Source organism: Falco rusticolus, chromosome 4 (genome assembly GCF_015220075.1).
Source record: "Falco rusticolus isolate bFalRus1 chromosome 4, bFalRus1.pri, whole genome shotgun sequence".
Classification (NCBI taxonomy): Eukaryota; Metazoa; Chordata; class Aves; order Falconiformes; family Falconidae; genus Falco; species Falco rusticolus.
Window position 1 is genome coordinate 109,814,958 of NC_051190.1, and position 144,179 is coordinate 109,959,136.

General features: G+C 41.1%; 1 protein-coding gene and 2 long non-coding RNA genes across 4 annotated transcripts in view; all 3 read left to right on the forward strand.

Annotated features, from left to right (window-relative positions):
• The window catches only part of SKAP2 (src kinase associated phosphoprotein 2), a 119,034-nt gene extending 71,177 nt beyond the window's left edge, over positions 1-47,857 (forward strand). The window contains exons 7-13 of the mRNA XM_037383131.1: positions 8,432-8,556; positions 9,463-9,526; positions 9,891-9,995; positions 28,773-28,841; positions 35,269-35,381; positions 44,858-44,959; positions 45,367-47,857. Of these exons, the coding sequence (XP_037239028.1) occupies positions 8,432-8,556; positions 9,463-9,526; positions 9,891-9,995; positions 28,773-28,841; positions 35,269-35,381; positions 44,858-44,950 (569 nt within the window). The 3' untranslated portion in view covers positions 44,951-44,959; positions 45,367-47,857. The remainder of the gene's footprint in view (positions 1-8,431; positions 8,557-9,462; positions 9,527-9,890; positions 9,996-28,772; positions 28,842-35,268; positions 35,382-44,857; positions 44,960-45,366) is intronic.
• A 3,363-nt stretch (positions 47,858-51,220) lies between these two features.
• LOC119146058 lies at positions 51,221-88,122 on the forward strand. The gene is made up of 5 exons (XR_005103619.1): positions 51,221-51,284; positions 63,125-63,262; positions 74,075-74,232; positions 80,537-80,688; positions 87,979-88,122. It is a non-coding gene; the product is annotated as an uncharacterized LOC119146058 (long non-coding RNA).
• Positions 88,123-103,199: 15,077 nt separating this feature from the next.
• Positions 103,200-117,707, forward strand: LOC119147659. Of its 2 annotated transcripts, none has more exons than XR_005104104.1 (2): positions 103,200-103,311; positions 110,678-117,707. It is a non-coding gene; the product is annotated as an uncharacterized LOC119147659 (long non-coding RNA). The 2 variants fall into 2 exon arrangements; XR_005104103.1 differs by lacking the exon at positions 103,200-103,311 and adding an exon at positions 110,058-110,389.
• The last annotated feature ends 26,472 nt before the right edge of the window (positions 117,708-144,179 follow it).

Consider the following 144,179-nt stretch of genomic DNA (forward strand, 5'->3'; position numbering starts at 1 on the left):
CGTAATGTATTTAATTAAAAGCTAGTCATGGAGACTGAAACCAGCTTCTGAAGGTGACTTTTAACTTTTAATAGCCAGTTTAAAGAGAAGCTGGCATAAATGTTGGGATATCGCTTTGAATTTTTAAAATTGACAGTCAAATAAAATATCCTTTAAATTGTGTGCCAAGTGTATTTGATGTTTAAGGGTAAAACAAGTGATATAAAGATATGTCTGAGCAACTTTAGAAAGTGTAATTATGTCTCCCCCCACCCCCAAATACTTATTTCTGGGCAGACTTTACATTGAAGGGTTTTTTTCCTTCTGCTTATGTTTGGGTGACTTTACTTGAGGTTAGTGCAGGTGGTTATTTTGTGTTGTTTTATTCAAAGACTAATTTAATTTGATCCAGTTTGTTTCATTCCTCAATTTGCTGACCTATTTAAACTCATTCTTTCTTTAATTCCAAAGAAATAAGGGTCTAATTCTAAGTCCAGTTTTCATCTTGCTACAGTTTCCCATGATAGTTCCTGTTTCCAGACTATTGTTAGCTTATCTGCTAAATGTTCCCTTTTCTTCTTTACTCTTTCTTTGGGATTTATGGATTGATTAAGCTTCAAAAGCGTAAACAATCTTTATTGAAAAATTTTGCGGAGGTGTGACTTAACACTGATTTGTCAGTAATGATTTATTTCTTTATCTGGAAAAGTATCGTGTGCTGTTTGTTTTTATATAGTTATATGTTACCCAGTACTTAAAAAATGGCAAATATTTTAATCAGTTTTGCTAGTTCTTAAAGATTGTTATGAGTTTTTAAATCTTTGTCTTTTCCTCTGCTAGTTTTTGGAGGAAGAAAAGAAAAAGCTTGATAATTTTACTCTTTTTTTTTTCTTTTTTTTTTTTTTCTTTCTCCTTTGTGTCTATGCTAATCATTATTTATGCTTTCTAGCATATGGTTTTTGGATTGAGGCAGGAAATTGCCCACCTGCCCTTTCCCACCCTTTTTTTTTTTTTTTTTTTTTTTCTTTTCTTTCTTTTGTAACAACCTGACTATCAAGGCTGTGTTGTAACTTCTAATACCAGTGCTGAAAGTTGATACATGGAAACTTGTTCCCTAGCACTTGGCAGGTTGGTGTCATGTTAGGAATTGCCTGTGATATACTGTGGGATCTCTTTTCTTTATGGATCTATACACAGATGCTTTGGCTTATATATTTATAGGTTTTGTAGGCTGCAGATTTTTTGGGGGAGATCTTCCTAACTGTAACCTAATGTGGGAGAGGCACACAGTCCACGGGAATTGTGTGGGCTGGACTCCAAACAGTAGCTCGTGGAGGAAGCAAAAAAATCAGATGGACGAATTTCTGCCCTACTTCCATGTGACTGGTGCTGTTAGTGTAGAAAAACTCCTGCAGCATGGTGGAATCGTTTCGTCTTGCAGATCTGAGATGACCAACAGTCATTCCAGAAGCTGCCATTGAAGAAGAAAGCTTTTTTCTAGACTGATTGGAGGTACTTTCTTCAGCCCTCTGATGCCATAATACATAAAGTTGCCTGTTCCAGTGCAGAAGCCAGTTGCCATCGCTGTGTGGAAACTAGATACTGGTGACTGCTGTAGGTCCATGGCAAACTAGTTTGCTGCTGAAACCGGTGGTTGTGAATGTATGTGCTGGTGTTTATCATGCTGTTTAACTGCAGGCTGCATGTCAGCATGGACGACTTGTGCGATGAGACAGTCCTGAGGAGACGTGGCATTTAGTCACTGGAAGAACCTGAAACTGTTTTCACTCCCACTGTTGCAGCCAGCAGTGGTACCTGCTGTAGTATGCTGTTGTGTTGGGGCCCTTCTTCTTTTGCTGTGACCCTTGATGCTGATAACTTGGACCACATGGAAAATCAGTATGTGTTCTTCCAGCCTGCAGGACGGTGGTGAAGTGTGCATTTGCGTGGCTTTGTGCAAATTGCTGCCAACTCCTGAACTGTGGGGATGGCATCTGTCTAAATGATGCCGGTCTGCCCTGGCCTGTGCAGTGTCTGCAGATGTTTTGTATCAGCTGGGCCCTGGGTTCTAACAGGTTCCAGGGCTGATTCACACAACAGGAAAATTCCCCCTCGTTGACGTGAGCCTGGTTTGAAGAGAGATGAGGATTCAGTATGTGCTCAGTCCTGCTGCCCACGTCACTTTTAACGGGTAATGTAGTGCTCGTGCCTGTGTATTGTGGGATGTAAGGCAGAGAGGCAGCAGGAATTTCTGGGTCCTGCTTGGCTTGTTTTGCATTGCGTATATGTTTAAAACTGGACACCTTGGTGAATAATCTGTGAAGGTTATTTTGTGTCTTGCGCAGTGTCTATTCTGTTGGCCAGGGTTTGATTTTCATGCTTAAGTATCAGTGTAAATGTAACTGAGTGCTAAATGTGAGGCTATAGGATGCCTTTTTATTAGGTTGTGTAGGTTTGTTGTTTCCAAAACACTTTTAATTCTTCTTTCTGCTTTTTACACGGGGAAAGCAAGAAGTGTGGAAGTGTTTAAAGTTCACAAAAACATGTAAGGAAAAGTTTCAGAATCATTTATTAAGACTGAATGATGAAAAATATGAGACCTAATCCAGGAGAATATAGTACAAGCTAAAGCCTGTAAAAATACAGTAAATGACTGTGTGTTTGTGTGTGTGCTCATCTAAGAAACTACAAGCATTCTTTTAACAGTTGTGATGCCTGCAGGCTAATGATTGTCTTGTTTCCTCCTCTATTTTCTCACACATTTGGTGAGCATTGGATAGTGAAACAATGTTATTTATCCCTGCAATATAGACAGGTCTAAGTGAATCACCAACGTTTTTTCTTTCACTGATCGATGATATATGGAGTAGATGGAGGAACAAGGCTTAAAGGTTTGACCTAATTATGTGTCAGAAATAGGTATTGCAGGAAGCACATGTGTATTTGTGCTTGTGCTGCAGTACCTGTTGCCAGCATGTGGCCCACAACATTGCAGAGAAGCATGTTCAAATGTCAGAGCTGGCTTGGATTTCCAGAAGCTTGCCTGGTCGTCCTTTTCAGTCTTTCCTTCCATAAACCTTTTCTAGACCTTCCCTTTTCTTTGCTTCCATGCAATTGCATCCTGACTTGGGCACCCTGTTTGCATATCGTTTTTCTATATGATCTCTGGCAGTTCCTCTACTAAGGCAGCTAGGTGGTACGGCTAACCTTTCAGACCTCAAAGTGCATGTGAAGAAGGAAAGTTAATTTGTTGCTTTATAAATGAATGAATTAGTGGCTTCATTACTTCTTCCTCACTAGGCCACGATGTTATATGCCCTTCTGTCTCAGCAAACTGGAGAGATCAGCTAAATGTTTAGCAAGACAGTAATTGATAACATCATGGTAATTTTCCTCTCTGTTAATGGGCACTAAAAATTTATTTTCATTTTTATAACTTGAAAATGGTATCTGCCTGCCTGCCAGTAATACGATGTTGAAGAGGAGGATAATTCAGAGGCTTTTAGACAACTCTTGAGTGGTTTTTTTCCCAATTATTATTTTTTATTTTTAAAATGGATTTCTCTGAATAGTAAGATAGTGGTGGCCAGGCCAATGGATGGACTACATCTCTTTGTGCAAAAGAGAGGTTTTGTTTTATTTTGTGTCTTGGTTTTTTGAAGAACTTGGTGAGTGAACAATATTAAGGGAGAGGGAAACCTAATTAGAGCTGTATTTGAAAATCTGTCCTAGTGACTTTACCTACCAGGCTACTGGAATTTCTGCCACATGCTAAGGTTGCAAATTTCTCCTTCTAGGAGTGACGAAAGATATACAAACCCAATGGAAAGCTGTTGGAAGTATCTTTTTGCTTTTAGCTACAGACCTCCTTCTCGTAGTCTTCCTTCTCTGAACAACCACATAGGAAAGGCAAAAATCCTGGTTTAGTTCAGACTTCACTTTTGACAGAGTCCATAATTGAAATCTGCAGGAATTGTGAATGTTCAGCAGGACTTTGTTGTAGCAGGGTGATGGCAATCAAAGGCATCTATCTAATGAGTACTGAATCTTCTGCTATGAGAACGTTAAATTCAGACTTCGAGAGGCACACTTGCCATTAATAGTACGTTATTTAGAAAATAATGATTGAGCATAAGCAAACTGAATATAAACAACTGGTGCTCTAAATAAGGTGTTTCAATCATTGCTTCTATTCCTTCATTTTTTTAAATTTAGATTTCTCAGAGGACTAGATTAAAGGAAAGGGAAAAACAAAATCAGTTGTATTTCAGATCTGCTGTCTGAAAGGGAAGAACTCCTATTGACGTGTTTGGAAAGGACTGTTCCAAAAGCTGGAAAAAGAATTACCATTTTGGAGATACTGGCACTTACTATTTTTAGAAAGCTGACATCCTGCGTATGGAAAAGTATGTGAAACTACGTTTTAGCATGAAGGCTTGTAAACCATAAGATCTTACAGGCTCTTAATTTCAAGATGGAGAGAGTTAAATTATAGATTAGAATAGTATCTATGAATGCTTTATCGCTCTCTGAAATTTTTCTGTTTGCCTTTGTTCCTTTTGCCTTTCTCTGTAACTTCTTTCCTCTCTACTATCGAAGTCCTTTCTGTTCTTCAGAAAAAAATATGCACTAATTCTTTTTACATGTGCTAATAATATGGGCACATTGCCTTAGGCCTCAAATTTACAACCCAGTCATTTCAAGACCCCATTGAAGGTTTACCCTTCTTTGTTTTAAAAGTTCCCATGGACTCAGTTACGCAAGGTTACTCAAAACCCTTTTTCTCTGCTTCCCTTGAGACTCTTTTTTTCCCCCAATATAATATTGGCCCTGTTTCCGTTGTTAACAACATTTCACTATTTTTAGGATGAGTGACCTTTATATGTAAGAAAAATGTTTGAAGTAGCTCTCAAATTTCATTCAGATCTGTTTTCTCTATTTTAAATATAGCCCCTCATATTTATTTCTCTCAAATATCTATGTACTAGTTTTGACTTCTTTTTTTGTTTAATACTTAGTGCCTGACTCCCCACTCTGTTATACTACCTTTTTACAATTCTGCATTTTTGATGCAAAATGATCTACACAGACCCAGATAGATTTTTCTGTTGTGTGTCTGATAGGAGAAGGGAACAGAAGGATGAGGAGATGAGAGCAAAGAAAAGAACAGTTTATTCTGAAACGAGGTTGGACTTAATTGTAGAACAACTTAAGCTCGATGATGATCATGATTTTTTTTGTTTGTTTTGTTTTTACAAGGCTGATAGCATTATACTTTTTACAATTCTATGTTGTTCTGGGACAACTTAAGGGTTTCCCATTGTTGAATTGCAAAGCCCTATCTTCAGAAAATAAGAGGCAGCAAGAATGTTAATTGTTCTTCAGAGAAGTATGTTCCATCCACATGTCTCTCCCTAGTTCCTCCTAAATATGCTGTTGTATTCCTGGCTAGGCAAAACTCAGGTTCTGGTTTGAGGGTTCAAAATGAAAGTGAAATCTCTGTAATGTAGATGTGCTTCCTGAAGCTACTTCTAAGGCACCCACCATAAAAACCAACTACATCTAATTTTAAGTATCCATTTAAAATACTTGTCTTTGAAATTTTTAAAACATCAAAAACTGTTTAACTCTCCCTAAAGCCCAGTCTCCAGAAAATAGTTCTGATATAAACAACATGACTCTGATTGTGGAACTTCACCGAAATCACTGAGGCATTAACTTCACTGGGCAGCTTTAAATTGAAAGCCAGGTCTGTCTGCACGCCTATGCAGCTGCATGCCTTTGCTGATAAATGAAGGTGAGATGATCATCAGGTCTGATTGATTACAAGATGGCCCTGTCTTCAAGCCTGCACCTGACTACTGTGCCTGGCCAAACAGCTACCATGGGTTGTGGTTTGCTCCACGGTGATCAAGTGGTGGACTTGGTCTCCAGTCCTACTTGGAAAGGTGTATTCTTCAAGAGCAACTGGGATTTGTAGACCTCCAGTGCTTGTCACCATCAGAGCATGCAGCTGAGCTATAGCTGACCTGTGTCCTGCCATTCTGGATTTGTGGAGCTGTTTCTCAGGTCATACCAGGTCCTATCTCTGGCTTGCTGCCCCAGAGAGTGTGAATGCATATGGAGAGTCTTTCTATCTACTTCAGTGGGCTCTGGGTCAGGGCTGTGAAGTATCTCACGGTCTTAAAATTTCCTCATGGTCAACATTTTAAGCATGTGCGTAATGCTGCACTGGACTTAGAGGTCCTTCACTGCACGGAGAGTTAGAAGCAAAAGTAGCAATCCTATGACTAGTCTGTTGCTGTAAAGGTCAGTGAAAGGATTTAATACCAAAGGATATATGTATTTTTTGGTGGTGCATACAGGTGATTTTCATTAGCACTGGAATAGCATGTTCAGAGAGGTAAGACAAAGACAATGTAAACAATGAAGCCATCAAATGCAATATGGATATTATGCACCGCATTCCCCTTCCAATGCAAAGTACAGCACCCTTGTGTTTTCAATGTAATGCTCTTTGAAAGAATGAGTTCAGAGGTCATCTGACATTAGCTCTGACGAACTGTATTGCCATAAAAGGGATCATCCACGTCACAGAGAAGCAGGCTCAGAAAGAATCCAAGAGACTAAATTTGAATGCTTGCCTGATTTTTATCCTGACAAAATGTTTTTACCTTTTGGACATGGTGTTTGTTTATTCTGTCTGGTGTGCTCCTATATTCTTGGGTTTTGATAAACCTCCAGCATGGGATAGTGAGAATTTAATGTTTCACTTCTTTTCCCTGAGGTCACAAGTGAGGGAGCAATAACATTTCTAGGCAGAAATGAATTTCTTTAAAAGGGGACCTAGTTAACCTATTGCAAATTATTATTTCTAATAGCTGCCTTGGTGCAATTCCATGAGTTTTGCATCTGTGTGCTGTTTGATATAGGAGTGGAGGATTGAGCAAATATAAAATATTAGCACTGCATCATTAGTACTTAAGGCAAAATAAAACTTACTGTGGGGGAAGGGACTAGAAGAGAAAATAGGGCAGTGTGCTGGATTTTCTCATGTAATTGTGCTATTTGGTATTTACTTGCCCTGGGTGAGAGTTCATAAAAAAAGTGAAAGGGACAAAGAATTTGTGTCTTTATGCATGTAAGATTACTAGCAAGGGTATTTGTATGGTGACTGCCCTTACATCCATTGATGTTCATGTTGCTGTCTTAGCCAATTTTCACCCTCTCAAAAGTGGAAAAAGGTTTCCTTTCCTATTAAATTTGCAGAAAGATGACAAAATTATGTCGAGATTTGTAGTTTTTTCTGTTTTGTCTACTGTAAAAGTTTTCTCCTTTGTTGACAAACATAAGCAATAGATGCTGTATTTGCACCTAAGTTCTGTTCAGCAATACTTAAAGTAGTTTTGCTGCTGTGCTTGATGCTTATTGTTAATTGATTATTTTCTGTACTGTGGAGAAAAACTACACTTATGGCATTTTCCTTCATTTGCAACTGCACTTTTTTTCTTTGCCTGAGAAAATGTGACTGATGATGCCTATCTTTGCTTGAATGCTGCACTGTGATCTACAGAGATTGCAAAACTGAATTACTTTTACCAATTTGATTTGTTTTTCAAGTTTTTAATATTCACCAAAACATGCCAGAGCACATAAAATTGGATGTAGGGTTTGGTCTGAAGAGCTCAGAAGGAGCACACAGGTGCTGCTTGCCCAGTGTGCAGCATATTTAAACTCAGGCCTGTTCTAAGTGATACTTCTATAAACCAGACCTTTTGAAAAGTAGAATTGTCTTTAAAACAACCACATGGCTCTACATAATAAACTGTGGTAGGGTTCAGTACTTTTATTAGCTAACTAAATGTTTGCTGTGTTGAGGAAATACTTTTGGAACACACACCTGAGTTTATAACAAAATTCATTCTGTATTTCTGCCATGTGAAAAGGAGGCACAGCTTGGGGGTGGGTAGCAGAATGTGAAAGGAACCTTTTCCAGTTGCTTGAAAAGGAGTTTGAAGTTTATTTTTTGAGTGAAGTGGTTAGTTGAGGAGGGAGCTTTGCAAGTTCTGAGCTAGACAGGTTTTCCTATTGGTTTACTGAACCTGAAAGAGACACTGATTTATAGGAAACGTGTCTTGCAAGTTCCAGTTCTTGGCTTTCACTAGATACAAATGTCATAACATGCACTTCTTACTAAATAAGACCACCATCTGCAAGCATACCCCTGTGGAATTCCTTAGGCATCCTACAGAAAAATGTACTTTTGTGTACATCTTCCTTTAAAAGAAAGCTTTATCTCCAGAAGCATCACTTAATCATTTTGCTAAAAACCTCCCTGTTCTTTGTAAAATTCATGAAATAGAAAACAAAATCTGAATAAACGATAACCTGCTGAGCCCCTGACGTTCACTGTTGTAAATGAAGCTCTAACTTTGTTTTTTATCTCCAACAGACAAACAACAGAAAGGTGAATTTGCCTTAGAGGGCTACACCATCAGAATGAATAATAGCCTTCGAAAGGATGCAAAGAAAGATTGCTGTTTTGAAATCTTTGCTCCTGATAAGCGCATTTATCAGGTTGGACTCTTTTTATGTTGACTTGAAATTAAATTGATAAAGCCGTTACAATTCCAGTTACTGAATTAACATTTCAGTAAAACAACTTTCACTGACATCTTAATGAAAAAAGGAAACACTTGCTTGCTTATATCATATATTCATATATTAGGGAAAAAAATCTGATTTGAAATATGTATGTATGTCCTCAAATATTATCTTGTTGGACAAGAGCAAGGAAATCTATCATCTTTATCTACTGGTCATTTCAATGTTAGCATTTTAATAGCTATTGTATAGTATGTCTGTGATTTCTTGGATGAATTAAATAATACAAAAAAAAGTTGAAATTTATACCGGTGTTGAATACATATTGTATTGGTCATGGCTTTGGAAGGAAAATCTACGTAAAGGCACATATCAGCTTTGCAATTCAGAGATCTATCAGCTAGACATCAATATGGAATGTAAGTTTAATAAGTTTTAAATATCTGAGATTGCAGTTGAAAGCCAGTTAATTAAGCTGTCAGGTAGTGTGTTGGAGTCTGACAAGAACATTTTTAAGAAAACTGTACCCAGCAGTCTAAAGAAATTCATGGGTGTCTTCTAATTGTCAAGGGCAAATTTTGTTCGTCAGTTCTGGCTTTGACATTGATGAAGAGAAGCAGCTTTTTTCTGCACAGCTGCCAGCTGCTGATCAGAGTTTCAAATCCATCATCCTCTCCTTCAATTACGTAAATTTGTCAAAATTAGCTGTACATTATAAGAAGCATCCTTGCAAGAAAAGTACCATAAGACATGAAAAGAATTACTAATGTTTTTTTGAGGAAGTGATGAGAATGCTACAGTCCCTTTTTTTTATTGCTAATGAAATTGTAGTTGTGTTTTTGTCATTACTGCTAGTAGTTATTAATAAACATTTAACAGTTTACAGCTGCCACTCCCAAAGAAGCAGAGGAATGGGTACAGCAAGTCAAATTTGTGATTCAAGGTAAGTCGGCCCGTAAAGCTGTAGCCTTTATTGCCAATACTGCTTAGTGATGGTGATTCGGTCCATTAATGTATCTGTCACGTTTGTATATGTAATATTCTTACTTGTCCATGTTTTGAATAGCGAGTCCTGGTTTTCAGTCACGTTGTAGCTTTTATATGACCTTTCTCCTTTTGTAAGATTTCTGTTTTTCTCCAACAATAGTATTTAGCTTGAAAGTTTTCTCATATGAACATTGTAAGAAAATTAGCAGAGTATACTGTAAGCACCAGCTTATAAAAGAATTGTGTTTTCATTTTGCATGAATTTCTGCTTAGGCATTCTTTTCTTGTAAATGTTAACTTTTTAAACTGCTGTTATGTAGATATGGAATCTAATACTATTCCTGAGGAGGAGGAGGAGGAATATGATGATGTTGGACAAGTGAACAGTGAACCAATAGATGATAGCATTTATGAAGAAGTTAAAGGTATTTTTGAAATTTTTTACTTCGTGACTTGTGATGGTTTTATCTTCTCTATTTCTAGTTAACTCTGAGTGGCTGAAAGTAAGTGTGTAAAGTAACCCGATGAATAAGATACTTCCACATTTCCAGTTCTGCTATGACATTGAAAAAAAAAAAAAGTCTTCAACCAGGTCCAAGTGAGAACAATACAGTTTTCTTTAGCAGGGGTATCAAAATATTGCAGAATGTGTAAAAGCGGTCTCAGGGGACTTTGAGTTCGTTAACATTCTCTGGTATGCAATTTTTTTAAATTAAAAAATTGGCTTGCCTTACAGCCTTTTCCACCAACTTGCCCACCATTTTTTTCTTTATTCATTTTGTCATTTGTATTAAGCAGAAGTTCACTATCACTCCATATGTTATCAGCTGCTGCCTAATACATGGTACTAATAATCCTGCAAGAAAGCAATGGTTTGGTTTGAAGGGGCTCTGGAGATGCATTGTGAATAAAGCAACAGGAGTATTGACGTTCTTTTGTTTCATATCTTCCAGCATGATGTTGATTATACAGAAACCTTTACTTTCTGATGTGGTCAAATGATTATGCCTGTAGATGTCCAAGACTATCTATCCGGTGGCAAAACGAAGTAAAAAGAGCTTGGCAAAAGCTCTTAGAGTTGATCATAGACATTCAAGTTTTAGGTGAAGGGTGGTCGGTTTTGGTTATATTTTAAGAAGCTACGAAAAAAATCAGAATTCAGTTGCCATTAGCTAAGAAACGGTGTTTTGAAGTGGTATGACAATTGATAATCACTTTGTACGTTCTGCACGTCTTGCTGTTTGGAGCAGTGCAATTGTCAGCAATATCTTGAGAGGAAATAGTCATGTCATGTGATGCTGACTAACTTTCTGTATCTTTTATTAAAATTTCATTATAAATTAGAATTATTTTATGAATATTCTGACCATTGGAGAAAAGAACATTTTCTAGTGTGTCTTGGTTTTCATTTTAAGGTCATTTCCGTGAACCAAGGGAGCAGAGGGCATGAGTGGCTGGTGAAACTGATTATTGTAGAATTGTAGCTGCGCTCAATTCTTTAAGCACCTTTTTTTCTTTTTTTTTCCATTGCTTTGAATTGTGCTTAGACTATATCAGCACAGAATACATGTTCTGCTGAAATGGGGTGTTGTGTGTCATGCATGCTCAAAAACTCTTCTGCAGTGAATATAAAAGCTCCATTACAGGGCTTAATCTTACAGCTAGAGGATACAGCCAAACCTTGTTCCAGTGCTTGTTGGATGCTGAGGCTCTTATAGGTGGTGATCTTGGATGCTTGCTTATGCTTTTGTTAAAGAAGCTCTAGCTGTATCCTGGGGTAAATTACTCTTTCCTGAACTTATCTTACCTGTTCATTTGAATCTCAAACAATAAGTAGATCTGGAGCAATAACACGTACAATGTTGGTAGAGGGACAGTACTTAGTATATGCTTTGAGTTCTTTGCTTCGAGCTCTGTCTTCAGAGAATTGCTGCCTTGGTATGATTCTGCACGAATTTAGAGTATTTTCACTTAGATCCCATTTTTATGTCTTTTTTAGGAACTGTTGTCTCCTAATGTAGCTAATAAATCTGAAATGTAACAGAACAGCTGTTACAAAGAAAGGATAGTTCTTCTGTTATTCAAGAAATATAGTTTCAATTTTTAGTTAAATGAATTTCTTTCACCATGATCTTGGAATGGTGCTTCATTTTCATGTTACCAAGTAGGGATTATCTTTATCTCATGCTTTCTCCATCTTGTCTGTTACTGTCTGTTGTAAACTTTTCAGAAAGGACCATCTTACCTTGTGCAGTGGAGCTCTTAATTTTGTCTGTGATGTGTTGGCATAATTAAGCAAAAATAAAGCATAAATTTGCGATACATTTTAGGTGATTAAAGTGTCTGTTTCTCTTCCATAAGTGTGCTTTAATAGTAATTTGCTTAAATGGAATTAGAAACTTATGGCTTTGATGCCTTAGAGCAGTCCTCCTTTCTTAATACGTAGCATATTGGAGTGTTAGGTGAAATGCTAGTTGACAAACCTTGCAGGAGCAGGCCTAATTTGGTTCTTGTATAGCTGTTCATCTAAACTGGATGGTAAAAGGGCATACTCCAGTTTGGTCTCATCTGCCTTAATTAGGCCCGATTGGTTGCATTTAATTCCAGTTGGCTGTCCTTTCTATTTTCCCAGGTAAGTGAATTACTCTTTCTTCCTTTCATGATCAAAGGGTGGAGCATCATTATCCTTGCTGTTATCTGACTTAATAATATAGAACAAATAAGGAATTCTGAATGCCAGTTAAGAGAACAGAAAAAGAGTTACTTGTACAGCCACAAAGCTATGTTAAACTCTGGAATGCAGAAAGCAAATATATTTAGATCACTGTGAAGAGGGAGAAGAAATTAATTCTAACTTTGTTTTTATTCTCAAAGCATCTTCATGTTAGAGGCTTCTGATCCTCTGTTTCTGCAGATGCACTAGCTTTATACATATTGAATTTCAGGTGCACAGCTCATTGTATCTTGTTATTATTTATTTGGCTATAATTTTCAATTTCTTAAGTAAGTAAAATTTTGCATTTCTGTGGTTCTGTGGTGTTTTTTATATCAACGTTTCAGTAACAAATGAAACCAGTTCATGATGCAGTCCATTTGGTAATATTTGGTTTGGTATTTGAATAAAGAGTGTTTGAAAGAAAAAAAAGGATATGGAAATCTTTGGACACTTTTGAAAACTGGGATTTTTTGAGAACTGTTGCAGTAATCAGGACTGACTGATGCTGTATTCTCCAGCTATCTCATTGCTTAGCTATTTTTTTTTCCACCAACTTGTGGCAGGAGACAGTGTAGATGAATTTTCCAGGCAGGAATTGGATAGCTTCAAACCAGTATTCAGAACGGTCACAGTCTATTAGCCTATTAAAAGCACAGATTTCAGTGGCATTCAATTTGTCTGCTGGCAGGAGGAGTGCGTTGATAGTTGGAGGGGGTACAAAGAGAGGTGGGAAAACTAATCTTTTGATCTGTTAAGTCACTTTCTTCTTTAATAGCATGTACAAATTCCTATTTACCATAGAAGCATCATTTTCCTGGTTTTCAGTATTAGTCAGTGTTTTACTGTGGTTATTCAAGTAGAGTAAAAAATGCCAGAACTGCCAAAGATTTCCCAACTTGTAAAACCTTCCTTGCAAGATTGTTCAGGAAGAGAAACCTTTATACTGTCTTCAACAAACAAAGCTTTTGTCTTTTTGTTTTTTAATAAAAGCACGGAGGAAAACTTTGTTAAGCAAAATGAAAAATATTGTAAAGGCAGGCCCCTTTTTGCTTAATCAGATATTTATTTTCTGCCTTGGTACACATTATATAATTTGCAGTCCGCAGCTGGATATTTTAAGGTGTGACATAAAATAACTCGTAAAACTGTAGTATTAAATAACTGTGTATGTAGAACTACCTAGATGCATAGTGTTTCTAGCTTAGTGGTGTTTTAAGCAGAAGACTTGTCCTTGTCACAAGAGTGAACACTTGTGGCTTTAAAGATGATGCCATCTGTTACAGCCCTTGACTGATTGTTTTTTTTTTTCCTTCTTCTTTTATTAAGTCAGGGTTTGAGACATAATTTTTAAGGGCCTTCAGTATGATCTTCTGCGGTTTCACATCTGTATGGAGCACATACCCAAAACTGCAATGCTAACTACTGCCTGTCACCTTGATCCTTTCTACAACCTCAACAGTTTGTGTACTGTCTACAACACTCCCGTACAACAGGAGGAAGGAGATGTTAATCCGAGCTAACATACTTATCTTAATTTTCACTCTTGTGTTATCTTTTTTTCTTCTGTTCTCTTTCTGCTCACAAACTTGCATTCTAGCAGTAGTGTCCATGGTGTACAGTATAGTTGCCATGAAAATGCTTCCAAAGGTAAGGTCTGATTCTTACTTTGGTGGTGCTTTTTTGGTGCATGGAGATGATAAAATGCCCTTAAAGAATGGGTAAGGTTGGATCTCTTCTCAGCCTGTCCATAACACAGAGAACTTCTGAGTGAGCAGGAGGGAAGGATGGCGGAATTCAGTGTTGTGGTGATCTCTGGTCAGGGGAACTGGTGTGGAGAATTGACCTAGCCAAGAACTCACTCGAATCAGTTCTTAGTTTACTAAGTAGATTAAACCTGAGGGTTGATTCAATCTCAGGTTGGGACATGGGTCATGGGAAGCCTGCTTTTGTTTTGATTCCTGCTTTCAGTCCTCTACCAAACAGTTTGGTCAAGCCCAGGTATCTGGCCGATTAATTCTGTTTTGCAGTGTACTGGAAGCAGAGCTAGGGAAACTGTAACTGAAACAAAGCTCAGGAAAAGGTAAATGGCTTATTTTATGCGGTAGCAAGCGTGCTATGCAAAGAAATGCTTTTTAATTTGTTTACTCAGTTTAAACAAAGTCTTTTAAATAGTTTTACAATTATATTGATATTTCAGAGCTTATTTCTGACATTGAGTGTTGAGGTGGGAAATGATCATCCTGTCTATCTGATGGTTGTCTCTTTAAGCAGCTTTGTCGCTTTCATTTTTTTGAACAGTTAATCTCTGCAGTTAAGCAGCATAACTTAATATCCTCCTCATCTCCTCTTGCTACTGGATTGCTTGAGCTCTGAAGAAGCAAACTTGTTTTTTGATGATGTACTCTTTTCATGAGCATGGAGGGAGGAAAAAAAGAATGTGACCTCATTTACCTGTTCTTGGGAAGGAGGAAGTTATGATTATGTAGTAGAGCTTGAGTGTAAGTTTGATCTGTCATTCACAAACACCACAGCAAATATTTGTGTTCTTAAAATGTGTCAGATGTATTGACTTCTTGGCACTAGAAGTGAAGATTTCACAGCACTGTGTTAATGAAAATGCCTTTTCAGGACACCTTTGCTTATTTTAGAGTTTTCAATATGTCACAGTCAGGGTCTGTGGGCACAACAAACATTTGGTGTCAAGCAGTCCCAGTTGTGAATTACAGCTGTATCATCAAGTTTCTAAAACCAGTAAGCTAAAATGAAGAAACTGTTAATTGGTTGTTGTAAACCTGAGCAGTAGGTTTAAGTCAGCAGAGACAGGGGTGGTTATGGAATCTGAGACGTTACCTATGATCATTGCTGTTAAGTCAGTATATCATGTATCCTGGTATATTGTCCAAATTCCTCCCAGCATCTGTTGTTTGCTTCAAGTAGTTATGGAATTCTTTACTTCTGGTGCACAGAAGTTCTATATAATGCTGGTGTGCCATCAGCTTTTTTTTTTGTGGGGTTTTTTTTCCACAGAAAGAATTCTAAATGCTTTTAATTTGTAAATGCAGTGATTTCAAAATATAAAGTGTAAGCAGGGAAGTAGGGTCTAGAGTATTTGAAGCTGAAAAGACTGGATGTAACATAAACATTTTTGAGGGCAGTACTAAAGATGAGTTTCCAAAATAATTGCTGAAAGTGTTTCAAATAATTTCAATTAAAACATCTTTAAGATTCAAGAACACAGCAAGGGATTTTTTTTCCTTTTAAAGCATTGAACATTCTTCAAAACCATTTTTTCAAAGATTGGATCTCAGTGTTGTTAAGAAATTAATATTTTTCACTTGTTTAGCCATTGTGTTATTTTGGAATATGGAGTATTTTTGGTCATATCTTGCTCATAGGTAGAGTACCAGAATAAGGAGAAGGGGGTGCTATGGGACTTACTCAGTTTGCTTTAAATAAAAAATAATTCAAACAATACAAGAGCAGTGAAAAGCAAATGTAAGCTACATTTTGGTGTCAGGGAATAGTAAAGATTTTTTTTGCTGTCCAAGATGTGTGATTTTTGTTTTCTTGATCACTGGGATTTGGGGTCTGCTAAGTGTCTTTGACTACAGGCCAGACATGGAAATAATTGAAAAACAATCTCTTTCAACTGTATATTGCTACATCCCAACTGCTATGATGAAATGGAGCTGTGTCTGAATTCTCTGTTACTCTGCGTTTTGAGGCAGTATGCTTATGGGATTTATATATACTTTGGAGCATCCTTCAGCTAGTACTAAATGCTCTCGAGACGTGAGTTATGAATTCAGACAATTTTTTGTATTTAAAGGCATTGCATCCAGAAGGTGGTTAGGAACTTGATACTTGGACCTCAGCTTTTGTTTGCCACAAGGGCTTGGGCTTTAATTTCAATTAATGCAATCCTACAGCTAAAGAGGGAACCTTTTCTTTCTGTTGATGTTAGGTATCAGTGATGGAAGAGGAGGTAAGTTTCTGGTGTAGCTGGAAAGAATGAGAAGTCCATTGAGTGGGAAGTGGTAAATCTTCAGGAGGAAAAATTAGGTTCATAGGCTCTTCAGTGTTTCTTGTGAAGTTAATACGAAGTGGTGGCCTGTGAACATCAGGTGGCCCATAGCTGTCAGGAAGCCTACTGTCTATGATGCAGTTCAACCCCTGCTCCCCAATCACACACTCATTCAAAAATGTGCAAGCAAGGAGGACAATAAAAATTAATAATAACTAAGTATTCATATTTAGTCTGATTTGCGTGACTATATTCGCTGATTGGACTTGGAGTGGGATTGTCTGCTGAGAAATAGTCGTAGAAGAGTATTCTTTAGTAATGCACTTCTGCCGCAGCAAATTTGGTCATCCGTGAGATTCAAAGCAGTTAATTACAATATTTACAGTAAATGGAAAATGTGTGCTATTAAGTTTAGGTATTTATTCTCCTCTCTTTGAACTGCTTGCAAGACTTCATCGTTTTCAGATGTTTTGAATGTCATAGTTTTCATAGAGTTTACAAGTGGAGAAAATAGGAGTGGCCTTCCCGAATTCCTGGTCAAGTGTTACAACAAACTGAAAGAGTTCATGTTGGAAAGGCTGTGTTTATCAAAGTTTTGGATTTGCAAAGGCTGAATTTTGTTTCTGTATTTCAGAGAGCAAAAAATAACAAAAGTACCCTAAAGCCCAGTCAGACAAAAAAGCCCCAAGAAACCAAACAAACCCCCCAATAAAGAAGGAATAGATTTTTAAGTCTGCATAGTCCATTGGCATTTTGAAGCTTACTTGCTTAAAATTAGAAGACATAATTTAATAGCTAAACAGGAAGCATTTTTAAATAATGCATTTTTATGTTTAAAGAACTCTTTCAAAAACTAATTAGCACTCAACTCATTGAAAGAGAATTTACTTATTGAAATAAGAAATATCTTACTGCAAGTACTGATCAGTCATTTTTGTACTATTTTCTGTGCCACCAGCACTAAACAACGTTTGACACTATTGATTTGTAAAACCAGTCTGATGTGAACAGTATGTGACAGAAGTTGTTTGTTATTAAGAGATAGAATCCTGTCTCAGAAAGGCTTGTCATCCTGGTGAGACAAAATCGCACAAAGTAATTTTACTTGTATCATAGTTTTTTCAGTGTTGACTCTGTTGCTGACAGCTGGCTTCATGTTAAATGTGAACAAAGCTCTGTTTATGCATGCATGTCTTCAATGGGTTATGGACCCAAAGTTCATTCTCTTGAAAGCAAAGTAGTTTTCTTTGGTAGCACTGTTTTTATCTAATTAAGAAGCAGTGCAATAATTCTAATGCAAAACATTCAGAAGAAATGTCTTGGTATGTGAGATAGTTTATTAACCATAAATGTGAGGAATTGCTGTGGTTTAGCAAGTTCAAAGCAAAATGTCAATTGTATTATGTATATTTATGAAAACAGAAATGTTGGGCTTGCTCTACTGCTTGGCTATAACAGTGATGAATACTATATAGATAGATCAAGGAACCTTTACTTTTTGAATTTGTGACAAATGACTGCATATCAGGCTATTAAAACCGTTAGGTAGAGGTTTTTTAAGAAACAAGAGCAACCAGAGGTTACATGGTGCCTCAGGCTATCGCTTCTCAACTTTTCTGGTTTCCACAAGGTACCTATTAAAGAACCATATTTTATACAACTCGATTCTCAAATAAGACCCAACAAGGTGGGCTTTAAAGGCCGAATTAATCACTCTGTTACTGTGGATACAAATTCCTTATTTGAATTTTTCAGCCTTTAGAAACACATCAGTGTAAATCCTTCTGTATATGTCTTTTCCTCTCAGTGTACTTTTTATCAGCTACTCAGTTTCCTACCCACTGTCATCAAAAATGGAGAAATTAGCCAAGCAAAACACCTGGCTTCATGAATTTTGCTGGCCGTATGCATGTGTACCTGATTTGCTTGCGTGTTAGTGTACTGTGTTTGCGATTGATGTTATGTTTAGATTACACACATACAAGGAAGGCAACACAGGAGAAGATGCCTCTTTCCTTGTCTTTACTGCTGCTCCCTGGACTGGCTTAGGGGTCTTTGAAAGAAGCAGGTTATTTGCTTCTAAGAAAAGAAAACGGTCAGCAGGGTACAGCTCCCGGACCCCACAGTGGACCAGGCAGGGAGGGCAAGATGCAGCAGTCTGCTGTGCCCTAGAGCAGAGAGAGGGATGCTCCAGGGAACTGCAGGGTGCACGTACACAGCTCAGCTTCAGCAGTGAACGGAGGAGCGTTTTCTTAAGAAGCCAGAAGAGACCGAGCAAAGTGTTGTGTTGTGTTTTGTTTTGGCAAGCCAGTGAGACATGGATTAGACAGCAAGGTGGGAGGAAAATTTTCTCATCCAGATAGGGGATGGTTGGCGCAAGAGCTGTTTAGTTTCAGTAATTTTTTTGAAGTCTACTTTTTCCTAGCAGATCTTGATTTTTCTCTACCTAAAAACTCTTGAGTTTGTGTTCTAATGGAAAATAGCTTAAGATCTTGGGAACGTTCAATATCCTTAAGGAAGAGGTTCCAGTACTTCCATCTTTGGTTTGTGGAAGGGTTTTGTTTTAGCAGGCTGTAACAATTATTCTGTCCTTGGATCTTGAAGACAACTGCGAGTAAAACTGGGAATTAAAGGAAGGAATTGCATTTTCATAACAAAGCACTGTCTACAGGAAAACCCGTGGATCCTAGCATGAGGGTCATCCTTCCATTGTTCCAAAAGAAATTAACTGAAGTTATACTTGCCTCCATGCCCGTTTCAAATTTATTTCCTTAAGAAGTAAGGCATCTCCATTACTAAATGTTGAACAGTGGTTTCAGATAATTCAGTAAACAAAAGTTCAAGATGGGTATGATTTTGTCATAATCTCCATATGGGTCATAAGACCCAATTGCTGGTTAAAGCGCCTAGCTCAGGCCTCCAAATGGTGGCCCTTACAGCCTAACTGGGACTGTGTTGTGTCTCTGGCCTGAGAGCTGGGTAATCCAAAGTATCAGCTGTGAGAGAATTCAAGTAATCTGGGACTCTGGGGCCCCTGGGTTTTTCTGGGATCCAGCTGCATGCCAATCCCACAGTAACATGGTGAGCTGCCTGGGGTGCAGTTGTCATCTCCTGCTTATGAACTACTTCCAGATCCCTGCTGCCCTACCTCGTCTGCCTGGGGTGCATCGTGGTACGTGGCATATAGGGCTAGTAAGGTCTGACATCCAGAGCTGCTGGTCCCATTCTGGACCTAATAAGGTATGAGAATGGGGGAATGGGGCAGCGTTTGTAGAAATCAATGTGGGAACATTACCCAAAATGTGGTACGTGGAAAGAGTTTGTATTGGAGCTATAATTTTCTGCTTATTTCTGATTTAACATGATTTTTGTTTACTAGTGAATTGTTACAAGAATATTTTTACAATTTATTTCACCCTTTAAGCTGGAGAAAAGATTGCGCATAGTTGACATAATTCGATTTGATGCATGGGCCATAAACAGTGAAAAGAGGCAGTGGGGTGGGTATGTTACTTTTCATGAAAATACCCAAAGGGTGAAAACTGCTGAATTTTTTTTTGTCAATGTGCAGTTAATGATCAACGCAGAGAATGCAAAAATGTCTTGGTAGAACATTTGTAAAGGAGTTAAGAGAAGCATCTGGGAGCCAGACTTTTCTTGTGGAAACATGCCAACGACTGTATTGTGTTTCCTTTTACTGAAGTGAGCTATGCTGAAATGCCTTGTCTTCTGTCCCTTTTTTGAGTAAGTTAATTTCTAGAATCAGACTATAAATTTGAATACTTTAGCCCTGCGGATTATTAAAGGATATTATGTGGTTTAAATAAGATGCTTTCTTTATGAATTCTATTTATGTAAATATTATGTCAAGTCACATTTGTCACAATTAGGGATATGTAGTTTTCAGAAATGGCTTTTAAATTTAAATCTTGCTGCTGATCAACGAGTATGAGAAACTTTACTTGACACTTTTTCTAGCTATCATATAAATTTAAGCTTGAGAAATATAACCCCTGTACATAGTTGTCAAATAACACTGTAGTACAGAGTTATACAGTGTAGATCAGTTAATTGAATATTTGATTGCTAGATGTATGTACATAGAGAACTATTTATATTTTCTGTGTAGATTTTAATAGCCACCACATTTATTAAAATGTTTTGCTAAAATAATAAGGTTTATAAAATGTCATGTTGAACACTTAAACTATTTACATAACTAAGAGCTGTTACGGGTTGAGAGAACAAACAAATTTATTTTAGTTACAGTGAGTTCACATAAATCTTTATTATGTTTATATATAAAGAATGCACTTCTGTGCATGCCACACGTATTTAGGCAAGCAGTCTGTAGCACAAATTCCTGTGAACCTACAATAAAACCATGGAATCAGCTTTAAAATTGTTTGGTTTGTCTGTTAGAACTACTAATTTGCATTCTGTCCACAAATTGCAACTACTTTTTTGGGAGGGTGAGGGGAGACAGAGGAGGGAGCATTTTTCATTAAGCAGCTAAATAATTAGATGAGCATGTAGAAACATTAAACCCCAGAAGCTTTCCTTTACATTGTTGAGGCCTGTTAAGAGGAATATTTAAAAATATTTTATTCTTTCTTTAAGTGTTTGAATATGGTTGTAGGTAAGATGCCTGTTGCCTCCATTTTGTATGCCAAATTTGAAGATTTAGGAACATTTTTAGAAGTGGAGCCAAAATTATGCTTTTGTTGGAAGCTAACGTGAAACTTTACCTTCAGAGATGCTTCTGTTCAGGTGTGGAAGTTGTTATCTAATCTCTTGATCAAAAAGTATAGGTAACATTTAAATAAGTGCCAATCAAACTTAAGGAATTTGTAAAGAGCTGGATTCTGAAGTCACTTACAAGATTTTCACCTTGTTTGATGGCTCATCAAAGAATTTTTTGTTTTCTGAGTTTAATATATTCTGACTCGTTTATTTAGCATATAGGATTAGACAATTCTGAGAGACCTGATTTCTGAAAACAAATCTCTGAAACAGTGATATTAATTGTAAATACAAAATGTCTGTGAATATAAATATGGGAAAAGAATGAATGAGTTTCTGGAAGTGAATCTCCCTGTGATTTCTTTTAATTCTTCATTATAATTATTGTGTGCATATCCATGATTGAACTTGTTTGTGATGACCTTTATCTTTTCTCTTGAGAAGAATTACTATTACCACGTCTGTCTTCATGAGAAAATAAAAAGGTCAGTGCAAACCTCATCTCTTATTTCTATGCAGTGCATATTGCACTTGGGCATATTTGTATTGAATTTTATTAATAATACTTAGATCCAAAGCATTATTTCCAAATAAATTTTAGTATTCCAAAATAAAAATTCTAAATGGTCTTTCCCAGTATGTACTTACGCTTTTCCTGCCTTTTTTTACCTCCTCTCCTCCCAGGCTTGCTATTGGTGTGACCAAGATTTTACATACTTCTATTTTTTCTAATCCTGTCAGACTAGCTAATTGTTTTCCTCCTTTAATGTTAAATTGATAACCTGTTAATTCTTTTGCATCTGTGTTTGTCTAAGAAGAAAAAGAGAATGTAGAGAATGTAAAGTTGTTGCTTTTTTTTTAATTGGAGGTTTTAAATTATTTGTCGTTTGGAAGACTAGTGCTAGGAACTGCACAACTACGTTGATGCAGCTGTCACTCAGAACATGACTGAGGATTGCTTCTTTGCAAGGAGAGCTTCTTAGCAAGGAGTGCTCTAAATCTGAATATATTCATAACTAAAACCAGGAATTGCCTTGTACCCCCGTGGATTGTTCAGTTGTCCTAATGAAAATGTTCTGTTCTGTCATTCAGGTGACTGAGCATGGTTTTCCTCCCATTGTGATACTTTGCTCTTAAAGCCAGAAGGGCCTTGTGAAGGCCTGGAAGCAGCACCTTTGACACTAGCAACGTCTGTGTTTGGTAAATGAACAAAATTAATCTTTGTATGAGTTGGCTGTGACTACAGAATGGAGCAAGGGCAGGAAAGCAAGATTACTGGGACACTTGGTTCTGGGGAAAGGAAAGAAAAAGAGGAAAGGTGCTAACAGATATTTGGGTCTTAAGAAGTAGGAAAGGCAAATATGAAAAGCATGCTCCTACATTTCCTGAAAACTTGGTGAAATTATGCCCGGTAGAGTGAGAAGATCCACTTTGGGAAAACTGTGGACAACCTTGCCAGCAATGCTCGATTCTCTGTCTTGTGTGAGGGTAACTGTTTTTCCTCCAAGGACAGAGCTGTGTTCTTTGATCACTTAGTCTTCATACTTCCTGCCCTAAAACATTATAAAAAATACTTTCTGCTAGAAAAATATTTTAGTGCTTGTTTTTTCCAGTAAACTTGTGAGAAGTCACATAGTATCTTCCTGCTTTTAAAAACAGGGATTTTTCATCCATTGCCCAGGTATGGTTCATGTGGATGCACAATAATATAGGAGAAATGCAGTGTCTTCTTCACAGATGTATTTAGAAAGAAATTTTTTTCTCAAACAGTTCTCCAGACTTGCTCATTTCTCTCTGCTACTTCACTTGGTTATTACTCTTCATAGCAATAGTTATACGATCCAAACAACATTCTTCTGCACAAGACTAGAAAATTGCAGCCTTGAAGTGTGTTTTGTATTTGTTCCTAGTGAGACTGGGATGTTTTTGGTTTACTTTACTCTTTAGTTTAGCAAATGCTGTAACTCCAAAATAGGAAGGGAATGTTATATCTGGTTTTTGGTTTTGATTAAGCCAAACCATAACATATGCTTAGATTCACTGGGTGGTGTCACAGGAAGGTTGCTTTAAGAGAGAATTTTTATTCTGCAGAAAACAGCTAAGTGACTTTCCAGGACTCCAATATCACTTCCTCTCCTTCTCACCTCCTTTTCCTACAGCATTGATCCTGAGTTAATTTATGACAATATCTTCTAATCTCTTCTGTGAGGATGAGGTGGTAACTTTTACAAGGTCTTCTCAATAGGAGACAGTGCTTCACTTTTAGCTGAGATGGCTGGTTTGATTATTCAGATTGTGTACACAATTGGGAGTATCGGTGGTGCACAGTAGCGCCTTTTCAAGATACAAGGAGTGCGACTGAGGAAAAAAAAAAGTGCAGGATTTCTCAAGGAATCCAGGAAACCTCACATCTGGAGACTTGGCAATATGTGGACAAAACTGAGTCATTTGAGCTAATCCTGTTCTGTAAAGTCATTAGCTTCAGCTGTCTCATACGTGAACTGTTAAAATGCACAGACCCTTATAAACTGCTGCTGAATAGCTTAGCATGGAGTACCAAAAGAAGCCAAATGCTGTTTCCTAGAAACTTGATCTAACTTTCAGAGTTAGAGCAGGGTGCTGGACTAAGCAATTTCCACTGGTCCCTTCTATCTTAAAGTATTTCATGATTCTAGCTTTTCCACTTTCTACAGCCAGTCCTATTTATCTGAGGCCATTGGGAGGTCAGTACAGTCAGAGTGGTGCGTATACTCAACTTCATTTACGCTAGAATTTAAATAATGTTTGTTTTCAAAAGCTCCTTAGAACTTGTGCAAAAAGTGTTAGTTGAAGGTCCCATCCAGTTTAGCTGGTAGCATATTTGAATGAAACCTTTTACCTCTGTCTTGGAATCAGACTTGGATCATGTGTGTTGAAAGGAGTTGGGGCTAGGAGTTGACATGGGCTGTTCTCAACTGAAATTAAAGTGTTAATATTGTTCATTAAAATGTATCTTTATACATTCATAGCCTGCATATCTCTTTCTGTGTTCTGTTGGAATACAATTCTGTATTACTTGTTTCCCATCGTATTTCTGAGGACAGTGGTGACTGTTTATTCAGATGCAGCTGCTGCTTCTGCTCATATTTTGATGTCATCTCATCTGTAATACCAGGTTTAGCTTGTCTGGATGACATGTTTCTGTCTCTGTCTCTTCTGCTTGTTGTGGAAATTGTTTTTTTCACTCAAGCTTGTCATGCAGGAATAAGACTTTTCTGTTTGAGATGTTGGGTGGGAGCTAGCTTGACCCGTGGAAGCAGGAATGAAATAAGAATTGTCATATGCCTATGTGGGATTAGGTCAATTCATAAAATTATAAATCTGGGAGAGAAAAGGTCTTGACTCTTTCCACAGCAAGCATTTATTCACACTTAAAAGTTCTTGTTTACATTTGAACAGAGTCATTCTTTGGTAGCAAAAAAACCAGTGTGGAGGAGTGAAGCTTTTGTATCTTTTACTTTTTCTTGCGCAAAACAGTATAGACCCATGATGTTAAGTGTCAGTAGAGGAGTTCTTGTACACACCTTTTTGTCTGCATGCGTCTGTCATCTCTGCTGAGTACAAAGTAAAGATGCTGTGATATATTTTTAAATTGACTGTTTAATAATACAAGTATTTTTGTGGGGGTCTGTCTTACAAGACTTGTTTGTATGCTTATAACCTTCTGACACCACAGTGAAATTTCAAATGAAAATATATTGATGTGCATTACAAGTGTGTGATTGCTTGTATCATTATGCACTGCAGTATTTTTTATCTAAACTGATCAAAACATCTTCCAATGATTTTTCTAACAATATGTGATTGGAATAACAACTTCACATGTTGTAGAGTTCCATGCTGCAGCCGAAAGGCATATAAATACAAGCTGCTTATTTGCAAGAAGCTTCCAGATTTGCAATATGATTGCTATGGAAACCACACAATGAAAACCTTATAACCATCTGTGTTGTTTGGTAGATTTTGCTGCATAGCTGAGCTGTTTTTGTTTACTGTTATTCAAGTGTTGAATAGAATATGTTAACCCACAACCTGGGATTATCTAAGAATAAACTAGTATTGTGCAGTGACACTGTGTCAGAGACTAGAAGACAGTAGAATATCAATTAATATTGGCATTAAGTTAGAGTCTAATGTAAAAAGATGGTTAAATAGTGTATTAGTAGAGGAAACTGCTAAGTTTATTCATATTTATCATGGAGATGCTACATTCCATTGAAGGAATGCACTGTTCAAGCCAAAGGCTTATCTGTTTTATACTCAAGTAGTCTGATTCCCCAACCCCTCCTCCCCACCTCCCTTTAAGAAAAAGAAATTGAAAGGAAAAAAAAAATCAATGAATTAACGTAAAAAAACTCAGCTAGTGTAGAATTCATTGTTCGCTTCTTATACTGTATGGATGGTAGAATCATGTATGATGAGGTGATTTTTTTGTTGTTTTTTCTTCAGACTGCAAATTAAATAAATTATTTTCAACAGCTTTCATGAACTAACTGAAAAAACCCGTAACAAATATAGCTAGTTCCTCGGTGCATTGTCACCACAAGAATTCTGTAAGGTTGGGTTTTTTTGCCATTAGAGTCTCTGAGTACCAGCTGAGTATGGAACATAACCTGTATCTCAAGGGTTCTTTGGATTTACAGCTCTAGAAGTGTTCACTGGTTTGATTAGTGATGATTAGTCTCATTTTGACAGTGAGAAGGTGGAAAAGAGTATTTTCTCGCTGCAGTAGTAGTGATGGTGTGAAGAAGAGATAGAGACGAAACATTGTACTAGATTATTTAGAAGGTCCGTGTGATTCCTCTTACACATTGTCTTAATAATATGGAAGGACTTCTGTATTTTTTTAATCTTAATTTTTCATCTTTTGACTGTATTCCATGTTGCAAGACAAATTTTAGTATGTTGCATCTGACTACGGCCATAATTCCTGGGGTAACTGAGGTTGCTGTGTTTAAAGAACATCTCCTGCACATAGTTGTTGCTTCATGACATAATACCAGAAAACACTGGTAAGAATCATAGGTTCTTTTTTACCACCCTAAGCCAAGCCTGTTACATCTGCTCCACTGTGAGCATGATTGCATTAGCAAGTACATCTGCTCCACTGTGAGCATGATTGCATTAGCAAATAGTGTGGACCATTTAGAACAGATTCATAAGGCACAAGTTTGTGCCGAGGACCTGATGTTCGTGCTGTGCATGTTTCAGAAGAGGTTTCCTATGGAGTCACTTTAGTCTGGTTCCACGGACTGAATCCCCGTTAGCAGCTGGACCGTGTTCAGTGTGCTTTGGGAGTGAGTATTCCAGTCTAATTGCACCTGAAAGTTTGTCCTCTCTGTGACAACTCTGTAGTATAAAGCAAAATGGGGTAAGTGGGGATGGTTGGGATCCAAACCAGTATGCTAATATGGGCAGCCTTTGTTCGAATCTGGGACCTTTTCAGTATTCAAGGAGCCTTGGTTCAGTCATCTTCTCATCATCAGGTATGGATCTGGTGAACTCTTGTTTCTAGGAAGTAAGTTTTTCAGGAAAGGCAATGCAGATGTCTAAATTTTTCCATGAAACCACAATACAATCTACATGTATTCAACTGTACCTTATGAAAAAAATCTCTTCAGTCCTCCTCTGCTGTTTTACTTCAGTTGAAATCTCCTCTACTCAAGTCATTCCTCAGTTTAAGCTATTTTGATGACCATGATAGTTGATACAGTTAAAATCCACCGTACATTTCACACACCAACTGATGTAAGTCCAAACATTCAGTAATGTGAAATATCAACATTTAATATATATATAAATTTTATTTCATATATATAAAATGTTATTTTATATAATAAACATGTAAATAAATAATAATATATCATGCTATGTGTGTTGGATGAAACTGGGTTGTTCTGTGAAAAAAGGACAATTCTAGAAAATGTGACTGTGAGTGGTCTCATAGTGGTAGGGAAGCCACAGAATGACAGTGCCTCCTAGTGCTCCTCACGGCACATGGGGACAATATTTTTGCCATTTATGCTCCAGTTGTGAGTGCTCAAAATAAACAAATGAGTGTACTTGGAAACACGCGACGAGAGTTATGCCAAGTGGGGGAAAACACATAACTGCATCTGAATGCAGTAAATAGTGTTTTGTGTTGTATTGCAGCTTCAGATTTTCCCTGTTCTATTGTTTTGGGGTTTTTTTCCCTCTCTGTCCCCCCCCGCCCCATCCCCCCCCAGGCTTAAATAATAGTTTACATTCACCTCGACCGCATTTTTAGCTAGTCAAGAGTCAGAGAGCAAAAACTCCTGCTGGCTTAGTAGGGCAGCATTTCAAAGCTCTTTGTAAAGTGAATCTCATGATATAATGGTAATATTTGTAGGACTGCGTATATAGGTTAGCAGCACTTATACATACTCATTTCAACAGGTCTACTCTTGTGCTTTAAACATCTGCTTTAATGTTTGCAGGAACAGTCTTGTGGATACATTAAATTTTTACAAGGCTAAAAAACCTTTGAACTGTTGATATAAAATTCATTCTTTGACAAAGTAGATAGGCAATTACATATAAGTTGTACAATAAGGAACATTTTAAAAGCTGTGAGTTCTGTATCTGTTGTCTGTCATTAATAAAATATCAAAATTAATTGCTGAAATGTGTGCCTTAAAAATAAGCATGAATGTCTGGATATGTGATGAGTAGCAAAGCCAAATAATTTATATGTATTGAAAGTCCAGTTGTTGTTTAAGAAGTGAGTTTATCGATGTACTGTTTCCTCCTTCAGTACAGCAGCTTTGTCAGTTTTCATATACTATAAAGACCAAGATAAATCCGTTTCTACTTCCTTATGAACCTAAAGAAAGAACAGAGCTAAAAAACCTCAGAGTTTGTTCCCTTTTTTTGCCTCATCAACCGAATTGTTGACTGAGGTGTGAGGAGCAGATCCTATGTCCCTGTACTGAGTGGAGTGTGGATTTACTTCAGTGAGGGTGGGGCGAGAGGGGGTCCCCTGTCTGTGCTGGACAAGGACTATGGAGCACATCTTTCAAAACTGCCTGTGGGGATTTTGGAGTGTTCCAAGCCTGCTAGCCAGAAAACATGCAGCAGAGCTGATCGCTGCCAGGTTTTTTTCTTTTCTTGTCTCCTAAACTTGCACTAAGTTATTTGATAGAGTCTGGCTTGTTTAAAACCGTGGCTAGGAGCACTGACCGCATGGCAGCTGTAGTGGCCGTGTTCCCATCGTGCAGGTGTCCAGTTAGGGTCTCTGTATAACAGTGCTGACGGTAAGATGTCCTCTGCCTTCTCTGCATACCTCTCTTAAGAACGTCAGAATTCTAGCATGGGCTGGGGGTACTTTTTCAATCCTCAGTTTCCTTTATCCTGGCAAGAAATGTATGGAGCAGAATAGGACCCAGCAGAACTGCAGCTCTGTGTTACCGCATTCAGAGCAGATTGAAAAGGGAAACAGATGTTCACAATTGAGATTTTGAAAGAAAGCTCTTGGAGCATTTGGATGGGTGGGGGAAACAGCAGAAATAACAATGTTCCAACTTCTGTACAAATGCAAAATAGTAAACAGGGCATACAATTCTGGAAATGTAGAGCGTGGCTTTCAGACTAATGTGGGCTGTAATTCCTGTCAGCTGAGGTGTCCCTTCAGAGTTTCATTTGCAGTTATGTGTTTTGCAGAAGAACGTGTTCCCTCAAAGGCTGAAGTGCCAAGAAGACTGAGCCAGGAGAAAGTTACCACTGTTTCAGGTAATTAAAATCTTTCCTTTTTATTTTCTGTATGCGCTATTTTTACCTTTATTTTCTTGTCTCTTCCCTTTGCTGTTTTAAAATAATGTTTTTATAGCTCGGCAAAGCTGTCTTTTTCACCTGGGTATTTGATGGCAGCAGAACTGCTTAGCGCCACTTAGGATGCATGAAAACCACTTGAGAAGGATTTATAAAGTAAGCCAATTTATACAAGGTATTCCTTCCTGAATTACTTTGTAATGACTCAATTAGCTTTCATTTCTGCACAAAGGAGATTTAGTTGCATAAATTAGCTTATCATCATTGAGGAAGTGTCACTGCTAAAGGACAGTTTATAGATACAACATGCAGTTGCTGTCAAACCTATAAGAATGTAATATAGACATCTGTGTATACTTTGTGCTTGAGCAGAACAGACTTCTGCCATTCAGAGACTAACAGGGGACAACAAGTTGCCCAAGGGACCGACAATGTAGACGTCTCTGAAAAGGTCAACTTGACACAGGCTCTGACAATCGACCCAAAGCTCTGTCTTCTTTGATAAAAATCAGATAAACTTAAGACCACTAATTGATCTGCAGCCTGTTTAAATGTTGGCCATGCATATCTTCATTGCATATGATTACCACAGAAAGCAAATGAATTGGGTAAGAAATGCCAGAGTCCGGTGACAGCAGCATAAAAATTGGAAAAGGACACAAATACCCAGAAAGGCAGTGAAGGATATTCTCTCAGCTTTAGCTTGGCAAACTGCCCTCGTGCTAATTATTTCTGGGACTGGAAATATAACTGCATATACCATGTAAAGTCACATGGCCAGACAACTTTTCTTGACAGAAGGGTATTTCCAGTTATGGTTAAAAACAAGATATATTTGTGCTTCAAGGGCACAGACCTTTAGATAAACTATGGGTGATTTGACACGGCAAGCAGAGAAGACTTGCTTCTTATCAGACCTTACACCTTTCTGAGATCTGCTGCATTGTAACTGTGACCTGCACTGACATGCAATCTGCCTCTCCTTCCACCACCGTACGTAATACACATAATTCTTTCAGAGCTGTCAAGGAAAGGGTGGGCAAGAAGAGTTCCTTTAGGAAGTAGCTCTGCAGTGCTCTTCCTGTTGCAACATGTGGGGAGGAAACAGAGGCCTGATTTCCTGACCCATACAGGAAAGCAGGAACAGGTTGCTGTGAGGAGTTTTGGGTTGCTTTTCTTGGAAAGGAAACAAGAGCCAAGTCATTCAACGCTGTTAATATTGTGCTCTGCTAAAAACATGTGTAAAACAACATGACTCATTACAGCCTTAATATTTAGTACTCATTTAGACATTACTGTAATTATGAGTGTGTTGTCGTAATGGAGCGTGGGGTCAATCCAATTATAAAGTTGCCAACAGCTTATTTTTTTTTCAGTAATGTATCTTCTTGAAGATCTAAATAGTCATACTTTTGAAAACTCAAAGCCTTAGCACCTTCATTTCTGAAAAGTTTTGACTGCTATGAGAGCAGCCTTATCAGTCTTACTAGTATTTGTGTAATGTCCTTGAAAGTACCATAACAGTTCTCCCCAGATATCAGATTAATTTCAAGCAATAATTTTCTGATCTGATCTTATTGTGTTAACTCTTCAACACTGAATTAACGCTCTTTGACTTTTGGGGCTGAATTGACATGGGTATTTGTAATAATTGCATCATAAATACCTAACCTGACTCAAGAATATTTTGTGATTTTCCACACGAACAGTGCATACATTCTTAAATTTAATATATTGCCTAGCTTTACTAAACCTGAATTTCACAGAAAGTATTCTGGAAGTTGTCTGTAAGCTCAGCCTGATAAGTGCAAAAAACCTTTCTTTTTTCCTACTCTTTTCTTGCCTTAACTTAGCTCTACTCCAGTTAATGTGCAGACTTGAGTTCTTTTTATTCCTTCAGTCTTGATGCTGACTGTAGCTGCTGGATAGCTTTAGATTATATGTTAGTGACCTAACTATTTAAAAACACCAAAACATTGAAGAGTTTCATTTATATAATATAACTTGCTGGGTCTTTTTTGCTACCACTATCTGCCTATTATCATTTCCACAATCATTGTTTCAGCAAGTGTCATGTTCTGTGCTGTCTCAGTGTAAATTCCTTGATTTTAGAATAAGTAAGGAACAGCAGGAGAAGACAAGTGAGAAAGATTATACTGGACAGATTGGGCTAGATTAGATGTTGAGTCCAAATAAATACACTGCAGTTATTTTGCCCTTATTTCATAATTTTTATGGCGTGTGGGACAAAGGGCAAGTAAGTAAGTAACAGGCATTCTCTGCAGTTTAAGACATCACCAGAACAAACAAATAACTGTTCTTCAACAGGTTATATCTCATCTGGGCATGGAGACCCAACACTGGAGGTCGAAATCACTTGTGTAAGACAGAATCATTCCAATAGCTTTAATATTGAACTTCATCTGTCTCCATCTTTAAGCCTTCAGTATGGTAAATACTGAGCACATAATCACCGAAAGGGGACACAGTTCACCTCTTTCAAGTATTTTTAAGTAGTCCAGACTAGTAGTCTTCAAATCTGACACTATCAACTTTTATGGAATCTGATTAAGAGTCAAGGAATATAAATCAGAATGGCAAGCTGTTTAATATACTGGGCAGTGGATCACAGTGGTGAAAGGAAAACATACACACACGTTCCTTCATTCCACAAGCAATGCATGAACAGATAATATTAACTATGAGTTCTAAGTCACTGTCATAGTAGAGTTTGTTAACTTAGATGCCATCAGTGTTAAAGTGGAAGATCAGTGGAGATCAGGCACAGTCACATTTATTCTAATTTTTTTAGTAGTACATTTCCATACTTGGGCTGTAATTCCGATGTTTGTTTTGGTCAATTCTTTCAGGATTGTGCTCAGAAATGGCAAGCGCCAAAATTGTGACAAGGTAGGGGGCAGGAATGGAACAGCCTGCAGTTAGATTGGCTTAGGCTGCAATTGGACAACACACTTAAATCCCTCTGAAATACGTACTCGTAATCTGTTTTGGCAGGTTTTGTTTTTTTTCTGTCTATTGAGGCTGTTACAATATTCTTATAATTTTTTCCCATGAGTAATCCACGGGCATTGATAAGTTTTAAACAATCTACAATATTTGAAGTGCATGCTTGAGTGATATACTTGTCAGATTTTTAAATTTTATTTTATTTTTTTTTTTACTTGAACTGTTCACCTTCCTTTCTTCAAGCATGTATTGTCAGGTGTGGGTATTTTTCAGTGAAAATACACAGTCTAAGCCTACCATCAGGAAGGCTGGCAGCTGTTGCTGTTTGATCTGTCAGCCTCAGAAGTGTTTTTATCAGTATATTGGACAAAAATACCTGTTGTTCCTATTACTGTTACTGGAAAAAGAGAGATGGCAGAAGAAAACCATGAGGAATTCTTTATGGAAGAATTTTGGAAACTGTTGAACAGTTGTTCATCCAGATAGCTGTCCTGGAATGAAAGAAGTATTTCCTGGGGAAACAATCTACCCAAAATCCTGCTCAGCCATTTCTTGTGATTGGTAATATTAAAAGTAGTGGGTAGGTAAAAACAAACTGTTTTCTACCCTGTGCTACACATCTAAATTTTTTTTTACTGTGCCTCATTCACATGGCCGAAGTGACCATGCCTTCAAAATACAACAGACTTAAGTTTAGCAATTATGTCATCATAGTATTTTTATGGCCCACAACATTTCACAGTGTGTAAGAATAGAGTGTAATTGTGGCAGAGTAATGCCAGCAAATCAGTACCTTTTGAATTTGAACTCTAATGGACATACAAGTTCTTGATACTAAATCTACCAGCTGTTTTCAGGTAAAGAAAGAGAAGCTGAAATAAGAAAGAACAGGCTTGTGTTTTGCAGAGGTTTTTGCAGCTTTTTTTTTTGTTGTTCTACCTCTGTGTTTGTGAAGCACCGTGAATCAGTTTAATGAAGAATTTTGACCTTTAGATGTATAGGTTCTGATTGGCTTTTATGTAAGTGTAGTTGCACTTAAAGAATTCGGAGAAACTTGTGCTGGTGGGTATGAGCGGGTATTTCAAAACTGAAATTAACACTTGTTGGAAGACCAGCATAGTTGTTCACAAATTAAACTGACATTTTCTCTGCCTATTTTTAATTTCTGTGCTCCTGGTGTACTGGTATATGCTTCTCCGAGAAATGGGGCTTTCTGATTTCCACAACTCTGTCTTATGTTGAATTTACAAATGAGGGGCACAGAGCCACGGTTAGTCTTTGGGCAACATCTTCACTGTTGCAATAAACTTACTTTAAAATTAATCTTTTTTAGTGTTGCTGTGTTATTAGTTGAATTGCTTTCCCACTTCAAGACTTAATTAAATGCTTATGATGAACATCTAGGGAGAGATGTGTCTCACCTGCTGTGGGATCTCTCCTGTTGCTGATGTTCCCCATGTAACTCCCATTAGTGTTAACAGAAGTTACTTCAGGCACATAAAGGTAAGAACAGACCTCAAAATGATAAAAAACGGTGTGAAAAGTCATGATTCATTTCAGGGCAAATCTGAAGAAGTAACAGGTCTGATTAATGTATTTTAAACCAAATCAGTAAGACAACTGCTGAAAGATTGAAAGGTGGGATACAATATCGACATAACTTTTAGGTTTTTTTCACATGAGCTTACATTACTTTTTATGAGATGGGACAGGGAACTGTGATCAATGCAGTATCAAAAGACTGAAAAGAGATTCTGATTTAATATTTATCACAAATTAATTTGGTGCTAATCTGTGTTACTGTTTATAACTGTCCAACGCTAAATTGGTGAATACTGAGCTGACAAACAGGAAGGGCCAAAATCTGGAGATGCAACATTTCAAACGGATTCTACTTTCCTCTTGAAATTATTCTATCTATGCATTTTACGGTAATCAAATCTCTTATTTATGAATGGTTTTGGTGTGAGGACAGAAAAAAAAATCTGTGCACTGGTAGTCAGAATGCCCCCTAGTGCTATATACCAAGTGGTAGCTACTAATCAGCAGTTTATGGAAAATTAAATGGCAGCTTTAAAATCAAGGTTGTGAATAGTTAGCCTTATGATGGTATTGCCATCAAGACACTACAGAACACAGGTTGGAATGGATAAATAGAAAACAAGCTCTTCTTGCTCATGCAGAGGGTATTAAAATGAAAATCTCAGTATTTTTCAAAATAGGGAAAACCACAAGTTGAATACTGCTATATTTTTTTATAACGTGATGCTTTCTATCACTTGATACTTGATATAAGTGAACCAATCATGATTAAATTGTAAACTATAAATAATAGTGTAGAGTACTAATGACATGCAAATGTAACTGGTATATGTTGGAATAACCAGCAAGCCTGCTGTTCAAGGATCATATAACAAAACTAAGATGACAGCCTTGATCCAGCCAGTTCAGTGATATTTATGTTATCAGAATTAGAAGATAGCTTTCCAGTGATGTAAATTATTAGTACATATACATTCTGTCTGGTTAGTGTATACATAATGTAACTGGTCATCTTACTGGTATTGCTTACATTCTTTTTGCATTAACTCATCACACTCCATTTTCATGGAATTAAAAACAGGAAATAGTTTGCAGTGTAACAGAAGCAGCCAGTGTATTTAACTGTGTGTAAGCGCTGTGTTTCAATAGATGTACTCTGTATTGTAAGTGTATGACAAAGCATTTATTACTGTGTTATTGCCGTATTACAGAGCAAAGAGTGCTAAATAATCAATCAGTTAATGGTCTGTATGGCAGCTTGAACACAGCACATCCATTGTGCTTATGCTGTTAGAAGGATGAGTTTATGACTGCAGTGTAGTTGCATGTTTAGCCAGAGCTTAATGTCCTAAACTGGAGCTGGCACAAATATTTTTAAAATGCAGCTTCAGCAACAGTTTCCAAGTTCTCCAGTATTTCAGAAGGAACAGTCAAGGATTATCTGAAATGTTCTCAGAGAAGTTATTTAGTTTTGTTGGAACAGCGGAGGGGGAGAGGGGGCGATCACAAAATACTTACTTTGGCTTCCTTTCACAGATTATTACTAATTATATTCTAGCAGTTTTATCAGCTTCAAGTTGAGATGCAAATATGGCTTGCTGAAAATATATTAGGAAAAAACGTAGCTGCTTTAAGTTGCAGCTGGAAAATGCTTTGAAAACCTGTAGCTACATGTCTCTTAAGTGATACAACTTGCCAGTGAAGGGCTTTCACATAAAACTTGTTTTCCACTTGCTTTTGTGGTATGAAGGAGCTGTTTCCAAAAAGAGAAGAAAGAAATGTGTGCTAATAAATAACTTCATCCTATCTGGAGATTTAAAGAGTAACTTTAGCCCCTCAATCTTTATCCTTTTGTAATTAGATGCTGTTTTCTTTGCAGATAGCAAAAATACCGATTATGCCAATTTCTATCAAGGTTTGTGGGACTGCACAGGAGATGTACCTGATGAGTTGACATTTAAACGTGGTGATGTTATCTACATTCTCAGCAAGGTATGGGATGCTCCTGGAACTACATAGTTGTAAAGAAAGCCATGGCAGAAGGGCACATTCCCACAGTTCTAGGGGGGGAAATTTGTCACTCCCTTTCAGGTCCTTTGTTTGCAATCAGATATTCACTGCAATTAATTATTTTGTCAAATGAACTATAATCACATTTAAAACATAGCCATGTTAACAGGAATTAACTTAAAAGTGTGTTTATTTACTTGTTCGGTCTTGGCTACCATTTCATAACTGATTTAATGGGAAACAAAGTGCTTTCTGCTTGTAAATGTTAACCTTGTAGATTTTTAAATTATCTTGTATGTTATGTTTTTTGTTTCCTGATTTATATTTGTGACTTTCTGGGCATCTTGCTACAGAAGATGGTTTGTGTTTTTGAACAATACTTTGATATTTGTATATATATTGTCATTGTTCTGACAGCTCAGATTCCAGATTTGTTTGCTCCAACAGATTTGGGCAATTTTTAATTTACTGCTTTCCTGTTTGCAAATCAAATGAGATATGTAATTTCTCTCATCTAAAGGGATGAGAAAGAGTATAAGCGTGAAATTTTATTCTATTTTAATGTTAGTAGTATTCTTATTTTTCCTTAACTCCCTGCATAAAACCAAAACCTCTCCTAAAATGTGTATCTAATGGTCCATTGAAGTCTACTTCTGAACAATTCATCAAAGGAAATTTATCTTTCCCCCATATATTAGAAAAAAGCTGAGCTTTTCAAGTTCTCATTGAAAAAACCCATACCTCTTAACATATATGTGGAACATATATCTCAGATGTAGTTGCCATTCAGTCTAATTAACGCCGAAGATATATACAAGTAGGTGTGTGAAAGCTAGAGGCATCTGTTTGTCTTAGTTTCAAACTCTTCGGTTTTGTCACAATTGCTTTAAATCTTCCATGATACCTTAACTGCAGTGTTTCCGGATAATAAATGTAACAGCTTCTGTTTTAAATAAATTTAAGATTTATGGATAGAAAGATAGTCCTATATAAAAATATAGAAGATATATTACTAATGGTAATGTGCCCATGTATGTCTTTTGAGGTATTTCATTGTCACTTAAACTAATAACTGAATTGCATTACTAAAGGCTGGATAACACTCTTGGATTGGGCAGACTTTCAAGCAGTTACACAGCCCTGAAGAATGGTACTAATTTAAACTAATCATCTCTTCCCCCTCTCCCCCACCCCGAAAAGCCCGTGAACAAACGGATTCCACTGCACAAGTTTAGCCTCTTCATGGGTTGTGCTCTTCTGGTATGGTGTGGAGACTATAAAATCTTAATCTTCAGCTTGTAGGTGAAAAAATTATTTGCTACTCCTTTCCCAGAAGAGTGAGAAATTTAATTTAAAAAAATGGAGCAGAATAGAAAAAACAGTAGCTTAAGCTGTCCTCTGTATATGAACTGTCCTGTGATCATGCTGTGATTAATCCGTAATTGGTCCTTGAAACAGGCTTGCTGCTGCTCCAGATATATAGAACCTCTCTCTTTGGGAATGATTTCTACTCCAAAATACAGCCCAGAAAATTCAGTCCTGTTTCGCTTAAAGATTGTTACAGCTTTTTCAGAAAAATGACTCTCGACCACTACTGTCAGCTCTGAATTTAGGGTCCTTGGAGGGGAAAGTGCCAGAGAATTATCCATCTTAACCCGGCACTTGATGCAGTTTCAAGGTCCATCATTTACAAGCTCTTTGTCTGGTAAATGAAAAATACAACCAAAGGACAAGTGAACCTAACCAACCTGAAGTCGGTCGAGACTTTTCTTCAGAAAATATTTCCTAATCCTATACATTAATACTTGGGTTTTGTGGCGGTCGGCAGGAATCCTTGGCAATTTTTTAATTTTTTCCCACCATCTAGTGGCTGCAGATGAGAGATGCAGGTAGTGACGGGGGGCGATGGCTCTGGATCCAAAATGGTGTCATAAATTCAGCTTCAGCTTGAACCTAGCTATGGCTTTATTGCCTTTCTATCATATGTCAGCCAGCTAGGAACATCACTCTTGAAAATCACATTTTGCTGATAAGAAAGTAAGCATGGGTATAGCAGTATTACAGTAAGAAGGGTGAAACATTAACAAAATATTGAGCGTATTTGTGCAACGTGTAATAGGTCTTTGTTTCACAAGGAAATATAAAGGGTATCGCTTGCTCTGATGAACGTGATAAGACAGATATTTGTCTCTCCAGTAACAGGTATGCCAGCAATATATTTTTACCTTTTTACATACCTTTATGTATCTAAATTAGGGTAACGTGACTATTTTGTTTCCAAGAAATGAGATCATTAGTACCACAGAACTACTTATGAACCAGTTTAGCAAATTTAGGCATTGATATAATTTAAATAAAGCAAGAGGAACAATATGTACATGTAAGTTTCTAGGTGAATGCCTTTGAGAAGAATGAGCAAGGTTTCAGTTTGGCAACATTTACTTTCTAAAATAGCAAAGCATTATGCAAAGACAAATCCCCCATAATTTGCTTTAAACTGAGCATCAAAATTCAGTGTTAGTGCAACAAGCATGATTTTCATGTTTATACTCTGATAATACAAATACCTATGTTTGACTAGTGCAATTACGGTAGAAAAGCATGCTTCCTTGTTTTAAAGGTGCATTCAAAAACTATTTCAGCTGTTATCTAAATATTTGCGTCAGTTGTGGCTTTTGTGTTGCAGCAGTTCTGTGGGCTCTTACAAAAAAATCCAAACCAAACCAAAAGCCACCTCCAAAGCTTTTTTCTAGGTTTTCCTACTTCTCAGACTTTCCCTTAAAGGTTAAGTTTTTAATCTGAGCAGAATCAGCAGAACTGTTGCAATAGAACTTGTTAACTTTTGTTTATTTTAAAATCAGTTAACTTTTCAGACTAATTGATCAATGTATCTGTACAAATAAATCATACTATTATAATTCTACTTTATAATATTCTTGAATATTCAAGCATTTATATCTTACGCTGCAAATCAGGTGAACTTTCAGAAAACTATATACCCCTCTATGCAGTAGAGAAAAATTTATAGCTCTACTGATAGAGGGACTCATCAGTAAGATTTCTTGGTTAATATTGAGCATTAGAAATGCAATACTTGGGCATCCTGTTTTCTAAAAGGATGATTGCTCTTAACTCCTGCTTATTTATGGGTTTGCCTTTGCTTTCAAGCCCATATGATAAATGGGGAAACAAACCTTTGTAACAGTCCTTTTTGAAAGGACTTCTGTAGCTTTACGCAAGAAATCAATTTACAGAAATAAATACAGCTTCAGGTGGAGGTAGCCCTACTTTTTAAAAAGTTTGAATTGCAGAGTTTATGCAAGTGCAGTACTTGCAGTATTGGTTTGCTTGCTTTAGGTGCACGTTTTGTTTTGGGAAAAATGCCATATTTTTATCAGGAAACAGTAATGCAAATTAGATGTTAGCAGGCACCTGCTTAGCAGAATTACTGGTGGTTCTTAACTTCTAAGTTAATTCCCATCTCATATATTTGTTGGTTTAATGCAAATATAAATATAATATTTCAAAATCAGAAATTGTATCTCAAACTGGAATTCACCTTCCCGGTTACTACTTCAGTACCTGCCAATGCTATGTAATGTGGCTGACTCTGGTATTTATGATTGATGGAAATCTCATTTATCGCTTAACCCTTTGCTCTAGAATTTTCCATGAAAGTCAAATGTTAACTTGGTACCTAGATTACACTTTATTCAGTGGTTGTACATTTCTAGTGTGGCAGATTTTTGTTCTTTCGATACAATAAATGTCTGTTAAAGTGCTCACACCTCAACCTGTTTTTTTTTTTTGCTTAGTGAAAAGACAAACAAGGAAATCTCCATAGCTTAGATTAGTGCTTATAAAATAAAATTAACAATGCAGCTGTTTTGTAATCACTGTGAGCATTTTGTACATTAGCTGTATAATCTTCATAAAATATATTTATTCGGTAGTTTTCAAGAAGATCTGAAAGGCATACTAAAATCCTGAGTGGATTTTTTTGTCAGGCTGTTTTCTGACCGATCATACTGAGATCAGTATTTAACAGTAATTTCTCTTTCCATGAGTGTACTGCCCGTGTCTATGTTAGCAAATAGGGCGTAGACTACCAATAGGAGTAGATTTGCAGAGTGAAACACATTTAGTGCTGAGGCTCCAGTGTCCACACAGTGTGTTTTTAAAGGTGTTTGATGTCCAAAGAGGTCTAGCCTGCTTTTGTGGAATGAGAACACATTAGTGGTTGGAGCACACTGAAGTGCATCTTCTGTTTTTATTTCATCTGAAAGAAATGTGGTGTGTGTACTCCGAGACTGACAGCTCTGCAAAGTGAGCCAGAGGAGGGAAAGTGGGAGCACTGGGAGATTCACTTCAGTGGAATGTTTCTGATCAAAAATAAAATGCAGTACTAGGTTGTACATTTTCTTCTTCTGGCTTGTTTACCTTACAGAAAAAAAAAAAAAACCCAAACAAACATGTCCAAACATAAGGTAAGAGCAAAGGCCTTTAAATGGAAGGTTAGTTAAGATAAACTAATGTAAAGTAACTCCAGCTTTGTTGGTTCGCATGTTGATAATATGTAAGCATTTACCTACATGATTAGAAAAAATTTTGTGTGTCATCTAATGGAAAATAAAATGCCCTTCTGTCCTTCCAGGGTTTTTTCAGGGGCCAGTTTTGCTTCGGAATTCAGTCTGCTTACCCTGATTTATACTGGGACTCTTTAGTTGGTGTCTTTTTTGTCTCATGTGATTGCAGGAAATAAAACGTAATAACGCAACTATACAGTAAATCTGAGGGTTATATGCTTAAAGATGACCATTTTATTGCTGTCTTATAACAACTCTACTACCTGTGAAGAGGTCTCATTCAGTTATCTGAAACATTTATCATTTTCCACTTTTTAGAGAAAATGCTGTTCTGTGCCAGAAATGCTCCCTGGTTGATAGTGTATCATTCAGCAATTACACCAAAGGAAGTTCTAAAACTTTTTAGCTAGTCTGAATCTTCTGGATGTTTTAAAGGTGTTTTAAAATATTATCTTGCCAAAATTGCCCCACAGGATATTCTTTTTTTAAAAAAAAAAATTTTCTCCCTGCTTCCCACACATCTTTAGCTTGATAGGAAAGGCTACTTAGTTTAAAGCCAAACAAAGTTATAGATAATGTTTTGCTTTTCAGTTTTAAAGTTTGCAGATATTCAGTCCTTCAGTTAATACTACTTAGAGTGCCACTGGAAGGGGGCAGGAGAATAATCTTTAATTCACACAGTTCAGGGTTTTTTGTTTTAAAAATCACAACCCCATTGTTTTCTTCAAGGCATTGAAAGATAATGATTTTCAGTAAGTCTTTTTTAAAAACAAACAAATAAAAAACCCCGCCCTGCAAACACAAAACCCATACCATATGCATTGAATAATAGGGACTAACTGCGCAAGGACCAGATGCTCTCAACTTTTGCTGAAGTCAGTAGAAGTTAATATGGTGCAAAGCATCTGGAGAGCCTCATTTATGCAGAGGATCTGTTCTAAAGGTAGAAACTGTTTTGGAAAGAGTCTTGAGTATAAAAATTTTCTCTTCTTGCACATCAAAATTCTTTTCTAGATAGTACAAAAATCTTGAATTTACGAGATATCTGTAAAAAGCGGGCAGTGTGTTTTCCCCAAGTGCAAAAACTTTCACGACCAGTGCCTTGTGGAGTCATAGGGACGTACACATTAGTCCGGTAAAACTGGTAGGATGGGGACAAGGAGAAACATCTGCTCACAGTGTGTTCAGTTAGGAGCATTTAAGGAGCCTGTAAACCCTGGTGGGGTTTTCTTTCCCCCGCTATCACAGCACGCTGTAGAGAGTGTTTCAGTGTGTTAAATGTGAAGTCATAACCTGTTCCTTGCTGCCCTGTGAAATCACTTCACTTTGGTTAATAAATTTCTGCCGGGGAAAAAAAAAATCCACTCTCCGGCAGAGGGTGGATGTGTAGAAGTAGCTTAGAAAGCGTTTGGTCATCTGTTAAGGTGGTTGTTTTGCATTATTTGGCATAACATATTCCGCTGCCCTGGTGCTTGTCATCCAGGGGTTGTGGTGCCCTTCCCCCCCCCCAGCTCCTGCCTAATATTGCCTGGTAAGGACGATGTGCTCCCACTCGCACGGCAGAGCTGCGGCCACACACTTGTGCGTTCTCCTCATCGCAGGGCGGCTGGATCTGGCCCTGCCCCCCTCTCCTATCCCTCTGTTTGCCTCGGAGCAATTCATTTTGCAGTTATTGAATTTCTTTGGAGAGTTATTTTCATACAGCGAGCATCACGGCACCTCTGGATCTCGATAGCGTTTCTACATAAGGAGAAAGGAGCTTTGTGTTAGTAATTACCTAACATTGTCAGGAGCTGACTGCAGGCCTCTTTCTAGTGATAACAGAATAACCACATAATGTAGCTTTATAGCACATGATTAATAGAAAATAATTACACATCCTACAAAGGGATGCAATATTTCTTATAAATTGACTACAATGGTTTCCTGTAGATTAAAGGACTCTTCATTATTTTATCAGTCCTTCTGAAGTACAGTCGCTTGCCTGTGTTAGCAGTGATGTTAAGAGCTGAATGGGGTGAGGGATACCAGATGGTAAACCCAGTGGTACCTAAGACCTGAAGCTGATGCTTGCGAAAGCACCGTGCTTCCCAACTCTTAGAAATTCATATAAAACTCCTAACTGTAGTCATATCCTTCTGCATATTAATCATTATTTCCTACAAACGTGAGTTTTAGACTTTTATTCTACACCTCTTAAACAGCAGTAATAGACACGGACCTCATAACAGCAGTGTATTAGTTAAATTATTTTGCTGTGAAGGAGTTTATAATTGATAATGTTGACAGAAACAATACATCAATTTGGATTTTATATGCGAGTTCAAGAAAGGACGGCGGGGGGACTGCTTTATCTGCCCGACTAGTAAGCACTCTTGTGGTACTAAGGACAGAAAGGAGTGGTTAGGAGCTTAAAGAGAAATGTCTTTAACCAGTTTAAAAGGGAGTGTTATCAAATTATTCTAAAACCTGAGATTAAAGTTTTATGTTCTTGGTAGCCAGGTATCTGCGTTATATTTTTGTTCAGACTTCTGTGGACTGCAGATAGTTTAACTGGGATTCATACTGCACTTGAGACCCATGCAAAGAATAATAACTTACGTAAAATAAAATGCAGTATTGTCTGTATGATATAATGGTTGCAGTGAATCCTTAAATTAGTTTACTAGTCTGTTACATCAACATTCATTTCATCTTCTCACTTAGCTTCATGCCAGTGGTGTATTAGTAAGTAGCAAACCCCAGAAAGTTTGTAAACAGCAGCATGCTTTTAATTCTGTTTTGAGGTATCTGAATTGTTTCTTTAAAAACATTTGTTTCTAAGTTCATGTAGTGTTGCCAAGTGGAACATTTTCAATGGATAATGTAGTCCACAGGCTTTTTCTATGCCATTTGTCATATGCAATTTAATGACCGCTTAACTAAGCCACTTCCCTCATTTCATGTATTGTTTGTTTTTTTGGCTGATCTCTAGCAAAACTTGCTTAATCACTCTTGCCAGTCACTTCACAAGTTCCATGTAACAGCTTCAAATCTTCTGTTGCTTTCTCTTGGAGAGATTTATTGCTGAGATTCCAGTAGTATACGTGAGTACTGCCCCTTTCAGCAATTTCCCACTTCAGTCTAGAAATCCAGTTTGTATATTTAACCAGGGTATTGTGTGATAACACATGGATTTTTAAACAGGCTGGTCTGGAACATTATAAACCTCAGTGTCACGGTATTATTTAGCCTTTAAGGGTTTGGGGTGTAACGTGTACCCCCATGGGAAAGGTTATGAGTGGTTCTTAACTTCTGGGGAGAGCAGTTTGCGCTGAAGATCAGGTTCAGATGCCTCTAGACTTTCAGAGCAGAGCCATCTCTGGCAGACTGCTCTGCAGTGGAAGGCGGAAAAAGGTGGAATTATTGTCGCAGCTTTCTTGTGCATGTGTTCACATCGTAAATGAAGGTTTTCCTGCTGCTTTTTATGTGTGTTTTCTTTAAATCACACTTACTGCTGTATTTTATGGATAGTAGGATAGAATCTTTTAAATCACTAATTCACTGTGAGGAGAAGGAGGAATACATTTAAGACTGGTGTTCAGCCTTCCGCAATAAGAAAATGCAAAAGTGTATGTGTGCCTGCATGCACGTGTGTTTTAAAAAAAAAAAAAAAAAAAAAAAAAAGAAGAGAGCTTGGGCCCACATCAAAGCGGGCCATCAGCGGGGCTTGTTGTAGTTAAGCGCAGGGAGGGCTGAGTACCGAAGTACCTCATAGGACCCCAGAGAACTGTTGACCAGGCCAGATATGCCAGTAGCAAATCATTATAGCTCAGGCTCTAATGAAGCTCCATTAACCCTTAAGATCCACCTGACTATTTATAACTGAAAAACTTTATCTACAGTCAAAATAATAGCTTCGTCTCAGTAGGACCATTAATTCAAAATCCTACAGCCTTTTGCTGTTCTCATCAGAAGAGCAGAGTAGCAGGAAGCAGATGTTGCTTATCAGAGATATCTGTGTATTTTGTATTTTCCATGTTTGTTCCAAAGTAATTTCTACCTTACTAATAATTCAATTTTGAACGGGGTCTCTGTTTTAATAATGCTTCATTTGTAACTCTCTCTATGTATGTGTGTGTGCAATTTCAGCTGTTAGAATTTATTGAACTGCTGTTAGGATTGATCTTAAAATATTTATCTCATAGGAAAAAAAATTAAATTTGGATCTCACAGTACTCTTACTTGGTATTGCTTTTGGAAGATATTATTTCTTTAAACTATTATAATCCATTTTGTTTCATATTTATCTCACTAAGCCTAAACAAATTTCAAACAAAAGTACATTAGTCATCTGTCAGACATATGAGATCTGCTGTAGAATTTTCTGCAAGCCTAAAGCAATAGTAGACTTTGTCCGTAGAAAGGCATTATGTATTATATATATGGTGTTCCCTTCACATTTGGGCGAAGTAGTTTTTAAAATAAGTTGATTGTAAGTTTCTTAGAGTTTAGCCTTGTGATACTGAAAGAATCCCAGTTGATTCTTATATGTCAACATTGTGCTATTAGATTTTAGTTACAAAGATAGAAAGTTCTTATATTTGTGATGAATAGAAGGTGGAGAGGTCAGCTGTTTTTAGTGGGTGTTATAGAGAAGTGTGTCTGTAATTAAGAAATTTTCTTGAGTATGCCTGGCCTTTTTAAATTTTAACTTCTGTCTTTGCCTAACTCTGCATGTGAATGCCTCTAACAAACAGATATAATGTTTTAATTTTCAATTGAAATGATTATAACTGTATATAAGAGAAAGCATCCACAAGGAGTTGCATACAAAACTCTGTTGCATTTATATCGGACTAAAGGTTAATATTGCATATTGTTTTCAATTAGGAGTACAATAGATTTGGCTGGTGGGTAGGAGAAATGAAGGGAACCATTGGCTTGGTGCCTAAAGCCTACATAATGGAGATGTATGATATTTGAGAGGCCTGGGTAAGTACATTTTAATCCAATCTTCTGTAATGGCTTATATGTTCCCTTGTTCTGTGTTTCATAAGTATTTCTTTCCTGGAACCTTTGTAGAAGTCCTGTTAACATAAAGATTATGGCAAAATATATTGAAGGTTCAATTAAAGCACTTTTTCTGGGATTCTGTATGAAATATTAAACCACAGTGTACAAAAGATGATGTATTTTATAACTATGTTCCTTGTCCAGATTTTTTTTTTTTTTAAATAAAATTGTTGTGCTTTCTGCTTGGTTTTGTTACTTTAGCAATATGTGTGTATCTGTCTGTGCAGAAAACTGTGGAAGGGGATAGATATTTGGACTGGGTTTGATATGCATGTTTGAGGTTTTTTGGTTAATGATGAACTTTCAACTTCCTTCTCCCTAATCAGGAGAAATCTGCACTGGAAATCAAGAGTGGTGTGCAGCTGCAGTTTACAGACCCAGCCTGTGAAAGAAGATTCTGCCATACACATTTTGTGGTTTCAGTGAATGTAGTCAGATCGTTGCCTTGTGTATATTTAACATTAAAAACTGTAGTTGATCATAATTCTGCGGAAATGTTTTTCTTAGCTACCTTTTGTAGAATTGTAATGCTAGGAAGTGAAATAGATGGTAATTAACATATGGGCCACAAGCAGCCAAATAGTGCCTGTTGCTCTTTTCTTAAGCATATATGGCAGCACGCTGCAGCTATAGGTTTCTGTTCTTTCAGGAAGTTTGGCTATGTTTTCCTGTTCCTCAGACTTAGAAAAATTAAGCTGAACTTTGCAAGTAGAAAACTATTACTCAATTCATGCATGCATTAACCTTTTAATGCTCACTGTACATTTTGTGCAGTTTCCTAGGAAAATCAAGGGAAATTTATGTGTAATATTGCAAGTCTTCAGGGTATTCTGCTTGAAAATGTTTTTGTATTACGTTTTAGCCAATGATTTATTTTTCTCATATGCTTAGTATCGTATTGTTAATATTTTGGTGCCACAAAATGAAGGCTTGGTTCTTTTGCTGATGTAATAAATCAGCCTGTGTGGTAATAGTGCTCTGATACCATTCTGATTTGGAGAGATGAATTCTGTGATGATTTGCAAAAAGATAGTATTTTAAACCCCACAATTTTTGCTAAGTCAACATGAGCTAAATGGCAGGTCCATGGCAGCGTGAAGTATTTTACCTGTACCTCACAGATACTTTCACAGAGTCAAATGTGGATACCTTCTTGAATTGTGGAGTTTCTGATACAAGTTTTGCAACAGACATCTTCAAATCTATGTGGATGTGTAACAGCTCCCCACAGTCTTAGTGCGAAATCCAGAACTTTGTGCCTAAAAGCATCAGTTGAAACATAAAAAAAGTACACTAAAATACAGCCGCTTGTGGACAAGGGGTTGGGCAAGTCAGAGTTAACACTTTAAATACTGTTGTTTTGGAGATGCACTTTTCTGTTAGCATGCAAGATCAACTTTTTTTGTATCCTCCCACACACTTGATTTGTGAGACCCTTAATCTGCCAGCCAGGCAGGTCAGGCCAGTCTGCAAACTGCTGAGCCTGTGCAGGTCCCCTTGTAGCTGCTTGTGCTGTTTATGCTTCAGGCGGGCCCTGGAAACACTGTGGGTTAAAAGGTAACGTTAGCCCGAACTCGGAATTAGATCCTTTCAGTAAACTAAGATGTTGTGCTTTACGTTAGCTGATGTATGGTACTTGATGGTACGCTGGATTCTAAAAGGAGTCGAACAGGGTACAGGGTTTTGTTGTAAATTTTTTTTTAAAAAAAAGAGGTAGTAATTGAAATTGATTCAGTACGTTATCAGCGAAGCATTAAAATGATAGATTGTAGTCTTCAGGTCTTTTACTACTTAAATTTATCAAGTGCACTTGTGGATTGTGTACAGCACGGGGAGCGTTAGCATCACGGCTAGAAAAGCTCCTTCTCTCCTGTGACCATGGCAGCGTAGTACATCTGCCCCACCGAAAGGTCTTTTTATCAATGACTTAATTCCAGATTCCACCACCACCTACTTTTTTGGGGCGTCAATCCAAGCCCCCCTCTCGTTGAGATAAACGCGTGGGGGCAAAACTTGAGCAGGACGGGAGCGGCGCGGGGGCAGCCGGTGCCGCAGGGAGGGAGGGGCGGCGGCTGCGCAGCCCCGCGCAGCCCCGCGCAGCCCCGCGCAGCCCCGCGCAGCCCCGCGCAGCCCCGCGCAGCCCCGCGCAGCCCTGCGCTGCGGTCCCGCGGCGGTAGGTGGCAGCAAATTTTCACATCACGGGCGGAGGCCGGGCCCGTCCCCTTCCCCTTCCCCCTTCCCCTTCCCCTTCCCCGCGCCGCTTCCGCCGCTTTGCCAGGAGAGGGCGCCCTCGCCCCAGCGATGAGCAGCGGGCCAGCCGCGCGCTCTCCGGGGTGGCGGCAGCCAGGGAAGTGGAGCGCCTTTTGTCTGTAGTTCGGCTTTAGGGCATCCCCTCGCCCTCAGTACGTGTTGAGGGGGAGTAAACAAGGTGCCTTAACACTCAAAACCTGCGAGATGTCCTGAAACTCACTTGCAGTGTCTTGGAATAACCCAGCAGTGCACCGCGGATAAACGCTTTACTTTAAATCTGTGCAAATACCATCATCTTTTTTGGATAAGAAAATCTCCATTAATACAGCTTAGAACTCAAAGCTAGAAAATGCTAATGGCTTTATTTTTGTTATTTACTTAGGTTGCACTTTCTGTGAACAGTAAGATAATTTTTTAAAAGGTGATTGTAAGTCATAATTTGTACGGCGTTTTACTCAATTATTTGCTCTGTTCTGGATTTGTACTATACTGCCATTAGATCTTACAATAATGTTCTACTCTGCAAATTTTTAAGGTTCAAATAAAGTTTAATTGTTTGCAAACTGTTATGATGCTAATAATTCAACAGCCTGCTGTGTTACTAATGAAATTACTTTGTTATGATTAATTTGGAAAATAGTGTGTTGATTGTAGTAATTAAGCACAACAAGGTGAAGTAAATGATTCTAATGCCATCTGGCCTCCAGACTGAATGAAGAAATGAAATGGGGCTGTCATTTGAATTTATTCAGAGAAGTAAGGGTAATACAAATGCTTTTTATAGCAGAGGCACCCAGATAAAATCCTGCCACTCCAGTATTTTTTCTATGTACTTCTACATACAGATAACTGGTTCCTATATTTTTCCAGCATCTAGTTAGGACATATATACCTCTTTGTGCATACTGCCACTAATTATATGTACTGATGGTAGCGTATGCACCGGTTCTTCCATCACAGGTCTGTATGGATGGCATTTAGAGAAGTGATATGCATTGGCTTGCCTTTTGCTCCACTATTAATGATGCAAACTTTCTTTGGCTGGAATTAAGCTGAATGTGAATGCTGGTTAAGATCCCATTCTATATTCAAATCCAAATGCATAAACTTTGTTCTTTCTGGTTCTGCAGTCTGAGTATGACATGGCATCAGAGGGACCGTAAAGAATAACCCTTTAGAACCTGATCCCAAGGCTGTTGGAACTGAGAAGCTATTGAATTCACTTGCTTCTGCATCGAGCTCTCAGAACAGTAACTCAAAAACGGGTGGCACAAAGTACCTTTTGCTGAATGCTCTTTGCCCTCTTTCTGAAAGAGATGCAATTATTTCCATAAGCTGAACTGCACCAAAGAAAGGCACTGAGTTCTCTATAGCTAAATGATAGAAATCCATTTTTCTATATCAGGTAAAGCAAAAAGGAGTTGTGGCTGTAGATCCGAGTCCTGGCTCGATCAAGTTCACTGGGATCTGTGGGAAAGCTGTAAAATATTAAAACATGTTATGAAAGTACCAGGTTGATGACAGTGGCATCTTCGGCTGCATGAGCCATTTGATGTTTCTCTCATCTCTCTTCCTCAAGTTGATGAAGACTTCCTTAGTGGGAATAAGCGTACACATGGAAACCTTATAAACAACTTTCCACTTTACATAGCACAATGTACCAATAAAATGTGAGACCTTCACTTAGCAGGGTTTCTCTGAAGCTGGCACTTCTCAGAGAAGTGTCAGCTTAATTCTATCTTTATTTAGAAAAAAATGTCAGTGAAGAGTGCTCTGCCAAATCTGCATCTCTGTTTTAGCATTCGTTTCCTGCCCAGCATCTCGTGTCTTACTGTGAGGAACCTGCACCAACCAACTTCAAACTATGGACTTAAAACTGTGGATTAAAGCTGGGTGTAAGCACAGTATTTCATGATTCTGGGATGAAATTGTGATTTGGCCAGTCTGTCCTTGCTACAGGAAGAAGTAAAGGGAGGCCAAGATGGTGACAAGACGTGCGGGTCAAAGGGATGTTGCTTTTCTTATCCAACTGTGTTATGCCAAAGAATATATGTATATATTTTCCCTTTAAATTCTGAAGTGGATCAGGCAGTGATAAGCCATGAATTGTTCTATCATAGCCTTTTGTGGATTTGTTTAGGAGTGATTTTGTAATGGGATCTAGACAATTCTGTTTCTGCTGCCAGGAATTTTCCTTACTCCAAACTACCACACAGGGAAATTCATAGGGAGCTGAGTTCACAGCAAAGTAGAGGAAAAACCTCTGCACCTCAAGGCTATGCCAACATGAGTCAAATTTAAAACTGGAAATATCAGCTTCTTCCCAGCCTTTTCGGAGGACCAAGTAATTTATTTAACAGGAAAAAGTTAAAAATCCAAGGTGTTGTCTTGTAGCAACGTGTGGGCCAATAAACAGTGCAGGCAGTCTGGGAAGAAGAGCTGCTGGTAGATGAGGGGGCAGATAGTTTCAAATGGCACTAAACCCTGATCTACCTCTTAATTTTCTGCTGTAACAAACTAACGTGTTTGAGCTTTTCTCCTAAAGCAGCTTCAGTGTCTTGCAACCCGTAGCACAAACTTCCTTTCACCCTCTCTTGTAGAGCAAGTGCTACTCCATGAAGATATTTGATAACTAGTGAGCATTTTACAGCAAGACTGTAAAGTTTATGCTGCGAGATGAAAAAAAACATTTCTGTGTTCAGTCACAGTGGGAGGATTTGTGTTGACAGAGTAGAATTACCAGTTTGGCCACTTCCAGTCTGCCATAATTGCTTGCATATTTGTAAATAGTGCCATGGGATTTTTAACGGCCACAGGCAATCAGGGTTTTGGTTTTACACCTCGTGCTACAAGACAGGGTACCATACCACAGAACTGAGCCCCGTGCAGAACTGCCTGGGTTAAAGGAAAAAAGTATTACACAGAATCATTATCAATCTTCCAAATGCCAGCAGTGTGGAAGAGTGCCTTGGCAGTCTCCCACCCAAGAGCTGACGTGGCCCGATGCTGCTTTTTAATAGTCAAATCTAATAGGGTCAGCATGAGACGAGCAGAGCGCAGACAGTCTGACAGGCGTGGGCAACTCAGTTTATTCATTGGCGGTCTTCAGCCTCTGAGACTTATTTCAGGTTGGAAGGGAAAAGATGAAATCTGCAAACGGTCGTGTGGCATGAGGGAAGCAGAGGGACCTTCCTCGTTTTCTGCTGCTCTCATCTGAGAGGACTGCCATTCTTCCCTTATATTTAAATTAAAAGCAGCCAGGCATGAATGCACATGTATGTGTGGGCAGGAGCGGATTTTATTATATGGAGTCACTTACAATCATATTTTGATGCTGGTTTCTCCTTTCTAAAAGGTGCTTATGTCTGCATGCTCATCATAGCTGGGCTACCTTTACTATAAAAAAATGATATTCCTAGCTTTTAAAAAATTCTATTTCCAGTTGCTTAAAGGCTCTATCCTAGTAACTTCTCCCATCCTACACTTCCCACTGGGATAGTACTCTTAGTGCATTATGTCAGGTGCCTCATAAAACTCTGTCTTTTGTGACACTTTTTTTTTGGTCTGTACCAATAAAATACTCCAGTCTCATTTTTTGCAACATCCTTTCCTCCTATTTTCAAGCTAATTTTGGACTTAGTTTTAAGGTATTAGACTGCAATCAAAGGGGGGTGGGGGCAGGTAATTATGCATCTAAGTTTCTATAACTTAACAAAAAAGCAGGCAATCCCCATTACCAACTATGAGAACTGTTTCGGAAGGTCTAGAAACTAACCAGCTTCCTATCCATTCATTCTTTTCTGCTTTTGAGACTGGCACATTATAGATGATGTGGGTACTTAACCACTTCGAGACCGAGGTTATCTGTTCAGCTACTTACTGTCTTCAAGGTCACCTGTAGGTAATTATTGACTTGTGACCAGCATTGCACTACTTTGAAGGCAGCGTCCAGGAAACAAGCGTCTTCTCTCTGGGCTTTGTAAATTTTCAGAAGGTGAGTGAAACTTCAAAATGCAGAGGTGTCATCCAAAATAATCTCTCTCGCTAAGCCATGTTTATGACTTGCACTTCTGTAAGTACGCTGTCTTCACTGTACTGCTGCATCCATTTATTTATACAAAATCGTGAAGATGAGAACATGTATCATGGCATATTTCAGAAACGTCAGATTTTTACAGAACTGGGCCAAATTGATGTTTCAGGTGTATTGTAAGGAAATGCTTGCTTGAGAGTATGAACCTGCATCTGTACTTACGGTGGTCTGTGTCAGATTTAGGCAAGTGGTGGAGATTGGAGACCTGCATGGCTGGCCCTTTGCTGAAAACGGATGCTCACTGATCTATGTTCAATATTATCTTGGGCCCTTCAGCTGCAGCATTGCTACTGAACATCTTAAATAAATTCAGTGAGCTAGCAATTTATGCAGGTGTTTGTCCATCAGATGTGGATCGGGTTTTTGAATTATAGCCTGATCTGACAGCACAGCATATGAAGCTGCGATGTGATACGTTTCTGTTTACATGTCCTCAGACAAGCTGATGATGCCGAGAAGCGTATGTGGACCACAAAGGGATTTCATCATGCTCATTTCATTAAATGGTAAAGATAATGTATTTTAATGTAATTCTTGTTTGCACAGGCTCCTTGATGTTACCCCTGTTATGAAGGCCTTAATACAAAAGGCTTAGATGTCATAACATTTGAAACAGGGGAGTATGTGTTACGGTAATTCAGTCTAAAACTGACCAGAGTGTCTCATAGGGATCGTTGAACAGGGTCCTGGCCAGCTACTGAGAGCATATTTATTTCATTTGGTAAACAGTGTTTGATTATGAATTAATTGTCATAATTCAGGCAATTATTTCAATAATTTTATCTAGTTAAGAGTAACAGTAGACATACTGTTTGCTAAATGTATTAACTGAAATTACAGTAGCTATTCAGACTACATTAATCATAATACTTATTAGAGTCTGCCCTTCCTATGTCTGTGGGCTCTTGGAATGTTCTGCTTCTCCTAAGTATTGTCATTTCTGCTGGTATTACAGAAAAAAACCTGAAATGTGAGCAGTTGTCAATGATACAAACGTCTTTTGTCTTTTCCACTGTCTGCTTCTTGAAAACAGACAGTTCTGCATGTACAGTCTGAAACAAGGGAATTTAGCCATGTGATTCCCCTTTAACCTCAATGAAAGTTATGCAGGTAATTCTTAATTTGAGGGCATAGTATTAACTCCTTATCAACAACAGTAAGCATTCAGTCACATAGTTCCCTTGGCTTCGTTGGAAGTGCTCCAACAACTTCTTTCTTACGTAAAATACAGGATTTAAAATCAAGTTTCTAGCATGCGAAGTTAATTTTCCTGATGTAAGGGATACCTCTAACCATGAGTTAGCCACCTGGATATAGGATGCCAAGTTGTCTATGCAATATTTCTTTATGTTCAAAATTGCTCTGCACCCAGCACTTAACAAATACGGGGAGTGCTGTAAGCACAAAGAGGATGGCTTTGGTGCTTCTGATCCCCAGCTGCCCTAAGAAGATCTCCTTGAGACAGTTCTTGTAACCAGATGGAAGCAGTTTACATGCTACTCGTTTCGAATTCCCGGTTCACACACTGATGGTCTGCAGACTCTGGACTGAGGTCTGATTTATGACGCCGGGATTAATGGGGACTGACTCTTCTGAAAACATGGCAGATAGCCAGCTCTATGCTACTGTAGTGAAAAGTTGTGTTTGACCCCGTCTGCTTCATTGGCCTCTCCCTTTCCCTACCAAATCTAAATTGTGTAGGGGCAGATATTATTACTGCCTTCAGCAGCCTTTGTTATAGACAGCTGTCAATGGCAGGTGAATGCTTTGGCTGTGCCTGTATCCTTCCAGCCAAGAAGTAAGTGTATAATAATGAGGATATATCTCGTTATATGGGTATACTGACACAGAATTATAACGTCTGTATATGGGCCGCTGACAGTCCCCATGTCTCCCGGTATATTCTATTTTCTCTAGGCCAAGTTTATTGCTCTCATAATTGAGTCCAATCCTGAGGTCTTAATGGAGTTGCGCATTCTGAAAGTAGCAGGAAATACAGCTCCTGTGGAGCCAGGAGCCTGCACAGTGTCTGCTCCAATCTGCCCAGGGTGTAATTCCACCCCTTCCCGATGAAGGGTGGGTGACACAGGGCATAGCTTTAGAAGAAACTCTGAATCGGTCATTTTTATCATTTGCTCCATCTCACGTTAGGAATGCTTGAGTGACCTTTTGCTTGCAGTAAAGCTTACACCCCTAGTTTGCTAAATGGGATCATGTTAATCATTGGATGACACCAAGAAATAACAGGCTTACATTGCTCTCAGGTAGAGGCAGGTTGGGCAGAAGGTGAATCTTTCCGGTGGTGGGGGCTTGGTTGCCTGGGGGGCTTCTGCAGTTTCCATTTCTGGAGGATTTGGAGAACCTGCTAGTAGTGACTTACCCATGGTGATCCCTGCCTTGGGGTTGGGACATGTGCTAAATGACCTCCTAAGATCTGTTCCGGGCCAGTTTTCTGCAATTCTGCAAGTCAGCAGTGAGCTGACGCTGTTCTGAAATGGCAGAATAAATACAAGTCCAGTCTTAGTTTTATTTTGCCTGGTATACTAAAAATGCTGCTGCTCTGTGGGTTCATGTGTTCCTTATCCCCTTGCAACTTCACAGGCTCCAAGCAGGAGCAGAGAACACTATTTCCTGCCCAACAAGCGTGTTAGTTCCTTACATCAGTAATTAATCTGGCCCGCAATTAATATATTTAAAAAAAAAAATAAAAGGCTTCTTTCAAGTGTCGTACACCTTGCTTTGCTTTGCCTCCAAGCATGCTTGGCTGTGCCAGATATTAAACCAGTTTTGAGTGTGTGCAACATTATGTTGATTCTAATTGCTGTGGAAAGCATTTCACTCATGCATTTTTAAGCAAAAGAGCTACAACTTCCAGTTGTAGCTATTTATTCACTTCAGGTAGTTAAATTTTAGTTACCACTGCGGTGTCTAAATGTCTTGGGAAATAGAGAAAAATAGTCTTCAGTCTTGTCTGTTGTTTCTTTCCCCTCTTAGAACAGAAAGGGATTTTTCCAGAGTCCGCTCAAGTAAATAGAAATGTTCTCATCCTTATAATAGGCTTTGGATCAGGTCCACCTGTAAAGATAGTCCTCTTCCCCGCTCCCCCCTCCCTTAATTGAATGTATGACATATATTTAATCCTGGCAGTATTCTTTATCTCTGTGAGAAGTCCTTTTAATTCTCTGTGTAAGAAAGTGTTCTGTGATGTGGCTACCTGATTTTATTGAAACTCACATGACAGGAAAAAAAATTATTGCCTTCCCTGTCAAAACTGACAGTAATTACGAGGCCAAATATATAGCTGTGATTGACTTGTAAAACTAAATCTGTAATATTTCAAGTTTGTAAGTTGACTTGTGCAGCTTTCAGGAAATACAGCCCAGTATTTTCTTTGCAAACTGACATCTCTTTAGCCATTTCTTTTATTGTCTTTGCTTTTATTTGTGAGGCCAGGGAGTAGACAGCATGTATATAGAATGTGCTGGATGGCATTTAACAAGTCTGCTTCTGGGGAAAAATAGCTGAACGGCAGCGAAGGGAAAGTCGGGAAGGTTTAAGCACATGGTTCCTTTTATGTGCTCCTCTTTATACATAATCTTTCGGCAATAAATACTGCATATTGATTGCTTAATTGTAATGGAAACATACTTGGACAGGAGCAATGTTATAGCCTATTTACTGCCTTAATTTTTAAAGAGTTTTTAAATTTTAAAATGGATATTGCACTAAATGCAGTGCTGTGCTCTTCTGTGCAGAACTTGGTGTAGAAGGACTTTCTCATCAAGGCTGCATTACTGAGGGCTCTTTCTGCTTCAGCTGCCTTCCTTTCTGTTACCTTTGTAAAACCAGAAAAATCTGTAATTGGTGTTTAGCCTCTCTTAGCATGTGTGAAATTCACTTCAGATCAAACAAATGGCTTTAGATTGATTAGTGAAAAAGCTCCCAAATAGGGTTCTGTAAAGAATTTAGATTTATCCAGACTACACATAAAAGTTTTGCTTGTTTATTTGCCTAAAAAAATGAAACATGTGCAGGAGTTTCCTGTTAATAATGAACATTTCTGAGGACTTGTAGCAAAAAGTGATCCTTCTTTGGCTGAGGGAGAAAAAGGCACCTACACATCAAATAAATGTGTAAACCAAATGCTGGCTTGAAGACTTCCTAAAGGTGAACTAACAGCATTTCCTGAAAAAAGAAGTAAATAGAGGAAGATATATCTTAAATATCACGTAGTCATTTAGCTGGAGTGCAAAAAATAAAGTGTTGAAGCAGTGTATATTCACAGCCACAAAAAAGCACTTGGAAGTGGCATCCACAGTGTTGCATATTGTTTCAAATGTACAACACCAGATTATTTTGGAATGGAAAAGATGAAGTTTCCGTCACAGGAGAAAGTATTCTACGTTTTAATTCATCATTTCTAGGCTGTTGGGTATTTGGACGATATTGCTGTTAGTCTTTAAATATTTTTTTTTCTCTCTTTCTTTCTTTTGTGAAATTTTAAATCCAAACCAGTGAAGCAAAGCCCGGGAAGTAGTAATTTCTTTGAATCTTAATGCAGTCTGTCGTCTTAATGAGCCTACTGCACTGCCCTGAAAACAGCCCTTTACAAATAAACATGCTGGAAGTGATTTAGCAACAATGTCCAGACTGTGTAAACATCTAATTATTACAATAAAATTGTCAATAAATATACATTACTGCTCCCTTTTCAAACGTTAACCAACTTTCTCTTTGCTTGATAAAAAGGTATAAATTGTATTTTTATGTCTCGGTTGGTTTTGTTTTCATTACCCTGCTTGCTGCTCTCCAGACAAAAGAACGCAGCCTAATGTCTGAGTTATCCCTGGATGGTAAAAACTCCTACAGTTGTTTATTAACATAAAGTGCGATGTTTCCTTTCACAGCAAAATGAACTTGGAGCTTTCACAATCTGATGTTAAGTCACGGCATCTTCCCCGTCCTCCCCCCCACCCCCCAGATTTAAAAAAAAAAAATAAAAAATAAAGGTCTATAAACCCCATTACTGCAGTTGCCGTGGCTGTGGGATAGGCACACGATTAAAACCCACTTATTAGAGGGAGGAAAGGACGTAATGCAGGAAAGGACATAATGCTGCATTAGGACTCAGAGAGAAGATAGGAAGCCGAGGTGATTTCCTCAAAAATATGAAGTTGTTCTTCCCGAATTACGGCGTCGTCTTGACCATAAATGTGGCATCAGCTCCCCCCACCTCCCCATACGTAGCCCCTTTTCTCATTTCTTATATAACTGGAACATTAACATTAGAAAAGCAGAGTGATATTGAATCCTAATGAGGTCTGGCCTATATGCTCCGGCAGGAGAAGAATGAGGATAATTCATTTGTATGCTGCGAAGCGTTCACAACTCCATGAGCATCCCCGTGGCTTCGGCTTGTGGTGCTGATCATCTGTTCCTACTTTAGGGGGTTTCATTGCTCCGAGCAGCATCTGAGTTGGGGAAAAAATAGTTAACCACTTTACTGCTAGCTTTTGTTATATAATGACAATTTAATACGGTGGCTATTTTTTTTGTTAACCTGCTTTAAAAAGGTCTTTCAAATGGTTAAATTAATCTTCTGATTAGCTGTGCCTGCCAGGTAAAATATAAGGAGGAAAATGATGTGGAACGCAGCTATGTAAAATGCGTTAGCCAGTCTTGGTAAACATGTCTATTTTAAATAATCAATGTAATGACAGGCAGCCATTTGCTCAGAAAATATTTTTTCAAATACTTTTTATTCTCTTTTACTGCCTTTGTTCACACTGCTTTTTTTATCCCTTTTTTTTTTTTTAAACACTGAAGATACTCAGCAGAGTAACGTTATTTAAAAAATGAAAGCAGAAATGTTTACCAAAATCAAGGTATAAAAGATTCGTGCAAATTGCCATGTAAAATGATCTGCACAAAAAGGCATCGGGGAAGAGAGTGAGGGCTGTGCCAAACAGATGGCACACCCTGCTGTGTTTTTGATTGAAAAAGAAAGGTAACATTTGCAGCCACGTCAAAGAGACAGTGATCAGCTAAACAAATTGGTCTCTGAAGTACACCAGTGCTGGAGCAAACCCTGCTGCAGGGTACAGGCGAGGTTGTATTTCACAATAATGCTGTGTGCGCCGCCGCGGCTTTCCGAAGTGGAGGGAGATGTCCGCCTTTCATCTCTCCACTGCGAGCAAAAGCCTTTGTTGAGTGAGATAGACTGCAATGTACCCTGCAAAAGCGGCAGAGAAACCCACAGACAATAAATGCGGGTTTCCCCCCCTCCCCTCTTTCTTTCTTGGTCATCTCCAAATCGCATTCAGGGACAGCCCAGCAGGTTTTCCATTTGGTGTGTCAGGTGTCCAGGGTTCACAGGGAATAAAATTGCGATGTGGTTTAAAAAAAACGGAAAGGCGATGCCAAATAATCTGCACAAAGGTGCAGTTGGAGGAGGAGGAGGAGGAGGCTGCAGCCGGGGCAGTCCTTGTGCCTGCGTGCTGCCCGCAATACAAACATCAGACGTGGCAGAGGAAGGGTGCGTGGGGGGCTTCCCGCCCCTCTTTTTTTTTTTTTTTGGGCTCATCTCAGCTGGCAGCCTTATTCCGCCTCAGTAAAGACAAGGTACAGAAATGTCCTTTGGGTGACATTCAAAACTTGATATAAATCCTCTGCTTTATGAGACTGCAGTGCAATAAATTACTTAGCCTAATTGTAGATGTAATGAATTACCATAATTAGTCATGGGCTACATTAAATTAATCAGCATGGTACATTATTTTGCTAAATTACATCTTTGCCTTCCAAAGCCACCAGTGCAGCAATCAGTGTTTCTTGCAAGAGGGGAATGATGCTGTAATGAGAAGCCTTTCTGCTCCTAGAATAGTGACAGGATATGAATTTTGATGGGAGACAGAAAGGTTTGGAGACGCTGGAGCCTCGACTTGTGCCTGAAGTGTCTTCCGTTGTTAATGATGCTCCAGTCCTCCTGCTGGGGAGCAGTGGGCTGTAGCTTGTGAAGGTTGTGGACGATTCTCCTCACAGGGGAAGAAAAACACTTAGCTCGCGCTTTAAGGCAAATAATATCGCTGATACAACAAGTCACAAAGCAGTGGGGTGGCAGAGAGATAATGTCTCTGGAAATATTAATAGATTTAGAATGTTCTTTTACATCGGTTGATGAGATTTATAGTTACCAGGTATTTTTTTTATTGTTATTATTCATACCATTTGGATCTGAGTTAAAGCCTGTAGCTATTTTTGTTTTTTACTTAAACCTCCAGCTGTTCAGAATCTTGCTGTTGCTTCTCAGTGAATAAGTCTGGAAGCAAACCATACTTGAGCTGAATATTATTCACTATTCAGCAAAATGTTGTTGGGAGAGCTCCAGAGTCCCACCTGAACACACATGCTCTGTTTAGATTTTTATTCGGGGGCTTATAAGTATATAAAGACTATTATTTGGCTTGATGAATGACGGAGTTTATATTTCAGATGCATGAATCCCAATTATTTCGGGCATATTTCAGAAGTATGAAATGGCTTTTCTGGGTTTTTTTGGTTGTTTGGTCTGTGAAGGTTTTTTGCTCTTTTTTTTTTTTTTTTTTTTTTCTTTTTTTTTTTTCCCCCAAAATACCCTCTGCACAAGATCTGTCATTTTATTACTTTTATGTTGTGGAAGAAGTTTGCTTAAATATTTACTTATGCTCGCAATGTCACCAGATGACAGTTTGTGACAGAGATTCATAGCACTGTCCTGCAATAAGGTTAATTATCCTGGACTTGAAATGAAGGATGCTGTTGTATTGCCGTTGTTTTGTTTTCTAGAATGACAATGTTTGTGAGCTTCTAGTTTAAAGGATGCATCTGTCGTCTAAATGCCCATCTGTGTAATGAAATTAAGCTAGGATTTTTGTAGCATTCCTTGCTGGTTTTGTCATCCACCTGCCTGCGCTGACCCACCATGAGGAATAAACCAGCCAGTTTAAAACTGAGACTACAGGAGCAGGGAATAGGAAAGAGAGACAATGGAAGCAGTGCTGATCAGAGCACAGCTCCTCGTCCTGCAAATGTGAGCTAAATCTTTGAGCGTGGTCAGGAGAAAGGGACCCAAATAAAGCATGGTCACATCTGCAGGGAAAAATGCATAGGGATGCAGAAAAGCCCTGTTTGTAATTTGTGTTTTTGTCCTGGTGGGAACCCATTTAATTAGTGCAAGAAGGTATTGAATTTTAGCTTATCATGCATATTGTTTTCCAGCTGTACAGAAGATTGCCAAGTTTCTAATGGCCTGACCCTACTCTGTAAATCAGCAGTAAATTGCGGCATTTACACTGAGCAAAGGCAAAGGGCTCATTCTGTTGGGTTTGTGCTGTCACAGGAACCTGGGCTAAGGGATTAATGGTCTGATGTTAAACATCTGTCCCCTGTCTTTGGGGGGACGTAAACACACAAAGAGGGAATCTAATGCCATCTACTAAAAGATCTTCAATGAGAGGGAGCCCTTGCTAACATTTCCATCCAGTGGCACCTCAGACACATTGCCTCTTTATGCTAAAGCCCCACAGCACTAAGGGCCCTATAAATAGTCTCCATGTGACAGCTCAGAGAAGAAGAGAGGTTTCCTCTAGACATTAGTTGTGCTAAAAGATTCATCATTACCTGCAGTCATGAAATAAATCTTTGATACTTACAACTATAATATCCATGCTCTACGTTTTATTGCAGATATAGGTAGACAGTCATTATTTCTGACACTTTCTCAGCATTACAAGGAGTACTCTAGGGGAACAACTAGTGTACAGTCTTACAGAAATAGATTGATATAACCACATGGAAACCAGTTACTTGCAGTCAATATAATATTCCCTTAATGATGTTAAACAGTTGTGCAGATTCTGAGTTTAATGTAAAAATCCTATCTTCAAACAACCACAGTTATCTACAAATTAAGTTGCCAGAAGGGAAATTTATTTTTTCATCATATATTAGTCCTTGAGACTATATATTACTTGGAGCAGAATAAACCCTTTTATTTTATTTTTATAAACTGTTACAGTGTATTGTTATTTAGGAGACATTAAAACAAGGCAATGGTCAACAACAATCATTTTACAGCACCTGCGGGAGATGGGAAGCGTAGGGCACTGCGAAGCAGAGTACTAAGGGATGCTCTGTGTGGTGATTGCGTGGTGGATCCTAGCATCACAAAAATTCAGTGGACATTTACACAGCAAATAACTTCCCATGTAGAAAAGGAGCTAAAGCTGGTTTAGGACCAATAAAAAGAAAGTAACTTATTTTGTTGACCTGCACTCTTATGAGAGTTAAGTGACGTGGTGGTATTCCTACCTCGCATGTAAGGCACACGGGTTTTAACGCTTGGCTGTACTTCGGTACCTGGGTTTCCTAAATCCTGCACCACTCCCTCCAACAAGCTCAGTGCTTGCTGAGAGGTTTTACGGTAACTGACCTCCAAATCCAAGGTGACATTAGAAGTGTTTGTGCATCTCCTCCTCTCTGGGATTAGTTCTTGACCGGCAGGAGAGGCAGCGTGTGCTGGCTAGGGCTGCGTGGGACCAGCACGGTGGCTGCTGGAGGGGCTGTAGCTGAACTGGAGGACACCCAAGTGGCTTGCCAGTGGCACAGATGCTCCAGCGCTTTGATGGCCACACTGGGTGGCACTTCGGAGACCCAGCCTGATTTTTTGATCTGCCTCTTGCATGCAAGGTTTCAAAGGCAAATAGGCACTTCTGGAAAGAAAAAAAACTGTCAGCAACTCATAATAAGGCTTTCTTTACTTTTTTATTTTTTTCTCTTTAGTATTGTTATTGTTACTCTCCATACAACAAACAGTGGGCATTCTGGGTTATCAGTCCATTTTTAAATGTTGCTAAGTCTGCAGGTAGTATTCCCGTTATACTGGATATTAAGGGCCTCCTGGCATACCAGGACAAGCTGGACTGGGGAGGGGTTCAGCCTCCGCAGAAAGATGGTTAAAAGCCTGATGCTTTGCCAGGCTCAGACCTGTGAGCCACGGCTTACCATTCAGAACTGCACTGAGTCACCAGTGCTTTTCTGATACCAACGCTGTTTGACAACTTTGGGCATCTTTCATTGAAGTGTGTTTGAGTGATGCGAGACTCTCATCCTTAGGCCACCCAATGCAGCTAAGCACTAGTATGTGTTAATGTTTTGCCAACATTTGCTCTGGCTCCTGATGAACATTTCAAAATTCTTTTGATAGCTCCAGAAGTGGCAGCGATGCAAACACCTACAGCAGCAGGAGGTTTGTAGGACACCCCCCAACCTCAGTTCATAACCTCTGAGGATGACTTGTAAGGACTGGTGCTTTGGGAGAGGAGGAAGAAGAAATATCAAAATGGGGTTTCTTACATTGTCCTTGGGCTTGAGCAATGTTGCTGATTGGCCAACTGTTATTTTTTAATACCGGATGGCCAGAGTCCAAGTTAGCTTTATGATGACCTCAACAATCCGGCATGGTTCGTGGCTGCAAGGTCTGTGGGAGGGTGGCAGCCTGCCAGCCCCCGTACATAATTTGCAGGTTGCTGTTTCTGACATGCTGGTGTTAGTTATTGTAAATGAGTGACACTGCCTATAACTCACCTTTAAATCTCGTCTCGCAGGCATCGGAAGAGCTGTGGGTACGTGCCTGTGCGCACAAAGGCATCCCCATAGGCACATGCCCACCTACGCTCACCTGCAAAGTGCTTGTCACCGCCTTGACTTACCTTGATGTGATTGATGATAATTAGGTTTCAGCTGCCTTCTGATGCAGAAATACACACCACCACAGCGTGGCCTGTTCTGCTTCTGCAGTTGTGCCTCTGAAAGGCTATCGATTCACGCTTCTACATTTTTAAAAGGTCATGGCAATAATTCCGCCTGAACTGTGCTAAGTGAAAATAGTTTGCAGAGGTAATATGGTTCCTGCTCACTTCCAGTGTAAACAAACCCCAGTGGTTTTTATTATTGTTTTTAGTATATTTTAATTACATTTATTTGCCTCGCTCTTGCATTGTGTCAATGAACTATTTGTAAAGTTGTAAGGCAAGTGACCTTCAACATTATATGACTTTTGTTTCTGTGCAGAGATATATTTTTCTATTACGTAAGATGTGCTCAAGCACTTATCATAATAGGGTGCTCACATTAAAAATTAAAAGTGTAAGAATAAAAATTGCCTTTTCCCCCTTGTCCTGTCATATATCTGTCCATTTTAATAAGACAAAAAATATCTACAGCTCTATGACTGTGATATTGAATGTGCTTACTTTTTGTAAAATATCGTTGTAGTTAAACAAACAGCCTTTGCTGGCCTGACTGGGAACAGATTGTTCCCAGCAGTTCATTTGACTAACAGGCTATATAATGCAATGAGTTAACTTCCTAGAATACATAGTTACTGCAGCCCAAGTGCCCTAGAAAGATGACAGGAAGCTATGGATGCTGTCGCATAAATGATTTCTATAGCTGCGCTGCAATTAGTGACTTTGTATTCTGTATTTCTATAGCTGCGCTGCAATTAGTGACTTTGTATTCTGCCTGGTTTACGGGACTAATCTGATGGGCTAAACTCATGAAGGAGAAAGAGAAGGCAAGATTTTATGCACAAAATGAGCCTTCCTATCTTCCTATAGGGTTTTTTCCTATGTTTTAAATTATTTTACTGTGTCAATCGTGTACATAAATAGAGCTCACTCTTAGATTTTCTACCGGCACAGCTTTATGCCTCCACATGGAGCTACTGAACATCAGAGCTGAACGTTCCCACCCTACACCGTGCGTTTTGCCGGGGTGACGTGCTGTGTGTGCGAGTACATGGAAAAGGATTTTCCTCCTCCTCATCTGTGGCGTTAATGGTAAGTGACGTATGCAGAGATGGAAGCTATGGTCCCATGTTCCTCTGTTCAGTCCCACTACAGTTGCCATAATTCACTCCACAATTGATTGTTAATTCACTTTAATACATGTGTCTGTAGCAAGTGGAGCTGATAAATAGTGAGAAAGTATGTGATAGGCTATCTAACCTTCTTCCTACAGATGAAACGCTACAGAGCTGAAATCCATTCATGCTCCCTGAACACAATGCTGTATTCTGGTTTTCTATTCATAGTGTTGTAAATTTGTCAGGCTAATGGGACACTTTGTAAGACGTTTTCCTTTTTAAGTGCTTTAATGGGAGTAGGTATTACATTGATCCAAAAGCTAGCCTAACATTTCATATCGTGGAGTCTGGAATTGTGGAGTTAGCTGCACAGAAGTTAAGTGATGTTTTGTGCTTCCCTTTATTTTTAAGCTGTATTTTGCCAACCTGATGCTCAGTGCACCATTTATATACAGAAGAAAATCATCACGTGGTCTGGCCACCAAATTCCAACGTCGTACTGTATTTTCACCCAGTATAAACACAAGTGGAGGTGGTAAGTAGGCAGAGCACACAGCCAGACTTGCCTATTTTTTTCCCTTTTTCCCTGACGGGGAGGGGCTGTGGCAGTAGGTATGAAATAGCCACACTAGGATGGAGGCAACACCCATCAAGGCCAGTAACCTGCTTTTTGACAGCTGAGACACTGACAGAATGAGATCTGTGCAGATATCCAGCGATACTTCCCTAAAATATTCCCCGGCACCCACTAATTTGCAGGTCAAGTACTTCTTAAGCAGAAGTGATATCTCTATATTTAGTACCACTGATGGATTTTTCTTCTCTGAAACGATAAAGTGAACTCCGTTACTCAGTATGATGGGTGGCAAACTTTGGAAACAGTTCACAGTGTGAACATTTATGATTGATCTTATGAGCTCTTGAATGTTGGAGGTTTGGGTTGAATAAGGCTGACAGTAGGTTTGATATCGTCACAGCTATACAGCAGCAAGAAAAAATTTGTGTTTGAAGGCCAAGAGGCAGATGGGTGCCTGACAAAAATGGCCAGTCAATAAAAGCCCTGCCCTGAGAGAGATGTGGAAAAGTTGAGATGCAGTCAGGCTCTGAAATATGCCTTTTGCTGAGCTGAATTGTGATGTGATGAGCATCTGCCTTGCACACAAGCATCGTTGTGATGTGTTTTCAGTTGGGATTTTTACTGCTGCTCAAATATAAGTTAGTAGCTCTGATATCTTCAGCCTCCCAGTATCATCCCTGACTTAGGAAGAGAAGCATTTTCCTTAAAACTGTCCAAAGCAGTAAAAGTGAAATATTCTGCGAGATGCTGAGTTAGGGGACAATGGCACAAGATAAAGACTTGTAAAATCAATAAGCCCAAAGGCTTTGCAAAGAACCCCCAGCCACAGAACAAACTCCTTGAGATTGCGGAGAGTCACGGCAACCCCCCTAAATCGTAAAGTGCTTTTTGTTACCCCAGGTGGTTTTGTGTGGCACCTACGCACCTGGGATCAACAGCGCAGAGCTCAGACAATGCACCCACGACCTGCACACATATTGCTCTGTGCTGCGGCAGCCCAGTCCTTACAGCCCAGGATTTTTCCTGCCCCTTTGTGTTACATCCGTGTGGTAGGCTTCCTCTGAGGACTGTGTTTATTGCAACAAAAGCTATCGGACTGTGACATTGTTTATAATGGGCAGAAAAAGTCAACATCAGAAATCTTTTCTGTACCATATAACCTTTAAGATTTATCATGGCTTGGATTTCTCTGAGAGTTGACAGTAAGGTGATGGAATGAGCTGTCCTACGATTTCTTTTTGTTTGTTTGTTATTGGTTCTCTGTGTATGAAAAGGCTCTATAAATAATAATCACCGATGCAGGCTGGTACAATTGTTAAAGACACTTAACCTGCTGGCTATAACCATCTTCTGAAGTGCTGTTTTCCTCTCTGGTTAATAAGGGGGCACTGGTGCTGCTGGAAGAAAGGTGGCAGAAGTTTGGAGCATGTTGGTTGTGTACTTGGTGAACTTTTGCTGCAGAGAAATGTCAAGGTCAGAACATGATTGAAGAACCTTCTTCCTCTCTTGAAGTCGCTGTTCCTGTATGATATTGTTTTCCACTGGAGAAGGTTCTCTTAAAAATGAGGTTGAGATCCCTAAAGAAATTGCTTCAATCAGCAACAGTGCTTAATGACTGTTAATGGGAAGTGGAGATAGGATAGTAAGTGTTACTTTGATTAATAAGAGAACTGCAGAGAATTTAAATTGTGCCACTGATGGATTATTTTCTTCAAGCTTGATAAGCGCTTCTCATTTGTTCTTAAATTTGGTCAATACTGTTAAAGACAGCAAAATGAAGTATAATTAATTCTATTACTGCTACTCAGACCCAGTGTTACTGGGCAACAGATTGTGATGCAGACAACAATGTTAGGTAACACTTCTGACAGGTTTATCATAGGAGGACCTGTCCTCAAAAGTAGAGAACCTTTTCTCCTCCGTGGTTAGAAACTGCCCAGTTTCTAACCAGAAACTAGTTGCCTTTCTCAGCATGTGTTGCTCTGTTTGAATCTGCCACAGAAATATTTGTAGTAAAGAAAGTAGCTGACGCAGAAGTATGTGGACAAAACAGGCAGCCCCAGCTTATTCCTCACCTGATCTGTTGGATTTTGAGTGTATCACCACAGATACTGAGTTTGGAGTAGTAGCACTTTAAATAAATGGTTTCATGGAGTTCAGTCTTGTGGTATAAGGCCCTGTGAAAATGTAGGGCGTTAGAGGGTTTGGGAGGAACGGGTAAGATGAGGTTTTTCCACACCAAGGTAATACAACATCTTATTTGCAGACCCTGTGTCTTGAGAATCTAACCGCTCTAAATGCTGTTAGGATCCAGCGCAGTGGCTAAGATATTTATTACAATACTAGTTTCCCAAAGATATTTTCTGTTTCATAATCATGTGTGTTTCTGACCAGTCGTGAAGTACAGCGTGAGTATACCCTATGGGTTAATATGGCCTATGTAATAAATAATCGTATTACAGCAGCACCTAAAAAGCTCCGGTTAGGTCCCAGCTGTGTTAGGCGCTGGCAAACATTATAGTCTTCCCTCAGGAAAGCTCCCCCACAGGTTTAAATGCTGTCCCTGAAGGGAAGCTTTCCTTCACTTGGAGCAGCGAGTCCCTGACATCTGCAGAGGTCTCTAGTCACGTGTGTTTGCCCATCTCGCATCTCCTGCCACCGTAGGACGTAGGATGTGACCCTACTGAAGATGGAAGTGCTAATCCAATATAGGTATTCAGTGAGGAGGCGGCATAGACTCCATGCTGGTGCACATATAAATGATCATTACGCTTTTAAACAAACCTCTTTGCATGATGCAAATTTAAGGGAGAATTTACTGAGAGATGCAGTTTATTCAGAGACCTTTGTGCCACTTCTGAAATCAGATTTTAGCAAAAGGTGATCAGCAGCTCATCCATTCTGGTGTCTCAGAATAAATCCAGGGCATGTGCTAAGGAATAGGGAAACTGTTCTGTGCTTTCATTAGCAGTAGCTGCAATTACTGCTTAATTTAACAGACTCTGCCTACTTCAGACTCCATGCTTCTCCAGTTCTGAATGCAGAAAGTCATTGTGTGAGTTATTTCGAATTAATTTGAAACCAGAGTGTGTTGGCTAATAGTATAGTTATAAAATCAGTGAAGGTCTAATTCTGTTATTAAAAATGCAAAGCTTATGTATTATGAATAAAAAGTTAATTCTCTTCCAAGGGTATTCCATAAACATAATTTCTAAAAATATTGCAAACACTGAAAATGTATTTCAGGCATTAATTTGGGTGCAATGGGCTGTACTCTGGAGTGCAAAAATACATTAAAAGCTGCTGGTGGAAGGTCATGTTTAAAACTTAGAAGCAGAGAACAAAAACCAGTGACAACTCCTGTGCCTCTGAAAGTCCCTGTTTATAGCTTTGCTGGCATTCTGTGCAGCAAAGGGAGCAACAGAACATCTTTCATTCCCTTGACTTGTTTGCAAATGCTTGAGGGTGGCTCATAGGGAATGTGGTGGCCTGACTGAATCATTCCTTCATTGTACTTCCTTGCAGATAACTGGGGTAAACATTGACCCTAATTACCAGATACCCTTTAATTCTACAGGAAAGGATGTCAGGGGCGTCATAATCCTGGCAAGTAAAGAGATGCCACCCAGCATGTAAAGAATTGCGGCGTCAGAGTGCTGATGATCTTTGCTCTTAAGGCAGCTGCTGAGTGGTATATATATTCAGTATATGCAATGCATTTACACGTATTAAGGAGAGGCTTTTAGATCAAACCAGAAGCATTGTGCATCACTCCTCTTTCTACGGAGGACCATTTATCTAGGTGGGCCAGCAACTTTTTGAAAGGTGACAGCTGGCATCATATATTGACTCTAGTGCACCGAAGACAAAGAAACTTTAAATCTTAGGTACTATCTCTGTAGAACTAACCAGAGATTTGGAGGCCAAATAAACCTTTCTCTCTCCCAAATTCTTCTGTTATTCCATTTTAGTGTCTGTCAGCTTGATACAAACCCCCACATATGTCTGTAGGTGTATATATTTGTTCGTTGCCACTGCTTTATTATGCAGCACAATGGAAATTCTGCTGGATAACTTGTTTACAAAGTTGATTCATGGTGGAAGAAAGGTAGATCCTATATTCCCCTTTACAACAACTATCCTCCAGAATTAAGGGCTATATATTTGAAGGATTGTGGTGCTGTAAATGTACTTTTCTGAAGGTACTGTAACAGTGTCTGGTTTGTCATAAGCTAAGGCTTCGATAATGAAAGAGAGCCCTGCATGTAGCAAGAGCCCTGATTAAGAGAGGAGTACAGTTTGTTACAGTTATGTGGGTACTTGGCTATCATATAAGTTTATTAAATCATATAAAATTTCAATTTACACCATAATATTCTGTAAAAGATGGAGCACGCAGAACTAATAAGTATGCCAATTTCTTTCACATATGAATTGTATTGTTGGTTGTGTTAAAGCTGCCATTTTCAGAAGCAAGATTATTTATACTGGAATAGTAATTTCCTGCCTCACAGTTAAATTTTGTAGAAGTTAATTACAGATAGAAATAAAATGAATGTGATATAAAAGCTAGCAAAATGCCAATATGATGTTATATATTGTTGGGAAGGGGAGAACATATATATGTCTTTATATAGTACATATGCATATGCTCATATTTGAGTCTCTCTTCCTTGTGAATATGGTTTTGGGGAAACAGAGTGACACTGTCCTGGTACAGTATGTTTGGGCTTTGTTGTGTTGCAGGAGGTGAAGTTACTTGTTTTCCATTATACTTTTTATGTGCATAATGTATTATAACAGCTCTCATAATGTTTGCAAAGTCAGCCAAAGTTCATTTGTCCCATTGGAATCAAATCTTATTCTTTACTTGCACGCTTCTGAGAGTTCTCAGTCGAATGAAGCCGATGGAATCCCAGTTTGTTTTCTCTTGTTTCAGCCTACCCAGGCTTTAGGAGATCATAACTTATTTCTTCTTACCATATCAGAAAATACTCGGGGCATGCCCCAGGCTTGTGTTACTGTATTACCGGTGGGCTGTCTTTTGGAGGTGGAGTTACACTTCTAGATTTTGCACTGTGAGGAAGAAAATGTGTTTATTCCTTCTTTTGCCAGAGGGTTTCAGTCTTTCCTGCTTGCTTCTTGCTGGCTTCTATTGTCATTAGATTTTGCCATCATGTGCAAGACTTGGCAGGAGGATTCCGTTAATACAGTGAGTGAGGTGAGTGGTATTGTCCTGCAAACGCACAGCCAAGAACTGGGGAAGGAGTAAAGCATCCTCTTGTAGCTAAAAATGAGTTTAAATAAACAGAGAGGGTGAAAGTTCATGAAGAACATATTTAGGAATGCTGTTCTGAGGTTGGGCAGAGCTGAACTGGACTTGGACGGAGCAGGGGGTGGTCAGCAGTCTTGGAGACGATGGCTTTCTTTACTTAAGCTCCTTCCAGCAGACTTCTAGCATCTGTTGGGTGGGGGCACTGTCCCCAGAGGAGGTGACAGAGAAGACAAAGCCATGAAGAAGATATGGTCAGAATTTCAAGAGTAGTTGGGTGTTTTTGCTGTCACACTGTCAGAATTCGGCAGCTGGGAGAAACTACAGAGCAGCAGCCGTTCCTCTACCCCTTCCACTGGCTCATGTGTGCAGCCCTCTCCCTCCAGTCCTTTCTTTTGCCTTGTTCTGGTAGCGCTGTCGCTTATTTGGAGGAAAACTGGGGCTTTGTGTCAGTGCTCCTCATGATTTTACAGCCCTCGAAGTCCTGCAGTTATCCAGAGTGAAAATGGTGACTGTGAGCAGCAGGGAAGAAAACTGAAGAGGGAAGGGGGAACAGAAATCCCCGTCTTTTGGACTTCGCATCGTCGCTCTTGGCGGGGTAGATAACTATTCCGTTGTTGTTTTATTGCCAGTCCTGCCCTTAGATAGCTGTGCATCATATTCACAGCCACGGTGTAAGACACTCGAGCCTTGTAATGCTTTTAAACTAATGAGGGCGCAGTGGATTAGCTCAGGATACATCACACAGCGTCCAAAGGGCTTTGCATGTCGTTTATGGCTTGTGCTTCATTATATCTCTTCTTGTATACCCTGACCGCAGCTGACCACCATTTTGCAGCAGGCTTGAGGATGTTATCACGATTGGCTTGCTAGGTGAAAGGCTTTTCTATTTAGCTTTTAATAGAGCAAAAGTGACTCTAAATTTGTTAATATTCTTTAGGTTATATAGGACAAATTACAGATAAGTGAATAAGTAATGAAATTTGTAATGAGAATTTCTCAAGTATGAAATGTTGGCGCAAATTAATTGCAGGATTTTACAGCTATTATAGTTTATATCATAAATGCAAAAATGACTAGGGCTTTTTAATTACAGTAGGAACACACTAAATTTTTATGGAGTGCCATTTTGTTAAAGAGGTACTTTAAGCATTAAGAGCAAATGCCATCCCTAACAGCAAGCCCAGATATCTGTGCCACATCAAATAAATATGCTATTGCTATGAAATTGTTCCTCAGATACTGTAACTGACACACAGGCTAATGAGAAGTCTCTTTTCACACCTTCAGTTTACTGCGTCTTTCTCTCTTGGTCATTCTTTTTCTCACAGGGCCACAGCAAGTCCCTTGGAAAAATATACAGGGCTTTTTCACTTACACTTCCAAGTAGCACTGTGAATAGCAAAATGTTGGTGTCTCAGTAGAAGTTAATATTATTGTGCAGGGGAGGAGGGAGGATGGCTGAATGCTAATTCTTATTAAATATTTGATGTGTAGAGAAATCTAATACAGTGGAAACTCAAAGAAATCTCATTACTTGGTGGAACGCGTTGCATACTAAGATAGAGATGACTCAGACTCAAAAACTAAGAAGCAGATTTAGTAAGGAAGCACGTCTGAAGCAATGTCCTGCTGTTCTGTTCCATTAAAATAAGAAATCTACGTATCGTCTGCTACCCTGCTTATGTAGACATTTCTCAGAGTCAAGAATATGTTTTTAAAATGTCATTGCATGCTGTATTCCTCCCTGGTGATGCTATGTTAAGCTTTCCCCCTCCTCTTCTCGCACAGCTGCTCTCAGAGCTAGCTGACTGGACAGCAGTAGGTGCTGCAGATTCTCCTCTGCTTGCATGTGGCTCCGAGGGTCCCCCTGAGCCTCTCCGTCTCCAGCCAATAAATATGTTCCACTCTGAGGCTGATGGTTTTGCTTAAGCACGTGAGACTGCGAACTCATGTCCTTTTTCAGTGCCTCCTCAAACATACACTGTGTCACAGACTGCTTCCCCAGTTAAGGTCTCTAATCCATCACTCACAATTCCTTAAGGGGATTAATTAATTTTAAAAATGGTTGTGTTTCTAGGTATGCTAAACGTCCTCCCTCAAGGACAAATGCTCATCTGTCCATTTGCACATCTCTCATGATTTGTCTTGTTGGAGTGGCCGGTATTATGCCTTGTATTATACAATCCCAAAACCGTGCTTGCAAGGAATTGCAAATGAACTGATCATCAGAGAGCTTGCTTATAATTAGCTGGTATCCTTTTCCTGAAGGTGAGTCTCACTAGAGTGGAGGCAGCATGCAAATATGCTGCTGTCACATCCAGGGATAGGTAAGAAAGCTTGGAGAAAACAAGCTCTGACAGGGTGCTGGGCTGGGACTTGGGAGTGCTGGCTTTCGCCTTCAACTCTGGCACTGGTTGGACTAATGTGTCATTTTGGACCTCAGAACTTGTTTTGTTACCTGCAGGTTTTTAATGTGACCTGCTTTGTCAACCATATGCCAAAGTTATGATAGAAATGGTGGCACGAAGGTTAACCATCAGTATATTTCTGTCCCCAAGACAGTGATGCTCAGAAGGAAGTCTTCTCCCATGGCCAGGTGACCACACTGTCCTACAGCAAATTTCTGTGAATTGCACAAGACCTACGGTCTCTATTAAACCCCTTTATGCTATTTTCATAGTGTGGAGGGGTGAAATGCTGCACATCCCATTTCTCCTGCCTTATCCAGTCCTTTTCCTTCATTCTTCTTTCAAGGCCTGGTGACAGTCTCCCAGACTTGCTTATTTTGTGCTTGTGAAAACAAGTCAAAGTTATTTAAGTCTCACCCCAGAAGTTGTTTGAAAGGTTTTTTCATAAATATGTCATTGTTTCCCTAACTGAATTCCTGGTTCCTTAATTGGGGGAAAAAAAAAAAAAAAAAAAAAAAAAAAGAGACACAACAAGAATACATTAAGTATTGCCTATTTCCCATCTGATTAACAATTGACTGAAATTGCTGGAGGGGCAACCAGTCCCTCTGAGCGCCTGTGGTCAGTGAGGGGTTGAGGGGTGTTGTACCTGCTTCAAAGAAGTCCTATGAACATCTCTCCTCCACTCTTTTCTGTAAAGTGAGCCACATGCAATACCACAATCCAGTAAGACCTTGCAACGACAGCGCTAGGATTAGTCTAACTGAATAAGATGAAGAAGCTAAGCAATAGGAAAACACCTAAATGAAAAGTCACACCCAGATTACATTTGCATTTGTACTTATCATTGCCTGAAACGTGTACTTCATCAGCCAGCTCCTGAAGGATCTTGCTCCTTTCCATAGGATTACAAGAAAAGAATATATGTCCTTGGCATATTGCATGAAAATAGGAGGAAGAGATGGCTGCTGAAATGCTCTCATTGTAAATGAAGGGCTTTATGTTTACACAAAAACCACTCTTGGAAAAAAGTAATTTTGCTAATGAGATATTCCCATATGTCCTGGGGAGCTTTTTATTGCTAAGGCACTGTTTCAAATCCAGCACAGATCTACAATAAAAAGCAGCAACTAGCTCAAAGGAGTTCAGGTTTGAGCTAGCTCTCCAGTAGCAAAGTCTGTGCAGCGCACCCACCGCATCAGACGACAGCGGTGCATGAGCAGCTCAAACCACGTGAAGCGCCGGTGCTCACCCACGGAAATGAGGTGCTATTAATGAAAGCCCATGTTGTTGTAGGGTACCTATCTCTGCTTTCATACCTAAGGTAGCGGACCTGTTGCTAACCAGGAAGCTGATATGTCCCAGAGCTCTCCGGATTGCCACTGGATTTTCCTCAGAAGTCCTGGGATCACCTATCTGGTTGTAACAGACTAGATGCCCTACTAGGTACCAGACCCATCAGGGCTACAGCAGATGAGTCTGTTGACTTGCAGATGTATTGCAGTGCAGTGTGAGAGGTGACCACTTCTTAAAATCTTTAAGTACAGCAATCCTAATCTCAGGATGGCTCGATTTGCTTGCTTGGGCTGCCTTTGCCAACACAAAGCCTTGAGCCTTTAACTTGAGGTGTTTGATCAGATTCCTCACTGATCCCTTTCCTTGGCCAGCCTTGGCTGGCCACGTTGGAGAAGTTTAAGGACCAAGTATGCTTGACCACTCAGCAGTGGTGTTTCAAGACAAGCTTTGAGTGTACTGAAAAGGCAAACATTTGTTCTACTGCTGCCTCGCTGAACAGTTCCATGGAGAACCCTCTCAACCCAGCTGCTGGTGCTTTCATGGGTACCAATTAAAATTTTATATGATGTTTTATAAGCATAAATATACTCTACAGACTTGCACATAATTCCTCTGCTACTTCAACTGCTTTTCAAAGCCCTTTTCAGCAGGCTTATCTTTGTTTTGCTTTGTGCTGATTAAAAGGCAAGATGTATTTTCAACAGGGTAAGTAGTACCAGAGAGCGCATTTCACACAAAAGAAATGCAGTCAGACGTTTGTTATCCAAGTTGAGTCAAAGACATTGAATTAATTCAGCTAACCATGGTTTCAATTAATTAATGAGATTCCCAGGCTACTGAATACGTTGGGGACCATGAGTTTGTTTTGGGCAAACAAGGTTTTTGAATGATTGGACCTCTGACTACAGGTAAGCAAAACAACATGTGAGAAGATCCTCTGCAAAAAGCCAGAAGACTAAAAATTGGGACTTGAAATTAAAAATTTCTCTGGAAGTATTTCTGAGACTCAGTCAGCCAAAACCAGCCTGGAGGCAGTCAAAAAGAGTAGTGCTATCCCTCTGGGTAGACTCCATCCTGAATGTACCAGCACGACTGAGTATTTCCACAGAGATCCTGATATCCTGTAAAGAATCTTCCACTTTTCCTTTTTTTTAGTGCAGTTTATTCCTCTCACTGGACTGGTTTTTTCCCCACAAATAACTCTTAATTGTTTGTTTTCCCTGCAAACAGTGAAGAGAGAGAGCCATATTGCACCATAAAAGTAACGTCGTGTGGGTTCTCATCTCATCAGCTCTCCATGACTGCTGAGTCACGCATGGGTAGTTTTCAAGTGCTACTACAGCATTAGAAGACATTTCATGGAAGTCCTGGTGATTTATTGGAAAGAGGTAACTTTTATCCATATAACACAGGCTATGTGGTTTTGAGGTGATCTCTGTTCATTGCTGTAGATGCCGGGGGTGGGGGTGATGGGGGGTGGGATCTGGAGCTGGTCATAACTACTGAGGAGGGCGGGGACCTGATGCGTTGTTTTAGGTGGGGTGTGGGAGCACCTTTTGCCAGTCCATCAGTGGCGAGTGGTCATAACAGCTTACCGGGAGGCTGTGGTGGCCTGGAAAAGCAAAGATGGTTGTGACGGTAAGAGCAGCTGCTGTGTAGTGATGAACTGTATCAGGGGAAGGAAATCATTGGTTCCAAAATGATAAAGTGGGCTTTAATTGTCCACATCCCAATGCCTAGGGGAGTACTGCCAGGGAAACTAGAACAGACGGAAATGCTGCTGACATTAGAATAATGTGCTGCATGTGAAACCACTGCAGAAATAGTTAAATGGCGCCTTTGCCAAGGCCACAGAGTGAAATGTTACTACACCATGGGGCGGATTAAAATATGCATTTTCTCCTAATTGAGCACAGCGGACTCAGCTGGAGGTCCTGTCAGGAGAAGAAGAATAATTTGTCACAGCAAGAAATGTATAACTTGACAGAGCATCTATTAGGCAGTACAGTAAAAAATAAAGTAGGACTTATGCAGGTTTTCTTTACGCTCCAAACCGGTTAGCATAGGCACCCACGTGCTGTAAGTACATTTCAGATTCACTGGCAGTGGACCAACCTGGCTGTACAACGCTCACAGCCCTTATGGCTATTATATCATGATGATGAGAAGGTTAAAGTCTTTCTAGATCATCCCTCATTAGAAAGGCCCTGTAAACAGCAATCATCATTTAACTGGGCACAGCCAGCAGAGCTCTACAACAATTTCTTTTATAACTCTTGAAGAAAACATTTATGGGGCTAGCAAGTTAGTGCCATGAGGATGGAAGTAAATCCAGTAAAGAGCTGGCACTGATTGCACATCAAGAGCCACATTTTCCTCCTTTGGTAAGGATCTAGTCGTGAGAAGTGTAAAAATGGGCTCCATGAAGACATCTGTAGGGCAGGGCTGCTCCCCAGCCTGTGAATTTTCCCTAGTCATTTGTTTCCTCATGTCACCTTTATAGATGTATTTATAATTTTCGGGGAGGTCTGTCTTGGTCTGGCTGCAGCTTTTTGCTGACTCGGTCCACCCGCTCCAAGCTCAGGTGGATCTGCCAAGCACAAGGCCCAAAGCCCTGCCCTGGCCAAAGCAATGCTGCAGCCTGTAGCAGCCACTGCGTGTGAGCTACCGGCTTTAGAGATGGAAACAACGCCATGCTGTCCTCCCCCCGCAGCCTTTGCAGTGTTTTTTATAGTCTGGTGATACCCAGAAGCCCAAACTTTAGCTCTGGCCACCATTTTGCAGCTCTTCACAGAATCCCATGCCAAATCTAAGGGGCAGCTCCCAGCACTGGGTGCCACAGAAGCAACCTGTCACATCCATCCGTGTGGATGTGTGAATAGTAGCTTCTATTCAGGCACATGCTTTTTATCTCCCTGAAATGAAGAGCTCTGACTGACAGGGTAATTCATCATTCATCTGATCCATGAAGTCGTCCCCTGAAGGAGCAGAGCCACATGCATTATTTTCATACTGGTGGAGGTGTATGCCCTATGTGAGATCCAACATTTTTAAAAGTTTCTGTAACCCTAAAAAAGAAATTCTGGGTTCTCTAGGGAGATGTTATTGGGAACCTTGGTTGCATGCTGTGGTGTGTTGAGGTGACACAACGGGCAGCCATTTCCAGTGCATTTGTAGTACTGGTAGGAGGAACAACTGGGCTGGGAAAATCCCAGTGACACTAGGAGGTAGCACTGAAGATATCAAAGGACTGGTGAAGGCTTGCAAAGGACCCCCATGCCTTGAATGAACGGTGCAGGTCACTGCTGTCCACATAATTTGCTTTCCAGTGTGGTCACAGTGATACTCTAAGCCCAGGAGCTGGAATGCTGTCTGGGGAATACCTGCCCACCATGCTAGGTGGGCATGCTGCTTTGTCGTGCCTTTACCAACCCCGGCCCCTCAGTGGGTTTATCACGAAAAACTGACTTGGGCTTTTCAGGTCACCTGCGATGCTTCCAAGCCAGACCAGGTACCGCACAGTGACAGGAGCTATGGTTAGACTGGGCTGGCCCGGGCTGCAGCCAGGCATCCAATGGATTCTTGCACTTGACCATGGGTTCAGTGTTCCCAGGAGCACCTGATGAAGTAAAGACAGTCACCATAGCCCAGTCACTGTGCTCAGAAGGCTTTGACTGTAACTGCCCAAGTTCACGGTGTATGGCATGATATGCCAGGTCTCAGTCACCTTGCAGGAGAAAGCCTGAAGGCATTCCCGTCTGCCACAGTGATACAGGTACCCGCTGCTACACGTGGCTGTGCTGAGTGTCAACAGTAGCTGAGGCCCAAGTCTGTGCTCTTTTTATTTTTGTAGTTGTTACCGTCACATCCAGAAACCTGAGTCAAAGCTCAGTATCTCCTTGCGCTAGTCACGATACAAATACAGCACAGCATTGGGGCTGCGTTGTGGGGAGTTTGTCTGTCTGTTCCTATTTGCATAGCGTTTGTTCTGCAAAGGCCAGCTTCAAGCTCGTAACTTTTCCCAAGCACGAGGTTCACTTATATGCTGGGCTAATCAATATCTAAAGTTCTTCACCCTTTCCTCATCTGTGGTTTCCTCCTCACCCATTTCTGCTCACTCTGCTCTCTCCAAACGGCCATCTGACAGCCACTATGAATTATAACTAAAAGCTCAAAGGTGGGGCTGGCTCCCCTTACCCAGTTCCTCTAGTCAAAAGTAGTTGGTATGGTGAGATGATTTATGGTGCTGTTGATACATCTGGATAAGTAAATGCTCAGAATGGAGACACGCAATGAAGCCGTCTGCACTTCCTCATGGAACTAAGCCGTCTGCACTTCCTCACATCCAGTGCCATGCAAAGCAAACCAGATTGGCTTAACTCCTTGCAGTGACACGGGACAAGGCAGGCTCATAGACTGCACAGATCTTTCCAGCATAAACCAACTCTGGCCAGTCTTGGAAGTGGAGATGCTGCTTTTTGCTGAGCAGATCTTGGAAAAAACGGAGTTAGGCTGGGATAGCTGGAACAGAGGGTCAGCGGAAAATGCCCCAACGGCAACATTTGTATTTGTTTGCCTGTCAGTTTACTTATTTTGATGCACACTTGCTGTGTGTTTCTTCGGCAGGCTCTCCCACAGCCTGTCTCACCCAGTCGTAGTTCAGTCTCGCGCTTCTTGACCTAAAGTTTTTCTTTGCTGCTCAGCTCTTTCTTTTGGTCTATGTCAGCTCTTTCCTCATCTCTTTTTGTGAGGGGTGTTTGTCCTACTCCATGATGATTTTTCCCCTTTGTTGTATGTAGGAAAGTTGGGATGGGGGTGCGTAACAGTTTTTGTACCCTTGAGGTCAAGCCCCTGCTACATTCAGATCCTAGAGGACAGTACTTTCTGGCTTGCTGGACATTTCAAGATCAAACTCACAGATCATGGGTCTAGGCCTGTTTTTGTCCTGCTTATTTAAAATTGAATCAGCTCATGGTCATTTAGACCAAACTTCTATGCTACAAGCAGTTACCTTGAAGTGTTTTGTTACTTACCAGAACTATGTCTAATGTTGCTCTAGAGCGTGGGATGACTTGCAGTAGAAATTTGTCCCTTTCATGCAAAGATAGTTTGACCTTCTGTATATGGAAGCATTGCTTACTGCATGGTGAATTTGAAAGTCTTCTAATGATGTGTTCCCTTAGTTTCTTGTGGTAAGATGGCGACTTCCAGCCATAACAAAATCCAACCACCAAAGCAAGTGGCAGACCCTATTTTAATTCCCATAGACCCTCTTTTTCAGGCTTTCCAAAAGTGATTTTTGACTTAGCCTGTTTCTGGGTTTTACTGAAGCAATCAATTCTTATTTCTTTTCAGTCTACTTCATCAGTTAATGAGAATTGCTACCTCACCGCCTTTTACCTTTTCTTCTTTTTTAAGTAATGCATGTCTTTCAATGCCTGTGTTTGAGGCAAGATTACTATTCCAATGTGTTTCTATTGTTCTTGTAATATCCTTTTCTTTTGTTCTGCACCAGAGATTCTACTTCCTATATGTAGCTGGTCTTAATGCACAGCATTTCTCATGATTTTCTCTGTTTTAATCCAGTTTTAAATAGCAAATTTCATTAAATGTATCACACAAACATTTATTCCTCTCTTCAATATTATTCCCGTATTCTCTTGCTGCCTATTCCTTGCTTCTTCTGTGTCCTATTACCCATTGCAATAATCTCATTTATCTGATTTACTTTTTTTCCTTGCGTTAGAATCAGGCATGGAGATTAAGTGAGTCTTCCAACCCTCTCTCCTCTGTTTCTAGTTTCAAGCTCATATCAGTCATGCAACAGCAATCCTAGGAGTTATCTGCGTGGGGATGATTCCCAAGGGTAGTCCAGTCCTCACTCTGTGAGCCCCTTTTTGGGTGTCACACATCCCAGAACCCTGTCCATAGCACTGGCCCATGAGCCATAAGCTTATCCTACATCTTGAGTTAGGCCTTTGCTCTTTGCCTGCTGAAGGGCACCTCTAACTTCGTTCACTTCTGCATTTTCACCTGGCAGCTATCCCTGATCACCTATACCGTGACTATGGCAGTGTCATCTGGCCCACTATGAAGGACAGCCAGTGGATTTTCTTTCTTTCTGATCAGTACAGCACATCCTTGCTCCTAGCTGCCAGTACTCATTCTCTTGCCTAAATCTGACTTTAACAAGAGTCTTCCCAATTACTCTTAGTAGAAGTTACTGGTCGCAAAGACCTTCCTCTTCTTAATGTGAGCAAAAATGCCTACAGAGTCCTCTGGCTTGTCTCTTTTCATGCAACATGCTTGTTCTTTCTCTTCTCTTCTGCTTGGTCTGAATCTCTTTCTTCTCTCATAATTTGTCTGTTCATGCCTCTCCTTTTTTCCAGTGAAGCAAACCTATGCCTCTTTTTGCTTCTCTATTAGCTGATCTTTTCCTCTGTTTCTTCTATGGTTGCACCTTCCACATGCACCATCACCTAATGAACTGCCCTCTGAGTATCTTGCTCAGCAGTTGGAACCTGACCTCTTGTCTCCATCACTTAAGTACCCCTCTGAAATCCACTTACAGCTCAATATCACAATACCTGCTGCTTGGATTTTGGAAAATCACATGTACATTCTCTGCCTCCTAACACAGACCTAACCAGCATCCCCTTTCCAACCACCAGGAGACATCTGACAGTGGGGCTGCAGTTGTGAAGCTAAGGGCAAAACTGGACTATGCAGTTGGGAGTGCACTTAGGAGCTGTGTTGATGAGTGGGCTGTGGGTGGTTAGTCTCATACACTCTCCCTTTGTTTTGTTAATTGTTTCCGTGCTAGCAGGCATACAAAGTAGTAAAAGTTTACTTTAGACAATAAATCAAACAAATGTGTTATATGCACAGTTCAGGAATTAAAAATCTAGTAATACATCTTGAAAATGGTTTTAGAACTTTCCACTTGGTGCTGTTTCGGAGTATGAAGTATTTTATAGATTTGGATTCCTCTCTGTTATTAAACGTATTTGCTTGATTCTGTGAAGCCTGGTTCTGATTCCTCTGGTCCTGTTATCTGTTGTCTGCATCACTGCAGTCCATCATACAGGAGATAGTTCTCACATCTGAAACATGCGGTTATGACTTTGGGTAGGAGTAGCAGTGAATCCTGCTCCCATTCATGTGCTGCCACGAAAGTGAAACAAAACACAGAACAAATACTGACAGAAAGCATGAATGTAAGGGAACTGATCTGTGGAACATAATAGTAATAATAACTTTTATTAATATGACAGTACCACTTTTCAGGTTGTTTCGATAGTGAGATATTAAAGTGACAGTGTCAAAATACTGACTGTGATAAATATTACATGCATCCTAGCCTGCGAAGAATCAGCAAAATGTTGCACAACTTTTTTCTTTAGTTTTCTTTATTCTTTCTAGCATTTTTTCTTCTTCCCTTCTCCCTCTTACTCCCTATTTGCAACATTAAGCAGTTTTGGTTTTTTAGATTTGTTTTATCTTTTTACTTGTGCATGTGTGTGTTTTTGAATGGGTAGCTCCCACTTTATGCCACACTTGAATTACACAAAGAAAAGAAACTGTCCTACTTAAAAGAACACAAAAGGATTTTGCAAGGGAAGTATTTGAAGAGGGATATGTCAAATTAAATAAAGACCATTGTTAAACATTTTTCCTCTGGTATCGTTTCAGTTCTTAAAAGAGTCTAAATTTAGACTCTGAGCAGCAGATATGGCTTCATGTGACATATCAAGTCCCACATTTGGAAGAGAGATTTGCATTGAGGAAGTGGCCTAAAGAGCTTTTAGAAAAATCCTGGGTGCTTTGTTTCCGTCCTCTGAGAAGTAAGTTTTTTGTTGTTGCATTTTGTCACGGTGCTCACCTTTAAGGGATGGGGAAAGATATGCCAAATGACACCTCCAAGTCAAGGAGCTTTTCCTGGTGCAGTCTGGTAATGATCCAAAGCCAGGTGAAGTTCATGAAGCAATGGAAAGCTCTTTTTTGCTCAAGCAAGGACAAGGATGGCCTTGAGATACCTGCAACATTCACATGGTAGGTTGTCACCCAGTGTCTTGGTCTCTGGGCCTCGTGGTGAACCAAGACTGAGAACTCTGGAGGGTGCTGCCATTAGAGGGAAAAATTCACAGGAAACGTAATATTTTAAGGCAAGCCATCTACGGGCACAGAAACCAGCATCTCGCTCAAAAGCCAAATCAAACAACAGGAGAGGGCAATGAGTGCCAGGTCCTGCACCGGGGTCACAACAGCCCCACAAAATGCTACAGGCTGGGGGCAGAGTGGCTGGGAAGCTGCCCATCAGAAAAGGACCTGGGGGTGTTGTTGATCAATGAACATGAGCCAGCCGTCTGCCCAGGTGGCCAAGGAGGCCTGCAGCATCCTGGCTTGGATCCAAAACAGTGTGGCCAGCAGGACTAGGGGAGTGATGGTCCCCCTGTACCCAGCACTGGTGAGGCTGCACCCCTTGTAATATGTTCAGGTTTGGGCCCCTCACTACAAGAGCGACATCGAGGTGCTGGAGCGTGTCCAGAGCAGGACAGCAAAGCTGGTGACGGGTCTGGAGCACAAGTCGTATGAGGAGCAGCTGAGGGAACTGGGGGTGTTAGGCCTGGAGAACAGGAGGCTCAGGGGGGACCTTATCACTCTCTACAGCCACCTGAGAGGAGGTTGTAGCGAGGTGGGTGTCAGTCTGTTCTCCCAAGGAACAAGAGACAGGGCAAGAGGAAACAGCCTCAAGTTGTGTCGTGGGAGGTTTAGGTTGAATATGAAAGACTTCTTCACCGAAAGGATTATCAAGCGTTGGAACAGGCTGCACAGGAAAGTGGCTGGGTCAATCCGTGGAGGTATTTAAGAGGTGTAGGTGTGGCACTCAGGGATTTGGTTTAGTGGTGGACTTGGCAGTGTTAGGTTAACAGCTGGACTTGATCTTAAAGGTCTTTTCCAACCTAAATGATTCTGTGATTCTATGATTCATTCTCAACTGTAAATTTGCTTCAGCCAGCTTTCAGCCAAAAAATCTCTGCTTTTGTTAATGCTACGTCTCCCAATACTTGCTTGAGCAATGTCCATTTTTGCCTTTGCCTACTGTTTTTATCCAGCTTTTCTCACATGTGCCCTTCACTGGAAAATACCTGATGACAATCCCTCCATTCCTAACCTCAGAGCCACTGTTTGAATATACCTTTGTGCTGTTGATATGGAGAAATAGTGTGAAATGGGGATAATGGACATCGATTGTGATTGTATGTGTCTGCTCAAGGAATGTGGGTATGGTGACTAGTCATGGGTGCGGTGTCTGGTCACATAGGCACACAGCTCTGAGGAGACAACTACAGTTTTGAGGAGACGCCTGCCCTTCTTTCTCTAACAAAGGGGCTATTTAAAAGAGAATGAGAAAAGGATGAGAGACATTCAAATGCTATCTAGAGGGAGGGAGTGCTAAGTCTCCTTGCTGGAGAAGATTGGATGGTCACAAGGACATGAATCACCTGAAGAAGATCGGATGGTCACAAGAACATGAATCACCTACAAACCTGCAAGACCACCACATTCCAGGCAAAGGACTGATAAGCTAATTAACATACGAAGCGGGGTTTAGATAACAAATATGTATAGGCGTTAATTGAATATTCATTTGTTTCATTGTATAAATGTGAGATGGTTCCTCACTTCGGGCATGCACGCTTGCGGAGGAGCGATCCCCCGTGCATCTGTGCGCAATAAACATACCTACTTTATAACTTTCGAGTTATAGAGTCTAATTCTGCACGTCACTGTGAGGCTGAGTCTCAAGGATGAGTTAGATCATAGTCCTCTTGGAGCACCCCATAGCAGAGGTGGCATCACAGCTTCATTTTGGAGCATGCAATGGAGGCACAAAACAGCAGTAGACATTGCCAGTGCTCAGGAAGCCATGGCCAGAGGAAAAGTGTCTTGAATCCTTGTCTCCAGGGCCACCGTGCCTCCTTGGGTGGGCTGCCTGGGCAGCAAGGGGGCTGCAGGGCAGGGAGGGACCTGTGAAGCTACGTAGGAGGATGGAGTCCGTTTCTGAGCTGTTCTTAGGGACAATCTACATATCATTAAAGCTCCTGTGCCATCTGAATGCATAACGGTACTTTATCAACTAAAACTTCTTTATTTAATCAGTTGATTTAATTATGAGCTAGTTAATTGAAAAATTCATGGTACAAGTTCTGAAGGTCAAAATACTCAGAAGTTCAAAGAAGACTGGAGCATTTGTTTCACTCGAGCTGTGACGTGCAGTGCTGAGATACAGAAATCTGCTCTGATTCAAACTGGCAAACTGATCCTGGGACTAAACAACTGAATTACCAAACAAGAAGACAATTCGCTTCTGTTCATGAGGTGTGAATGTAGCTACTGCCAGCTGTGGTTAGTCTGTGATTGATTTATCTGTACATTGTGGTTTCCAAAAGACCCAAGTAGTAACTACTCTTGCAGAAATGCCTTTAGCACTGTCCTGTCAACCCTTTTAGCCCTCGGGGACACATCCCTGTCTGTGCAAAGTGCTGGATTGATTGACCCGCAGACTGCGGTTCTCCCTGGGTGGGAGAGAGATGCTGAGGGCAACAAGAGCTCCAGATTCCCACCTCTGGGTCACTATGTTTCACCACTGCATGAAAGGCTTTTTCGGAAGTTGCAGAGGTGAAATATCAGGTCAATAATCTGGAAATAAAGTGGATTTATGAACCCCTAGGTGTTGCAGACACTGGTTCCCCTCCCAAACAAGCACAATGGAGCCAGGGACCACTAAGAACTTGCTTGAGACCCCTGTTTTAGACTAAAAGTCATGTAAATATCTGGGATATTTACATGCTAGCAGAAGATTAAACAGCAAAAACTGTAGCCAAAAATCAGTGATCTTTGGCAGGTAACGACAGAGAAAACCCTGCAGCCTCAGGGCTGCTACAGGTGAGTCCTCTGTACATTCCTGGTTCCTGTTTGTTCAAACCATGGTCAGAGCAGGTTGAGGGCATGCATCCTCGTGCTCACACCTCTGTCGCATGCTGCCCAGACCTCAGGTGCACAGTGGCTGCAGGCAATATCCCCTCTTAAGGGCATACCCTGTGTATTGACCAGCACTGGGCCACTTCAGTCTTTGGGGGTTCATCCCTTTGTTACAGGGTTTTGCCATTCCTTTCTCAGCAGGAGGCTGGCACCAGCCTGTGTTATACAGCCCAGCCTACACATCTATCTGCCCTAAACAACGTACTCTTACTTTAAAGAATATGTTGGTGGTTTTTTTTGTTTGTTTTTTTGTTTGTTTTTTTTTTTTAACAAATAACATTACATTTCTGGCCCTCATGGCTGCAACATACTTTGAAAGAAGTGCAACCAATTTAAGATTATTTTCCTGAATCTGCAAGTAGCCCTAATTATTAGCTCCTAGGGGCCCAGTTCCCCTCAGACTTTTCAATGATAGCAGGGTATTACCTTAGAAGCCCTGTGGTGGTTATGCCCGTCTGTCTGTCTGTCTCTCTGCCAATGTTAACTATTCAATTGCTGGACATTCTAATGACAAGCAGGGATAGGAATGAAGCCAGGAGTAGAGAACAAGCTAAAATAAGACTAAAAAATGTAGGGGAAAAATATCATCAAGGACAACAGTAAAGCAGAAGGGAGGGGAAGAAAAAAAAAGGATGTTGGTAAAGCAAATGAAGCAAAGGACAAAGAAAATGAAAAACAAAAAGGATGAAAAACCGCATACATATATAGATAGGTGAATACTTATTCTTGAGAGATGCTGCCTGTAACAAGAAGGAAATGAATAAATAATAACTATAAAGTCACTTAATACTGTTAAAAACTGTCTGGGACACTGTCGATTTCAGAGACAGCACTTCAGAGACTTTTCCCCTAATGCTACTTACTGGAAGACTTGGGTTTCTCCTGCTGACCTGCACTAACAGCTCACAAACCACCCCAGACCGTGAGCGGGCATGGGCCCCTGCTAGACACTGCTGAGAGATGTGCTGGGAAACCTGGGGGCTGGCAAGAGTGGCCCAAGGACCGGTTTTCTTAAGTGCCGCTGTGCTATTAAGAGAGTATACCTACACTACAGAGCAGCTCTGAGAGGTTTTTCTCTCCTTGGGTATCCAGTTAGAAGGTTGCCATGATGCTTGCACAAGTCCAAAGAGACTTTGTAAAAACGGTCCTGTTTCCATGCAAAACTTGCGTCTCAGGCTCAACTATCGCTTTTGGGGATCGTTCTGCCCTTACTTAATGAATCTCTTTGCAGGGCTCTCTTTGCATTTCAAACTCAGTCCTTAGGAATTCTAAACATGAATGTGAATGTATTTTTGGGGGGGAATTATTGGCAGTGGCCACCCTTCTTTCAGCAAGGCTAATGGCCCTTGGGCATCACTGGGCCAGACAGTGAGCACAGCCCCTTCATGGCTGTCCCAGCACCCACCTTGCTATAACCGTCGTGTTAACCTGGGGCGAAGCAAATGCACCTTTAGATAAGGCGTGCTGCTGAGATGATGGCCCTGTGACACTGGAGATACAGATTTCAGGATTCTTGGTAAAACTTTGGAGTGTGTATGGAGAACCAGTTTTCACACCCTTGCGTAGAGCCGCAGCAGCAATGCTGTATGCACACAGCAGGAACACAACAAGACCATTGCCTGAGACCAGCTAAAATAGTTAACTGATATGTAGCGATGGCAGTGAGTTCGGCGTGCATGGTTCTTGATGTGAGCTTTGTGGGATCTTGTGACTAACACATAAACATTTCTTTTACCATCAATCCATGTCAAACTCCCCCTTCACACCAAAGCATGCTGTGTTGGGCAGGCACTGTAGTTTTGAAAGACCTCACTTGCCCATCATCGATCACTAAAAATAGAAACCTCTGCTCTCTGCTATGTGATTTTTGACAACTGGCCTAATGAGGCAGCAGAAAGAAAAGAACAAAATAACAGTAATATAGTGAAATATTTTTCACATTTCCTGTCTCTCATTATAGGCATTTATGAGAAGTGAAAAACACATGAAAATTCAGAAGGCATTATTAGAAACAATAAGCGAGTCTAGGTAATAATGTGCTGTATGCCCAAAAGCAAAGGAAATAATTGTTTTTCAATCTAATGTTGTATTTATCACTCCTGGGATGAAAATACAGCTAATACATATTTCAAGTGTAAGTTCAAAATATTCATGTGCAACCAAGCAAAGGTTTATTTCTTGCTCTCCATCTGTTTCTAGCAAGGTTACATTGTTGTTTTTCTGCATTGTGTGGTTGCATTATCTTAATAAATGATTAGTTGTGAGATATTATTTCCCTTTAAAATGTGTGACAGCAAAACAAGTTTTTAATAAAGTGTTTTGAAAAAGCAACAGACTGAAAAAAACTGGGCAAGAGTTCAAATTGGTAATGAACTGAATATGCCTCTAATTATATTGAATCTACAAGTAATAGGATGAAGCAACATTAGAAATTACTTCTGACTGAAATTCAGTGCCTTAAGGCTGACAATGTTCCCCTCAAACTTCCAGAAACTGAATAAAATTGCTGTATCATTATTTGTTTAAAATATCTGTCATTTCAAATCTCAAAATGAAGGATGGTGGGCTAAGCCCTCCTGAAAACAGACACTTATAAATTTGTCACAAAACTTAGGATTTTTCTTAAAGCAAGCTTTATTTTTGGACTTTAGTTTACCCAGTACATGTAACATTTGGTGTAAGATGGTCTGGCGGTGTGTAACACCAGGCACGGTACATGTTTAAACTGGGATTCAGCTGTGTCAATCTAGATGAGGCTTATCACAGGACTAAATCTCTGTGTCCCATGCCAGCAATTTAAGACTCAATCTTAATCTTTGTATGAAGTAATTTTGTATCAAATGTATAAATAATTAATGTATTGTGTATGGAAACACTATTAGATTAATTCCTTTAATAACAAAAATCTGTAGATAAATAGAGATTGGTCAGCGCAGTGACCTTTTTATCTTTTTTTTTCTGTGACCTTGAATTAAATCCAGCATTGACCAGAATGACCATTAATCATTTTGATCAGATTGCTGAGAGAATTACCAAGTGAAGTTGGTTTAGTCATCTCAGTTTACTTTCTACAGGGAAGAGACACTGGGTTTGTATCATACAAACAACACAATCAGCCCATGATTGGTTTCTGCAGGTCAAGGCTGCAGAAGTATTTGTGAAGCAGCGTGGACCTTGTCTTTCTGTGGTGCTCTTGAACCTACTGCAGATAAATAAAGGATTTCTTCCCCCAGCAAGGGTAACCTTACATTTTGTGCCATAAATAGATTTTGAAATGCCTTACAGCTAGAAGTACAGAGAAAGGGTATGCTTGCAGGTCAAGCAGAGTAGACTAGACTGTCTCACAGACTCCTCTGGAGTCTAAATATGTTTGTGTACCACAGGGAAGGAAAATGCAGGTTTCGTGCCTACCTCCATGGCTGCTGCTACTCAGATGCTGTCAGCACAGTGTGAACGAAAACACAACCAGCGAGAAAATATTAAAAGACATTTAAAAACTTGTCAGACCAGTTATTAGGTTAAGTAACTTTCGGTATAACCTCAGCTTCGTGGATCAGCTTTCCTGATGAGATCACAGCAGGTTAATGCAGGAGAGAGGCAGAACCAGAATCTGAGTCAGAAATGGAGATGTCCATCATAACAAGGAACAGCAGAGAGTTCCTGACATAACGTAACTGTGCTCGTCAGATATATTTCATTTTTTCCATGCCAAGGACAATATTTTGCCAGTACTACAGGGAATGAAAAGGATGATATGCATAGTCAAAGTCATATCAAAGTCAGTACCTTGATTCTTGCATGGCATAAATGATAAAAGATTAAAATTGTTTCCAGGATCTCTCTTTTGGGGAATACACCTTACTGGTCTAAGCTAGAATGTGTCACTGCCATGATACCCACATTCTTTTGCCTGAGAAAACTGCTGAATCATTACAAAGGAAAAGTGCTGGAAAGAATGGGAAAACTGCTGCCCATGAATCACTTATCTGTGGCAATAGTTATCACAAAACATAGACAGAAAACCAGTTATTTTATCACTGAAGCGCTTCCAAACTGCCTAATGAGAATATTACGGGATCTTTTCATAGGCTTTAGCTACAGGAGAAATCATCTGTCACGTCTACCTGCTGACATCTCTTCTACCTTCTCGACTGCATCCCCCCGTCCTGATGTTTCCAGACGACATACTTTTCAGCGGTAATGTATCAGCCCAGCTAGAACAACATATATGGGAGCTGGCTGGTATGATTTATCTTTAACCTGTCAAGTTTCACTTCTCTGTGTCATCACCTCATGTTCCACCACCAACACATCCACATGTTGTACGTTTGTACATCATTGGGCACGCACAACTCTATCGTGACCAAAAAGTGGAGTGCTGTTGCAGTCCCATATAATATGGAAGGGCTTGATGGACGAGTGTGCTGCTTTCTCTAGGAAAGGATCCTAAAGATAATTTTTTTGAGACAGACACTGGTAGAATCTATTAAAAGTGTTTTCTAACCACTGTTATAGCTCTTTACAAGGAATGTTTATACTAATTGCAGGGTGTCTTTTCCCCCTGAACATTGCCTGGGTACCTTCCCTGCCCACAGGCCTCTGAATTTTCTTTCCTATTTCAAGATGAAATACAAAACACTTCTGAAAGTGTTTCTGGCTTAGTTTCTGATGCCCTCATCCCATTTGAAAAGGATTTAATCTCATCATGCCTTGTGAGATTTTCTTGTCCCCTTTCTTTGGCATCCACAGGGATAACTTACACCCTACACCTGCTACAAACATCACTCAAACATACAAAGAGTGATGTGGAAAAAAAGGTTATGAATTCTGACTGATAGCAAATTATTTAAAAGCCATCCCAAACAGCTGTGCGCTACCTCTGTGTGAGCACAGGGCAGCCCATGATGGACTGCATCCCATCTTTGCCAGACTGGATGCAGCAGTGAGCCAAAACTCTGCAGCTATACTGTGGCAGCGTAGGCACTTTCTTCGCCTTTCTGAAGGCAAGATAAAATGGAAGCAGCACACATGAATCAGACAAAAGATGTGACAGAAGGGGAAGAAAGGGGCAGAGTCACAGGATTCACAAAAGCAGGGAAAAGCTGGCCAAGTCACCTTGCAGTCCTGCTCCAGGGAAGAGGATGCTTTGCCTGCTTGTTGGGCAGCACTGGTGAGCACCCAAAGGCACGGTGCTGGGGATGGACACCCAGGCTCTGGGATTCTGTCCTTATGTGGAGTGCTGGACCAAGGGCTTGATCCCTGAAGGAGTGTTCAGGTGCACCAAGAGGTTTCCAGGCCTGGAAGCTCCATGGATGCAGGGTCACAGTTGTTAGAGGAAAGTAGAGTGATGTGAGAGCACCGAGCCAGTCTGTCCCCATCCTCTTCCTCATTAAGCATAAACACAAAAGGTCCAAATGCTCTGAGGCTGTTACTCAATCACACATCCAACTGCATCTGAACGGGGTGTGCAGATTCATGTCACTATGGCCAAACCAACATGGGTTTATAGCTGCTTCTTTTTCTTTGTGTGAGTGCCACACGCAGCACGGTGTGACACTTTGCGTGTTTAATTATAATTCAGCACGGTGACGTAAGCCAAACTAGAAACCTGGTTTTGGTAGCCATTTAATAATAGTCACAAATGGCCTGAGGAAATCCCCATTTGTACTAAAGACAATTTAACAGACGCAGATGGGTTCATCTACACAGAAACTTCAAAGGAGGCATTTTCACAAATATGTGCTGCTTATTGCCTTCCTAGTGGCATTTGTTACTGCTTCCTGCAATGCTTGGTTTAGGTTGGGTCTTGTCTTCATGGGCCAAAGGAAGGGTCAGCCAGAGTGAAGGGCCACCCTTTCTTTTTCTTCTTGCTGAAATCATTAGTCCAGTTCAATTTTATATTTCCATAATTCCATTGACGCAGAAATATGTTCTTAGAAAGCATCAGCTCGTGCACCGCACCGCCTTTTATAGGCCGGGTTATTGCTTCATCATTTGATATAAATTAGGAGGCATTTCAAAAAGTGAATGCAAACCCAAACAATCATTTCAGTGCACTTTTCTCTGAGATTATTGTTTTAGCTAGATACATTATCTATATTTAAAATATATGAAATGGAGGTATACTTAATGTTCAAAGTGATATATGATAAAGATAGAAAAAGGTGAACTCTTGATATATTACAAGTCTTTCATACCATGAAATAACTATTGCCTATTATTTTACTCCTGACATTTTTATTTTTAGGGGAATTTCAGTTGATTTGTATTGCTGACACCACTGATATGTTGTTTCCAGTGACCTTACATCCAAAATCAGTAGGGTGTGACATTTGATGGCACAGATAAAAAACATTAATAGTAGAAGAAAGGGTTTATTTTCCTGGTCATAAATTAAGTTTAAATAACTCAAAATTTATTTTAAACTCTTCAGTACTTTTTACTGTCTACCCAACAAATGTATTTATTACTGGCAGCTTAACTCAGGTTTTCTTGGTGAAACAGTTTATTCAGATGCTTTTGTACAGCCTTGTCTTTCTTTCTGAGGCTGAATTTGGTAGCAAGCCTCGATTCCCACAAACAAAAGGAGGAGGCTTCCAGGTAGTAAATAGAAAGTAATATCGTGGCAGCAGCAGCTCTTGGCACGATGCGCAATAGCAAAGAGTCAGGCTCAGAGAATTTTGCAGCATCTTTGTTAACATATGGAGATAGAAACTGATGTAAGTAGTAAATATATAGTATAAATATTAGTATGACCTAACCTGTAGTCTTATCACACCTGTTCACAGTCCTGCCTGTGCAAGTTGCCCTGCAAATGTTCCCTTGAGGCGTTTTTTAATGAATGCCAGTGAACTACACACCACTCCGGTGTATATTTCTCCACTTGGAAAATATTCAAATACCATGCAACTTGAAAAGGAGAGAGAGTGAGAAATTCACTCACCAGAACTGTTACCATCAGTCCTTTATGTAAAACAGGAGTATGCGTGCCTCAGGAAAACCTTAAAAATCCCAGAAAAAAACACTTCTTGCCCTTCTCTGAGCTGCAACTAGGTTTAAGGGCCCTGCAACGCAGTGAGGAGGTTATGATTTTACAGACTTAACATGAAAATGATAAATTGTCAGTGGATTCTTTTAAGAACTTTTATAACAGCAAGAAGAGAGCTATTGCCATATATAGGCTCTTAAAAGTCGAGGCAGGTTCCTGCAATATGGGGTTGTACTCTGTGTTCCCTCCTGTCATTTTTTATTGCCCAAGTCTGTTTAGGGGGCCGCTGTGTCTCTTACACATGGTCCGTGCGTGGTGATACAGCATCTGTTGGCATAGCTGAGTGCTGGTGTCACTGACAACAAAGAAGTGTCGTGAAACTTTTTAGCTCTTCAGAAAGGTCTTGGAGTTTCTGGTGCAATCTGATTCACTGAAGCAAAAAGAAGCTCTCCGTTAGAACAGAGGTGGTTCCTTTCCCAGGGAAGGAGAGGGAAGCAGATTAATTTGCCTGATTGAAGACGCTTCCCACTCTCTTTCTGTTGAACAAATGCCATCTACAACTCCAGCGTGGGTGGAAAAAGCACAAGAGTTTTTGGATACGAGCATGTGAACTCTGCTTCCATTAGGAAAAGTCTTATCACAGCCAGCTTTTATTTCACTTACCCTAAACCATCTCAGGACTGGGGTCTGCAGGTGAAATTTATCTCCCCCTTCATCCAGACATGATTCTTGATACAGCGAGGCGAGGCAGCACCACTGTCACAGCCCAAACCTCAGATGCTTCATGTAGGTTCCAGCATACCTGGCCATGAAGAAGACGGCTGCCTCTTAATGGCAGGACAGCAGATGGCTGGAGCAAAAGGTTTTCTTGTTTGTGACCTCTGAGAGAGATTTAAAGCAGGCTCTGAGCCCAGGGTGTGAATTCCTAGCTGAGGTGGAAAGTGCGTGCAGGAGACTTTTGTGCACACAGCTATTTCAGAGCAAGCCATCAGAAAACCCCAATACTGAAAAAAGCAGGCCTCATAGCTGCACGACTGCTAAAAATGAAGTTTTTAACTTTGTCTTTTGGTTTCTAGGTTTTTAGGATAAGCTCAGTTCAGATTTGCTTCTGCAGCCAACAGGATTGTTTCTGGGGAGTGCTGTTCTGGAGCCTTGCTTTATTTTTTAATGACTTAGCTGATTCTTGTGCAATTTCTTGGTTTCAGCATCAGAGTCTTAAAGAAAAAAAATTGAAAAATACTATGAGCTGGCAATGTTTAAGCTGTATAATAGCTATTTGAATGTACAGATTTGTGTGTCCTCTTTGACTGAAACTTTTTATACAAGTCAAAGCCTACAGATTCCAGCAGACTGCTGTGTCTGACCTGCTGAGGAGAACCAGGCCCCATGGGTCCAAGCCTGGTCAGTACTTTTAAAAACATTTCCTATACAAAATAATCTATAGAAGAATAATAAACCTGCCAGTGTTTTCTTTTACAGTGAGTTTTCCTAGACTCATATGCCACTGCCAAACCGGTACAGGAGCCATATATCAGATGGGCAATGAGAAAAAGGAGGAGGGAATTTCAGGTCATCCCGTAACCCATTTCTCCAGAGAGCTGTGGAAATGGAAATGGCCTTCAGCTGGTCCAAGGGGGGTGCAGAGGCTTTTTTCTCTTCTCCCTGGACACTCCTCAGCAACTTCTCCTTGTGCAGCTAGTGGTGGAGTGGGAGGATCCCAAGGCACATCTGCATCTCTGTTGATGGTCCGTCATCCTCAGTGGGTATCTCTGCTCTCCACGTGGCTGCAGGAAAATGTTCAGATGCTATGGGTGTATGGGTGTGCAAGGAGCAGGGCAGATTTCTAAAATAGGTTTTTGGCTGCCCCTCTCCCTATCCTCAAGAGTCAAGGGCTTTCATGGGCACCAACCCACCCAAAAGTGTGGTGTTATTTTTTCTTTCTCCTTCACAGTCCCTTGCTTGGAGAGCATGTGAGAACAAAGGGGATCCTCAGGTAGTTGGATCCACGTGGGGATTTCTGCAATCTAATTCTAGTGAGATCTCCAGTCTGTCTCAAAAGAAGGAAGGCCATTATGGGAAGAGACGTGTCCCAGCCCTGGGGCATGACAGAGCCCTCTTCTCTCCTCTTGGACATTGGGCAAAGCTGTCCTGCTACACAGCTAATCCAGCCCTGGGACATGACCTGTGGCCTGAAGAAGCCTGGGATAGCCAAAGCTGCTCTTCCTATTCTAAGATGCTTATGCCTGCTACAGATGCAAATAGGAAGGCGAAGTAGAGATCATGTCAGAAAATGGCATCACCAATGTCCCTTGAAAGATGTTTCCAGGTCCTGGCTTTCTTTGAACAAGTCCTCTTAATATATCACTCTCTTTTCAGCCACTCTGGTGATCTTGGAGGTATTTTCCTAGCAGCTGCACATGTCAATTTTCCACAGTTCACAAGAGTTACTATGTCTGGAAGTCACTATGCCATTAATATATGTATTAACCATTAATATATAGCATGCTTTTACTGTGAATTCATGAAGTATCGCTGCAATTAAATTTCCCTGTTAATGACATGACTTATTAATGAAACAAAGTTCATACTGAAGCTCTTGAAAATGAAAATAGGGTTGATTCTCTCTCACAGTATCATAAAATCCATGTTAGATACAGATATTGAAAGACATTTTAAAATACTGGCAAGCCAAGGAACCTAGTGGGGAGAATGTTCTTTCGTGCCCTCATTTGCCCTTTTCCAGACAACTCACACAAAGAAAATAAGGGGCAAAACAGCAAAACCCCTCACTCTAGCACAGAAAAATCCCAAACCCAATGCAAGATAAAGCCAAAAGCCTCCTGATAAGGAAAATCACAGGACTCTTCTAACTGCTTTGTTCTCAGTTAGAAGGAAGATAACGGTGAGATGTAATAAAAGCTTTTTCTGTGCAGGTTGAAAACCTCTTGGAGAAGGATAAATAATAGCACTGCAGCATGTGCCAGTACCTGCTTCATTCAGTGTAACAGCACATTAGTACGGGGCTCAAATGATGGTCAAGTGGTCTTTTCCATTCATTTGCAATAGGTACCCTCCAAAAAGACCTTGGTATAAATAAGAAATAAGCCAATCTAACAAACAAAATTCAAGTAACTGCTACCTCAGTGAGATCTTGTAAATCCAAAGAGTTTGCTTTGTTTTAATGGACTCCATATGGTTGCAGAAGTTCTCTGTCTGTTTGCAATATATGCTGCCGTTTTCATTTGTTGGGATTTGTTGGGGTTTTTTTTTTTTCTTTAATAAAATGCTCTAAATATTTGCTGTTGGAAGAGAACAATGCTATGGGAGGCTCTGAAGTGATATTCCTAAGAACTGCGAACACCGACTAATTGATTAACCAAGAGTTCTTGAAGAGAATGATTTGATTAGGGTAATTTATAGAGATTGTATCTTTTGTCATCATTTGTCTTTGAAAACATAGAAGAAAACTGCTTCCAAGTGCATGTAGCCGCTGGCATGAGGGATGGCGTGCACTACATCATCAGTTACAGCAGACTGCTCAATTTTGTACCTTTCCAGCTAGTCAAATATCCAATAACAACACACACACATGCACCCGCACACACACACACACACAAAAGCGCTCTAGCTCTTTGCACTCAAAACTTTTCCAACATGGGCTTAGAAAAATATTTGGGGTTGTTCACTGCTCTGCTCTCTGTAGCATAAACATTTATTTAAATGGGGCTGTCTTTTCAGTAATGAAGAATGAAAGAAAAACAATGGTCTGATTTTGACAAATTAACTTGTGATTTGGAGAGTCAGTGAAGCAGGGAAGAGACATTCCTAACTATACTAATTAAATGAGCTTGCAACATTTATTTTAATGCAATGGAACCAGCCATATGAAGATGAACATTTTAATTTATTTTGCAGTGACATTATGAAAAATTTCTCTGCTGCAGATTATCTACAAAAACAAATCTCATCAGCATCTAGGTTTGTGCATGAAATTTACATCTTTCACATAAGTTTGACCTTCCCCAGCGAAAACAAATGGAATGTGCTAAGTTAAAAAGTTTCTGCAAAGGTTGTCTTCCCATTGATGCGGTGGTTTATGTTCAAATTACCTCTGTGAAAAACACATTCATTTTTCATGGTGCAGTGTAGATGAAAAATTCTGAATCCGTTCTAAGGGGAATGCAAATATAGCTCATTAGTTCAAAAACATTTTTCATGAACGACTGCTGAGTATTTTCAGGCAGATGAGAATGTGCAGTTTCAGCCAAGAATGAGCACCGCATGTCCTACTAATTGTTTTTTAAACTTGTTCCTTCCCTCTATGGCATTCAGTAAGTCTAGAAAGTGTGAGGATTCCTGGAGAAAAAAATAATTATAGGTATCCTCACTTACAGTGTATACTGTTTTTTCCAATATACTGTGCAGTACGAGGAAAAAGAATAGGAGCATTGGCTTTCAGATGGGTAATATCATTATATTCAGGCACATGACATTTCGCTTCTTGGAGTTTTTTCAGGTTTTAGTAATGGGTAGGATTATTATTTATGGAGTGGCAGCAACGGGAGAGCATTGTCCTAAGGTTCATATCAGTGACGATGTTATGGAGCTGCTGTCAGTAGGAGCTGCAGGAGTTCATTGGGTTTTAGTTTTATAACTAGGTTGTGTAACAGTAAGAGATTTTTGCTGTTTAAAATGATTCTTAAGAAGGTGTTTTAGCCAGGATTTTCCTTTCTTCTGCAGGCCTCCTAAAAGTTTGCTTTGAGATGGCCTTAAAAAGCAGGAGATTTGATCAATGTCAGCTTCTAACCTCCCCATCAGCTTGAAAACTGGAACAATTAAAAACAATCAAAAAATGATGTCATTTAGAGTTGCCTGGTTTCAGGGTCTGGTCACTCATTGTATATCTCATATCTCTAATTGGTGGTCCTCCACATGCGATGCCCACCCACTGGCTCCTCGTCACCTGTGTGGTGGAGGATGACTCTCCACAAGGCCTTTCTGTAGCCAGACCCACCTTAACAGCTCAGGCTGGTCTTTTTACCCAGTCAGCTGGTCCCAGGAGGTGAGCTGCTCCTGGCAGGGGCTGGCAGGGGTGTTTGGGTGACTCAAGTTGGCAGCACAGCTTCTGCCAAGCCGAAACCAACAGAGCATCCTTTGGATGAGCTCCTCTTCACCTGGGCAACTCTGCAGCCCTCATTCTCAGCCTCAGACACTGCACAGTCCTCCTCTGCTTTCCAAAATTTGTGCTGCTTAACAGACTGTAGTTATTTAACTTTTATCTTGGCCCTTTATCTGTTAGCTTTGGACCATGGGATCAGCTTTTCAGGCTAGTTACAAATGAAAACCCAGGCAGTTATCAGTAAGTAGGGTTTCCTACAGCTGACCACTCCTCTTCTTTCTGCCTCTTGCCTAGCACCTATGGAACGTTGTGCAAAAGGTCTCTTCCCCACCCAGGGATCAGCAAACCCTGGCATGCTGTGAATTGTTTTGCCCACCCGCAAACTGCAGCCACCTCTGGACTCAGCTGTGCAAATCTGCCCATGCACAGAAAAGCTTGAAATGGAAGGAGTGCGGTCTTTCACCCAGCTGAAACTGCAAAAGGATGTTAGGCAGGGAAGAGGTTATTACCGAAAGCTGAGTTGGAGTTTGACTGTGACAATTGTATTAACGTCCCTAATCCAATATTATGGGAGTCTTAATTTATGACAGTTAAGCCTGGAAACTTAAGCCAATTGATGGTAAAGATCCTGTTGCCCAAGATCATAACTCTCTTTTTTTCACCTGAAAACCAGTCCTGTGCTCCTTAAATGTTTGCTAAATGCTTGTTCATTACCGTTTGTTCAACATTGAAAACCACCAGGCACAGAATAACTAACAACACTGTCCTGTAAACTTGCTAATGTTTTGTTGACACAGTCATGCTACCATATTTTTCTTGACTCAGGATGTCAGACACTACTTTTCTAGTTAGGTCTTCCAGAATACTGTTTTTTTGGTGGCCAGCCTTAGAAAGAGTTCTTATGATAATTTCAGGTGTTAAACTTTCTTTACCAGAACAAAAATAGCCTCCAAGTCATGCACAGGAAGGTCATCTCAAGCATTTACCACTGTCAGGACTGCTGTAGCGCCATCGTGGTGGGGTGCTTCACAGCCCCTACTCATGTCAGCAATCTTTTGTCTGCATGGTCCATACAGAGCTAAAACTGCTCAGCTTACTGAAACAAGGCACCTTTCCTGGTGCATCGAAACAACAGACAGGGAAATAATTTTCTGCAGATTTCATGGCATCTGCTCATAAAGCAAAAGAGCCAGGACCTGAAATCCAGCCTCTCTCCAGGCTCCGTGACTGCAGTGCCACGGTGCAGCTGCAATTTTGCTTGCATCAAGGAAAGCTCCCATAAGCAAGTGATTCCTCATGCTTCCTGAGAATATGAAAAATTCCGTGGATAACATAAACACAGAGACTATGATTCCCTTCAGCTTCTGGAACGTTAGTGTTAGTCCTGGAGCAGGGGCAAATGTGGGCTCCACTAAGTGATTCACAGTGTTGAATGAAAGTAGGGGTTTTATACAGATTCAGAGAGACGATGGCCTCTCTGTTGAATACACACTGCAGCACTCATTAGCTCTGCCTCTAAAAATCATTGGGCAATAATTATATTCAAAAGTAATGAAGCTACCAGATTGTGCATTGGCCCCACAGAAGAGCTAACTGAAGAAAAACTCCTTCAAGACAGCTAAAGCCACACAAAAAATGCCAGTGTATCATCTAGGAGGACAGAGAAAAGTAGTTTCTTCCAGTGTGATGGAGCTTTTTGACTGAGGATATTTCACTGAACTTGAAATATGGAAGTATTTTATCATAACTGAGACTTACGCATCTGTCTTAAAAGAGTCAACAGCCAAGCTCCTGCTCACAAGATGGAGATTTCCCACTATGCTTACCTTCAGCTAGAAACACCAATGTGCTGAGAAGGTCTCAAAGGACCAAATTCATCCACAGAGCTACTTTAACAAAACTACAAATCCACCAGCAATGAATCTGCCCTATGTTTTTCAGTATGCCATTTACAAGCAATAAAGGCTGCTGTCATGCTTCCCATAAGATCCCTGATGAAAGAAAAAGACGACACATTTATACAAAAGGTAGCACCAGAACTTCAACAAGAAACTTTTGACAATTTGCTTTTGACTCCAAAGTAATGTACAAAAAGTTGTTGCTCTTCTGAGCTCATATATGTCTTGCATTTCTTTTGAGGAATAATTTCTCTTCATTCACCCTTTTAGTCTGTTTAGGCAACCAGATTAATGTTGTGTGTCTGGACTGGGTGCTTTTCTGGCTTTCATGCTGTGAAGCTAGCAGCTGGAATAATGGCAGGAATCCATCCAAATGGGGAGAGGCTTTATTTCTCACCAGTCTTCCCAACCCCTCTAGAAACCACATTTCTTCCCCTTTTCTGTGTCCTCTCTTCCCCTTTTCCTTCTCTGATTCCAATTACCCTTTAGCTAAGGAGCATCCACTGTCACCCTCTGCCATCTACAAAGAGCAGTCAGCTGTTTTCATCTGATAAAAATTTACAGTAGACAGGCAAACGAGGAGCAATCCAATGAGGCTTTCTTGGGGGAGATTAATCTACGTGTGCTTCTTCTGTAGGAGCTGTAGCCCACCTTTCCTGTGGAAGATACTAAAGCCTCCAGAATTGGTAAAGAGTCGGCTTGAGGGTTCTCCAGCCATCCTCCTTGGTCACCACTGGCAGGAGGCATAGCTAGGAAATGGGCAATGTGGTCTGGATGCTAGGGGTTACTGTGTGCTCCCAGCTGCCTTGGGAAACCCTCCAGGCCACCCAGGGCCACACAAAAATTAAAAACATCTTGAGCTTCTGCCTGTGGTGAAAAATCTCTGAAGACTTCCAGCTATAACTCTGGTGTTGCTGGTTCTAGCTTGTTTCTGAACTTAGGTGACCAGGGACCCTTTTCTGCTGAAGTTAAGCTGGCTGTAAATGTCAAACTGGGACGGTGCTGGCTTCATGGCTGGCTAATGGAAAGGGGTGTCTCTGATCCTGGTGGATGGCTTAGAGGTCCTCCTGGGTCTGTCTGCAGTTCCTGCCCTTTCACACCCCTGACAATTTGACTTGCACTAATTACTGAGTGGCTCCAGTACCAGCCTGCAAGTTTTCTTCCACAAGGTGCTAGTCTTTGGGTAGCAGGAGTGCCGGAAATGAAAGCTAACAGACAGATTTGAAAATAAGTTCTCTCCCTCTCTCTTTCTCTTTGTCTTTCTGTCCTTTAGTGCAGTATCAGTTTGCAGGAGATTAATTTTATGTAAAGTTTTACATTTCAGATTGTGATCAGCATTGTTTTTCTCTTGGTTGGCTCTGAGAAAACATATATTCAAGTTTGAGAATTCATCATGTCTGATTAATGATGTGTATATAGAGCTTCCTGTATCATCTTCCTTCTTTTGGTCTTTTTTATTCAGTTGTTTGCTGTACTCCAACCCTGCGGATAGATGGTTCTGCAGTGATGAATGTAAAGTTTGCATAAGCCATGTAACAGCAGGACAGCCTATTATCACTGTACATTTTCCATGGCTGTGCAAACCTCTGTAGGCTATTTTATTGCTAATAGATCCACAGAGAAACAGTAGTGATTTTATGACTCTTTTTAAAATGGAAATTCATGTTTGAGAAATACAACTGGGAGGAAACAGATGTAAACCACTTAAGCATTTGCAGAAAATTGAGATGCACACTCTTATTTACAGACCCACATCGCCTCCGTCGTTTTATTTTCAAAATTAAAATAAGCAATCTGTTTGCCATGGGAAATGAGGAACTGTAAACTTGTTTTTCCTTTACAAGGCAATGGCCAGTGTCACTGTCTCTGTGCTTAATGGCATTGGAGAAAAGGGATGACAATTCTGCCACACACCCCCACACCCCCCGCCCTAGATTTTATTGTCTATAACACATTCCCTTTGTAATCTGTGTAAGAGGTATGCAAGTGGGAAAGATTTTTGCATAACCATGTGTCTGAATTCACATTATGTTATAAAAGCTAAAATGATTGCCCAGCCTATTATAAGGTTTTACCCAAGTATCTAAAGCTACTGGAGAATCGATTCTAAAACTTTAATACCAAACAATTGCAAAGCATTTACACTCATGTCAGAGTGCTAGTGTGCCCATTGCCTGCATCAGCAGAAAATATTTCTTCCTTCTTGCATGCTGTTTTAGATTGCTGATTTTGATGGCCAAACATCACATTGGAAAATTGTTCTAAAATACTCCTATAAGTTCTGTTGAAAATATGAACTCATGAAATCAACTGTCAAAAAAAAGACAGAATTTAACATTTATTAGTTATAATAATAGTTTGTGCTGATGTGATGTACATCCCTGCATCCATAGAGACTGGAACTATACAACCTCTCATTCCTCTTTTAAGAATGGGGCGTTATATATACTTTACAAATAGCTGACCAGGGACACAGCACTTTATGGAGGCTTGGATCTATGTCATGGGATGGCTGAAAACTGAAGGTTGGAAGAGCACCCAGTCAGTCCTCTATTACTCGGTAGTCACCACCATACACATAGTTTTTCAGCCATGTATTTCTGAATTATTGCTTGTTTTCCCAGAAAGTTAGGGGGCTGCAGTGTTAAATTACTTTAAAAGGACTCACAATACGCTATCACATCTGAAGAAGGCCACTGAGTAGTGTAAAAAGCTCTACTTCCAGCAACCTTTGATGTGGGGAATGTGAAAAAAATATAAATAATTTAAGCATCAACTGGTAAATGAAGATAGAAAACCCCCTCAGGTGCTGGCGTGCTGAATGTTGTATGAGAACTGTGTCTCACAGGAAACAATCTTAGCGATGTCCTGTGACAGCCAGGTGTATACCTGCAATAATGCTTCCCTACAGCAAAAGCAACATGCCCTGAGAGGCAGGAGCCCCAGATGTCTCCTGGTCACAACTCCCTGATGAAAGCTGGCCTCAAAGCTCAGGTGAAGCCACGCCCTTCTTCTCTGCAGCCACTCTGGTAGTCATCTGGACACCGTGTTCTTGAGAAGACCTCAAAATTGTGATGAAGCAGCTGGGAAGAAGGTGGAGGGTGTCACTGAGATGCCCCACTTGGGCATTCTTCTGTGCCGTAAGAAGAAAAGGAAAGGAGAGCTGCTTTTATTAAAGGCAAAGCCACCGGTGTGCCTGCATCATGTCAGCACAGCTTGCAAGCAGGAGAGGAGCAGGAGCAGCCAGGGAGAGCAGAACTGGCAACATAAAGTGCCCAGGGAGCAAGGATGCAAGCTCTCAGAGAGCAGACTGAGGAGAAAGAAAAATCAGGTGTCAGGAAAGAATGGCCTGGGGAAGTGGGGAAGCAAAACAGCTGGGATGGGAGAGCTCCCATAAAGAGCAAAGCCAGACACTAATTCCACTTTTGGGAGGAAAGACTAAGACACATATTGCATTAAAGAGAGCTAACAACACAGACTGCCTTCCCTAATGTTATTCTTCCGTGCAAGCAGTTTCCATAGTGATGTTGCTTGATTGCAAGCAAGAGAGGAGATGGCCACAAGGCAATCTCTGCTAGGATGCTGTTCACACCATGAAAAAGCATGAGACCTCAAATCAGTTCAAGAAAAAAACCACCCCGCACTGCAGCTGCTCAGTCCCCAAAGTGTGGCTGGGCAGGGCAGGGTCAAGCAGTCTCGTCCTACCCTTGGGCAAGTGAGGAGACTTTCCCTTTCCAGGCTGGAAAGCCTGCAGGGAGCAAAATTTCTTGCTGACCCCACTACATCTGCCACCAATGTGCCCACTGCATCCCAGCCCTTGGGGCGACTATTCAGAAAATGTGCTTCAGCCCTCCAGTCCATCACGAACACATTCAGGAGTGACACTGGTAAGCTGGAAGAGCCGACAAAATTTCACACAAAAAACAAAGCAAAAGAATTCTTTCTTATACTTTCCTATACTTCACTCAACGCTGATTTGTACATTAAAGAGCTTTATTGACCCCTGGCAGTTAAACGGAAAGCTTTCTTGTTGTAGCACTGAAAGAAGGGACAGATTTTCCAACAGCTGTCTAATATCTCTGTCAACACGGAAATGAAATAGATTTAAGGACCTTAGAAAAGCATTTGAACATTTAGTGCCCAGTAATAATGAATTCCAATGTCCCCTTGCACAAACGGGAATTACTCTCAGTCTGTTGTACCACCTTTCTAAAAAACATCTGGCACAATTCTATTTTTGGAAAAAAAATATCATCTAAAAGCAAGCTACTAGCTGGCCATCTCTTTATTAACCCAGCTATGGAAGCACAGTGTTTGAAAAATGCTTGTGTGAACCTATGTGTCATGTTCAGGCCCACGGGGAAAGAAAAGGGTAACGATAAATAGCTAAATAACAGAATAAATGAGAGTCGATTTCACTGGGATTTGTGAGGCACACCGGAACCCTTCAGATTCATGTACAGCAGCGCTCAGATCAATGGACAAAGTAAAAAACATCACAGTGTTCCCATCCTCCAGCTGCACACAGCAATCCTTGTTCTTAGATCAAGGCACTGTGATAAAGAAAGATCAAGCAAATATAGCCCGAGGATCTGTGAACAGATGTCTGCTCCTTTCCTTGGTCCAGCCCAGCCTGATACAGTTCATATCTTAAAACCAACAACAAGATTAAGCAATTATTCCCTATACGCTTGTTATTGTCATCCAATAAAGCAACATCTAAAATAATAGCTTTTCTCCTGCCACCCAAGGTAGAGTACTGCAGAAAAATGTGTTGGAACTGATTAGGTTAGAGAGATAGGTCTGCATAAATAATTGCTGAAAGTCAACTAAGTCAAAATAATAATAGCAGAGAAAATTAACTTTCAGATAGAAAAGCTACCTGCCTACGCTCTCATTTTGTATACTGAAGACTAATTCGGCAAATGAAGAATACAGATCTTGGGACAAAGTAGGTAACCCATGGATTCATGGTGATAGCTGTCACAAAAAGCAGGTCTACCCTGAGATCAATTTGCCTCAAGAAGATTTAAATTCATTATTATTTTTATTTTTATTATCATTATTATCATGGAACCTTGTTAGGATTTATACAACTTGGTTGTTTTGCCCTGTATGTCAAAGCCTAGACTTTTAGGTACAGATAACTAGGTTAGAATACTTGAAGCAATTCAAGATTTCCTTCCATACAGTTGAAAGATGTATTTATCTTCCTGAATTTCTTTTTTTTTTTTTTGGCTCCTATCTATCATCAGTTACTTTCTTCAAAACTAGCACACTGTCCAGAGTAGATTTCTTCTTCAATTAATATTGCCGTAGTCATTAAAAATAATCACTTTTCTGTGCAGGCAACAACAGCTTGAATGTGGAAGCCTTGATGACAATCCTGCTGCTCACAGGAGAGGAAATGTCTTGGGTCAGTATCTCATCTCTTCAAAATCTCTCTTCTTGGTCTTGAAATAATAGATATAGCCCCATTTGTCTTGTCAGTACCATTCCCTCTTCACAAGAAGGAGCCAGTTCAGAGTAATCTTTACCACCATGTTTTATGCAGGAGTCTACATCTAATAGCAAATACTCCTCTCGGGCCAAGTTGATGAGAGCGGTGTCATGTCTGCTAAGCACTTCTGCTGTCTGCCTAGCTCATTTGGCATGGCCTATTGGTCTCCTTTTCTATTTTTACTTCCATTTTTTTATTACTATCCCAGAAATGGATATGTTTCAAGTAATCTGACAGGTTATCTCTCCTCCTTTACTATTTTATTAGTTTCAGTGAAATGAATTTTGTATGGCTTCTTTTGCTCATCATCATAAACACCAAAGAAGTACATTTTTCCCGGCAAGTGAAGTCTGACAATTCTGTATTCAGGACCGAATGTCAGTTAAATAACATTGTGCTGATCCACTGTGAAAACAAGCAAAGCATGCCAAACCTCCCCCAAAATCTGACATCTCACAGTTACAAAGTGGTTTTCCTACCAACCATTAGGTTGTGGCTGAAGGCACTTTTAAGGCTAGTGAAAGTCTTATACTTCCAGACGAGCCTCTATTTACAAGTAATAAAAGAATTTCTGTATTTTCATTCGCATGCAGAACCTAAGTTGGACAGTGTGCATATGATGAACATGCAGGACTTGTGAGACTTATCAGTACTGAACTTGTAAAGTTGTCATTTGGAAGACTGTTTCTGCATTATCTTTATACTGAGCCTGAAGTTACAGAGCATGTGGCTGAAGGCAAACTTTTAGGGATTCTGCAAATGACCTAACCATAGCTCACAGGCATGAAAATGGAGAATTAGTCCCAGAACCCTTCTTATCACATATGAAACTCGGAAAGATACAGCTGACATGGAAAATGTGAATAATCAGGAATATTTTTTGCATGTGGTTCCCCATTGTTGTCCCTATCCCATCCTGACTGCCCAGGGTGGCTCTTGGGTTTGGTGAAATCTATGATCTTTGTCCCTCAGTGATGATGGAAACTGTTGCCCAATGCAACAAAGGGATAAAGTTGACTTGAGGTAGATCTTGAGGTTAATGAAGTCCTTTACCTGCTGTCATACACCCCATTGCAGACTCTCCCTAGTTTATTGCAATCCTCATGTTTTTCTTAGTCTTGTAGTCTTCTTTAGTTTGTAGATTTCTCCACACAAAGATTTAAGTCCTTATAGTTTCAAGGAAAGGTGTGAAAATGTCAAAAAGGCAATAAAAAATCAAAAGGCAGATAAAAGAACTGTGACTACATATGGATGCTGTAAATCTTGGGAGTATTAGTGAATCTCACTATTATTAACACTGCATAAAAGGAAATTCTTGACTTTAGAAATCTTAATCATCAGTTTTGGAATGCCTGGCGTTGGCAGGACTGTGTGCTGTCTTACAGAGATTCAAAAAGCACTGCATACCACAAGCCTTCCTGTATCCTGGAGGTATAAAATATGCAAGAGCATCCTGTTTCTATTAGATGTCCAATATTCATATATGAAATCACGTTTTGGCCACAAAAGAGAAATTAATAACCCATCACTCACCATTTTCTATGGTAATTAAGGATTTGCACTAAACTGAGCATTGCAAATTTTCCATGTGCCAATTTGCTGCTGCTTTTTAGTGTACTAGCTGAGGAGTCCAGAAATCAAAGAGATGTAGCAACTTCAAACACGGATACCTAGAGCTGTGCTGTTCTGAATGAAAATGGACACAGAAATGGATGTTAACATTTTTCTCTATAGGTTCCTTCACATGGACATGTTTGATGCTTTCCTCTACTGGGGCTGAAGCTGGAATTAAGTAATGAATAAACATGTCTCGCTGAAACAACTTTGACATTTCAACTAAGTTTACACATTAATTAAGATAAGGTTGTCCTAGTCCCCCCAAAAAGGAGCAGAAATTTGACAGAACCCGGTGGCTGAAGTATAATATAAAAAAGCTGTATGAACACTTTGTTAAATGCACAGATTTAACCCTGCTGTTTTGCTCCTAATCATTATTAATTGCCTCCAGTGGTGGACATTAATTTCCCTATTGCAGCAACATGCATCTTGAGTTTGGGCATATCCTAATATATCAAGTGGGACAGGTGATATAATTCAGCTGGTCACAGCTGGAAAGAAGACAGCCACCCACATGCAAGCAGTCTGTCAGCCTTAGTTACGCTGCAGACACCACCACAGCCTCCGTAACAACATTGTACATTTATCTCTGGGGATAACTTTACAAGAAGTACAGCCGATCAGTTCATCCCATTTAATCTGCTGTTGTCTTAGGAGGAATAAGAATACTTTAGCCTGGGCTTTTTAGCTCCGAATTTCGTGGGGGGAAGAACTTGCACACATGGCTGGGCTGTTCCACAGAAGAGCCTGATCCTCTCCTGGTCATCAGAAAGGGGAGGGAGTGGGGATGGTTTCCCCAAACAGGGCATGCCCCAGTAGCCAAAAGTCCAGTGCTGCCATCTGGACCATGAGATATTTGCATTCACACCCCCAAAGTACCTGATTCAGACTGGAACCTGCTTCCCAAGCATTTGATTTGTAGGTTCGTGTACTGATCACCGAGCGGGAGAAGCTCTCCCAGTAAGCTAACTGTCTCCTTCATGTGGACAAGGGCAGAAGAAGTGGACATGGCTCCACCGTGGAAGGGACTGGTGGGGAGACTCCTCCATCTGAAGGCAAAAGATGCAGCTGCGGCTGCCTGCGGGCGCCTGGTGGGAGGAGAATGTGTCCTGCTCTCTGCTTTGAGGCAGAAGTTTCCACTCCAGACTCAGGAGGCACATACATTTCCACAAGAAGTTTCTGGGTTTGACAATGGCACATATCCAGGTGAAGAATGTTTCCTTGGAAAAAAGCGCCTTGCCCAAGTGTCCTGATTATATAGTTAATTAAACATGCAAATTACTGCTAGCTCAGAGTTCCTTTCCCAGCATGCCCCATAACTCCATCTCAGCAGCCGTTATGTTGCATGCACTGAATTTAAGCTAGAAGATAAAGGAAGTTTGCAGAAATAAAAAACTGCATAAAAGGATTTTGGGATTTGGCCCAGAGAAAAGATGAGAGTTTAAACTAAGCAGGACCAGGGTACACAGTTGCCTTTCTTAACTGTAATTTTCCGGCATTGCAGTTACCTTTATTTGTAGCAACCAGCAAAGGATTAACCGTGAAGCTGTTTAGCACTTTGTTTAATAAGTATGCACGAATCTGACTGCCTGTCCTAACCATTGTCCAAATGTGCAAAAATCATTTGTCCAGAAAAAGGGAAGAAATTAAGGATGGTGAAAATTTCTGGAACAGGATCTTCCATTTCCGTATTTTCAGTGAATTGTGAAAGCTCCTTTCCAGATGGAAATTTCTTTTTACTATAAAATGACGGATGTATTTTTGGAACCCGAGTCTCATGCTCCATTTGATGAGGCTTTAAGGCAGCTATTCAGGCCAGCTTAGTGATTCCCGGTAATACCTTCGCTCTTGAGTTCCCCACTATAAAAGTGAACTGCAAGAGTTTAAAAAAGCAACTTTGTTATTTAACAGAACAAGTCCTGTTGTAATAGCCTGACATGAACTTGATGGGTCTTCTTTCTGGTTCTTAGTTCTTGTGCTTTTCAAATTATCCTAATCGTATAGGTGTTATCCTGTGAATTCTAGCTGCATTTCACAGATATGCCTTATCATTCAAGGATGGCACCACAGAACTGTAGTCGTTTAATGAATCAGAACACTGAGGTGAAAGTAGCCCTTAGCATCTTAGCATGTAATAACACTTTACACCAAGCCTAAAAGCATTATGTAGTGTGTTTTTAAATGCTCAATGATTAAGCTTGATGCATTTAACCTAGCTGAAAATCGCAAGTATTAGAAATAGAGGAAAAATACTTTTACATGGCTTTGAAAGGGTTTAATTCTTCACTGTGTCTGTGAATTATTCCATACCAGGTCTTCCAAACGATATCTTGATAATTAGATCTCCGTTTCTTTAAAGGTGACATTCTGTCCTGACAGCATCTAAATTACATTGTTTTCTTTTCCTGTTGGGACAACACGTTGTCAAAGTAAATCCCAGTGCAGTTCGCTCTGCCTCCCGATGTCGATGCCCACCTTTTCCCAGAGAAGAGCCCAGGCTGTGCCTTGGCAGCATGCTGGTGCTGATCAGCTACCACAGGCATCTGGGGCAGTGTTGACCTGTGTCTCGGTCCCCAGTTCGGCTGGAAGGAGCCAGCATACCTCCGGCAGCGGATGGGTCTGGCTCCTCAGCTACTTGATCCCTCTCAGCCTTCCCTGGAAAACTCTGTCTGCTTAAGCCGTAGACAGCTTCATATTTCATCTGGACTGGCACCTAGTTTGGAGGTCTGGAACACAGTGTTTATGCTCATCTCATCTTTTTATTGCCACTTCTAAAGCATGCTGGTTTACTACCCAGGAACCAAGTGAAGGCTTTAGTAGGGGAGAGATTTGCTACAAAATTCGGCCACGGAGGAAAACAATTCTGGATATGCTGCAGTTGCTGTCATGAACTTAATGAGATGGCTTTTTGTTATCTAGGCAGCAGGAGTGTTTGGGTTAAGCTGCCAGTGCCACTCCGTCACACATCTCTCTGCCAACCTGGGAGTCAGGTGGTCATGATCAAAAAGGGTCAATTAAACTGTTGGGCTGCCTGGTTTGGATGGCTTGACTGAACAGCCTTGCTTTAGCTAGAACTGTTATTTTTGAGTTCTCACAGGAAGATTCCAGTGTTATGATCACTGTTAGTAGCATCACTTTAAAGGAACAAAGGCTTTGTACCAGAAAGGCAACAGTAAGGAAAAAACCTTGCACAGCGGTACGTGGGCTGAGTTCCTTACAGCAGTGTACACTTCCCTCTTAATTAAAATAGTTAAACTGTGGAACTAGACATTGATGCAATATGTTGTCCCCATTCTGGAAATACATTCGCTAAGAGTTAATAAATAATCTATGAATTCTAATCTTTTAAAGTCATTTCAGAGGGATGAAGTCATCTGCTATAATTGTAAATGCAGTACCTCTGCCTTCACTGCATTCAAATGTAAAGGTGAGAAAGTGATTAGAGGTGCTGGGTTGCTAGAGATAGATGCTCCAATTTAAATGCCACACCATTTGTTTTTAGCAAATTGAGTCACTAGAACAATATTTCTTTCTATTGTAAAGCTTTAGCCCAGGATTTCCACCTGTTTATCCCAGATTTAGCTGGGCAAAGGGATGAATTTTCTTCTTACTAAATCTGCAAGGATTGCCTCAATCAATACAGGCTGCCTAGATAGACCAGATTTCCCAACTACACAGCACTAGTTACCTGGTGCCAGACGTACAAGTGTGTCACATTCTCATTTTAACATCTGAGGCAAGTCTTGCTGCAGGAGCACAGCTGAAGCTGCTTTTGATAAATGTAGGGACATGGTTCTCCTTTTCTTTGCTTTTAACAGGAGTTGAGCAGACTTGCCTGGAAAACTAAGATTTCCATGACCAATTTCAGATCCTAAACTGAAAGTACATGGCAGGCTGTGAATCTCTCCAAGTAGTGGGGTGACTAGTCATTGCTGAATTTGGTTTCTCATCGCCAGAGTGCTATCAGACTCAGGGTGGATCATTTAAAACTGGCTTGTGGGTGACTATTTTGCCCAGCAGCCACAATCAGGACGGCAGGATAGACGCTTTTATCTCTGATACCCATGATTCCGCAAGCAAGTTTCATTCTCTTGTTGACAGTCAAATTAGCTGACACAATGCTGTCAGGCAGTGCAGGCAAGGATAAGCCATATCATGCTTCAGATTCACCCAACTCCCATCAGCTGCTTACTTGTGACAAAATGTCATGATTTGGAGCGTGACTTTTCCTCATCTGTAGTGAATAGTGAGTTTTAATTGAAATTGCACCATCAAAGGGCTGCAGTCAAGCATTGCTGTGCTTCTTGGTGATCACAAGCCCAATGGGAATGATTTTAATGAAGCAGAGAGCCCAAGAACTCACTGGCTAAAGTCCCACCTAAAGGAAAACTCAAGAACACTTGGAAGTGTAGAAATACTCAGGGCAAAGATCAAACTTACTTTTGTTTTCGCATGTCCTGGAGTGTAACAGAAATGTTACTCGCTAGAGATCCAGCCTTGGGTAAACCTAGTGCTGTGGAAATGAAAGACAGCCTGTACCGCTTTCCTAGGTCATTCAATACCCCAGCGTTTTACCTGAATGTGAATGGCAGCATTGTCCAGTGTATACATTACATAAAGACAGTCAAAAATGGTATATCAATGATAGCATCTTTAATAGCCATAAAAATAAAGTGAGGAAGACAGGGAGTGATAAATAAAGAACAGCCCGTATTGATCCATCTGCATCTGGTTTGTTAGATTTCTTATACAGTTCATGGGAACAAAAATCTGTCAGTTCATCCTCCTTCAAAATAAACTGCTTTCCATTAGCAGGCAGCAGATGATCTCATGGGTTTTAAAGAAACACGCAAGAGGGATCCGCAAAAAAGGATATGATGAAGATTATTAATATAGCAATAAATTTCATCAGCCTTGCCTCTTGAAAGTAGGACAACTGCACTCGGCAATAAAAATATTAATAGCAGTCTGAAGCTCTTCTGTAGCTCTGTAACCTCCCTATGTCACTCACTGTTTTAAAAGTAGCTTTAAAAGTGGTGCTGAAGCCCATCTGCTAGGAAAATGCAATGCCTTAAGTGTGCATTAATCCCGGTTCCCACGTGTGGCACCTTCACAGTGGTCCTGCTGCGTCTGAGGACTGCCACGTTCACCTGGCAGAAGACGAAGAGAAGCTCTGGAGTCCCTCTGCAGTCACCTCCTGGAGAAGCCTGATTGCAGCTAAGCCAGCCAGCCTGGCATGCGCACAACTCGCTGTGTCTCTTCACATCTGGTGAACGATCTATAGGACACTGATACTCGTATAGCAGCCTTGGGGCTGCGCCATAACCAGCAGGATGGGAGAAGGGCCTGGGAGTGAAGGAGACACGAAAGCTTTACGGTATTTATACAAATTGTCTGGCACAGATTGTGCCAGAGCTACTGCTCCCCCCCCAGGGTGTCATTTCACCCCAGGGCGGCACACTCCTTCACCAGCCCACCCGTCCTCTGCCTCGGCTGCCAGGGGCTTCCTTGTCTTCAGTGGATGCTCTCTTTAGGCATTGCTCGGTTGGGGTGTGCTGACACATCCCATGAGACCAGTGCCCCTTCCTACATCCAGTGTTGCCCAGGAAGAACAAATAAAACTACTTCTTGCCCTATGATTTTTTCACTGTGTTCCTTTTTCCAGAAAGAAAGCCTTCCTCTCTTTCCTACAAGGATCAGATGTCTCAAAAATTCAGTGCTCCAAGAACTGGAGTCAATCTTTTGCACTTTGTTGCATGACTGCATTAGAGATGAAAAGGCCATAAGCACAGAAACAGGACCGAGCCGCTATGGAGCTGGTGACGGGACATCCCTCTACGACTGCAAAGGCCAAGTAAGTGAATAAAGCTGAGGCTGAGCTTACAGCCTACAGTACACGCTGCTTTTGGCATGGTGTTATTACCAATCTGTTCAGAGGCAAGTACATAGGGGACTTTGGAATATGTGCATACATGTGCTTGGTGGGCTCCATGTGCTCTCCAATATGTAAAATGTTTTTCCCTTTGAAAGCCCAGGTGCTCAAGGCTAGATTCACGGAGCGTGTGGGAGGTCTTTCGCAGGGCTGCTCTTTCCCTCCATGGAGAAGATGCCTGAGTGTTGAGTGCACACTGTTTACCTTCCAACCATGACACATGCTTACATATTTTGCAGGGGAACAGCAACATTTCTAAGAAAGACAGCACTGAGCAAACAGCTCAGAAATATTCCCTATTTTCAGTTAACTCAAACTGTTGAACATTTTCATTTCTGCTGGGTTTTGAGCATGATGCGGTTCTGATACGTCACATTGCATTAGGACTTCACAGAGGGTATTTGCCCATCTCAGTTTCTGGCTTCCTGCAATATGAGCAAACTGACTTATTTTCTTATCAGAGTCTCATTTCCCACCCACGACTCACAAGAGGAATAAAGCCCTGCTATGGACAGCAAGATGCAAAGAGCTTCTAGAAAGCCGCTGCTGCTGCAGTTCACCAGCTCCTTAAATTCCAGCTACTTCACTTTGTTTTCCTGAAGAAGTGTTATTGAAGCCACTGCTGATTTAAACTCTTTCCCAAGTGAGTGTGAGATGAGCAGTGGAGGGAGCAGCAGCCAAAAATATCTGTATGCCACTAAGAGGCTTTTGTTGACCACGTTTTACCTTGAAGCTGCCGATGCAAGGACCACCGTCAGGGTGCAAGTCACACCATTTCATTTGGAAGGCATTGTTTCATATCTACAATTCTCATGTGCTGAAACACATCATCTAAGCAAGGTCACCTTCTAAGAAAGGTGTGATGGCATCCAAACTGCCTGTTGTCCCAGACCCATGCTGATTTCTAAAGCATGCCATGGGACTGGCTGAGGGGGAGTTCCTTGTCCCAGGGCAGGAGCACGCTGGCAACCTCAAGGAGCAGACAGCTGCCTTCCAGCACCTGGGAATGCATCAGGCTATGGAGAGACACATTGTCTGGTACAGGTCCCATTGCTCCATGCCTCCTCAGCTCCCCCGTGTATTTTAGATGCTACTGTACAGTGTATTTCAGTATAGCTCCCAGCACAGCTTCAAGAAGGGAGGCAGAGGAGTGTCGAGCAATATTGTTATGAACAAGCCTTTAGCCCAGTATCACTGTTTGACAGATTTGAGTTCTTTATCCTGCTTGTTTATCACATATGCACACACACGCACACGTACATACACACACTTAAATAACCTCTGTAGTGCAAAGCTCTGCTACTCCCTTTGTCCTTGTATCCTTTCCTCTAATGTTTATGACCCATTTTCAAAGGCATGTGCTGCTATCTGATGATCTGTATCTTTTCAAGTCTGCATGCAGACACGCAATCTCACTGTCTGGGTAATGCTTCCAATGGACAGCCTTCCAACAGAGTCACTTTCCTCTTCCCTCCTTTGCCCCCTTCCCACGGATAAAAATGACTGATGAAACCCATTACTTATCTATCAGATAATAGATCTACTTTGACACAGATTCCTTCTAAAACTCTCTTTTAGCAAGATTTGTTCTGGATGTCGAGGAGGCATTCGGCTAAAACATTGCTTTTGTTGGGGGGTTAATCTAGCATTTAAATTCTTTTTCTCTGTTGACTTCTTTTGTGGAAAATTGGTCCCCTATGTACAGCAGAATTTAGCTGATCCATACTTTTGTGATAAAGTAAAAAGGCAGTGTTACAGTAAAAAAAATCTCCCCGTAATGGTAATGCTGACAGTATCGTGTTTTGTAGTCATGATTAAGATGCATGCAGCAAAATCCTGACACACAGACCAGGAAAAGATGCTGCCATGAAAAGGGATTTAGTTACTTTCTGTTAGTTCTAGAGCATTGCTGGTGATTAGGGAGAGAAGGAGCTCTGCTTTGTAGTTTTGGCCACACTTCAAAACATTGTGCCCTACTACACCAATTACAAAATGGTTTAAGCCCTGAAAAAATTTAAATCAACTGCAAGGGGTTCAATTCATTTCTGTGTTCGGGGCCACGCTTCTGACCTGCAGCAGCAGTGCCTGGGACCCTTTTGCATGTTGTGTTTTCCAGCTGCCTCAAACCCTTGCAAGTCTATCCAAACACAGAGAAACTCAGATTTGCTGGTTGTTTCCCAATGCATTTTTGACAAATGGAAAGATGCTCCCAGGTGACATTCCAGGACTCCAAACCCAGGCCAATATTTCTAACACAAGGAACTTCCAAACCCTGCAAGCCACAACATCTGGAGTTACAGCAGTCATTGCAGGGCCTGCTTATCAGACAAACAGCTTCATGCAGCCTGGTACATGAATAACTCCCATCCGCTGCATCCACCGAGGGGGCAGTGGGGGTCATACCCCAACATTGCCCCCCCTTACCCTTACCTCACACCTCCAAAGTGCTCCTGCTGCTTTCAGTGCATTGGTGTCTGTATGGGGAGAGCCTGACTGGGTGAGGGATGCACACGTGCTGCTTCCAGCAGGGATGTGTTCCTGCAGTTCTGTGGGGTGCCTGCTTCCTCCAGAGCCTTGCAGGGACATTTACTCCTTTTTCCTGCAGACTGATGTGCCTTCTCCCTGGGGGCTGCAAGGCGTAGCGAGGATGAGAATGGCAGTGGCTGTTTGGTATACATGCTTGTGGGGGATGTATAGGTGACTACAGTTTCCAATTTGGCAGGGCTCCCAGAAATAGCTCTTGCAGAAATATATATTCCTGAAATGACCTAAAAATAACCCAGTAGCAACCTGAAGTGTACATAAAATTCGAAGATAAAGATGCAGAAGGTATAAACCGCGCTGCTCTGCCTGCATCTGTGTCCCAGGGAGCGCCTTTATGGTGGTGTTACCCCAGCCCCAGGCTTTATGTTGTGCCTCACCCCACAACCACGACACTCCGCTCTTGGTTTGAAGAACTTAGCTTGAAAGCAGCAGAACGATTGCTGTTGCCTGGGCTGGTCGAGGGGCACCCATGCCTTTGGAGGACATTTTACTTGTCTGTATGAAATGAAATCCTCAAAAGATATAAGGTCTCCTGGGAACAGGGAGGCTGAACCGAGAGATGTAGCATGGTGAGCCCCAAACCAGCAGGACCTCTTCCAACATGTGTTGGCAGCACCGTGGAGCAGGAACCTGGGGTCCCCGCTTCCCATCCAAGGACCACTGCTCTTCACAAGTGTTATAAAGCACTCAAAGTGAAAAAAAAATAAAAATCCAACCAAACCCGCAGCTTCTTGCATATGCCATTAGTTTTAATATTACCTGCTATACAGAAATAGAGTTAAATTATCTTCAGCAGGTTTATCTCCATTTTTAACAGCAGTGTCTGAGAGTCAGCAGAGTCCTTCACAAATCCCATATCCAAAATTAATATATGAATATATTGAGAAATTAGCATGAAATGGACAATATGGCAAACTTATTTCACATATCCAGACAAAGACAAATGAAAATCAAGAATGTCTGCAGCATCCTGAAAGAAAAAGCATCTTATTGAATAAATTACACTTGAAAAGGCAGCAGCGTTTTTTTAATGTCCAAAGATTGATTCTCAGGACCAAACCTGCTTCTGTCTGCCCCATCCCGAGAGCTCTTCACAGCAGAGCTGAGTAAATAATTTGCAGTAGATAATTTACCTGCACAAAAGCTGCTTTTTTCACCTATGGAATGTCAGTGCCTTGATTGTGACTTTCTTTAATTTATTTGCAATTCAAATTTACTTGTCCAATTTATTATCTTTCTTCTTTCCTAACAGGTCAGATAGACTGTGAAGGGTCTGCTACAAGTATTTCAACCCGCCTGTTCAAAAGAGGGCTGAGTTCATCATGAGTAGTATCACAGAGGGTTGGGTTTTTTCCATCTGCAGGAACGCAGATTTTGTGATCAGGGGAAGAGCTTTGGGTTAATAATATAAATTTTATCTTGCTGGAGAGGTTTTCCTCAAAGCTTCAGCCCTGGAAAAGCAGTTGTACCACCATTTCTCTATGTGAAGAGCTGAAATGAAATCTTCTTTTCGTTACATTCACTTGAAATAATGGCACCTGCATCCCCAGGCCAGGTTGCCAGTGGCACAGTAAAAACCTCGTTCGCTTGCCTGTTTGCCCAGGCTGTAGAAAAAATTCCTGAGGAACTGGGACCCCTCTTGTGTTAAGCAGTGTCCCTTTTAAATGTGCTAATTGCAAAGCACAGAATGAAGAGAAATGGTCACAGCAGTGGTGGATGGAGAATTTTTGTCCCTCATTAGGCAAGTTTAAGCTCGAGGCTCTGGTAGAGCTTTGTCATCTCAGCCCAGCACTTCTGCTATATGGCAGTATTCGAGCGTGCAAGCTTCAAATGGGCTTTCCATGGGTGTTCATGTGAGCCAGGCTCCATCGTTCTAATGTCTGCAGAAGGCAAACAGAAAAGAGCTGGGAAAGCTGGGCAAAGGGAATCCATTTTCAAACCACCAGCAACACTAGTCTTAATGGAACTTAATGGATTCCCTGTTTCGGCCCCAGTATGGCAGAGATGATTAAAAAAAAAACCCCAAACCCAGAAAAAAGTCAGCATCAGCTAGCCAGGTTTTAATGGGACACCAGCTGTTAATGGGTGTTTACTACTGTTCATGCTGCTCCTTCTTCCTTCAACTTACATAGTCAGGTATAACCAGTGAATATGTTCCTGTTAATGTGAGTAGAGGACGGGTTTTTAGAGCAAGACTTCTCAGTTAAAACGGGCTTTAAATAGACAGCTACACAACCTTTTTGAGAAATTACTGCCTCACATAGCGTTTCTGGAATTTTTTGACTGTAATACCCAGTAAAAATTAGGCAAAACTTGGGAAGCTTGGTTACTGTTTTCATTTATCTTGTTTGCTAGTGTGGGTGTATGAGGGGTGAGGTGTATGTGCACAGTTTGATTTTCTATTTGAAATCCTAGCGGTTTCACAGCCATTTTCCCATGCTTGTGGGCTCTGCCCCAGGGGCTGATAATACTCTGCTGGAGGGTCAGATGCACCCAGCTGTGGACAGGCAGAGATAAAAGCTGCACGTGGCCCAAGAATCAGATCCAGTTTTGTCTGAAATCCCAAATGAAGGGCTCATTCCTCTCAGGCTGACAACAGTGCTTGCCACTCCAGTGGCAGTTGCCTCTGAAATGCACAGGAATTTTTTCCTCTTCTTTTGCCCTTCATTTTTGCAGGCCTTTACATGTCTCAGTCATGACCTTAGGTGAGACAAAAGCATCAAATTAACACGAGAGCCATGCTTCTGAAAGACAGGGCAGAGCCCCAGCAGAAGCCGCATCTCATGACAACTCAAGCCTGCCCTGTGCAACAGTATTGCTGAATGAGCATCCTCACCCACCACGGTCCTGCCAGGCTGCCATGGGGCAGCACAGACTCAGTTGCATTGCATTAAGGGCAAGGACGTGAAATATTCATGTGCCCACACACCAGACCCAGAAGTCCACAGGGTCCCAGTTGTGGACTCTCACCTCCCTGAGACCTCAGCAGCGAGGCTCCTCCATGAGCCATCTCTTCCCGACATGAAGCAGGACCGACTGCCTCTGGCCGGCTGAGTGACAGCCGAGAGGCTTTTAATGAGCATCTCTGCCCCTTGGCAGCGCTCGCTGAAGGAGACGGCAGCTGGGAGGGAGAGCTGCAGTATCGGGCTGAATTACCCTGAATTATTCTTTGCATGCCTAAAAAGACATAACCATTATTTAGAAAAGTTCAAAAACCAACAATGCATCCAGCACATAAAAGGCAGAGGGGAAAAGAACCCCACAGCATGAACCTATATTTTAAAATAAATTTCATTTATCCTAATTGCCCCTTTTCTGAACCACTAACAGAAGAAACCTTCATGATAAAAGCTGAGGAGGGACGGGAAGAAACCAAGGCCCTGTGGATAATTCAGGAGTGATATGCCGTGCATAAGAAGTGGTACTGAAAAATGCATGAGAGCCGTTTTGTTAAAAAAATGGACTGTGGAAATGCTGGCTTCCTTGGAAGAATCAAGAGCAATAAATAAAAAGAAGAAAGACTGCAGGAAGCCTGAAACTTAGAGCAGAAAGCTTGCAAAACCCTGTCTGGGTTGGAAAAGAGGAGGCACTGCAAGTTTTCAGAGAGAAGCAGACGAGATCTGGGGATGCATTTGATGAAGGCCCCAAGTTTTGCAGATGGTCAAGGTCAGGGCACAGAAGGAGGCTGTAGCCACCAACACAAATGAGGATTTTTGCTCTGGGGGAGAAAGGCAAAAAACCCAGTCAGGTCTAGAAAAGCTGTAGCAGGAAGGAGTGCCACAGCCGGCTCCTCTTTCTCCCGCTGCCCGGTCCCAAGCTGCTCAAAGGGGAATGATGACTGGAAGTCAACGCGCAGCAGCGGGGAATAAAGACGTACTGCTGAAGCACAGCCTGCCCGAGATGAGTGTGACATTGGTTTTGTGTGACTGTCATACTCAGACTGGTGTCCAGGAGCTGGAGTATTGTACCAATGACATGGCAGTGGATTGCATTTCCTCAATGGCAAAGGCGAGCTGGGGAGACCAGGGGTGAGTGGGCTTGGTGTCAGCTCGAGTGAGCAGCGGGTGCTCCCCGATATAAGAAGTGCCAGCCTTCGCTCCTTGTTTAATTGTTAACCACAAAACATACAGCTCTTGCAACACACCGGGTGACCAAATAGATGCAGGGGTTACACCTGAAATTCAGAGAACACAAGGATTCAGCCAGGGAGGAAAAAAAATATTCATTTGCAGCTACATCTATAAAACAAGATTGAGGATGTCATTAGGCATCGGGCACTGCCCGTCTGGTGAAGTGGTTCCTGAGCCTGTAGGTAGGCTGCAAGGAAAGTGAGCTGGGTAATTGCCTTTCCCGGGGCATCAAACACAGGGATGGGGTGGGGGGAGGGGGCAAAATAGTGATGAAAATGTAGTGCCGCGCTGCCTGCCCGATTATTTAGCAGGTGCATGTGTGAGTGTGTCTCTGTGCACACCTTTAATGAGCCTAGAAATCAAACGACTTCTGCAGAGTCTCTCATGATCTTTAAAGGACCCCTCTGTGGTGCATTTTAGTGGCAGGTTTATAAAACCCCCATGGAAAAGCTCATCACTGATGCCACTTCCCAGGCTTGGGAGGCAAAGCATCCCCGAGCAGGAGGGATCCAGGAACCCCGGGGAGCCCCCAGCGTGTCTCTCTGCCCTCCTTCTAGTGGCCACCAGCACAAGAAACACAATTAGGGTCCAAGTCAGCCCAGCTGATGCCCAGCTGTCAGCCCCTGATGGAAATCCTGGAGGCAGGGGGCAAGGGTCTCAGCTGGGTAGGAGCAGTGCATTAAACCCACCGGGCTCGTGCAGGCTCCAGAGCCCCACCGACCGCTCCAGCTCTAAGCTGGGGGGAAGCAGGGGCTTTGCACCCAGATAAAAGAGGCCCTCTTTGTCATGCTCATCCAGCAAAGCAAGATGCTCATTAAATTATTTTCTTATTTTAAGTGCCTGGCTTGGGAAAACAAGAGAAAAAACAGGCAGAATTTCACAGCCCTGGCCAAAGACTTTCTCTTTTCTTATCACTTTCGCCCTGAAGGATCCGCTATGCACTGGCAGTCCCAAAGGTGTTACCATGTTCTTAAAATGTTTTCAGTATAATTTGACCTGGTCAGTGTACAATAAAGCCAAAGCACGATCTGACAAGCACAGGACTGACACTTACATGTTGGTCATATCTTCCTTCCCCACAGAGATGTGCCTAGGAAGAAGGAAAAGCCTTTATAAAGCCCCTGAAACTGGCTAAAATTAAAAAAGGCTGAAAATGGGAATTTCTGGGGAAAAATTAACACTCTGAATTTTTTATTTTAAGTGAATTCAGGAGGAGAACCACACCTTCTGCTTGTATTTCTTTGAATTATAGAAAGGAAATGCCACACAAAATTGTTTTGTTTTCTTCAAAGCTGTTGATAACTTAGGTGTTGATGACTTACGCGTTTCATGTTGCCATGTCAGGAGGAAAGGCTGGGTCTTCAAAATATTAAAATAATTTTTTTTGCATAAAAATGAATGAGTTCTTTGTTCCTTTCACTTTGAGATGCTCTGTGGAGAGTGTATGCTCAGCAAGTCTAAAAACTTTCAGGATAACCTGTCACAGCCTCTAGGAACAGACTAAATAAGTGTTAACCAAAGCATGAAATATGAAACACAACAACACAAGACAGAATGAATTGAAACTCTGCTCTGATTTCAAATCACGCATAAGCAGATTTCCTTGCAATAAGCACAATGACTGATTTTTTTTTCTTTTCCCTTGTGTTTCGTTTGTGTTATTGTTTTGCAAGGGGGTGCGGGATGGAGGGGGGAAGGAGAGGGAAGTGGCATCTCAAAATATTCAGCCTGTTCCAAATTAAATTATTTCTGTTATTCTAAGCTGTGACCCATAAAAAAATGAGTGGGGAAAACTGTTCAGAAAATGGGTATCTTTGAAATGTGTGCTTTCCACTGCTCTTTCTACGGCTAATGTTGTCTGGTCAGAAGGTACTAATAGCCCTCCGTGGACAGCTTTGAAGATGAAGGAGTTAAAAGTCAGTGGTTGAGTTCAGGACCAGTTTCCAGTAAGTATTACCCATCCCTAAATAAACAACTTGGTAAAATATGAAGTCTTCTAGAGCCTTTTGAAAAAGGAGATAGCCCTTAGCAGCTGTATTGATGACTTCCATGGACATTGGCAGATTGTACATGTTTTCCAAATTTCCTCCAACGAGGATATTTTTGACAATAAAGAGCCTTGGTGAGTGATTAGCCAGTGAGGTTCTTGCGGCTGCTGCTTTACAGGTTTCAGTAAATCTCGCACCTCAGAACACATTTCAGTCCCGGTTAGGTCCTGCCTGCTAGCAGTTGTTGTGTCGCACTGGTGTCTTGCTGGGGAAATGTCAGCAGAAAGCATATGATACTGGTTTGGTAGCAAGTGCAGTTACTCCCGTAGCCCGCGCATTACTTTCAGTGCTGAGTGGACCCTCGGACAGCTCCAAGGTGGCAATTCACGGTTTATTTTTAGAGTGCACATTAATATCACCCCAATGCAGAGACCCAGTGCCTTTGTGGAGCTCTGCAGTCCTTTGCTGGTGAACCAGCTGTCAGTGCACACAGGGTATGGCTGAGATTTGGAGATTCAGTTCATGCTTGTGTGAATTCAAGCAGCTTCCAGTGCTATGGAAAGCAGAGATGCCTTCCACTGTCCTTCCTGCCTTCCCCGTACAAACGCTCCAAAAATCCCATCACTTTTAGTGACAGACCTCACTGCAACATAGTTGCAACTGAAAAAAAAAAAAAGAAATCACAGATGCACACTCTGCCTTGCAGCTTCAGCTGGGAGAAATGAGAGTCGCAAGCTCTGGAAATAAATCTGTCTCTCGCTCAGCACCAGATAACCGACAAGTGTTCGTCCATCTGCCGTAAGCAGTCAAACTGTGAGTTCGTTGCTGTGATATTACGGTAGCGTAATTGACTGAGGCTTTTTGGACCGTGCCCCATGCCCACGTGCTGGCTTTCCTGCAGCAGCATTGGGGGGCGAGGGCCAAGGGGCAGAGGCGCTCCTCGAGACTGGGCTGATGAAGCTGGGCGGCAGCGGCGTGAACGGATGGCTGGAGCAGAGGCACTGCCCGACCGCGTTAGCGCTTTCTGCCAGCAGCAATGACGGAGAAAGCTCTCTGCAGCTGTCCCTCAAATCCCTGTGTCGCATAGTCAAAACTCTTTCTGCTTCATGGCTCATCTGTAGTCACTTGTATCAGTTACCGGCCCCGGCACTGAAATTCTGCCTTAGCATGTGGGTATCAATCCCTTTTGTCATCACTTTCCTCCTGGTGTCCTTAAATGGACATGGGATGCAGGTGATGGCAATGCATTCCCTGCAACATCCCCAGCAGCTCGGCTGTGTGACCCACGCGCTGGCAGGGCCCACAGCTGTGGTGGTGAACGTCCTTTCCCTTGGCTCAGCTGGTCATGATACTCACAGACAAAGTTGCCTCGCTCCCTGAGGCTTCCCGAAAACTTTGCTGCTGGTGGAGAAGGGGGAATGCTCTTGTGCCGCATCCTGGCATCACTCAGTATCAGCACCACTGCGTTTGCCAGATTGGGGCAGCCCTACAAATCCTGACTGAAGGTCTCAGGGCCAGCTTGCCAGCTCAAGGGTGAAGGAGCATGATGATGGGGAGGAGATGAAAACTATGTCATCTCCATCGCAGACACTGAAGAAAGAAAGTAGGGAAGATTATACAGAAGTTGTAGCTCATTAAAGAAAAACATGCTGAGATGTTTTTATGTTGCTGTTACTTATAAAAGAGCCAGTTAAAACAGCTTATTATGGTAATTACAGCAATGTAAAGAGAGACCTAGGAAAGATTACAGCACTTTAGTACACCATCATCATGGCTTAAGTGAAACATATTTAGTACTCAAGGCATCTCCCACACGCCTGGGCAGGGGATAAAAAGAGCAGAAGAATCCTGCATGAGCTGCTCAGGTGGCTGCAGCATCCCCGGGTCGGCAGAAAAGCTTTTGGTGACCGCTCGTCATGGCCAGAGGAGGCTGGGATGTGGGGCTGCCACTGCCCGGTAGCCATGCAGGAGCCAGGGTGACAGGAGAGAAGGGGCAGAGACAGTCTGTGGGGGACATGGGGCCCAGGCAGGTCATTGTGTGGTGGGCAGGCAGGTTAAAGATCTCTCCTTCACCACCTCCATCACTCTGTCTGATTTAGAGATCATGAATCAAGAAAGAGGCCGTGAGGACTCATCTCTGACACATGGCCTGGTGCCTCTGATAAATCCCCCACTTACACCTCCAGCTTCCAGCAGCCAGGATGAACTGGACCATAGAATTTAATGACCCTGGTGGGATTTGTCTTCCCTCAATTTATCCAATCCCTTTCTGATATAGAATTTATGCTTTCACCCCTGGAGGTGGTGTCACTTTAGACTGTGTACTCCTCTGCACCCAGATTTATGCCAGCTTCTAGTTAAAAACTCCCCTTTAACCCTTTGCGCTGTAAGTGCCAACTATGTGGTAGCATCTGATTTTTGTAAAGGCCATCTTTTCCAGATAGCATCCTGCAAGAACTTCCCAAATTCTTAAAAAAAAACCAATCTCCTCTCTTAGCTCCTCACAGGTATCTGCATTTCTGCATGGCGCTGTGCAGGGAGCAGCTCAGAGTGTATTACCGTGAAGTCTGCAGCCTTTTTATTTACTAACACTCCCCCACTTCCAAAAACACTCTCAAAACAGCGATCTAGATGCTTCATGAGGACTGACATCTACACCACCATCGTGGGCATGATGGTGAAACCCTCGCTGCTATCACAAACCTGGTTTGGCAGCGCTGGGCTCAGGAGACAGCTCGTTCCTGGGGTATGTGGGTTGGCTGCAGTGCACGTAGCTTAGATTCCACTTACACAAGGTCATGGGGATTTTGTCAGTGATGCTCAGCGCTGTACTCTCAAACCCACTCCTCAGCTGGGTTTTCACCTGAATATCGCTTCACTAACAGCCTTTTTGCTTTTCTTTGAATTATTTCTTCATTCACATTTTTCCGAGGAGCCAGGGCTGGAGAAGCCTGCAGTCATCTACTCTCCCACAGCTAAACTAGTGCTGCAGCCAAATTCTCCTCGCTTGGAACGGCTCCCATAGTCCCAGGGGCACCCAGTTCAGCATAAACCGTAAGTAAGTTGATGCAGATCATGTCTTCTCACAAAGAAATAACACGCAGATTTGGATTCACATAACCTGATGCCAGTCTCCTAAAAGGACGCATGGCATCAAACAAAGCATTAGCCTGGATTGTCAGCTTACAGCAATTGAAGGTATGCGAGAAGTCAGGCCAGCCAACAGCATCCATTCCACCCCTTAGCAAATATCCAGATGGTGCTTGCCATGCTGAGAGTGGTGTCCTTTCTAACCTCAGAGGCGTCATGTGGAGCTCTTCCTCAGTTGCACTGGCTGTAAAGGTGGCCCTGGAGAAGCTTAGAAAAAGACAGGAATGCACTTTCCTTTTTTAATTCAGTTTAGGGCATTTAGAAAGGGCACTTGGTGACATTTTTAGGAGCATTGACACAGGGCTGACAATGGTTTTGCAAACAAATGCATGCGAGAACATGATGATCTGAGTTTCTGTGCTCAACACAGGCATCCACCAGCTGCTCACTTCACATCTCATTAAAAAGTGGGGACGGTGTAGTCTGCAAATGCAAAACAAATAGTTAAACCATACTTTAACTTACTTAAGGCTTTCTGCTGAGCATGTCCTTACTGCCACTTAGCAGAAGCTACTGCATGCCACTCTGAAAAACCACCACGACCGTGCTCCAGACCTGGCCCTCACTGGCCTCTGGTGGCTTTCCTACCTGCAGTAGGATGTACGGGTGACATTGCTGCGTAGGAAACACAGACATTTGTGAGACCTGGCACAAAAGCAGATGAGTGTAGCATTCCCTCCAGGTGACAGAAGTGACTGACCCTGGGGGACCGTGTATGGAACCCCTACAGCAGCCGGGTGCGGGCAGGAATGCCAGCCCCTGGCAGCGAGCACCCAACGCAGACGTGATTGACATCTATGATTGACATCCATGATTGACATCCATGCCATGGGTGCCTGTGCCTTCAGACAGGGGTGCCCCTGTGCTGCGGCTGGTGACACTGAGCTGCATGATGGCAGATACGTGGCCATCAGCTGAGCGCCTTGATCGCGAACAAGCCTGACCCACAGCAGCCCCAGAGAGCTTAGGGTTCTTCTTCTGCAGCCGAGCAGATGCACTGACCCTCCACAGCCAAGGCTGGCTCTGGAAGCTGCTCTCTTTTACAGGGGCAATTAAACCCCTCATGTGCAGCCTTGACATTAAAGCATATTTAAATTTAAAAGCAATGTTTAGTAATACAGCTGGGATTTTTTTACCAGTTTATTTGGATGCCAGAGTTGAGCAGAGACCTCAGGGCTGGCTGATTCATGCCTGTTTCATTTTTCCATTCAATCCATTTTCTCTGAAAAGGAGACATAAGCAGTGAAGCCAATATAGTTTTATTGGATCCAATGCACTGCCACTAAAACAAATATATGTACACTCAGGCCACTACACTTTTATTAAAACAAATAGAATTTAATTCAAACCAGTATTCAATAGCTACAGTTTTTTGGTTTTTTGGGTTTTTTTGAAGAGATGAAATTAAATCCTACCAATACTTTCGCTCAATATGTTTTCACAATCAAATTCATTTGACCTAGGCAATATATACATTTATCATAGGTAACACATTTTTATTAAAAAGAAATTTACAGAAACCAGGTTTCTTTTGAGCGTACAGACAGAAGCCCTAACCCATTGTGAGATTAGACTAGAAGGACAGGTGGGAGAGTCCTGACTGTTAATTTTTATGCTGGTAAAAGACACTTCTACTTAGGATTTTTTTTAAACTACCAGACTTGGTGTGATGAATGTCTTCTCAGAAACAAGGCTTTTAGAAGTCAGTATCTTTCTAGATAAAACATGCTTTGTACAGAGCAGCAGTGGAAACAACTACAGCGCTCAATACAAAGAAATGCAGCCATCAAAGGATTGCAGCAAATCCAAAACAAGAGCAAGGGAACTAGGGCTTGTTCTTGAATCAAGGTGTCGTAACAGGAGACTGTATTTAAAAGAACCAGCCTGTGGTACCAGAAATCTGAAAAAGAAACAGAAAAAAAGCTCAATAGAGAAATGAAACTGAGCCACCATTTTCAATAGTGATATTCTGTTCACTACGTTTCCACACCTGTGTTTGTAAATGAGATTTTTACAGATGCCAAGGGGAAGTGTATTTCCTTTTTTCCCTAAGTGCTTCTGCAAATCAAACCTAGGTCTCTATGTGTGTCTAATAAAAACCAGCTTTACAAAACCCTTGGTTTGTGCTTCCAAAACCTTTTCAGCTCTTCATTCACTGCAATCCATCCTTTGATCTGGAGAGGTTATCATCTTCCCTGGTATTGTCTCTCTCTCTCTTTCCACTTCAGTTTCTTAGAGAACAATGCAGAACTTCAGGAAAAGTGCATGTAAAACCGTTCACCTTTTTTGCAAAAGAGGGACTGGTCCTGCTTTGCAAGCCAAACTGTTTTGTCCCCCCCCAAAAGAAAAACACTCTGGGGAGATTGTTGAGATGTACCGTACCCGAGTGACAGTGGAGCACACGTTTCGGTCCAAATCAGGAGAACATGAGCACTGAATTCCCATGGGTTCATCTGAATTTCTTCCCTCTGTTGTTAGTAAAGTTTGGGAAGAAAAAAGAAAATGATTTCATAATCTTGTATGGAAAGTAGCTGTAGCAGACAGTAATGGCCTCCTCTGAGCTCACAGCAGTAACAGGACTGAGGATGCCAGCACTGTGACCGTGGTGCCTTGGCTGCGTTCAGACCTGCCACAGCTGGGAACAGGGCACATCCATGGCTACTGAAGCATGATTTTGGTTGCTGCTTGAGCACCCCCAAGGCTGACAGAAGATGTTGGGTTTATGAATGTCTTGGTGGGGTCGGTGTCAGATGAAAGTGCATATAAATATAAAGTGGTGCAGGGAGGTTTAGTGAGGGGGGTGTCTGCTGTATTTCCCCCTGCATCCTAAAAGGCACTGCGTTGTGTTGACCTTCCCTCCTGAATCAAGGGCTCTCTCTGGAGTGTCAGTCAGGAAAGCATCATTAGATAGCGGCGATAGGGGAGCACTATCCCCTCCATATGGGCTGAACAGCTGCCTTTGCAGACTTCCCAGACGGGGGAGCAAAGGATTAAGTTCAAGACCCATATCCAGACATCCTCCCCCACATTGTGCTGAGGGGCAGCATGGTGCAGGTGATAAAATGCTTCCACTATTTCCAATCCACTTTGTCAGAGACCGGCTACCGCTCCTTTGCCTCATTCCCAGTGACGACATTTCCAGTCAACAGCTCAGCAGCTGCGTCTGCCTGTCAGGCTTCTCCTCCCTGCCAGCCTGGTGCAGAGAGAGGAAAAAAAACTCGACCCTTCTCTGAACAATTTTAATTAATACTGACATTTATCAAGCTGCAGAGGAAGCAACTGCTGCTTGTTGCTTGGGTTTGCATGAAAACAGTAGAAATAAATGGAACTGTCATAAAGTTGTAGACCACCCCGTCTTCATTACAGCTAACGCCTGGGAGAAATGAATTGTGAGCAGCAAGAGATACAGGAGCTTATGGAAAGGCTGAAGGAGCACCCAAGTGCTGAGGCTTTCTCTGAAAGGCAGGCTATTTCCTACATCACGCTGCCTTGCTCACTTGCAGACGTGCGGGTCTGCTTGGGATGCCTGGAGGTAAGCTGTGCACAGTGATCCAGTAAATGTCATCCAGGTCCCTGCCGCATCACACACTGCTCCAGAGGTGGCAGACCCTGTCCCTCATGCAGTTTTGGCATGCCGGGCTCTAAATATCCTCCGATGCTTTCAAAACCCACGCCTGAGCCCTCCCAAGAGCTGCTCATCACCTGCCTCATGCCTACCGAAGGACGACACTGCAGTGCCGTGACCTGGGGGCACATACACCTTCAACCATGGTAGAAAGGCCAAGTAAGTGCACTATATTGCTGCAAAATGCAAATAAGGCGTGCTTTTTCATGCAAAGCGTATATAAGGTCTCTGCATCCTTACAAGCCACCTTACCCATTTGCTGATCATTCACAGGCCTTTTCACTGTTGTTGTAGAAGCTGTAGGATTATCACAGCTTTCTACCAGGGCAGCCTTTGGCTATTTCTAGCTGCTTATTGACAGCTCTTCCTTGAACTCCTCTGTAGCATTTATTTCCTAGCAAAAATGTAAAGCATGGAAGAGAATAATTTCTTATACCCTGACTCCTGGAGGTAGAAAAAAATAGCTCTTTCTTCACTGATGTGTTCCTGCACCTCAGGTGTCCTTTACTTTAGCTTAAAAGCAACTACAAAGAAATAAATAGGAAGTTTCTTTGTGACAGGAGGGTAATATATGTGATTTTCTTTGCAAAAAGCTAATACCTGACATGATATGCAGCGCTAGCTGGTCCACAACATGCTTAAAATACATCACATCAAAAGAAAATTGTATGCCAGAAAACCCTGAGAATCAATATCTCATGAACCAGTTAAAAATGGATGGGATTCATAGGGCAGTAAGAGGGGATCTGTATCCCTGTGGGAAGGCTAAGTCCTCCTGTGGCCCCAGACAAGTCCAGTGGAGGCCACTTGGGGTAGGTATCGCTGGCATAAGTTTGTTGTTCTGATACAGACCTGCAGCTCTGGATTGACACCAGCTACTCTTCAGAATGTCATTTTTGCCTTTAATGCCTCAGAGTAGCTCTGTCTTCCGGGAAACAAGCCACATAATCACTCATCAGCGCTTTCCCCCAAGATCTGCAATAGGGCCAAAAGCAAAGGAAAACCCAAATCCCCCAAACTCATCTTCACTTTTCTACCCCTCAGACATACTGCGTGAGGGGACTGATGAATTTCTGTAAAGTGCTTGGAAATTACAGAATTGGCTCCTCACAGCGAATAGCTATAAACCTTCAAAGTGATAGGCACCCCCGTACCCCTTCCTCGCACCTTCACACCCCTACGCGTGCTTGTGACGCACAGTCACATACAGCACCGGAATCCAGATTCAGTTGCAGTGCACATGTCAGGATAACTTCCATAACCCTTATTTTTTAATGCAATTGTTGAATACAATACATTAAAGCAGTCATCGTATAGTGACTTTCAAATGAGCCCTCCGATCCTGAAAAAGCACCGTGAATGATGAATTATTCTTCCCAATACCGCTAAAGTAAAATCCACCTCTTTTTTCTCCTTTAGCTCTAGCCGGCAGCAACTGTTGGCTGCTGATAGCTACAGACAGCACATTTCCCTTTCAGGAAACAAATATTGTTTTATTTTGTAGAAAAAAATATCCCCTGTAATGTCAGCTATAAAATACAGTAACTGGTCTTCAGCAATACATTGAATTATACACACCTAACTGTATTGGAGCCTATAAATTCATCAGATGGTGCAGGCCAGGGGGCTTGTGGAGTGGAAGGGATTTGTCTTTTGTCCCCCTCCAGGGAGAACTGTCACCCTAGTGCTGAGATATTGCTTGAGCCGTGGCTCTCCAGGGGCAGAAAAGGCAGAACTTGCTGAGTCTGTTTGCGATGTGCTTATCTATTATTGACATTCATATCCCATAATAACTCAGGGAATAAAAATAGAAAATGTGCCCACTCAAAACATCTTTGGATTCTGAAATGACAAATTTCTACTGCAGGAAGGAGACCGATTGGGGTCCTGCCACTCCAGTCCCCATGGGCACATACCTCGCCATCTTCCGTGGTTAGTTCTCAGAAATGCACATGATGGTGGGGATGTGTCAGAAAACATAAAAGAAAATCATAAGCAGTGTTAATGTCACTGACATTGCATTAACGCCTAGTAACAGCTGTTCAGCAGGGTTACACCGTGCATGGTGATAAAGATGATCTTTTTTTACATTTCCTAGTATTTACTATTTATTTTTCTCTGGGTTTTGGAGCCTGGTTAACTTTCTCGCCCTGACATTCTCCTCTGACCTTTTCTTTCAGCTTCTTTAAGTACCATAAGATGCCCTCTTAACAGCTTTTGAGCAATACTTCACGTCTAGCCAGCTTTGTGCTGGTAAGACAACCTTAGAACTAAATCTCTTTTAAAACTATGTTTAACAGTGAAGAAAAAAAAATAACATGGAATGTAACAAAATAGTTTTTCAGGCTAAAGAAGCAGGTTAAGTTGTTGGGTTTTTTTTTTTCCATGCTGGTAAAGATCTTTTTCAGTGCTCTGTTCCTTCCATTATGGCCTGCATTGTAATTCCTAATCCATGTCAATTTTGAGCAATTGCCAGTTGAAAAACAATATAGTCTTTTCAAAATGGGAAGTATCCTTGCCTGTACTAACAAACAGCTTTGCTTGATATAACTAACTTTCTACAATACTTTCTGCAGTGTCCTCTGCTACTTTACTTTCCTGTACTCTCACCAAGTGAGTTTCATTTTGAATAGTTTTGTCAAGAACAACAAAAATTACCTGATATGAAGCCTCAATCAAATGACGAGACTATTTCTTCTAAAGTTGCCTTTTTGGGAGAGTTTTGATTTAGGCGCCCAAATACGAATCACATCAGCACATGACTTAAGTAACAAGGAGTTCTTTGGTCACTAATTTCTGTTAAGTCTGCTTCACTTAATTCAGTGGCTTTAGGCCAACATTGAGACTAAGGCCACATTGTTTTAATAAGCCATTTTTATTATAAACCTACACATCGTGTTTGTTATTTTTATTCATAACAATTGTCATTAGAGATCTGTTTATCACTAATTACATTACAATAGGCACATTATACTTATTATAAATCATGCAAATTTGGGGACAAATTTGACCTGGTGCAGTCTACAGTATTAGTTCATGAAATGATCATGTTGGGTTTATAGTCCCTGTGTCTGCATGGGTGGCTGGAGGTGTAAACTAACACAAGGAGAAAAGCACAGCATACCCCTGATTTCGGTCTGTGCTTCTCTGTCTTAATGCAAACAATCAATCATTATAGAAGGAAGCACAGTACCGATCCTTTCCCCGCTGAGGTCAACTAGTGACTTTGAAGTGAGAGCTGGATTCACTGATAGAAATGATAGACAATTAGTGTGTGCTGTGTTTAATTGGAATGAATGAACTTGATTATTTGGTTTCCAATAAAGCAAAATAAATGGTACATAAATCCATTAATAACAAAGAATCTTTGTTTTTTTCTTTGTTGTTATTTTTGATGCTCAGAAGTGGGTCACTCAGTATGTGCGTAAACAAAGAAGATAAATAGCTAGAAGAGGAATGAATTTTCCATAACCTGATTAAAGGATACGTCTGGCTCCTTGGAGAATGTTATAGTGCTTAATGATTTTGTTGTTGCTGTTCTTAATGTGTCTAATGTTTGCTGTTTAAGAAAATCAAGAAAAATGTTAAAAGGTTGCTCCAGAAGGGAGCTGTCAGCCAGGAGGAGGAGACAGCTGTGTTTAGCCAACAAATTCTGCACTGGCAAACTGAAGAGGGGGAGAAGACCCCTCCCATCCCCAGACCAGAGTAAAACCTCACTGGATCTGAAGTAAGGGGCCAGTAAACTGTGCAAAGTGACCCCCAAAACCCCGCTCCCCTGACTGCTGGAGCTGGAGTGTGCGTGGCACAGCAGCGTGCACACAAGCTTCAGATACATGCCTCCCGGCAAGCTTGGTGTGTGATCCGGGATCTGGGGCTGCGGAAGAAATCCCAGCAGCCTCAGGTTAGATGTACCCCTATAGACCCAAGATGCCCCATTTTTCCGCATCTTTTTCCCCAGAATGGACTGTCATTGCTGCTGAGAGCCAGAGTACCCCTACGCTGGATAGGACTAGCCCTTACACACCTGGCCTGACCTTGCACACCCTTGCATCCCGTGCCTAGGAAACTAGGTTCAGCCTCCTTGTTGTCTGTCTCCTCGCAGCTCAGATAGGACAAGAAATAAGTCTCAGATGAGGTGCTGCTGCTTCATCTGAGCTGAGGAGCTGGCACTCCCCCGGGGTGGGCTGAAGTCCTGTGGCAATGCCCCTGCATCTCCCCATCCCTGGAAAGCTGTGCAGGGAAGAGACCAAGAAAATCCTGCTCTTAGCCTGATGTGCTATTCAGCTGGTACCTTGATACAAATGTAGATGTGGATGAGGGGATGTCCCTGGATCCCACTGTTGAGGTACAGGCTCTGCAGTCCCATCAATTTGCACCGATTGCTGGTATAGGCACCCCTCAGTCACTGCACAAAGTTCACTTCTCTCCCCAGCTGCTTTATCAAAATCCAAGTGTTCCCAGGACAGTGTGAGCTCTTTTGGCAGTGGCTGTGAGGCTAAACTTAAAATACTAATGGCTTGTGTTATTATTTTAGCGTGCTGCTAGTATAGTTCTGTGCAGTGCAAACTAGGAAAGGGAATTGGCAGATGCTAGAGATCATAGCAATAAAAGTTGAGAAAAGATGTGTCGACAAAGAAAAGACAGCTCCCTAGCCTGAAGGGCTTTCTGCTTGCCAAATTGCAAAAGTCTGCTACAGACAAATGGAACCATGAGAACCCCTAAAAGAGAAGGAGCAAACCCCACGTATAATGCTCCTTTGTAGTGTGAAATGATAAGCACCTTAACCAGAGCAGCTGCTATTAGCGATCCCCAAAATGACAGTTAGGAGGATGATGAGAGTAATAACGCACCTTTGAAGGATAACGGCTTTATTAAGGAAAAGTTAATGAAATTAATGCCTAGTATTACTCGGTAATTTGTCTAGGGTCACACAGAGGTTGAATTTGGCTCTCTTTAGAGTCAATACTTTTCAGGATTCTGCATCTCCTGAAGAAAAGAAGCCCTATTTATTTCTTACAGATCTGTTTACACTTTGTATAGCTACCGCCATAACATCATCAAGCGGGTCTTTGTTAGCTAAGGAGCCTTTTCACATCGCTCACCATTTTAGTTCCCATAACAACAGAATACATTTGTAATATGGAAACTCAGCTTCTCTCTAGTCTTTTGGGGCAAGGCTGTTTTCTCCACATAAAAGGAGCTTGTAACATGCTACAGGCTTGTGCAAACCTGAAAACTTGCATAGTTTAACACAGTAGGTGACCTGATGAAAAGTGCTTAACTTTCCTATTTAAACACCATCTTCAGGTGAAGTGACCATTTCAAATGCCTGCAGCTTTTGGCTTTGGTATAGCCAGGGTTTGCTACACCATATCTGCATTTTCTAATTAAGATATGAAATGTGTGGTTTCGAATGTGCCTTTTTAGATTCCAACAAATTCATTGTGTGTTTATGAAAACACACAGCCGTACCAAAGTTGGCTAGCCTAGCAAGGTTTATCTTCAGCCTATAGCTCTTTCCCTGAATTCAATACTGCAGGCACAATTTAATGCAAACCCAATTTATGACTTAATGCTCCAGGGACCATAGTGGGAGATTGTTACATTATTCTTTTCTAATCCTATTTGTGTTTTAATTTGCTAAGTCTGTAATGAGGTGCATGCCTTGAATAGATTCAAGATCTTTCACATTGCTTTTGACTTTGTTTAATATAATAGATTGTACAGTTTGCATTCAGAATTGAGGTGTTCCAGTCAGTACTATCTCTTAATTTTCAAAACTACAGTGGATAAAATTATGTTCTGAAAGTAATTGTATCCATGTTTCCTTGTTTATCACTTAATGGTTTATTTCCTGTTATAATTTTGTGTTACAATATATGAGGTCACAAAAATCAATTCTCAGTGGACTCTGACTTGACTGTTTGAAATTACTCCCCAAAACACTCCGAAAATATTATGGAGAAAATAAAACACTGGGTAGTAACTGGCTGGCTATACTGATTCTTCTGTATTATTGCTTCTTTGATTTTTTGTGCTGATGAAACTCTAGTAGAAATATAGAGAAATGGAGTAAAGTGCCAGCTACAGGAGATACCCAAGTGATGGTGATCAACATACCTCTATTTATGCCAATGATTTATGGTGATAAATCTACCCCAATATATCCAGATCATTTTTATTCTAAAATTTATTGTCTGTGATCCCAGTTGCCATTCATCTACATGGAGAATAGAAATCCCGTTTCTGATTATCTCTAGATTTAACCTTGTTTTCAATCTGTTTGGAAGAGAAAGAAAAAGAGAAAACTCCACAAATATTTATTTTATTTTCACAGCCATACTATAAAACATACTATACCACAAAAAACATAACAATTCAGAAAAGAAAAGTATTTGAAAAGGAAAAGGTTCAATGCTTTGCCTCCAAATAAAAGGAAAAGGAAAAGGAAAAGGAAAAGGAAAAGGAAAAGGAAAAGGAAAAGGAAAAGGAAAAGGAAAAGGAAAAGGAAAAGGAAAAGGAAAAGGAAAAGGAAAAGGAAGAAGGAAGAAGGAAGAAGGAAGAAGGAAGAAGGAAAGGAAAGGAAAGGAAAGGAAAGGAAAGGAAAGGAAAGGAAAGGAAAGGAAAGGAAAGGAAAGGAAAGGAAAGGAAAGGAAAGGAAGGAAAGGAAAGGAAAGGAAAGGAAAGGAAAGGAAAGGAAAGGAAAGGAAAGGAAAGGAAAGGAAAGGAAAGGAAAGGAAAGGAAAGGAAAGGAAAGGAAAGGAAAGGAAAGGAAAGGAAAGGAAAGGAAAGGAAAGGAAAGGAAAGGAAAGGAAAGGAAAGGAAAGGAAAGGAAAGGAAAGGAAAGGAAAGGAAAGGGAGTTGGGAATGATGGGAGGGAGGAAGGAAAGTAATACTGTCACAGTAACTTGGATTTTAAAAGACCTCTTTCTTCAGACTTTTTTCAGTTAGCATGCAGTACTAACAACATTTTCCTGATTGGTTCTCCTTGCCGTATCATACAAATCTGTGTCTTGAGTCCTCTTTTGCCCGTAAGAGCCATACTGGGAGGAAATCAGGTTTTGGTTCCAAATGCATGGTCAGAGCCTTTTGTTGTTTCCTGAGCCCTGGTACCATAGAAATCTCTATTAAACTCAAAAAATGTAGCTGGAGCAGCTACAGCATCAGTGATCCAAAACGAGCTGTGGGTGACATTCCATAGAGCACAGGGAACACTTGCACTGATGCTCACCTTTCAGTTCCCAACTAGATGAACCCAATGAGGGCACATCCCAGCTAAACACCTTCTTGCGATACCAGTCAGCCATTCGTCTTGATTAGCTAGGTAATTCTGGGCGCTTTCTCCCAGATTTTCCTTTCCTGGATATTCTGCCTGGGTCTATGCACTCGGCGACAGGCAGAAGACAAAAAAAGTGCAGGACTTTATCAAAATCAAAAGACAAAGGCAATCTTTTCCCATGTTTTTTCTCCCTAACAAATATATCCTCCCAAAACCTGGAGTCTATTGCAACAGTATAGCAGGATCATACGTTACAAGTTGCAAATGCAGGAGTCCAAATATGCCTGAAAATAGTGAAAGCTCTTGTAATTTAATTTCTTTTTCAAGTGTGCTTTCTGTTCACTTTCCACATAGCCTTGAGGACTAATAAATCAGAATAATGAAAAGCTTACAGAAATCTTGCATCATATTAAAAGCTACTCTTAATTTGTGAAACCTCCACTTATGCCAACAGATTCTTCAGTTTCTTATTTCATCAAAGTGGGCGTGAAGTAACTCTGCGTTCCTTGAATTTCAGAAGGAGAATAAAGAATTTGGATTCGTGTCTCTGGCTCTGGGCAGATGGGTGCTGGATCCACTGCTGCAATACCCTTATTTTCCATTTTGGATGCAGTTAAAACCTCTCATAAAACTTGATTTTGGTAAATCCAGACAGTGGGAAACTCTAGTGAGGCCCTACACTGTCTGACATTTTTAAGCTCTGCGAAAATATCTGGGGGTATCACAATACCGTCCAAGGAAACTCCATCCCCATCCTTGGTTTAATACTGAACACAAAGCCTGAAGATCTAGGTAAACTAAAGGAATCTTTATTTCAGAGGGCTGAGAATAGAAGATGTGACTTATCTGAATAGCTCTTGGTTAAAAGTTATTATTTTTGGATGCGGTGCTGTCTGATTTGTTGTAATGCACCAGCTCCCACTCACAGCAGGTAGTGTCTGGTAATTATACTGATGGGAAGGACACAAGAGAAAGGTATATGAGGTTCACTTGGGGGATGAAGTAGTGTATCCACAGACATAATTAGTAGAAAACACCCAAGTGTAGATGGAAGATTTTCAGATAGTCATCTTCAAAGGCCACAAGCGGCCTTTGGAGTTCTTCCTGATCATCTTGAGAATAAAACAAATTTATTGTTCCTGACACTGGGACTGGTGCAATCCCCCAGTATAGCTTCACTGGATCTTGCTGTGGCACATTAAAAAAACCCAAGTAGGCAGGCTGTGTGGTGACTGCCTCCAGCAGACGTGGCAAAACAGCTTTTGAAATTGGAGCTGAATGGTTCTCAGGAAGGTCTGCTGGCCATGAGCTAGAGGAGGACCCTATCAGAGCCGTGGGAGAAACTTAAAAATAGCTTTTCTGCCCGACTGCCTGTTCCCACTATCCCCCATGTAGTGGCTGGGTTAAGTGCACTGGAGCAACAAATACTCCCTTCAGACAACTTTAAAGGATGAAGTGGCATCTTGCATCTAACCCTCAGCTGTGTGTGCTGCAGGCAGCTGTGTCCCTGTCCTGTGTGGGTTCCCAGGGAGGGCACAGGGGCTTCTGAAGTGGATCTTTGGTGAAAACGAGATGCTTGACTCCAAAAGTGCAATGCTGAAAACCTTTTCATAGCTTCTGCTTTGCCTAAATCCATCAGTGACACCTCTCTGTTTCACTTTCACAGTGTTATGCCTCTCTACTCTGCCCTGACCTAGCCAGACTGAGAAATTACATAAACTACCATGTTAGTCCCCAGAGGGCAACTTTCAGACATGACTAACACACCACTGGGACCAGCCTGTGCTTAGCTGGCTACTTCACTGATGGAGAAGATGCGAGTTTGAATCTTCTCAGGCAGAGGGAAGAGCTGGACGCGTATTTCCCACTCCCTGGGCAAGTGCTCTGCCACCTGGCTTTTCTATAAAAGCAGGCTGTGAGGTACTTTTTGTACCTTATTTACAAGAAAGCAGCAACAGCCTCCCCCTCTTTCTTCCAAAATTTCCTGTGGACCCCAGAACTGTTGGTGTGTTCATTTCCCCTGCAAATGGCCATTGGACTTTGGTCGCCCAGGGGTTTTGGTCAGAGCAGAGCTCAGTGTCTGTGTCTCAGGCAATCCTGGGCCAAATGCTGAGCTGCTCAGCATGGAAAACACAATCCAGGAGGCAAGGATGGGAGGGTGTGTACCTTCATAGTCAGGTGCCAAGCAAGCAGGGCTTTAGGCTTCTGTATTACATATTACTTGAAGATGGGTTTCATCTCACTTAGCAACCTTCTAATGGTGGGGCACCTCAGTTAAACTGATCTCAACTTCTCCTTGAGTCAGCAGGGAGAGATGGGCATTTCCCAGAGTGGCCTCACTTATCAAAGGAGACTCATCTTTGCTTAATGCAGGCACCTCAGGATGCAGTTCCACTTTCCTCTGGAAGCAGCATGGGTTTAAAGCTCCTCGTCCTTCCCCACGCACACTTGCAGTTCACATTGGCTGCCCCGGCCACCACAGGGCTTTCAGGCTGCCTTCTAAGAGGGGACAGTGAGATCCTGCTAAAGCAAAGTCAGCATTTCCCATACCACAATTCCTGTCATGTCGAGGTTTAGTTGTGACTTCCTTTTGTTCAAGATTGTCCAGATCGAGTAATTGGCTTTCTGTACTGGTAGGAAAAAAAGAGTATAGGAATATAAGGGAAGGATATCTCTTGCGTGCTAGTGTCTTAGGAGGCATTTATGAGAGGATGCATTTTTTTTATCATGGGAGATGCATATTACAACATTAGAGTAAATCTGTGACTTGGCGTTTGTCAGTGTGTAGCAAAGAACAACCTCACAGCAACAGCACAGTTGGTAAAGCCTACGGGACCCTGTGTCTAAAGACTGGGGAGCGCTGGAGCTAAGGGAGAATCCCCACCAGCTGGCAGCAAAATGCACTTGCAGAAAGCAGCGATACACATCAGGCCCGGCAATATTTCCCGTCATGGGCTGGGAGGGCTGCAGTGCCATCCCTCACCCCACTCACAAATTAGTTGCACACCTCAAAAGGTCCAGACACGCACAGAGCACACCCCCACCCACTGTCACACTTCAAACCAATAACAGGCACCTCTCACCTACAGGTCACAGCAGCCAAGGTTGCTTTAACAGTAGGCAACCAGGCTGCTGCAGACCACGGAGAGACGAGCAGGGAAGCACTTCCCACGGTTAAAAAAAATATTCAATACCCACAAGTTCGAATGTGTTCAGTAGGTAATACAAGTGCATGTATGCTAAAAGTCCTGGAGGTAATTAGACTTCATTTTTGCATATGCTTAGTGCTTAGTCTCCAGTATATTTTCCCTAAAAGTGTTAAATATTTTGTTATAACTCCTTGAAGACAGAAAGCATCCATTCCTCCACAAATAAAATCAGATATCTGTGTTTGATCCTTTATATAGATGCAGGTAGGAAAGTGTGGGCATACATCTATATCTCTCTACTGAACATAATAATGTGCTATAAAGTACCTAACCTTATAGTGGTTATTAAAAAAAAAACAGGACAGCTGTTAGGCACTCTTTCCAGAAAGCTTAGGCAGTGGTAGCTGACCTTTATCATGGCACTAGCATGTATTAGCCAAAATAATACTTTAACAGTTTTTTAGTACCCGACTATATGTTCTGGTATAAGGAATAGCAAATGTTTAATCATAAATATTTTAATGGCTTCAGGGATTCATGGTATTCAATGACTGTGTTAAATGATAATAATCACATCTGGTTTATTACTATAGTAATTCAGCAGCTTCTCTTCAGTAGTTATTTTTTATTATATGTGCTGTGCTACTGTCATGGTCATTTATAGCGGTAATATTTTAAAGTGGCTCATTTGTTTGTTTAAGGACAGTTTCACAATATATTTCTGTATTAATATACATTTTGTACTATTATTTCCAAGCTGCCACTGGAAAATTGATCCTAGCTTGTTACGATGAGAGGGGCTGGAACTAGTGCAGAATGCCAACACTGATAGCGAGTGACGGAGCAGATGGGTAGTGTACTGGTCTCCACTGGGGCTGTAATTGCTGTTGAGTTTTATTCATAAATGAAGGGGTCCATTAAGAAATAGTTAACTAATAATAAACATGAGGGGAGGATTTGAATCAGGCAGAGCACAGACAGAACTAGAAAAATACCATAGTTAAACAGTCAAAAAGCAACTGGTTATGGTCATTTTACACATTATTACCCCATAATACTCCCATTTTTTGAATGCTAGTTCACTTCTAATGGAGGGGCTTTTACTAGGCAGACAACGGAGAACTGATTGATTTTGCTGATTGTTTTATTCAGATACCTGCCCACTCTCGGTCACATGAGAGAGGTCTTATTTATCTTAATGGGATCACCCACGAGAGTAAAGGTTTGGAAGATCAAGCCATATATCAGCACAAATGGGAAGAAAGTACCAGGAGTTAGTTATCAAATTAGAGGAGCGACCCCTCCTCAAGACTGAAAAGACCTTCCTGTCATTATTTTCCCCCCTTGGAATTGCAGTTTTCTAAAACCTCGTGTTCTGCTGAGTGCTGCACTGCCTGGCCATGGCATCCTCAGGCATCCTCAGGCATCTGGGATTCAAGCCATTTACCTGGAGAAAGTCACAAGGGAACACAGAGCACAAAGGAATGGCTCAGACGGTGGAATCTGTGAAGATACACATCTCTCATCAAGCCCTAACAGCACTGGTGACTACTCCCTCTCTTAGCAGCCCAGCCCTGGAAGGTTTACACTGAGTTTAAGGGCAGCAGAGCAGCTCCTGGCCATGATTTACTTTAGAGCTTGCATGGTGTGTCGGGACTGTGCACTGCCTCCGTAGCTGGTACATAATAATTCGGAATCATATTAATGGGTGTGAAAGATGTAAAAAGGCAATTTGCAAACGTTGTCCGTGAAAGAAAAACTGGTAGAGCAAGGGTTAAATTTCTGCTCTCTCATTTTTTGCTCCTTTCTCTCTCTCTTTCCTCTCTCTTTCCCCTCCCTTTCCCGCTTTTAATGACCTGGTGAAGGAAGGTCTGTTAGTTCAGCAAAACCTCTCCACTATCCCACCACACAGGATGTATTGAATTGTTGCAGCAAAAGTTAAAAGGAAACTAAGGACAATTGTTCGTGCTCCTTTCCTGCTCCATTTTCTAGTTGGTTTGATTGGTTGGCGAGCTGAGGGTAAATGGCTTTTATAGCTTTGAATGATGAATGACTCTGAAATAGTCTGTAACCAGAAGTGCCGACTGACATGCTGCTGATTTAACTGACATACAGGGTTATGTTTGTATAGAGTCACTTAAATAAACATGTGTTAGGCTGGAGCCAGCTACGCCAGCACTTCTTCTGTTCTTCCCCTCCACCCTCAATTTATCACTAAAAGATAACGATAATGATTTGATCTTCCTATCAGTCATTCATTATATTAATTAATTCAAATGTAATTGTTTAAAATGCCTCTCCATTGCTGTGGGTACTTTGTACAGCACTTAAACCACACACACTATCAGAGGACAAAATAAATCCTCAATAAAAAGATACACTCATCAAACGGGCTCCTTCAAACTAGCAGTCCCTTTCATCCTGTAATTATCTCCTCAGCCTTCAAAGCAGCCTCTCCCTAAATGCTTGGGAAAATAAATGGGTCCAGAAGCTTGACAAGGAGTTCAGCTAATCCTGGCTTTTACAAAAGAGCCAAAGCAAATTCCTCAGAGAAAAAAAACCTCTTCTAGGAGATTCCCCCTTTCCTCTACTCTTACTTACCTTTGTGCAATGCCTGTTCCTTTGTGGCTTTCTGTGAAGCTTCATCAAACCTTGTAAAGGTCTTTGCTCCTCTTTATGGCTTTTTTGTCTCCCAAGTGAAGTGTAGATATACTGGCAGTGAAACCCACACTTCTGTGTCATTATAGTAGGCAAGCCACTACGCAACAGTCTGTTTTAATGTGTAAATCAGAAAAGCGTGCAAAAGCAGGACAAGAATTTATGCAAGGGCCCTTCTGCTGACTAGTTCTTCTGCTTGGCTTTGGGATCCATGGATGGTCTAACACTCAGCAAAGCCTTATTGCAAGATTCAGGTGGGCTTAAGTTTTAATAACCCACACACTGGAAATACACTCAAAGTGCCAGGGTGAGATAGCATCTAGTATAAGACTGGTTTAGGCACACAAGGATGGATTCCTCTCACATGAAGGAATCAATGTAATTTTAAAATTCTACCGAATGCATTTACCCTCATTTTATTCTAATACTCTGTTTATTTTCCATCGCTGTGCACTGGGAGTGACCCCTGCCTTGCCACAGCCAGTCCCCTATTTCCATAGCAGATGCCACATTCCGTTGCAACACAAAGGATTACCTACGCAAATTAGAGAAAGGCTAGATAAAATAATACACTGGCTTGTTTGTCTTAAACATCTTCTGATATTGCTAGGTTTTATTAAGTACTCTGGGCCTGAGTCACCACTAAGCCTCTCCCTGGGGCTGCCCGTGGTTGAATAAGGCCATGTGTTCTCAGACCGTTCCGCCCATGCAGAGCAGAGGACAGACAGACTTTGCTAGACCATGGCAAAATTTTTAATGCATTCAGTTCCCAGATGCAGAAAAGCCTCCTGGCCCCCTTGAAGATGCTAATCCATACCCAAGCCTTCGGAGTATTCCTATGAAGGGCTTCCTAATCCTGGGTTAGCTGAAGTAAGGAGGAGAGGAGCTGGCAACTGACTTCAGCACTGTTTGAAGTCACCTGTTGGGGCAGAAGCAGAAGGAAAGCTCTGCAAAACCTTCTGGGCCCCAACTGCCTCCGCTTTTGCTCCTGCCCAGCTGAGCTGGGCACCGCTGGCAGCCGGCAGGAGCTTTCCCAAACTTACACCACCTGCTGCTCACGCCCCTGTGCTTCAGGTAAGTCAGATGGAAAGGGAATTCTTAAAAAGCACGTGGTGGGTTCACGCTGTGAAACAGAACTGGAAGCAAACCGTTACAGCTGCTCTCGAGAGCTTTGTTTTCAGACAGAAGCGGCTCTTTGAACACGGCGGGCTTTCACCCTTCTTTTCCTTGCTCCCTCAAGACACCCAGATGGCTATTGCCTTCCTTTACTCTGAGCTTGCTTTAGTGATGTCAGCCCGTTCCTTGGAATGAGATTGCTAATTAACTCATCCCCCTTCCCCTCCATTGTCTGGAAAAGGGCCTCTTCCGCTGGAGACCTGAAGGATTACAGGACAGAGCAGGAGCTGTTGAATTTAATATCTTGTTGGCAGCACGACGGATTTAGCACACCCTCGTTGGACTATTTGGATTCCAGAGAACACTGTATGCCTGATTTCTATCAGGTCCAAGCAATGTCTTGTTGGGGGCCTAAATTACATGACAGAACCCCTTTAAGGGAAAAAGAAAACGAATACCACCCTCTATAAATTAGCTGGAACAAACAAACTAGTTGCTCAAAGTTACTGTACTCCTGCCAGGAGTCATAAACTAGCTAGCTGTGTTTAAGAAAAGTAAAAACTGTTTTTCCTACCATGGAATAAACAGTCTCTGGGTTCTATTCCTAACCACAAATGGCAAATGCATGCAAGTCTCCGAGAACTAAATTCTGCTCACTTTCCAAATTCGCTTAATCTCCAGCCCCTGGAGATTAATTAACTCGACGGGGAAGCCAACGCTGAAGTTGGAATAGAGGTGTTTTTTGAAGTAAGTGCTGTTCTGTTCATCTAAAGAAGCTGCCCTGCTGAGGCCAGCAGAAAAATCTGCAATATTTAACCTAGATACTCCTGTTTTCCAGTTTTGCAAGTAAAGTCTTGATTTTAACTAAGAGACCCAAGAAATAGATACTAGGCACAGATATGGCCATCTTTTAAGTGAAAGAAAAAACATTTATCTACCTCCAGAATTAATTGCAGAGATTTCTAAACAAACCACGGAGTGAGCACATATTCACAGAGCATATGCAGTTATATGTGCTGTGGGGAAGGTTTTTCGGCTTTTCCATGGAAAAATCTAATACTCTAGTCCAGAATTCAAAAAAAGCAGAGGGACCAGATCATCCCATTCACCTCTAGGAGTTGCTGCCTGATCTCACACAGGCTCCTGGCAGTGAAACCCACAGGGAACCCCAGTATTTCTCCATGCCCCATCACTTGCAGATGGAGGCAGGGAGTGTGTAATATGCCTTCAGAGAGCCTGTTCCTCACCCTACCGTGGTCATCCACAGAGGCAGCACTGTGAGCTTAGCTGCCTGGTTGCTGCAGGACAACATTCACTGCTGACCTATATGACAAGGGGTTCTTACTCTGTCCTAAAAGTCTCTGTTTTCACATTTTCCTTTAGGGGCATCACCATGTTGTGCAGGTCAAACTTATTCATTTCACACCTACGTAAGGACATGGGCATCTCTGAAGTGAAAAAGACCCACAGCGATGCCAAATACTGCTGAGATATGTTTGGTGTCTTTGAGACGTGAATTGTGATTTAACTGTGGCTGAACAGAAATCAACAAACTCATTTTACTTTGTGCAAAAGTCCTGTTCCGTTCGTCTCACACAGGTGGAAGATAAGGGCTTCACTTGCTGATTCTCTGTGCTGCTGGTTAAACTAAACCCTGAAGATTTCTATTCCAAGACAACACAGATTGGAAAAATAAACTGGGGTATAGTATAGTTTGTTCAAGCTCCTTACTTCTTTCCCACATCCATGTGACATACCTCTTTGCCCATGCCTACAAAGGAACAAGTAGAGAGCTGCCACAGGCTGCAAAATAAAAGTAGACCTTCATAAGAGAAAGCGAGGTCAGTAATGGACTTTTCCCTGGCTACAGACCCAGTAACTGATAATATAATGATAATCTCTTTTCTTGTTGCCCTTACCCCCCACCCCTCTCTCCTAGAAATACTAATGAACTCCAGTGTTGTTGAGGGAGCCTTAGGACTCAGCAGTATTTTCTCTAACATTTTCATTGTAGCCAGAATGCCAAGAGGTAGAAGTCATGTCCTCTCCATGGCCCTTATTTTAAATCACCTGACATCTCCCCAGTTGTCTTGACTTCACAAAGAGGCCTTGAGATCCTCCTGTAATTAGAAACACATCCTGTCCTCCAGCCCTGCATCCCCACCCGGTCCATGCCTTCCTCCCGGCTGGCTCTTCAGCTGTGCATGGTTGAATTCTTGGGGCTCGCTGCAGTTCACTTGATCTCTCTTGAGCCTGCCTTGCCAACAGTTGTTCAAAAAGCCATTTCAACGCTTTTATCCCTTTGTGAACAATTCTACAAGGAAGATATGTTACCAGCATGTTAGCAAGTGGTTGAAATGCTGACTTCTTTCAGATCAATTAGAAATAGTTTGATCTATCTAGGCATCTTTGAAAATTCTTTTTGCGTTTAAACCCTTCACAAGCCAAAATACATGTCAAAATCTAATCCACTGTGTCTAAATTTATCCAGTTGTTAAAAAGGTATGGAGTTACCAGTTTTTCAGTATGTCTTGGTTAATAATTAGGTCTCTGAAGACAAGGTTTGTCCTGTTCCACAGTGTTCTTAACGCCCTGAGCATTGGTCTTACACTAAAAAAGAGCAACAACTACCCCACATTGAATGTAAAATTAATGAGAAGTATACATCTTGTTGCTTTTTCTTCTATCTTCTACTCACCATTTCTCCTTTCCTTTTTTCAACCTTTTGATCAATGCCAGCATCAATTTTATGAGTATCCCGCGTATTCTCCAACCATATTAAAGAAAATCTCTCTCCACAGCAAATACACATCTGCATTTTCTCCTGCTTCTTGGTCCAGTAGCAAACTTGCCAACTGTTCATTGCAAGAGAGTCATTTCCCTTTTGAGGAACCACTACTTCATGATTTTTAACCAATACAATGTGGAAAGCAATAAACTAGTATGGATTTCAGAGGGAACATTGCAATCCAAACAGGTCTGGAGGTCAACACCTGAAGTAGGTTATTTTAGAGCATAGAATAAGGCACTAACTTTGCTCTTTCATGATATTCCCTCTAACCTGATGCTATCTTAAAAAAAAAAAAAAAAAGCCCTGTTTCAACATATATTTCCTGGTCTTTAAGCTCCCTTCCTGTCCTTGGACTTCATACTCTGCTCTTGACAGATTTCTTGGGACAATAGGATTCTGCAAAGCAGAAAAACACTTCTTCAGAAGAAATAGGAATTCCTGGGGCCTACACTGTAGCAGACTGCTGTGTGTGCTCATTTTGCCTTCTGCCTGGTATTGCACACAGGAAACCAGCTGAGAGCTTGGTGATTAAAGTGGGCTGCTGGATTTAGTCACGGGAACAGATGTGTCTTAGGGTCCTGAACTAACCATGGAGAAAAAGTTTTAATACCTTTGAAAAGTGCCCATTGTCCAGTTTTGCCAAGCCAGTTTGACACATCACCTTATCCATGAACTATCATTTTCATCCCAAGGGCATACAAACCAGGTAGCATGGAAAGGCGTGTTCAACCGAGTGATTGGCATTCAGCTGTGCAGAAAGAAAACTGAATGGGCAAAAGATCCAGTTGGGTATCAATGCCTTGAA